The sequence below is a fragment of the Helianthus annuus genome, chromosome 15 (genome assembly GCF_002127325.2).
Source record: "Helianthus annuus cultivar XRQ/B chromosome 15, HanXRQr2.0-SUNRISE, whole genome shotgun sequence".
Lineage (NCBI taxonomy): Eukaryota > Viridiplantae > Streptophyta > Magnoliopsida > Asterales > Asteraceae > Helianthus > Helianthus annuus.
Window position 1 is genome coordinate 114,416,517 of NC_035447.2, and position 144,179 is coordinate 114,560,695.

The 144,179-nt window shown below is 37.4% G+C and overlaps 7 protein-coding genes, 2 long non-coding RNA genes and 1 pseudogene across 28 annotated transcripts; 7 read left to right on the forward strand and 3 right to left on the reverse strand.

The window, feature by feature from the left end:
* Positions 1–27,525: 27,525 nt before the first annotated feature.
* LOC110912220 lies at positions 27,526–30,425 on the forward strand. Of its 18 annotated transcripts, none has more exons than XR_004882577.1 (8): positions 27,527–27,923; positions 28,086–28,126; positions 28,207–28,338; positions 28,619–28,833; positions 29,032–29,177; positions 29,326–29,424; positions 29,523–29,578; positions 30,067–30,425. It is a non-coding gene; the product is annotated as an uncharacterized LOC110912220 (long non-coding RNA). The 18 variants fall into 18 exon arrangements; XR_004882569.1 differs by having other exon boundaries at positions 27,529–27,923; positions 28,619–29,177; positions 30,067–30,165; positions 30,245–30,425; XR_004882571.1 differs by having other exon boundaries at positions 27,530–27,923; positions 28,680–29,177; positions 29,303–29,424; positions 30,067–30,165; positions 30,245–30,425.
* An 11,036-nt stretch (positions 30,426–41,461) lies between these two features.
* LOC110912219 (transcription termination factor MTERF5, chloroplastic) lies at positions 41,462–44,613 on the forward strand. Of its 2 annotated transcripts, none has more exons than XM_022156898.2 (4): positions 41,462–41,654; positions 42,832–42,896; positions 42,990–43,190; positions 43,282–44,613. In XM_022156898.2, exons 1-4 carry the CDS (start codon positions 41,578–41,580, stop codon positions 44,412–44,414), a joined length of 1,476 nt encoding a protein of 491 aa, XP_022012590.1. In that variant the 5' UTR covers positions 41,462–41,577; the 3' UTR covers positions 44,415–44,613. The 2 variants fall into 2 exon arrangements, with proteins under 2 accessions (XP_022012590.1, XP_022012591.1); XM_022156899.2 differs by having other exon boundaries at positions 42,847–42,896; positions 43,282–44,597.
* A 12,029-nt stretch (positions 44,614–56,642) lies between these two features.
* Positions 56,643–60,650, forward strand: LOC110912217 (annotated as a pseudogene).
* Positions 60,651–63,120: 2,470 nt separating this feature from the next.
* On the forward strand, positions 63,121–68,277 carry LOC110912216 (bifunctional dihydrofolate reductase-thymidylate synthase). The gene is made up of 4 exons (XM_022156897.2): positions 63,121–63,386; positions 66,924–67,446; positions 67,525–67,845; positions 68,040–68,277. The coding sequence occupies exons 2-3, from the start codon at positions 66,965–66,967 to the stop codon at positions 67,805–67,807; spliced, it is 765 nt and encodes a 254-aa protein (XP_022012589.1). The 5' UTR covers positions 63,121–63,386; positions 66,924–66,964; the 3' UTR covers positions 67,808–67,845; positions 68,040–68,277.
* Positions 68,278–70,293: 2,016 nt separating this feature from the next.
* Positions 70,294–77,154, forward strand: LOC118487515. The gene is made up of 7 exons (XM_035984427.1): positions 70,294–70,322; positions 70,477–70,703; positions 75,385–75,495; positions 75,622–75,699; positions 75,780–75,842; positions 75,911–76,671; positions 76,942–77,154. The coding sequence occupies exons 1-7, from the start codon at positions 70,294–70,296 to the stop codon at positions 77,152–77,154; spliced, it is 1,482 nt and encodes a 493-aa protein (XP_035840320.1).
* Positions 77,155–77,837: 683 nt separating this feature from the next.
* Positions 77,838–79,506, forward strand: LOC110910093. Its single transcript, XM_022154807.2, has 5 exons — positions 77,838–78,160; positions 78,273–78,342; positions 78,661–78,909; positions 78,999–79,155; positions 79,247–79,506. The coding sequence occupies exons 1-5, from the start codon at positions 77,838–77,840 to the stop codon at positions 79,504–79,506; spliced, it is 1,059 nt and encodes a 352-aa protein (XP_022010499.2).
* A 944-nt stretch (positions 79,507–80,450) lies between these two features.
* Positions 80,451–86,917, reverse strand: LOC118487516 (protein FAR1-RELATED SEQUENCE 5-like). The gene is made up of 12 exons (XM_035984429.1): positions 86,842–86,917; positions 86,443–86,570; positions 86,174–86,351; positions 86,056–86,085; positions 85,885–86,004; positions 85,693–85,782; positions 82,707–83,063; positions 82,273–82,618; positions 81,875–82,133; positions 81,216–81,782; positions 81,029–81,090; positions 80,451–80,982 (listed from the first exon to the last, which is right to left on the reverse strand). The coding sequence occupies exons 1-12, from the start codon at positions 86,915–86,917 to the stop codon at positions 80,451–80,453; spliced, it is 2,745 nt and encodes a 914-aa protein (XP_035840322.1).
* A 23,328-nt stretch (positions 86,918–110,245) lies between these two features.
* Positions 110,246–111,854, reverse strand: LOC110910108. Of its 2 annotated transcripts, XR_002575873.1 has the most exons (3): positions 111,018–111,854; positions 110,714–110,945; positions 110,246–110,560 (listed from the first exon to the last, which is right to left on the reverse strand). It is a non-coding gene; the product is annotated as an uncharacterized LOC110910108 (long non-coding RNA). The 2 variants fall into 2 exon arrangements; XR_002575872.1 differs by having other exon boundaries at positions 110,246–110,945.
* A 217-nt stretch (positions 111,855–112,071) lies between these two features.
* On the forward strand, positions 112,072–112,942 carry LOC110910109. The gene is made up of 2 exons (XM_022154818.1): positions 112,072–112,330; positions 112,405–112,942. The coding sequence occupies exon 2, from the start codon at positions 112,477–112,479 to the stop codon at positions 112,813–112,815; it is 339 nt and encodes a 112-aa protein (XP_022010510.1). The 5' UTR covers positions 112,072–112,330; positions 112,405–112,476; the 3' UTR covers positions 112,816–112,942.
* Positions 112,943–117,965: 5,023 nt separating this feature from the next.
* Positions 117,966–118,337, reverse strand: LOC110914060 (protein FAR1-RELATED SEQUENCE 11-like). Its single transcript, XM_022158877.1, has one exon. It carries the CDS (start codon positions 118,335–118,337, stop codon positions 117,966–117,968), a length of 372 nt encoding a protein of 123 aa, XP_022014569.1.
* Between the last annotated feature and the right edge of the window lie 25,842 nt (positions 118,338–144,179).

Below are 144,179 nucleotides of genomic sequence, written 5' to 3' on the forward strand. Positions count from 1 at the left end.
TCAAGGCTCAACTTGCAGATCTTGAGAGACAACACATGCAACAAAAGGCTTCCACCTATGCTGAGGACACATGGAGATTGCCAACAACACCATCTGTGCAAACATCTTTTGATCTTCAACGTTTACCAACATCGCCATTTGTTCAAACCTCCCCATCCTTAAGCCTCTGGTCAAAAGAGCAAGCGGAGATAAAAGCCAGAAAGATTTTGAAAAGCACAATTTTTGATGATAAAAAGAAAACATCCTGCCCAAAGAAGGAAGCAAAAAAGAACCTTGATGATAGCCCCATCATGGCCTCATCAAAGGCTCCAGAAGTTCTTCCACTCATAGAAGAAAATCATACATCTTCCTTTCTAAAATTTTTGGGCCAAGAAGAAGACAAAGATAAAACAAATGGAGAAAAAATGGATAGCCTGCTAAATCCAGAATCGAATCAGAAGACAAATCCAGACAGAGAGACAATTCTAGGGAAAAGAAAATGGTGTGAACCAGATCAAGAAACAGACCCAGATACAGTTCTGAAGAAAAGGAGACGGTGTGACACGAAGAAAACACAAAAGAAAAGGGTTCGGCACATAAAGATCTCGAGAAGAAAAATAAAGGTGCCTAGCCTGCGTACCAAGGCCAAGCAAATCTGCAAGACCAAGCAAATCTGTATGGTCAAAGACTCCTCCTACCAAAAAAGACACAGGAGAGCTCCGGCACCTCTCGCAAAAGTTCATCTCCTTACAAGCACATATGCAAAGCCCATCCCGGTAATTGCATTTTTTTATACAGGATCATCAGCCTCCCTTTTGAATCCTGCTATTCTCCCAGAAGAATACTGGAGGCCCCATAACCAGACGTTTTACACAGTCAATGGAGAACCCTTCATAATTGATAAGATAAGTATCCCAGTATACTTAAGGCTGTTTCCGTCATACACAGTCAAACACAGATTCTTGGGGACAGACTCTCACAGAAAAGACCTGCTACTTGGTTTTGATATACTATATCGACTACGAGACCTAAGATACGGAGAAGAAGGTCTTAGATACAAGAAATTCACAAACCCGTGGGTTTCTTTCCCAAGCCTCTACATGGTCTCTCCCACTTCTCTTGACACCATAAAAGCACAAATAATCAAGTCATCATGTGCCTCTAGCCATACAGAGTTTCTCACAAAACACAAATCACCATTATGGCTAAACCCATCATTCTTTGTCTCTCTACCTTTCAAGCAGAATGAAGACATAAACCCGACCAAAGCCAGTCATCCAGGAATGAATCCTGACCATACCCAGCTCGCCATACAAGAATGCCAAGAGCTACTAAAACAAGACTTAATTGAGCCGACAACGTCTCAATGGGCTTGTGAAGCATTTTATGTGAACAAAAGAAGTGAGCAAGTCCGGGGAAAGCTTCGACTGGTGATAAATTACCAACCGCTAAATCATTTCTTAGCTGATGATAAATTTCCCCTACCTCAAAAGAAGTCCCTTTTCCAATCACTAGTAAATGCAAGGGTCTTATCAAAATTCGATCTAAAGGCAGGGTTTTGGCAATTGGGAATCAAGCCAGAAGACAGGCCAAAGACAGCTTTCTGCATCCCAAACCACCATTATCAATGGAAGGTAATGCCTTTTGGTTTAAAAAATGCTCCATCCGTTTTCCAAAAGGCAATGGTGCGAATCTTTGCACCAATCCTCGATAACGTCCTTATATACATCGATGATATTCTCCTATTTTCCGAAGATGAAGACTCACATGTCGTGTTACTTGAAAAATTTCATGACATTGTGAAACACTATGGAATCATGCTTTCAGAAAAGAAAATGGAGATAGGAGTCACGACCATTGATTTTTTGGGCATGAAAATCACCGATGGGATGTACCAGCCACAACCACACATCGCCCAGGAACTCCATCGTTTCCCCGACAAGCTGACGTCACAAAAAGAGGTGCAACAGTTCCTTGGATTGGTCAATTATATGGCAGATTTTCTGCCAAGATTGTCTAATCATACAGAACACTTGTTCCCCATGTTAAAAAAGAATCCACCACCATGGTCAGAAAAGCAAACGCAAGCTGTAAAGGGAATAAAGCAACTGGCTGATGTGATGCCTCCTTTAAAGATTCCTGCAACAAACGACAAAAGAATCTTACAGACAGATGATAGTGATGAACATTGGGCAGCTGTAACACCCCGAAAATATAAATCTTTATATAAGAATATAAGGGTTTCATAAACAAGAAATAAACATGTAGAAACTTTAACCTAGTTAAAGTTTACAAGTCTTGAAAATAACTTACACTTAGTTAAAACTCTTGTATTTAAAAAGAAATGGTAACTAAGGGACTAATCTTGCCAAGAATCAAAAGTAAATTGTTAATTGTAACAAAATTAAACCAAACACACCAAATTAGTGTGTCTGGTCGACAGAAGCAAGGCAAGGGGCGACCCCCATTGTTCCAAAACCCTAACATCACCATTTCTTGCAAATTGAAGGCTCAAATCCTAACCAAAACAAAATCCGAGCTTAGAATCGTGTTCCTCATCGCGAGAGGGTTAAGAGGTATGTAAAATTTTGTGAGAATTCACTACTTGAAATTCTCATGAATCTAGCAAATCTGAAATTTTGTTGATGCATGATAGTAATTAGTTAGATTAAAGATGATATAGTGTCTAGGATTAAAACCTAGACAACTATATGTGAAATCATGCCCTAATTCAGGAAAATTCCATGAATCCATAGATGTTAAGTTATGGGTTTTGTATGTTGATGATGAATATTGGGATTTCGAGTGTAATCCTAGTATAAAGTCCATTATAAGATGTAATTCCAGTGATATTGATGCTAAATGTATGCAAAAATTTCTATTATAGTCATATTTGATGGCAAATCATAAAGTCATGAACTTGTTTATGAAGGTGGGAAAATTCGACCCGCTAGGTGTTTGTAGAAATGCCTAAGTGGGAAATTAAATGTGAATTTTGAATAAAAATGCAGATTTGATAATGGTCCATGATTATGTGATTATGGTCATAAAAAGGAGTTCTAAACATGTTATGAAAACTGAATTTTCTAGGCAAGGAGTCCGGTTCATCTAGCGGACAAGCCGGAGGGAATTCACGAGGAAAAGACGCACTCTAAAAGGTATGAAATTTTATTGTTTCATCACATTATAATTATTATTAGCTTTATGCGTTGCTTGAAAGAAAGGAAAGCATGAGTACCGAGAATTTCCATTATATCATGAAATCGGCTATTGCCTTAAAACAAGTTATAAGCATGAAAATTGAGCATCCGTAAGGTGTCTAATTTCAGCACCTAAACGGGTCAAACAAGTTCTGGAAATAAACACGAAGCATGACTTAATGTATTGTGCGAATATCATTTGAAGCATAGGCCGTGTAGTGAATACCATAGATAAACTCTTAAACCTTGTTCTTATTATAGATGCTACGTTTTGGTTAGAATGCATGATTGTAGTACGAAAGAATAAATGGAAATCTTGCAATTTAGAGTGAATGTTAATTCCCGTTACATGCCCAATTAAGTTGTAATTGAGGAATGTGATGACCGAAATACATACATGAAAAACTAGCCCAGCCGTCTATTGATTTATGTGAAACTATGCTGTCTTGTAACATAAAGAATCAGCAAGAATCCTGCATATTTAACAAGGGAGTTATGTGCAGAGTCTACCGTAAATTACGGTGGTACCGTAATTTACGGTGACCTGCAACTCTGTTACGGTGGATCTCTACTGTGTTACGGTAGACCCCCAAATGTTCAGGAACCACCGTAATTTACGGTGGCACCGTAAATTACGGTGAAGCCCTGTTTGATGAACTTTATTTCTCGTTTTGAATAAGTTTTCGAATCTAATCCAATTTCGTGACTTCCATGGTTAACACTACTAATGCTTGTTAAACATGATAGCTTTCAGGTACCAAGTGAAGGATGAAGATCAAGCTAGTTAACTCGAACCGAACACTCTAGCAAACGCTTCCGCATATAACCTTTTGTTTTAAAAGCCATGTAAACAATTGTAGTTAATGTCTTGATTATGATTTTGTAAAGATTATACAAGTTTGTGGTGCTTAGATGGATTAAAATGATGAAAGTTTTTGTTAAGTCAATATTTTGACATCTAATGCAAGGTTTTTTTATGTATATAAATCTGGTTTTATAAGCTGGGTCTTACAAGTTGGTAATCAGAGCTTAAGGTTGCCAATAAGTGTTCGGTTCAAGCTTGATCAACATCCGGTAAGAGTTATTGCTTAAGTAAAATTTAGAAGTATAGAAATAATTCACAAAAGAATATACATGGAAAAGAGTGTATAAACACACTCAAACACAAGAAAAGCATGAAACAAGAATAATAGAATCAAGAGTGTGTAAGCACACTCAAACATGAGAAAAGCATGAGACAAGAATGATTGAGTCAAGTTGCGAACTTGATCAAATCAAAACAAGTAAAACATGTATTACAATGAAATGTTTAACAATATATGTAAACATTTCAGTATCAAAGATGGCAAGCGGAGGTGACGGTGATGCGGTGCCAAGAGTCACCGAACAGATGAGAAATGTGATTGCCGAAGAAGTTGGAAAGGCGATCGAAAACAGCTTGTCGAACTTCATTGATAAAATCCAAAATACGGTTTTATCAGTGGTAGAAGAAAGAATCAAGAAGCTAGAAGATAATTCAAATCTAGCAAAGGAAAAATCCGGAGAACGAAAACCTTGTTCATACAAGGAATTCATAGCTTGTAAACCGCCTATCTATAATGGGGAAGTTGATCCAATCGTGTGTCAACGATGGATAGGCGATATCGAGGGAGTGTTCGAGAGAACACATTGTGATGAAAATGACTACGTAGCTTATGGTACGGGTCAGTTAAGAGGTCAAGCGAAGGATTGGTGGGATAATAAGAAGAAAGAGATTGGAAACGAAGCGGCTAAGGCCATGACGTGGGAGGAGTTTAAGACGCCGTTTCTTAAACACCATTGCCCCAAAGCGGTTATAAACAAGATCAAGGAAGAGTTCATGCAACTCAGACACAAGGGTGAATCCATAGACAAGATCGCGGGGGTGTTTATGGACAAAATGAAGTTCTGTGACAATCTGATCACGAACGAAGAACAAAAAGTCTATTACTACCATAACATGCTGAGCGCTGAATATAGGGAGTTCATAACCCCTTCAAAGTATGAGACCCTTACCGAGATTGTCAATGCTGCTCGGGAAAGGGAGATTGAGTTGAAGAAGAGTATAGAGCGGGGTGAACGAAGGGCACGGGATATAAATCCAAGCCCTACCAAGAAAGCAAGAACGAATGAAACGTCAAAGAAATCAGACGCAAAGAGCGGTACGCCAAGTTGCAAAATCTGCGGCAAGAATCACAAAGGTGAATGTCGCTTCAAGGATAAGCCATGTCCTATATGTCGAAAAACGGGACATATGGCTATATCATGCCCAGAAAAAGTGACCGTTTGTTATAACTGTTACCGAACGGGTCACAAAAGATCAGAGTGCCCAGAATTGGCGGGGAAGAAAGAAGGGCAAGACTCAAAAGGTGAAGCCGCAAAAGCCAAAGCAAGATCCTTTCAATTGACCGCTGCTGAAGCAAAGGTCGAACCTGACGTGGTCTCAGGTATATTCACTATAAATTCAATTCCCGCACGTGTGTTATTTGATACTGGTGCGAATAAATCCTTTGTTTCATATGGGTTTATTCGACACCCCTCATTTGTTCTAACAAAATTGCCTATGCCTTTAGAGGTAGAGATAGGTAATAATAAAAGCTTTATTGTCTGTGATGTATGTAAAAACTGCACGATCAATATTGATGACGAGGAATATGCAATAGACTTGATCCCGATGTCGATGGGAGAATTCCAAGTGGTAGTGGGAATGGATTGGCTATCCCGTTACCACGCAAAAGTGGTTTGTTTCCGAAAGGAAATAAAACTAACTTCTCCTAGCGGAAAGCAAGTTACAATATATGGAGAAAAGGGAGGTAACCCGGTGATATGCTCAATGCTAGAAGCTCGCAAACTCATGAAACATGGATGCAAGGCCTTTATGGTATATGCGAGCGAAACGGAAAAGGAACTCCTCAAAATTGGGGATGTACCAGTCGTGCGAGATTATGAAGACGTGTTTCCGGAAGAACTACCGGGGATACCGCCAGAACGGGAGGTAGAGTTCGGAATCGAGTTGATTCCGGGCGCGAAACCCGTGGCCAAGGCGCCATACCGACTTGCACCGTCGGAATTACAAGAATTAATGTCTCAAATTCAGGAATTCCTTGACAAGGGATTTATCCGACCGAGTGTGTCTCCGTGGGGCGCACCGGTCTTATTCGTGAAAAAGAAAGATGGCAGTATGCGCATGTGTATCGATTACCGGGAGTTAAACAAACTCACGGTGAAGAATCGATACCCACTTCCTAGAATTGACGATTTATTCGACCAACTGCAAGGAGCAAGTTGGTTTTCCAAAATTGATCTCCGATCCGGTTATCACCAATTGAAAGTCAAGGAGGAGGACGTGCCCAAAACGGCTTTCCGTACGAGGTACGGGCATTATGAATTCCTCGTAATGCCTTTCGGATTGACCAATGCGCCCGCGGCTTTCATGGACCTCATGAACCGGGTTTGCAAACCCATGCTAGATAAGTCGGTAATTGTATTTATCGACGACATTCTGGTATATTCAAAGAGTGAAGCCGAGCACGTGTGTCATTTGCGGGAAATATTAGACACACTTAGGCGAGAGAAGCTGTATGCAAAATTCACGAAGTGTGCTTTCTGGTTACGGGAAGTACAGTTTCTTGGGCATCTTATTAGTGCTGATGGAGTACTAGTAGATCCGTCAAAGATAGAAGCTGTGATAAAATGGGGCCCTCCAAGAAATCCCTCGGAAATCCGAAGCTTTTTAGGGCTTGCGGGATATTATCGGAGATTCATACAGGATTTCTCCAAAATTGCCTTACCCTTGACCAAATTAACTCGTAAGGAGGAAAAGTTTGTGTGGGGCATTAAGCAAGAGGAAGCTTTCCAAACACTCAAGGAAAAGTTGACCCACGCTCCGGTACTAACCTTACCGGAAGGGACTGAAGACATGGTGGTTTACTCGGACGCTTCTCAATTGGGGCTCGGATGCGTGTTAATGCAACGAGGCAAGGTTATCGCCTACGCCTCGAGACAATTGAAGATTCATGAAAATAAATATCCGGTTCACGACTTAGAATTGGCGGCGGTGGTGTTTGCCTTAAAGATATGGAGACATTACTTGTATGGAGTAAAGTTTACAATCTTTACCGACCATAAAAGCTTGAAATATTTCTTCGACCAGAAGGAACTAAACATGCGGCAAAGGCGGTGGTTAGAAACCGTCAAGGACTATGACTGCGAAATACATTACCACCCCGGTAAGGCCAATGTAGTTGCCGATGCGCTGAGTCGCAAAACAGATTATGCCCCGATACGGGTACGATCAATGCAACTGGTTGTGACTTCAAGTTTACTAGAACGAATTCGAGAAGCACAAGATGAAGCTGTAAAGGCGGAAAACTGGAAAAAGGAAAGAATTATTGGTCAAGTTAAAGACCTTGAAGTGGGCAGTCATGGCCTAAGAACTCGTTTTAATAGAATCTGGGTTCCCAACACATGTGGTGTTAAGAAGCTTCTCCTTGATGAAGCTCATAAATCCCGTTATTCCATTCACCCGGGGGCGACCAAAATGTATCATGACTTGAAGCAAAACTATTGGTGGCCCGGAATGAAGCGAGACACTGTGAAATACGTGGAAAAATGCTTGACATGCCTACAAGTCAAGGCGGAACACCAAAAGCCGTATGGTAAACTCCAACCGTTAGAAATTCCGGTTTGGAAATGGGAGCAAATCACGATGGACCTATTGACTAAACTACCTAAAACAAGTCGTGGTTTTGACGCTATTTGGGTGGTCGTGGATAGGTTAACTAAAAGCGCCCACTTTATTCCGATTCGTGAAACCTATACATCTGAGAAAATGTCGGAGGTATACACCAATGAAATCATAGCAAGGCATGGGGTACCGATATCCATTGTATCAGACAGGGATACTCGGTTTACCTCGAAATTCTGGCGTGAATTCCAAGAACAAATGGGAACCAAATTGTTCCTTAGCACTGCTTATCATCCACAAACGGATGGGCAGAGGGAAAGAACAATACAAACATTGGGTGATATGCTACGGGCTTGCATTATTGACTTTGGGGGTAGTTGGGATGTCCATTTACCCTTGGTCGAATTCGCATATAATAATAGCTATCACGCGAGCATTAAAATGGCCCCGTATGAGCTATTATATGGCAGAAAGTGTCGGACTCCGGTATGTTGGGGAGAGGTGGGCCCGCGTGGGCTAGCACCAACTGATGTAATCCGAGCTACAAATGCGAAAATTGATATAGTTCGGACACATTTGAAAGCGGCTCAAGACCGACAAAAAGCATACGCAGACAAAAGAAATAGGCCAATCGAGTTTCAGGTTGGCGATATGGTCATGCTAAAGGTTTCCCCATGGAAGGGTATTATTAGATTCCGAAAAAGGGGAAAATTAAGCCCGAGATTCATTGGGCCATTTAGAATCATTGAACGGGTTGGTAAGGTAGCTTATCGACTTGAATTACCCGAAGAATTGAGTGGAATTCATAGCACTTTCCACGTATCACATCTTCGAAAATGTTTGGCCGACGAAACTGCTCATATCCACTACGACGATATCGAAGTGGATAACAGCCTCAACTATGCAGTAAAACCAACTGCGATTTTAGATCGTAAGGAGAAAAGTTTGAGGAACAAAGTGATAACCCAAGTCAAGGTCAAGTGGGAGCACAGAAAAGGGTCAGACACTACATGGGAATCCGAAGAGGAAATGCGACGTCTACACCCGACATTATTTGGTACGTAATTCGGTTTCGGGGACGAAACCCTTTTTAAGGGGGGTGGACTTGTAACACCCCGAAAATATAAATCTTTATATAAGAATATAAGGGTTTCATAAACAAGAAATAAACATGTAGAAACTTTAACCTAGTTAAAGTTTACAAGTCTTGAAAATAACTTACACTTAGTTAAAACTCTTGTATTTAAAAAGAAATGGTAACTAAGGGACTAATCTTGCCAAGAATCAAAAGTAAATTGTTAATTGTAACAAAATTAAACCAAACACACCAAATTAGTGTGTCTGGTCGACAGAAGCAAGGCAAGGGGCGACCCCCATTGTTCCAAAACCCTAACATCACCATTTCTTGCAAATTGAAGGCTCAAATCCTAACCAAAACAAAATCCGAGCTTAGAATCGTGTTCCTCATCGCGAGAGGGTTAAGAGGTATGTAAAATTTTGTGAGAATTCACTACTTGAAATTCTCATGAATCTAGCAAATCTGAAATTTTGTTGATGCATGATAGTAATTAGTTAGATTAAAGATGATATAGTGTCTAGGATTAAAACCTAGACAACTATATGTGAAATCATGCCCTAATTCAGGAAAATTCCATGAATCCATAGATGTTAAGTTATGGGTTTTGTATGTTGATGATGAATATTGGGATTTCGAGTGTAATCCTAGTATAAAGTCCATTATAAGATGTAATTCCAGTGATATTGATGCTAAATGTATGCAAAAATTTCTATTATAGTGATATTTGATGGCAAATCATAAAGTCATGAACTTGTTTATGAAGGTGGGAAAATTCGACCCGCTAGGTGTTTGTAGAAATGCCTAAGTGGGAAATTAAATGTGAATTTTGAATAAAAATGCAGATTTGATAATGGTCCATGATTATGTGATTATGGTCATAAAAAGGAGTTCTAAACATGTTATGAAAACTAAATTTTCTAGGCAAGGAGTCCGGTTCATCTAGCGGACAAGCCGGAGGGAATTCACGAGGAAAAGACGCACTCTAAAAGGTATGAAATTTTATTGTTTCATCACATTATAATTATTATTAGCTTTATGCGTTGCTTGAAAGAAAGGAAAGCATGAGTACCGAGAATTTCCATTATATCATGAAATCGGCTATTGCCTTAAAACAAGTTATAAGCATGAAAATTGAGCATCCGTAAGGTGTCTAATTTCAGCACCTAAACGGGTCAAACAAGTTCTGGAAATAAACACGAAGCATGACTTAATGTATTGTGCGAATATCATTTGAAGCATAGGCCGTGTAGTGAATACCATAGATAAACTCTTAAACCTTGTTCTTATTATAGATGCTACGTTTTGGTTAGAATGCATGATTGTAGTACGAAAGAATAAATGGAAATCTTGCAATTTAGAGTGAATGTTAATTCCCGTTACATGCCCAATTAAGTTGTAATTGAGGAATGTGATGACCGAAATACATACATGAAAAACTAGCCCAGCCGTCTATTGATTTATGTGAAACTATGCTGTCTTGTAACATAAAGAATCAGCAAGAATCCTGCATATTTAACAAGGGAGTTATGTGCAGAGTCTACCGTAAATTACGGTGGTACCGTAATTTACGGTGACCTGCAACTCTGTTACGGTGGATCTCTACTGTGTTACGGTCGACCCCCAAATGTTCAGGAACCACCGTAATTTACGGTGGCACCGTAAATTACGGTGAAGCCCTGTTTGATGAACTTTATTTCTCGTTTTGAATAAGTTTTCGAATCTAATCCAATTTCGTGACTTCCATGGTTAACACTACTAATGCTTGTTAAACATGATAGCTTTCAGGTACCAAGTGAAGGATGAAGATCAAGCTAGTTAACTCGAACCGAACACTCTAGCAAACGCTTCCGCATATAACCTTTTGTTTTAAAAGCCATGTAAACAATTGTAGTTAATGTCTTGATTATGATTTTGTAAAGATTATACAAGTTTGTGGTGCTTAGATGGATTAAAATGATGAAAGTTTTTGTTAAGTCAATATTTTGACATCTAATGCAAGGTTTTTTTATGTATATAAATCTGGTTTTATAAGCTGGGTCTTACACAGCGGTACTAATTACAGAAGATGATGAAGGTGTCAGGAAAATAAGTGGATACAAAAGCGGCACGTTCAAAGAGTCAGAAAAGCATTATCACTCCACGTACAAAGAAATCTTAGCTGTGAAGAAAGGAATTGAAAATTTTCAATTCCATCTAGTTGGCTACAGTTTCTTAATTGAGATGGACATGTCCTCTTTCCCAAAAATGCTTGAATTCAAAAGAAAGATGCTCCCAGAACCACAATTATTACGATGGGCAAATTGGTTTTCCCAATGGAAGTTCACTGTTAAGCACATCAAGGGCAAGGACAATGTTCTTGCAGATTTTTTGACCAGACCAAAGGCCTATAAATACATGAGTTCAAACATGGTTCAGCATCATCACTCCCACCACAAAGACGTCCTACCAGCAATCTTCATGATGGAAGCCGCAAACTCTTGCACCCCAGAAGGAACTATTCCACTTGACCAGGAATTCAGAGAAAGGGAGGTTCCAGAAGAAATCGTTGAGATAATAGCAGACCAAGCCCTGAAAGACCGGTCAGTCTTAAACTACAAGACTTTCCTCACTATCACTCTAAAACATCATGGCTTGTTTATGAAAGGTTTAGTTTTCCATCCAAATTATCCTTTCATAAATGTCTTCCACATACGAGACTTGTACAAGCTACCAAAAGAAGCACTATGTTTCTTCTGGTACTTATTTGAAGCCTTTACTATTGTCATGTCCTTCAACACTGCCAAGCTTCTACAGTACCTGATTGACTGCCAGTTCGGTCAATTATCAAAGGAGCAAAAGCATACTCTCACCCTCCTGCAATGGTTCCTCCCGGCCCATCAATGGACGGGACAGATGGCTGCAGCTGCAGGAAGCAAAAGGTATTGCGTCGTTGTGTTCAGAAGACCCAGGTGTTATCTCACACCCACATCAATTCCCCAAGACGGAAAAGCGGCCATTTACCATTCCCCTTTGTCTTTTATCTATGCATGGGTCAAACATAAACCTGCAACCTTCTCATTCAAGCTCTTTCATGAACAAGAATGGATGAGCATCCGGAAATGCTTAGCTGCCGCAAACGGTTTCAAAATAGAAGAGATGCCCAAAGAAGTTGTTGAAGGTGTAAATGCATGGAAAAATGAAGATCCACACTCGGAAATATGGAATGATGCTCACAGGGAATATATCCGAACGCATATTACCAAGGGGATCACCATGCTCACAAGTGATGAATTAGCTGTGTGGGACTATGATAAGGAATCAAGCTTAGATCCAGCAGAAGATCCGGATGAAGAAGAAGATTAATTAAGCTTTATAAATTATATGCTTAGGACTAAATAAAGTTTTATCACTCTTAAAGTGGTAAACGGTGTGCTTAGGAAAAACTTTAGTCACTCTTAAAGTGACGTAAGCGCTTATGTCATGTTTTTTCTAGATTTCTCTATGTATTATTAAGTGTGATGTATGTATGATGTCATGGATGATATAATCAAGCCTCTCCTTGGTCTATAAAAGGAAGGCTCCCCCTCAGTTGTAGATCATCCTTGGAAAGAATAAAATCTTCTTCTATAATTCTCTCTATCTTCTCTCTTCTTTCTCTCATTTTAATATCGAGTCTTGTTCAGAGTCTTGAGTCCTTCTTAGTTCATCTGAGTCTAGTCCTTCTGAGTCCAAACCCTTGAGTCTTTTATCTTCAATACCTTTCTTTTATGTTTGTCAGCCTATCCTTCCCCAAAGCTTTTACTGGTTTTATATAAATCAGCCATACACTCCCTATCTTGAGAAAAACCATCATAAGTAGTACAAATAATGCACACCCACAGAAAAAAAGGTTTGTCAAATCATAGACACATCATAGAGATCTTCTAGCATTGTCTTCGTCCAAAGTTATGTCATCAGACATAGAATAACTACCAAGATAATACTAATGTGTTGTGTAATTATGTATATCCTAAAGATCAGGGTCGAATCATAAGTGATCTTGCACTCTTAGATCCCCTTACCCGATCTCTATTGGACTAAGAAAAATGAGTGTCACAAAGTTATAATGTGGTGTATGTCATGGAAAACCTATCGATAAGGACCTATACGAGTGTCACCCAACATGTGGCGATGCATCATTCTCCATGAGGTTAAGGTTTCAAGTCTTATAGTCAACAAACTATGTAGATAAGGAATATGAATATTAGCCGTTCAAAAATTAATTAGAGAATAAAAAGAACACTTATGGACACTTTCATAAACAATGGAGTGAGATTGATGGTTACATTGTTTCAATTAATAATTTTGTAAACTAAAGATTATTTTTAGTACGGTAGAGTAGAAAGATTCAACAATTCTAATAAACAAAACTTGGAAAATAAATCAGACATTTCATATGTTTTTTTAAATAACTCTAATGACTAAATAAATATTTGCACTCACGTGTAATAGATAGGCAAATTGGATTTTAATAATCTGGACTGGCTCTTTTCGATCGATAATAATCTCAACTCAGTTAAATACCCACAATAATTCGAACTCTTTCATTTTGTTTGTAAATAGTCCGCCGTTTAAAAAAACATAACGAAGTTACTTTTTTTTTACAGATTACAAACTATGTTTCGGGCTTTTGATCAGAACAATGATACGAGTCGATTGATATTAAAATTATCTCGAAACAGTGCTCTAAACGACGAAAACGGTACTTCAATTCGGGTGTTTGAACTTCTAATTAATAAAAATCAAGTGGTTTAGAGTACTGTTTCGAGGTAAGTTTACATCAATCGACTCGTATCTTCGTTTTGATCAAAAGCCCGAAAACATCGGTTTGTAACTTGGAAAAACTTAACTTCGTTATATTTTTTAACGGCAGACTATTTTACAAACAAAATGGAAAAGTTCGTATTATTGTGGGTAATTAACTGAGTTGAGATTATTATCGGATAAAAAGAGGCAGTTCAGATTATTAAAATCCAATTTGTCTTATAAATATTATAACCTTATTAAAAAGCAACTAGGTTATGCATATGAGAGTTGTACAATTGGCTTTGGGAGCTTTTCAAAAAAATTGGAATTTTCCTTTTTGACCCTAAAGTTTTAAACTTTGACAATTTAAGTTTAAAGTTTTAATCTTTGTTTCATTTTTAACCTTAAAGTTTTAATCTTTACAATTTAAGTTTATAGTTTTAATCTTTGTTAATTTAACCCCTTTCATTAATTTGATTTTTCACTTCTAATTCAAAAGTTTTCATCTTATACAATTTAACCCCTTTGATTAATTTGATTTTTCACTTCTAATTCAAAGGTTTCCATCTTTTGCGATTTAACCACTTTGATTTTTTTTTATTGATGTGTTGTAATCTTGGCTTTGGGAGTTTGTCAAAGAAAAAATGGTTATGCATATGGTTGTTGTAACCTTGGCTTTGAGGGTTTTTAAAAAAAATTGATTTTTTTACTTTTCACTCAAATGTATTTCATAAATTACCTTTAACGTAAAACTATTTGTTTTTTTTTACTTTTAACATAAAACTTTTTATCTTTTGCAATCTATGCTCACAACCTTTTTTACTTTCAACTTTGGCCCTTTATAATTTTCATTGGATCATGCTAATTACACACGGCCAAAATAATTTTCACACCCCTAAGCGCCGCGCTATGGCCAAAGCGGGGCGCTTAGGGCGACAAAAGTTGATACGAGGTTTCGAATGACTGACTGACTAACAGACTGACAGACATAAAGGTGATACGAGGTTTCAGTCGCCCCGTGAACCCTAAGCGCCGCGCTTTGGCCATAGCGCGGCGCTTCGACCCCAAATGCTGCCTTTAAATCCCTGGCCAGACTCGACATTCATAATTCGGATTGTTTTTTGTCGATCTTCTTTGCTCTATTAGTTACATTTTTTGAAAAAACGATGTCGTGGTTCAGTAACTATCTTTTCGGTCAATATTCTGACGAGTCAGTTGTTCCTGATTCTTACGAGGGGACCGCTATTTCTGACTCGTTTGAGAAACCGGTGTCGTCCAACTTGAGGGAGACAGAGGTTGTATCTGGCATTCGTTATCGTGGTAACACGGTGCAGCTGGATTTGAATACCCCTGTGGAGGACCCTTACGCACAACAAGGTTATTCGAATTTCGGTTACGGTGGCGACTATAGCTTTGTACAGCAGGAGTGTTATCCAAACGACAGTTACGGTTGTCAACAAGGCTTACAAGGTTATTCGAATTTCGGTTACGGTGGCGAGCAAAGCTTTGTACAGCAGGAGTGTTATCCAAACCAGAGTTACGGTTGTGAACAGAGCTTTGAACATCAAGTCTATTCGAACCTCGGTGACGATGGTGAGCCGGAGGATGTGTCTGTTGACGAGGAAGGTTGTTACCCGGTTATATTTTCGTTTGATACAACGCAGACCTTTTCGTCACGTAAAGAGTTGGTGCGTTGGGTACAAGACACGGCAAAAGACAATGGTTACCTCATTGTGACTAAGAGGTCGAATAAAAGAGGAGAGAATTACAAGATTTGGTTTCAATGTACTTTTGGTGGGGAGCATAAGAGTGTAGCTACACAGAGGAAAACGGGTAGCAAGAAAATAGGCTGCCCGTTTGAGATGATCGGGTTTTCGGAATCATCCGGAAGTGTTTGGAGGATCGAGGTGACGAAGGCGAAGCATAACCACACTCCTATTGAAAACTTCGAGGGTCACGCGTATGCGAGAAGGCTTTCTTCGGAGGACAAAAAACTGGTTAAGGAGTTGGCAGAGCAAGATATTCGCAACCAAAGTATCTGGCGAACGCTGACAAAAAACAATCCGGCTAGAAAGCTTATTCCGAAAGATATACACAACGCTGTTCAGAAGATCAACGCCGAAAAAAATGTCGGTAAGTCTCCGATGCAAAAACTTGAAAACATTCTTATCGAAAAAAATTACACTTATTACATGTGCACGAATGAGATATCGAACGAAGTTGAAGACGTCTTCTTTGTTCACGAAAAATCATTCACTATGTGGTGTGCCTTCCCGCATGTGCTAATGATTGACGCCACATACAAAACGAACATGTACAACCTGCCATTTGTTCAGGTCGTAGGCATGACGTCGACAAACAAATCGTTTACGGCTGCTTGTGCGGTAATTTCCGCTGAGAAGTCAGAGAACTACCTATGGGTGTTGCAGAGGATCAAGTCTATGCTGGCAGGATGTATGGAACCGCGCGTGATTTTAACAGACAGGGATTTTGCGCTAATGAACACGTGTGAACAAGTTTTTCCAAAAGCGCATAAGTATCTTTGTCGGTTCCATATTCAACAAAATATTAATAAGAACAGCAAGAAGAAATTCTCTGACAAGGAGTGGAAAGAATTCGTACGTACATTTTGGACATTGTGCGAGTCTACGACCGAGGAAATATACAGGTATAACTTGGAAAACCTTGAAGCACAGCTGAAAGAAGCTGACCGTGAACGTGAGTATTTCTTACATAATTATGTTCAAATTTTATATAATAACAAAAACTGACTATTTACGTTTTTTAATTTTAGAGGTTTTTGATTATTTGAAGAAATCCTGGTTGGATCCGTTCCGTGAAAAGTTTGTATCTTGCTGGATTAACCAAACTATCAACTTTCACCAGACTACGACCAACAGGGTTGAGAGCATGCATGCAACATTAAAAAGTCACTTTCCAAGTCATCGCAACACACTGGATAAACTTGTACTGTATGTTGATCATGTTGTTGATAAACAATACGCCGAGATTAGAAGTAGCTTTGAAACAAGCCTCCGAAAAGTGATGACGCACCACAAGAATCAGCCCATGCTTGCATATATTCTCAGAAAGGTTTCAATATATGCGATTGAGCTTTTGAGTATAGAACTAAAACGTAAGGAAGACGGGTTGAGAGCCTACGGTGCAAGCTGTGGTTGCCAACTTTTTACCAGCTGTGGTTTGCCATGTGCCTGTCGTTTGGAAAAGTTGGAAAATAAAGGTAATTAATATTTTTGACCTTTCTCGTTATGATTTTGCCACCTAATTTGTTTTCATCCACAGGTCAGCAAATCCGGATCACACACATAGACGTGTTTTGGAAGAAGCTTGACTTCAAGCCTGCAAGGAATAACATAGAGGATATCGATGTAGACGCGGAATTTGAAAAATTGAAAAAACAGATCGATCCAACACCCCCTCAAGTGAAAAGGAGCTTCTTTGAAAAGTTTCAGCAAATCCTCAATCCAGGGAACAGTAACAAAAAACCTCCTGCTGTTCTGAAGAAAACTCGTGGTCGACCAACATTGAAAACGCAGGAAGAAAGAAAGGTTGAAACCGCTAGACAAAGCTCTTACATTCCGTCAGAAGAAACTTGGGTCGATGCCTCAGACGATCTTCCCCGTCACAGCTCGTACATATCAGCCGAAGATTCTAGAAGAGAAAAGAATACCAAACCGCTCAACCTACACCCTGATTTCCCGAATATCAAGCTCGGTCCTAAGACGGATATAGCGATCCGCAACTACGCATCTCAGATTCCCAAAGTGATCCATCCATACATCATTAGAATAAAGGACGTGAAACCAGATGGTCATTGTGGATTTCGATCGGTGGCTGTTGGGTTAGGAGTGAAACAAAATTCATATTTGAAGATCCGGGAACAACTTCTAAAGGAGTTACGTATGAACGAATCGCTTTGGAGGCAGGTTTTCGATCCGGAAAACATAGGACATTATGATGCGCTGGTTAAACGGATCGATTTCAAGGGGGTGGGACGAGCAGGTATCGAAAATTACATGTCGATGCCTGAGACGGGGTTTCTTATTGCCCAACGATACGGTGTGATTGTTCACACCTTCGACATTCGTGGGAGCGATACAATTTTCCCTCTGCTGGGCGGCCCAAACGAAGCTGAGGAACCTCACCTGGTAGTTGCGGTTGTGTTCGTCGACAATGGGCATTTCATACATGTAGAGCTTGGAGGTTGTTATCCAATGCCTCCCCCAAACCTACTCTGGACAGCGAACAGAACAGAGCGCGCAGCAGCCTAGCATACATTATACAGGGATCAGATCAACACGTACGAAATGCTTACGTATCGTGCCCCTGACCTTAATGCAACCCCATATGTTCACGATGTATCTTAAATGTGTTTAATAATAATCACGTTTGTGTTTGTTCAATATACGCGTTACATCACGTTAAAAACCGAATGTCACCGACACGACCCAATCAGATTCAATACGCACTTGTACGACCCGAAATGACAATATACATCATAATACTGCAATTAATGAAAAAATACGTCATGTTCATGTACGGTAGGCGGCTGATACACATAACACTTCTCACAGGAGTACTTGTGATTTCAAACCTAAATGATACGAGATAACGGAATAAGACATCACACGTAACCGATTTGATCCGGAACTTGCCGTATAGTCCATATATATTAAAAAATGATGTATAATGGAAAAACGGAAAATTTAGACTATTTATCGACGCGTTTGTGAATTAAAAACAATTTTAAAAAAATTAAAAAATGCCCAAAACGCCCCGCTATGCTCATAACGCGGCGTTTTAGACCCAAAGCGCCGCGCTATGGCCATAGCGGGGCGCTTTGGTCCCTCGTTATACACTGAAGCGGGGCATCATCCCCCCCCCACTTCACCCAAACACCAAAAACACACACAAAGGTGCGATCCTCACACACTCGAGCCGGATTCGAAGATATTTCGATCTTTCAACCGCTAATAGGTGCGTTCTAAACCCCTTAATCTTTGCTTTCACAAATGTTGATTGGTTCATGTTGATTGTTGTTGATCTTGGCCTGAATCTCCTGCTGTTTGGGTTCTGTTCTTCAGAACGAAGAACCAAAGCGCCGCGCCGAGGCCAAAGCGGGGCGTTTTGGTTCATGTTTATTTTTTTTTGTTAATTGTTTAATTTTTATTAATTGTTTATTAATATTTGTTTAATAATTATTATTTGTTTAATATTAATTGTTTATTAATATTTATTTAATTATTATTATTTGTTTAATTATTATTAGTTTATTAATATTTGTTTAATTATTATTTGTTTAATTATTATTTGTTTATTAATATTTGTTTAATTATTATTTGTTTATTAATATTTGTTTAATTATTATTTGTTTAATATTATTTGTTTAATTATTATTATTTGTTTAATTATTATTTGTTTATTAATATTTGTTTAATTATTATTTGTTTAATTATTATTTGTTTAATATTATTTGTTTAATTATTATTTGTTTATTAATATTTGTTTAATTATTATTTGTTTATTAATATTTGTTTAATAATATTTGTTTAATTATTATTTGTTTAATATTATTTGTTTATTAATATTTGTTTATTAATATTTGTTTAATTATTATTTGTTTAATTATTTGTTTAATTATTATTTGTTTATTAATATTTGTTTAATTATTATTTGTTTAATTATTTGTTTAATTATTATTTGTTTAATTATTTGTTTAATTGATCAACGTGCAGGGATGAATTTATCCGATGAGGAGATTGAGCATATGGAGGATGAGGGAGTGGTGGGGGACGAGGAGGAGCCGGCATGTCCGTATCTTCAGTTTCCGATGGGGTCACGGGCGAGGGGGAGATGCGCTAGGTTGCGCACCATACCGATTGGGGAGCACGTAGGCATAGACTGGGAGCTGCTATCTACCCTGGGAGAGGTCGAGTGGGCGCGTCAGATAGTTGGGCTAGATACTCCTTGGTCGCGCCTATTTGAGTTAGCGATGGAGGACTCGTACCCTGAGCTTACGGTCGAGTTTTGCTCTACGTTTACATACGCGCCGCATCCGGCGGATTACGTGGAGGACCCTCATTTTCCAGTCCACGAGGTTACATTCCGTCTGGCCGGTCAGCAGTTTGAGATGAGTGTGCGGGAGTTTGCTGTCCACACAGGTTTGTACACTGAGCCTGAGCTTGATACTGATTTATATACGCAGGCGGTTACGATGATGGACAGGCAGACGCTTATCAGTTTCTGGAGGGTCATTTCCAGGGCTCCCTTTGGGAAATCCTGGCAAAAGGCCACCACCATTAAAGACCCCTTGTACCGATACCTGCACCATGTGATCGCGTCGACTATCGTGCCGCGGGGTTCCAGCAAGGAGAAGGTCAACCTCAGTGACCTTTTCTTTTTATACTGCCTACTACGCCGCCAGCCCTGCGATCTAGCAGCCAGCCTGGCAGAGTACTTTTCTACTACATACCACCGGCAGCTCCGCGGGTTTCTTCACACTGGCTCATTTATCACCGCCATTGCACGATCGCTAGGGATCGTGCCCGAGCATGATCCGCTGCTGTCCGATCCGGTCCCGTCATCCAGGTTGGGCCGCGCGTCAGTAGCCGCTATGCAGATCACCCGTACCTTTGATGTCGGTCTGAGGTTCAGGGGTGCTGACGGGCTGATTTGGCAGCCAGAGGTGTTGCCGGAGGTCATCCCGGTTGTTATTGAGGTGAAGCCTGGAGTGTTAGCCCCTCCTGATTTTCAGCGGGCCGCTCGGCGGGCTCAGCTACAGGCTCTGGGCATCGAGGAGCCTGAGGCTCAGCCTCAGGCTCAGGCTCAGGCTCAGGAGGATCCGGCGCAGGAGGAGCGAGGCGAGGAGGTCCCGGTACCACCAGTTCAGCCAGCTCCTGAGCCGCCACAGTACCCGCAGCACATTTACGCTGACCTGCCTCCGGTAGCGCGTGAGGTGGCTCGGAACTTCGACCGGCGCCTCAGACATCAGGGCGCACGCATTGACTGGATCGTCCAGACGCTCGTTGATCTACGAGAGCTCGCAAAATAATTTTGGATCGTCCGGCGCCTCCACTTGTAACATCCGTCAAAAATGGGTTCCCGAAATCCGACCCATTTTGAATTTTGGATCCTAACCCTTGAAACTTGCGAGCTTCGCAAAATAATTAAGCGTTTAATTCGTTCTTAAGTATGATTATTTATTTATTTTATTTAATTAATTAATGTTACAATTAAAAGGGTTATTCTTTTTATTTCTATAAAAATAATCTAGTTAACTGTGATTTTTAAAGTTAATCTAAGTTATCCACATAGTTAGTTAGAGTAGAAAGTAAACAAAATGAAACCCTTATTAAACAAAGTTAAAGTTGCCACAATAACTAGAGGGACGATTATGGCATTCTCCTAAAGTTGAAGTTCAGGGACTGATTATGCGATTAATGAAAGTATAATAAAACTTTGATCAAAAACAAAATGGTGATTAACATAAACTGCATACACTTCGTTTCCTTTTTAACTTTGCCGCCCAAAACCGAGAACAGCGCAAGTATTAGCTGTGTTTCTTTTTTTGGTTCAATCTCAATTATAAGTTTCCAACTATGTGTCAATCATGAACCTAGTCTTTTTTTTTAACCAAAGAAAACGCGTACGACTTCTGTTACAAAGGTTTCCAAAAGACGAGTCCGAAACGCGATTATAAATACGACATAACGTATGGTCGGAGAAACACACACCACAAACACCTTCACGTTTCGAACATCGCCGGAGCAAACCACAGCTCGCCGGAGACTCGGAGAAGACAGACGGAGAACACGCCGTCACCGGAGAAAGCCGACATCACTGGAAGTTCACGCCGGACTTTTACGACGGAACTCGACACGTAACTGTTTCGGTATAAATCTTTCACGTTTATCTTTATTACATCTCATTTCATCAATTATATATATATATATATATATAGTGTAAGTATCTATGAAAAACCCATTTAATCAAGAAAACTTGGCAAACCTTAATTGTGTGGCCAAGATTGATCCACATCATCTTTTTAAAACACATGTTAAAAGGGCATATTGGTCATTTGATCAAGATATCATTTCACTCTCTTCACCATCACATCAACTCATTTATTACCCATCATTTCTTCCCTTTTTAAACAAAAAAATACATACAGAATCCATCTCTTTCTTTCTTCTTCATACCCCATTCCTTTCTCTTCAAAACCCTAACTCCATTGCTTTCACCCCATTCCTTCCAACCTTTGAAATATGAAGATCGAAGCCACCATCAATGCTCTGCCACCATCAAAGCTCTCAAAGATCGAAGATCAAAGCCACCATCCCTTCCAACCTTGAAATCTGAAGATCGAAGCCACCATTGAAGATCGAAGCCACCATCAAAGCTCTCAAAGAAAAGGAAGCTCGGTGTCATTTTAATCACATCTTTGTTTCTGTTTTTTAGAGAGAGAAAGCTAATGTTTTGGAAGGAGAGATAACAATTTTCATGTTGTTCACCTAGACACCAAGAACACACGCACAAGTGTGTTAGAGAGAAACAGGTTTAAAGATCTTACTTTTGTTAATTTATGTAATTTGTTTAGATTTATACTTTGTATAACGTTTGGTAGATTTAAAATCAGAGCTAGTTTGTTTATTTTATTTTTTAAATCAAGATCTATAAGAAATTTTTGTATGTTGTATTTCTCTCTTCAAAGTGTATTGATTTTTTTATGAAGATTAAAGTTAAATTTCTAAATTGTTTGTCCAGCGATTTTGAGTTAATGATTGCTTTTAGTTGGATTTTTGTGTGTGTGTGGGGGGGGGGGGATGTGGGTGAGCTGGGTTTTTTTTAGGGTTTAAGAATTGGATTTGGTTTGATTTGTGTTCTAGTTTTGTTTAAATTCAGCATCACCATTGATGGTAGATAATTAGTTTGAAAATCCATAATTTTTACGATGTATGTTTCAAATTTCTTTGTTTTTTAGTTGTTTCTTTGAATAAATTCACTCCGATATTACATTTTCATTACCTTTAGAAAGTTCATAATTTAATCGGATATCGGTTTTGTTTTACAAATAGAAATTCGTGTTTTTTACTGGCATAATTTGTTACATATGTTACATTTCTATCAGCTACATTTATGCGAAGAGTATATTGATATTTTTTACGAAGATTAATGTTGACTTTCTAAATTGTTTGTACAGAGTATATTGTTATTTTTACGAAGATTAATGCTAAAATTTCTAAACTGTTTGTCATATATGTTGTAACACGTGTTACACTGCGGGTTACATATGTTGTATATAGGGTGTTACATGTGTTACACCCAGTATATGTGACCAGCTTATTGTTTTTTTTAGATTGGCTGTTAAATGTTAAAACGTACAAACTTCATAATTTATTCGGAATATCTCGTTTATTTTACAAATAAAAAGTCGTGTTTTTTGTGGGATAATTAGCTACATATGTAGTAACAACATTATGCAAGTTACTTATAGATACCCCAACCCTTTTTTGGACACAAAGGGGGGGTGCACATATGTAACACATGTTTGTAACATGTGTTACACTAGAGAGGTAACACATGTATAGCCACGTTACACATGTTACATAGAAGATTAATAAGTTTTAACTATAGAATATTTAATATTGATGTACTTGTTTTGTTCATAGGTGGAAAGATGTTTTGTGTTCAAGATGAAGATGGTTATCAAGAAGCGAAACCCGCGGAAGGATTACAACGCATCATCAGGTTTTCGTGGTGACGATGGTGTTGTTGTGAAGGCAATTTTTAGAAGACCATTTTAGAAGCATTACAACTATTGATATAAAATTTATTTTTATTTTCATTGTTAGTATGCCAATATTTGGATGAATACGGATGTTGTTGTGAAGGCAATTTTTTTTTTTGGATGCAACAACTATATGTAACATGTGTAACCTTGACGTTGTAACACATGTAACACCTATATGTAATATGTGTAAGATTGCTATACATGTGTTACATATATACCCATATTGTAACATATGTTATAAACATGTGTTACATATGTCAGCCCCTTTGGTGTCAATTTAAACTTATCAAATTACATATGTAACAACATTACATCATCCAAAATGTCATATCAATGAACAAACAAGTAATATATGTAACTATAAGTATATGAGACTAGTGTAACAAATTAAAGGGACAAACGATACACTTCATGTTACATAAGTACCTAGACTTGTTATTAACAATGTTATTAGTAGATAAAAACTGCATTAACGTATATTTTTTACATTGAACCCAGCTTCTTGGTTATAAGCCTTACACATGGCAAGAAGTTCTTCCAGTGTGACGTATGATTTAACAATAATAGGATGATATTGCTCGTTGACATTCGGTGTCCACAATTTAGTGCCATTAGAATACTAGTAAATATGGTAACGTGGAGTATGTTCTATATCATCTGTGGACATAGGGACGGATGTTAGTATAAGTTTACGTGTGTTATGAACGTTGTAATACGTTTAGCACCCTAGGGTAACAAAAAAAAGATCACACATGACACTTGTCGTGATGTTACACATCTTAATTGTGTGTGCACATGTAACATCTTCTCTACAATGTATGTAACATCCTTAAAAGTTGTGTTCCTACTCTGCTTTATATTTTGTAAGTACTTATAGGTAAACATGTTTTAAAGATACAACCTGTAGAATGTGTTACACCAAAATGTTACACAAGTGTTTCCAGTTTTACACATGTTACATCTTCTGTAACTCTGCTTTATACATTGCAAGTGTTTCCTGTTTCCAGTTTAAACATGTTTTAAAGATACAACCTGTAACATGTAAGTACTTATAGGTAAACATGTTTTAAAGATACAGTCGTATCACCTTACAAGTTATATGTTTTACTGACAAACGCCATTTCACACATGTTACACACTATAGAGTGAAACAACAGTATTGAACGTTGCTACACATTTCCCATTCTATCGTAACATGTGTAACCTTTTTGGGGGTATCAATGTTGTAGGTTTATACAGACTTAAATATATACAAATGATCCAAAAATGATCATACATGTGTTACCCTCTAGTGTAACATAAGTTACAAACATGTCTTACATATGTGCAGCCCCGATTTTTGGTAACAAAGGGGTTGAACATATGTAACACATGTTTGTAACATGTGTTACACTGGAGGGTAACTTCTGTACAACGTCAAAGGTACCCACCACCTGCCCTTCATCGACTTCTTGTTCCCATTCTTCATCGGTTTCTCCATCTACCTTCTTTTGTTATCGTTCTGTTTCTTTATCGTTCTGCTTTCGCTTATTAGCCAGCCTACCCGTCACGGACCTGGTCATTCTCCTCAATCCTGCAAATACAACCGCCATAGTAAATACATAATAGCACAAGTAATATTTCCGGAGTTATTTGTAAAATAAACGAGATATTCCGAATAAATTATGAAGTTTATATATTTTAACATTTAACAGCCAATCTTAAAAAAACATTTTAACATTTAAACTTACTATTACATTAAGTAAAAACCTTTTGTAACACGTAACAAACCTAACACGTGTTGCATTGGATGTATCTTCAAGCTGAAGATGAGATAATAAAAAGGAAAATGCACAACACTAAAAAAGTTGTAACACGTGTTACAACGGTTGTTTTAAGAACTTTCAAATAAACAAGTGTTGCAAAGTGGATGTTTTTAAATAACTGTTTAAATCAATGTAATAGAGATGTGTAAGTAGGTAATTTCCTTTTGTAACACGTGTTACATTGGATGTATCTTTACATTGAAGATGGGATTATAACACGTGTTACAACGGTTGTTTTAAGAACTTTCAAATAAACAAGTGTTACACCGTGGATGTTTTAAAAAAACTGTTTTTCATCCATTTGTAATAGAGACGTGCAAGTAGGTAAAAAACCTGTTGTAACACGTGTTACATATGTGCAGCCCCGATTTTTGGTAACAAAGAGGTCGAACATATGTAACACATGTTTGTAACATGTGTTACACTGGAGGGTAACTTCTGTACAAAATCAAAGGTACCCTCCAGTGTAACACACGTTACAAACATGTGTTACATATGTGTAGCTCCTTTTTATGTCCAAGAAAGGGCTGGTTTTAACTTAAGTAACACGTGTAACCTTATTACAACATATGTAGCTAATTATGCCAGCAAGACATTTCAACTAACAACCCATTTAAAATAACATTTCAACCCATTTAAAAAGATATAGATTTGTAAACACATAATGTTTTGTTAGGTTTCTTCCCAGTCCCAGTCCTGCCCAAGAAATGAAAAACACAAATATTAGTAGTCAGCAAAAGAGTACTTGCTAAGATGAGGATACAACAATTACCATTCACCATTTCAATATCCACTCATATCAAAACAAAATGTGTAACACAATGTATGCACCATATATTGTCCGAAAGTGTAACATATGTTACAACATACAGGACAAACAGTTTAGAATCTAGCTGGCAGAAATGTAACATACGTAACTAGTTATGCCTGCAAAAATTTGAAACATTTAACACTAATTATAAAAAAAGAACAACTTAACCAACAACATTTTGAAACCTTTACTGTAACAATTATGGATTTTCAAACTAATTATCTACCAATAATTGGGATGCCCAATTTAAACAAAAAACAGAAAACAAAATAAAGCAAATCCAATTTATAAAACCTAACACAAACCCAACCCATAAATTATTGGTCAACAAACTGAAAATATCAAAAAACTAAAAATCATTTTAACATAAAAACAAAAACCTGCAAAATACATGAACATTAACCCATTACTAGAACACTTTGAGCACACAAAAAGTTATTGACAACCTTTTTAACAAAAAAATCAAGTGTGTTCTTGCAATTAGTAGAACACTAACCGGATCTAGACCCGTCTGATGAACACGATGAAGATCTTCAAAAATGATTCTCTCACACACACTTGTGTGTGTGTGTTCTTGGCGTTCTAACAACTTTCTCTCTCTAAAACCCATGAACCAAATGATTTCTGACCTGCTTCTCTCTCACACACTTGTGTGTGTTCTTGGTCTTGGTGTTCTAATAACTTTCTCTCTCTAGAAACACATGCAACCGAATGATTCAGGCCTGCTTCTTTCTCACACACTTGTGTGTGTGTTCTTGGTGTTCTTCATGAACACGAAGGGGTTTTAACAATAACGATTCTCTCACACACACTTGTGTGTGTTCTTGGTGATTGAAACATGAAGAAAGAGAGAGGATGAGAGAAGGGATGATGATGGTGGTGAATGCACAGAAGTTTTTTCGAATTCTCAAAGAAAAGAAGAAAGAAGAAAGAGAAACAATGATGATGGTGATGATGACAATAATAAAGAAGAGAGAGAATGAAGGTCTGAGAGAGAAATGGGAATCTTGGTTATAGGTAATTGTGCTTCTCTCTCCTTTTCATATCATGAATGTCTAATCAATATGAATATAATATATAAAATGTCATAATATCATAGGTAATTTTACCCATATGCCCTTGAAGTACCTTTTTGACTTTACCACTCTATTTAATTTAATTCAAAAATGCTTCAAATTTTATGAGCCATTGGATGATCATGATCAATGGTCTAGATTGGGTTTCCTAGGTTTTCTTAGTAGAAATAAGTTTTATGTAGATCCATGCCCTATATATATATATGGAACCCATTAAGTCTAACTAACTTTTAGAACAATCTCAGCCATATAAACTTATCTACTTTTAATCCTGTCCGTCTAAACTAGAAAAAAAACTGCTTTCTTGGTGGTTTCTTTGGCTAGGATTTTCTTCTCTCCACGTTCATCCACAAAACTAGGGCAGATGGTTATCAACTGAACTATTTTAAGAGTGCCATCAAGGAGTTTACGTACTCTCTAAAAAAGTGAGGCGGTTTAAAGAGGTTACCTAATTTATCTCCTAAAATCATGGTAAAAACCACCCATTATCTACAAATCTGCTTCCTTATAACCCACTTTGCAATCCCCTCCTGAACGCACCATCCTTTCATCTCTACAGCGCCAAATATACGAGATGGGCACTTTCAAAAACGAAGATTGATGTAACTCTGAAGTTGCACATTAATAATTGAACCCTACATTAATGGAACAGCCATTGCCCTCGCTTTTGATTTGTTTTGTTTCACAAGACCAGGTAAGAATTGAGCCCTATCTTTGATTCCGCAGGCAATAGAACATCATACACACATCTACATTTTTCTCATTGTCCGATTGTGGATTTTCGATTTGGTAAATTGATCTACTAATACTTGCTATAGTTCACCTAAATTAACATATTTTCCTGTTTATTTTGTAGAATATCTCGAAACTTTTTCAGCAATTTATTTGTGTATAGAGGTATGGTTCTTTCAAGTTTTAATAATCTCCTCGATGAATTTAGTATAAAGACTTATCTATTTGTCTCTTTTTTACTTTAGTTTCTTGTAGGTGAGGGTTGATCATATGGCTATTGCTTTGTTAAGGACTTACAAATCACCAATTGTTAACACTGTACAATTTCTTATACTCTCGCTTAGTGGAGTCTGGAAAGTGACTCGCATGAAGAAAAGGTATTATGTGGATCCGTACATCCATTCTCTTTTTTTGTTGTCCTCAAAGATTAACAATTTGTGGTGGGAAATGTACGGGTGAGTGGGTTGGATAACGGGTCAAAACGTGAACTTTTTGTTAGGGTAAGTTGAGTTGACCGTCACTTTTTCTATTTAAAAAAAAATGAAATAGAGTGATTCAAGTATATTACAAAATTTGTTCTATTTTCAATAATAGTTTAAGGTGTTTGCTAATTGATGAGATGAAATCTGTTTTATGTATGTGTTTCTGTTACGACAGGAAAGAACCTGATTCTGACATAATTAGGTGTTTGCTAATTGCCTAATTATGTGCTTGATAGTTAAGGTGAGCGATTTAGCAACTTGGACTGTAATCGATGTTGGAACCGGCAATGGATGGATACTACAGCTCATTACTGTTGTTCATCGCTAAAGCAGTGGAATAAACATTCATCACTCTAAGTGCTCGCCACATCATCATGTTGGCGCCAACTAGTAAGGTTTTGGTTAGAAAGTCAATTGTTGACCATGTTTGATTGACCAACAATAGGATTATGTACCTTGCCATGAAAGATTGCTTCAGAGTTGAGAGTTGAGCTGGAAATGAAGCAACAAGTTGGATACATTGATTATGATACTTGTAGGTGGTGGATCAAATATAATATGGGTTTTTTTTTTCTTTTTCCTTTTTAGATGAAGGAATTTGTGGAAGTGAAAAAGGTGCTAACTTTGAAAGGGGTCATAGCTTAATTATGTGTATGATATATTGAGGAGAAAAATATATAGCCTGCAGAAGGATCTACAAGATTTGCAGTACACTATTGATGTACTGCAACAAGGTATTTATAAATTTATACTTTTGGTAAACATGAAAATTTGACTTTTGACTTGCTATTCGTTGACTGATTGATCTACTGGTTTGACTTTTAGAAAAGTTATTAAGAAGATTAATTATTTCCCTTAGTTTTTATGTTTCTCTTTGCCTAGCGAGTAATCTTATGCAATTTGTGGAAATCTCCTGCAATTGTTGGCATTAAAAAAAGTCCAACCACTAAAAGGAAGCATCAACATCTACAGCTGATCTTGGTATGTGGTTCTTCTATAGTTTAGTTGAATGGCTGATTATGAGATTTCAAAGTGAAAATACTTATTATTTAATAGTGAAAATACTTATTATTTAACAGTGAAAATACAAGACAAAATGGAAATTATCAAAAAGGATATCATTTAGCCAAAACAGGTATATTATGCTACTAGCCACCTATTTTTAGTGATGCAGTTGTTTTTAATTTACTTTAGAAATTAGCTACATGACAAAGGGTTATTAGACACTCTAACAAAATGATTTGAGAATGACAATGATCAATGTGGAAGCTATTTAGTTACCATCTCAGAATATCTTTTTTTGTGGTTTCCTTTCTTTATCTTAAATAATGAAATTTGGTTGTAACTTTTCTAAAGCCATAAATATTTGTTTCCTTGATTTTCTAAAGCTATTAGTCCCATATTTTAGGATGTTACTACAATTACGATAAATTTGAGAGTTAGTGAATAATAGTGTTGGAAGTTCTCTTTTCTTAAGTCGCTTGGAAAAATTGAAGTTGTTATATCGTACCTGCAATTTCTTAGGTGTTTTAAATGCACTATATGCACTATAAATTTGGTGATTAATGAATATTATACTAGGATGCATATTGATTTTTTTATTAATCGTCTGGCATGTAACAGTGATATAGAGACAGGGGCATAGCTTTGTTGTGGCCCGGGGTGCCCCTGCTCTCGCTGATTTTTTGCTCATAGGCGTGCGTCTCGGTTACTCTTTTTAAAGTGAGCCTTGTGCGCTTTTGACTACTATGTATCACATAGTGATTCTTTATGGTAGTTATGCTGATGATTAGACTTGCAGATGAGATGAAGTGCCTGAGGAAAAAAGTTGTCTTAAATTGGAGGATTGTGAAGAAAAAATCAATATGGTTACAGTTGCATCAAATGAGCTTATTCTCTTCTATGATGAGTTTGTTATGCATATGGATATTGCACTTATATGACAGAAATGAAATTGGTGTGTGGTGTTTTTAGTTGACTCATTTTTAAGTATATAATTTCAAGTATCAAGAGTACCCTAAGTATCAAAACTTAGGGGTGTGAACTTATGACACGACAAAAAAACCCGACACGAACCTAACACGAAATTCGTGGGTTTCGGTTTAGTCTAAACGGGTTTGGATGGGTTTAACGTTGAACCCGCGAACCCGTTTAACTAAAGGGTTGGGTTTGTGTCGAACCCATCGGGTTGGCGGGTTAACCCGTTTAACGTATTTATATTATATTCAATTTTTTAAAGTAATTTTTGGGAGACTTAGATACATAATGTATGACCTGACAATATTTATTTATACAGAAATAAAAGAACTTATAACCTTGCTTATTATTACTATACATCAATTTTAATTGGCTACGTTGTGATTTTTTTTTGCTTAACAGTTACTTCCTACTATTGGTTTCGGTTGTGCTATTGTACTAGATCGTCTATGGATGACTTTTGTTTATTTTTAAATTCTAAGTTAAACAAAATGATTTTTGTTGCGAATATGATTTGATGTAGTGTTTACATTATGGCGTTAGTGTTCCCGTCCACCGGACGGGTAAAGTGCTACTTCGATTATAGAATAAGTGCCGGTTGTTATCCTTCTTTCATGGGCGTTTTTTTCTTGTGTTATGTAAAATTAATCAGGTGTCAAGCTATATCGTCTTCTTTTTTGTGTTAGTTTTTATTTTATTTTATTTTATTGTTCTGACATATCTGATGATACCTCATTAGGTGAGTGAACTAAAATCTAATGTAGGTCTAATAGTGATTCTAACTATGATGAAAACTTGAATAGTTACCATTTGGTGTTTACAGAGCTTTAAGGTTTCAACAGTAGTTGTTATGGCTGCTGGCTGCATTTATTTTAGAAAAGCATTAAAAGCAACTATATACTTTCAAAGGTTATTTATGCAAAACTTGATCTGGGAAAATAAGTGGTTGGATCTGCACTTCCTGTAGTTTCGATCATATATGAAATGTTTCCACCTTTTCCTGCCCATGTCTCCTTCGTCTATTTTAGATTAGTACTTTGCAATCAAGTGGACATGTTTTGCTGAGAAATATACCGAGACACTTGGTCGAAGGTTTAGCAACATGTACCAGCTTCTATCTGCATGCGTGTTACCACGTACTGCGTACTGGGCTTGGTTTCTATCATGTGGGTTTCATTTTTGGTTATATGGTTCGTATGACCCAAATTCAAATATTTTGAATAAACACTTGATGCGGGTGATATAACATAGAGTTGTATGAGTAACCCGTATAACAGTGCGGGTCATATAAACTTGATGACTTTAATAGTACGGGTCGCACTAAATTTTTGATAAAATAATAAAAGCTAAACTTTCAAAATGTCCTGCTCCTACAACTATCTTATATGACCATGGGTGATTAATACTCATACGTATCTACCACTCAAAATCCAAACCCTTCCACCAGAAGGTACACACTAGCTAAACACTCGATTACATTTTTGCATCTCCTGTTCTATTTTTATTTCTGACCGTTTTCATTTCTTGTAAAAGAGACCCATTATCACAATCTTCATTTTGATGTTAAATTGTGAAGACAAATTGGACTCTAGAAACTGATATCTTATCTAACTGTTGTAGTGATGATGCTAAGATTTAGAAGACTGTTGATCAACAAATCTTTGAATTATTAAATAAAAACAATTGTATGAAAGTACAATTGAAAGAAATGCAAGAAAGATATTTAGCAACAAGCCTAAAGTTGGCAAAGGTGGAGGGTGAAAGACAACAACTTATAATGACCTTATAATCTACATTATGGGAAATATGTAAATTGGGTCTTTCTTCTTTTTATTGTCTATCTTATTTAATTTTTTTGGTGAGTTTCTGAACGTGTACGTAAAGATTTGCATGCTAAGTTTCTCAGTAATTATAATCTTTTTTTATTTATTACATCCTTTAATAGGTGGTGAGATGTGTTATACTTTATGCTTGAAAAGTAGTATTTTCTTGATTGCGTACAAGATGATAGGGTATGGAGCTAAAAGCATGTGTAACATTGAGAATCCACAAGTAACTTCACAACACCGTTTATGATGAAAGGTTAAGATACGAATTTTGTTCTTTTTCCAATTTTAAATGTCTTGCAAGTATCTTTATATGAGTTATTAATGATAGTATGGTTAGTGGCTCTTCTGGGACTTGGTAAGGTTTAAATTCAAGTTAGTTGTGTTCATAGGTTCATTCATGTTGTTACTATATAATACAGTAACGTAACCCGTCCACCGGACGGGTATTAAACTAGTTTATAACATGGTTAGAAGCTGAAAAACAGAATTTATTAGCCACTATATCTAAAATGTTATTTTCTAATGTAATCTCTAATTTTTGAAATATCTTTGCCAACCACATGTTCGAAAACTCATAGGATTTGTGTCATACAAAAAGTTTGACTTAAAAGCATTACTGATGAGGGTAAATGTGAGTCATGGGACTTACCATTCACAAATGGGAATTTAAGAAATCATGGCAATGGCTGGGTTTTATATCAATGAAGATGATAAACTGTTAAGAAGGATTTAAATGAATAAAAAAAATAAAACTCTTTTACAAATTGTGAAGTGTACCAGTGGGCTGATGTTAATTAATCACGGAGGTTACGGGTTCGACCCAGACCCACACGTAGACCAACGGTCGGTCGGGCTACGTGCATGCGAACTTGAAGACTCGAGTCCGGATTTTGGACCAAATTTTGTTGTTTTTATTTTTAGTTTCATGTTTCCTTTTTAATAAAAAAAATTCTTAAAATAGCAATAATTAACGGTTCTTTTCTTTTTTTTATTTCTATCTCCTTTTCTTTTATGACAAAACCTCTACACTAATTACATAAATAAAATATCAGGTATGATTCTTTTTAGCAATAAATTTTAATATTAAAGTTAATAACTTGAAAATAATTATATTGTGAACCATTAAACATTAGGAATATCATTTAACTTATATTGATGAGTTCGTTATGTCTTATCTCTAGGATAACCATTACGTTCGTTCTTTTGGATTATTCTCCAATCTTACTCGTGCGTTATTACAAGAAATCGCAACGCAACCAATGTGAGTATACATGACCCATTTTCTATTTTCCACTTTTGGGTGCAATATGTATTCTATATCAAACATCACAATCACATCAAACATTTTATGCACACTCTATCCTTACTCTATGTGATACATTTTAATCATGTTAGACATGTTATGCTAATGTAAACATTCATGACTATGTGTTCATTAACTTCGTACAAGCCTCCCCTAACAATGGTAGCGCTATAGGTTGAGAAACGCCCCTCCCGTTATATTAACGGGTATTGTTAGGTTAATCTATGTTAAAACCACCCATACTCTTTTGGGTAGGCACGTTAATTGCGTTAAACTTTGGTTTGGACACGTAGAGTAACATCGTTTCGAGTATACTGTCAATATGATATTGTATTTCACATTTGGATATGAGCAACATTTTAAACACGTACTATGCTAGGTATGAAAACTTGTATACTCGCCAACATGCTTTTTGTTGACTTTATTTTAATACATATTGCAGGTTGAATGATCAAGAAAACAAGAATCAAGCTAGGATGGATATTAGAAACCCACTTAGCATTTTTGATTATTGTTGAATGTTATGTTTATTTATTTGGAACTATGTACCCCACTTTATAATTTATGAAATGAATTTAATAATTTATTGTCACAATAGTGTTACGTTGTTTTGAGCAATTTGTTCGTCTCATCCCGATGTTTCCGCCATCGGTTGGGGTGTGACACCACTTCCCCTCCCACCGTCCGCACCGCACGAGGATTAGTACATTACTTTGTTTGTTTAGTGTTTTGTTATGTATTATGTACTTAGTTGTACCTTTTTGTTGTGTATTGTATCTACAAACTGATATATATATATATATATATATATATATATATATATATATATATTGCAGTTAATCTTCTATTTACATCACGTTAGTTCTGGATTGTTTACGTTTAATTCTTATGGCTTTCTGTACATTTTATTTAACGTGTTCGTTTTAATTTAACAAAATAAACAACATTAAGAACTTATATTATACACCTTCTATAAAAATAATGGCGTAATTATAAAACAACGTTAATTTAATAAAATAAACAACGTTTTAATTCAAAAAGGCAACATTCAATCATTCAAAAACAAATTCCCATTCACAACGGCAACTCTCACATAAAAATTTTTTCCTCCAAAAATCCCTACCATACTAATTCAACCAAAAATCCCTACCAAACTAACCCACATCAACCCAAATCAACCCCAACCAAGGCTGTTGTCTTTTTTGCACATCCAAAGCGCCTCGCTATGGCCAAAGCGGGGCGCTTTGGCTTGGTCAACAGACAAGGACTGACAGTCAGTCCTTGTCTGTTGACCAAAGCCAAAGCGCCCCGCTTTGGCCATAGCAAGGCGCTTTGGATGTGCAAAAAGACAACAGCCGTGTGCGAATAGACCTGGCCTTTTCATTTTCTGCAAATTTTTCGCTTTATGCTTCGTTTTAAATTTTGTGACTAAACACATCGAAACGTGCGTCTTTGGTTTAACGTTTTTACGTTTTGTTCTAAATTTTTCGAGTTAACACGACGCAACGTACGTGTGTGGGTGAACGTTTTTACATCGTCTTTTTTTTTTCCGTTTGAAAGGTTTAACATAACGTGCGCATCCTAAATCGACTTAGTTATAACTAAAGAATCCCCACCACATTGCGGTGGGTCGTAATTCTAATTAAATAAAAAATTTTGCAAAAATAAAATTTGAACGAGATGAAGTGATATAACCAAACAAGGCCTGATCTCAAGGTGTGGCTTCCAAGCGATACAAGAAGTGCATGCATGATAACAGAAAATTCCTTTTGCCAAAATGTTCCCTTTGTAAAATTCAAATATATAAAAATAAAACTCAAGGTTTATTTTCGTATCAAGAGTGAACCTTTTAAAACTTTTTCTTTATTTTTCTAGAATGAAACAAGCACCAGAGAGGGTCCCTTAAAAGGACCTATCGACCAAGAATGTTCCAAGAAAAGGAGGAATCGCCAAAACCAATAAAATACATATTTGTTGGCTTACTTTTACTTTCATTTTATTTACTGAACAAACAAAAATTATGTAAAACGATTCAATCCGAACATGAGACACATTTAGTTAAATATATTATTTACTTAAACACTAACATGTTTCATAAGGTTAAATACCGCTAGTTCAATAACATAAACACAATTAAATATAAACAACCTAATAACATAAATGACGCAATATGTGAACAGTGATAGGCCCAAGATCTTTTTTCAATGGGGTCCTTTTTTTGTGTTCAAAATTTTAATAACGAAACTTGAGGTTTGAATTAGATTTAAAAAACAATAGAAAAAACATGATACATAAGAATTGAACCCATGAACCTTTTGTTGATAGAGAAAGAGGTTTTCCACTACACCAGCTTTCCTTTTTTGTCTATGGTGTCCATCAAATTGTATTTATAGGGTCCTTATAAAATTTAAGGGTGAACGGGGCGCCCTCGGGGAGGGGGCGGTGAGTGTGAACCCCGCTTGGGAACACCGCCGCCATCCCCTCGGTGACCCAAATCGGGGTGTGGTGTGCGGGTTGTATTCACCGATGGAGTTTTGTAATTTTTGACCATTTTTTTATTAAAACAAAAAAAAAAGCAAGTCCCTCAAGAGATGAGTGCCGCCATCAAATTGAGGGTGTGGGAAGAGTTAAGTAGGGAGTTGACGTGGCGCGTGCTGATTGGTTGTGGGTAAGAGAGGTCACTCTCCACTTAGGCTAAAGGGTATGGGGAGCATGAGTTGGGTCATTAATGCCACATAGGATTATTAATGGATTGTTACACCATCCCCTTCCTTCATCCACCATGGTTGGCATGGATTAAACCATGACAACCATGAGCCTACTTTCCTTTTTCAATGATTCATTTTCCTTTTCTACAAAAATAAATTAAAATTGGAAGATAGTGGTTTGGGTCATGACCACACCCTTAGGGTAGTGGTTTTGGATAATGGTTTAGAAGTGAATGACATGGCGGCGATGTGGAGGATCATGGTGACCATGAGGGTCATGACCACACCCTATAGCCTTAGAGGAGTGCCCCTTACACCTTAAGGCTAAAGGGTGTGGGGAGTATGGGTTGGATCATCAATGCCACATAGGACCATTAATAAATTGCTACACCATCCCCTTACCTCATCCACCATGGTTGGCATGGATTAAACCATGACAACCATGAGCCTACTTTCCTTTTTAAATATTTCTTTTTCCTTTTTAACAAAAACAAATTAAAATAAGAAAATAATTGTTTGGGTCATGACCACACCCTTAGGGTAGTGGTTTTCGATGGTGGATTAGAAGTGGGTGACATGGCGCTGATATAGAGGGTCATGGTGACTATAAGGGTCATGACCACACCCTATAGCCTAATATACCGAATCTACTAATTAAAATATCTTACAGATACGATACATTATAAAGGGGTCCTTAAATATTAAATGGTTCACCTTAAACTCGACCGTTATATTTGTGTATTCAAATACATGTGTAGAAGAATTTATCCCAAAGAAGCTTTATTATGCATAACAACTTAAACGAAAATGCATACGTAATATGCATTATTCCAAGTACTACTATAGTACTATTATTTCATATTAATAACACTTTCAACTAAACATTAGGATTAACATTGCATGTACAATTTTGACCAAAATTATAACATAGGTAATGTTATATGGTTAAGCATATTTATATATATGTGATTAATGTCAAATGGTTATTTGTGCTAGTAATGTTGTCATGTACTTGTGCTCGGGGCTTAAAATCAATCTTGCTAAATCTAACGTGTACGACATCGGAGTGGATATTGCGGATGTCAAAGACAAGGCAAATATAGTTGAGTGCTTGGCAGGGATCCCCCGTTCAAATATCTCGGCTTAATGGTAGGAGCAAATACGAACCGGATAAATAATTGGAAGCTGGTTATGACACCGTTGAAGCATTTCTCTCCAAATGGAAGGCAAACACGTTATCGATAGGAGGGCGAGTCACGATTATTAAATCCGTTCTTTGAAAGCCTTCCAAATTATTACTTCTCTCTTTATAAGGCTCCCACAAAGGTTATAAATGACTTGGAGAAACTCATTCGAAGATTCTTATGAGGAGGATCGGGAGGGATTAATAAAATGCATTGGGTGGATTGGGATCAGGCGGCTAGATTGAAAGAGGAAGGAAGACTTGGATTGAGTAAGTTGAATGACATTAACATGGCTCTTCTAACGAAGTAGGGATGGCGATTTAAAACGGAAAGGAGCCAACTTTAGAAGAAGGTTGTTGAAGCTTTACACTCGAGTAACAGGAATTGGGATTTCCTTCCGGTTAAAAAAAATATGTGTGGGGTGTGGAATAATATTGTTAAATCAATAGCTAGAACTTTAGCCGATGGCGCCCCGCTCCGTAGTTCTTTTAAAGGTGTGGTGGGGAACGGGCATAATATTTCATTTTGGATTAACCCGTGGATATCAGATGAACAATTGAAATATATTTTTCCAATTATTTTCAAACTTGAAGCTGAAAAAAGATGTAATGTGGCTAGTAGGGTCGGGTAGCAATGGCAGATCTCGGTTCGCTTGGAACTGGAGAAAATGTTTAGAGACTTTTGCTGAAATCTCCGAATATAATTGGCTTTGCAAACAGTTGGATTCAGTGGTTTTAGTTACTCAAAGCGATGGTTGGAAGCAGTGGCGGATCTTGCCCGTTGAACCTGCCAGGGCCGAAAGACACGGACACTAAAATTAGCACTACGGCCGAAAAACTTGCCAGGGCCGAACATAGTATATATACAAAATTTCGATCGAAATGCGGAAAATTAGCACTACGGCCGAAAAACTTGCCAGGGCCGTGGCCCAGCCACGGCTCCACTAAGATCCGCCCATGGTTGGAAGTGGATGGGTGATACATCGAGAGAGTTTTCGGTTGGTTCTGTTAAACGGATGCTAAACAAAAGGGTTGTGTCCTGCAACATCTATGCTTTCAGCTGGAGTAAACGGGTTCCATTGAAAAGCAACGTTCTTGCTTGGAGGGGAGAAATGGGGAAAATTCCCACAACCGTGGAGCTAAGGGGACGGAACATCGCCATTGAAGACGCTTCGTGTCTGTTATGTAATCCGGGAGAAGAATCGGCAAGGCATATTTTCTGTTTCTGTTATGTTGCGAATCAGGTTTGGCTTCACATTAGTCGCTGGTGCAGAATTGTGCCATTCTCCACTGGTTCGGTCCGTGAGTTATTGGAGCTTCATGACAAAATTGGGTTTAAAGACACGGCTAAAGATGTTATCAAAGGGATTAGTTTGGTCGGGTGTTGGGGCATATGGCGCACCAGGAATAGTCTCAAGTTCGATAACAAGCCTGTTCGAGTGGAGGATATTATCAGTGAAATAAAATCGGTAGCTTACCTTTGGATTAATAGTAGAGATAGAAAGAGGTCCATTACGTGGACCGAGTGGTGTAACTTTGTAATTATGTAATATGTTTTAGTGTGGCCGCCCCGTTTTACGGGTGTGCATGATTTTTCTAATGAAGTTTACTTTTCAAAAAGAAAAAATGTTTTCATGTACTACACGACATGCCCAAAGTACACAAAACAAGCAATCAAAGAGTTGAAGTGATAGAATTAGATTTTCAGTACAATTTACTTTAGAAAACCTAAAAAAATACTAGTATTTATCATCAACACCACATAATTTGTTTGTGTGGCTAAAAATCCCCTATCTAGACACGGATTTATTGTGCACATGGATGTTAGATGCATTCGTCAATCTTAAAGGTTCCAAGAACCGGAAGAAGACGATTCGGGCGACCTTTTTGACTACTTTATGGCAGATTTAGAAATCCTGCAATGAAAAAGTTTTCAATAATAGAAGCATTTCGATTAATATAGCAGTGGAGAACTGGAGATGGTCAAAGAAAGTTTCCAGGGGCGGACTTACATACAAAGGTCCGGGTTCACCTGAACCCGCTGACTTTCGAAATTTTATTAGGGGCTGTATATAGAAAATACCAGCGAACCCATAAATAAATTATTGGATGAACCCATTCACAAAAATGAACTATGTCTAGTGGTTAAGGCGCTAACTAATAAGCAAATGATCCAAAGTTCAATCTTTCTTGTTGTCGCTTTTTTTTTTTAATTTAACAGTTAACAAAGTCACAAACAACAGTCAAAAGCGTAACAGAACGCACCACCACCTCCCTTCAATTAAATCACCTGCATTACTTTATTTATCATAGGTCCATAGAGATTCTATATTTTTTATTAGTTAGCACTTTGAATTGAAGGAATTTGAACTCTTCCTTTGTTTCTGCCTTTCCGATTATACTTGTTACGTAGCCATGGATAGAATCTTCAATGTTTATAAAACTTTCATGTCATATTAGAACATGTCAAAACTAGATTCAAATCACAAAGCTTTTAACATAACAATCGAGAATAGTAAAAATGGAAAACACCAATGTCATACCGAACAGATAGATTCCAATACACCAACGTTAAGTAATGATACAAGAACCATTCCAATACATACCGAACAAACAGATTCCATACGGTATGCGGTACTGGTGTCATTGTGAATCTCAATTTAGAATTTGTGATATAGTTTTGTCAAAACTTGAATTTTAGGGCTAATGAATCAAAAAGTTTAACGTTTTATGAGAAATTCGACCCGATCCGACCCGAAATTTTAACGTTTGGTTGCGAGAAACTTGACCACCGGAAAAAGGTGAACCCACTACAAAAAAAAAAAAATCCTGGATCCGCCACTGAAAGTTTCTATCTTTGAGTTAGAAATAGATCTAACTTTAAAAAAATCCTGGATCCGTCAGTTAGAAATAGATCTAAGTTTCTTTTTCTTAATTAGGAGAAATACTGCACTTTTAACATTTGAGATGTAGTTATGTAATCTTTGAATTTTTTTGGGTGTTTTAGTTTCTTGTTGGCCCGCTTCTAATTTTACGTAAAAATTTTACTGTTAAAAACATAATTACGCATTACCCATTACTATATTATCCATTACCCATTACCCATTACCCATTACCCATTACTATAATTTGCAACATTTTTAGGCATAGAGTTGTTGTACCTTATGCTTTGGGAGGTTTTAAAAAAAATAATTTTTTACCTTTAACCAGAATTATTTGATTCTTTACTTTTATCTCAAAACTTTTTGATTTCTTTTACTTTTAACCACAAAACTTTTCATCTTTTCCAATTTAACCTCACATTTTTTTTGCTTTCAACTTTGTTCCTCTATGCTTTTTATTTTTCGCAAAATTTTCATTTTATGTTCCGTTCTAAATTTTGCGAGTTAACACGACGCAACGTGCATGTATGGTTAAACCTTTTTACGTCATCTATTTTTCCCGTTTGACAGGTTCATCGTAATATGTGGGTCCTAGATCGACTTAGTTATCTTTTATACATTTTACGTTTCGGTTTAATTACTTCGCATTAACACGCCGCAACTTCAGTATTGGTGATCGCTGACAGTACTGTAACATTGATGTTCGCCCCTGCCACAATGCAGGGATGCTTAATTCTAGTTTGTTAAATTTTGTAATATTTAAGAGAGGTGTTGGAGTTGACTATCGAAGAAATGTTCACTTATTTTCGAAACACCAAATTATATTTTCTATTTTATATTTTTACTATATCAAAACTCCTTTTTAATACATACAACAATAATCATACTCAGTAAAATCTCATTACTGTCGGTAAAATTCTCGAAAAGAAGTAGACAAACCGTATCTCTTTACCAGGTTTGCATCTGGTACCGGTAATACCCGTAAAATTACCGTCGATACGAATCTTATGCTGTTTCACTTATTTACCGAGATATTTCGTACCAGATTTGCATCCAACACCTGTAATACCGTTATAACCAGCCGGTATTTACCGGTTTTTAAAACATCGTCATAAACCCCCAAACACGCCCATGAGCAAACAGTAGAGAACCATATCTTGTTCCATCTCCCCAAATATAGAACAACCAACCATTGTACTCCATATATAACTTATCACCCCCGCTTCACTCACCTGCACCAACGGCCTTCCAGATGAAGGCTTTCTCTCTCTTCCGCACCTCCGACACCCTCTCGCTCTTCGCTGCAGCCTCTCCGGCGGTATCTTCCCGGTATATTTCTTCAATTCTCCCTTCATATCCTTCGCTTCTTAATAATAACTAGTTTCTGAATGTTTCTACGGTTTTGGGTCTTTTTCTGTTTGTATTATTATAGAAGGAAGATATTGAATTGTGTTAAGTGGTTATTGGTTTTATTTAATATGCAACATATGGTAGGAGTTATGGAGGTTTATTTATTTGCTTGAAATTTAGGTTTTTATAGGTCTAGTTTCTTCTCTAAGCAAACTACAAGCATTTATGACTTGAAATGGTGATATTTTCGATTGAAATGTGTGTATCGTGTGCTGTTGGTTGCTGGTTTGGTTTGTGTAGATGATAAGTAGAGGGAGGTAAAATGATAGATACGTTATAGTAAGTAAGCAAACGATAAAAGCATACGCTTCGAGAGGTAAAATGATATGTATTAAGCTAGGTAGTTACAGGCTCTGAGTGTAAAGGGTGATCTTGTCGGCTTGTTGCCTGGCGCTGAAAAAGCGCACACTTGAGACAAGCGAAGCGCGCGTGTATTACATACTATTTTAGCTGTTTTAGACTGGTTCCAGGCTATTTTTAGCTGTTTCAGACAGGTTCAGACATGTTTTTTCATGTTCAGTGTGCTTGTGCGCCTTGCTGCGGTCAAGGTGGTTTGGCTGAGCCGCGCCTCACTGCGCCTTTGACTACATAGGTTTCAAATACTTTCTGGGCGTAAAATGAACCATTTATACAAGAAGCAGTTATGTCGGGCCAAAAATGAATTTCTACGCGAGATAGCAGGTCATTGACGCGTTCATCGAGTTTCCATTTTGTTTAGGCCTTTAGGGGTGTAATATCCATATTGATATTTCATCACCTGGAGTCTTATAGCTGTTTTAATTTTCGTCTATGATACACAAACAGAATGTGATCACCAAATATGCATTATTTTAAAATATCTAATTCTCATCTATCCATTGAAGTTAATCTTTAAATTTATTGCTCATTTTCTATATTCCCCACAATTACCATCATTCTGTTTCTTCACTTAATGACCAGCACCCGTTATTCCATTAATTTATAAACGTAGTTATGGAATAATGTTTGTATACACCACATTATTGTTTGAACTTCGAGAAGCAAGTTATCCAAAGCTCGAATTTTCACATTATTTACAACTTTTGTAGTGCTTATTCCTGTTTAACACCATCCATAGTTCATATAATTTCAGGACCCAGCTTTCTTTCCCTCAGAGGCTCGTCTTCTGCCGGGCAGAAACCGGTAAGCAAGTAAAAGTTCATTATGATTTTGTTATGCGGTTTTTGGTGACTTCTTTTACTGTTCTATTGTTCTGAAATCTTGAATCTGTGATAGATGGGTCGGTAAGCTTAGTAAACGTGCCTCCAAGTCTGCTATTAGCCGAAAGAGAAGAGGCTAAGGCTGTGTTGCACATGTTTTTGACAAATCAAGGCATGAATCGTATAAATGCAGCCCGAAAGATGAAAAAGTTGGACCTTTTCGTTGATCACCTTATGTTGAGACTTCACACTGTTTACAAAACCCGATATTTAGTAGGTCTGGTTCCTACGCTATCACCTTCATTACTTTCTTTTTTGTAGTTCATAATAAATATTTGTGGCATACCTAATATTATAACTACTTGCAGGACGAGAACTCACTACTCCTGAAATCCGAGACGCTCTCATCCCGTACCTAGAAGAGCTTGTTGAGGAGCATGGGGACAGTTTTGTCGAAGTACTAGAATACTTTCCGATTCCGCTAGTCAAAGAAAAATCAGTGGAAACCATGCAAAAACCACCCTCTAATGTTACCGAAACTTCAACTATGCCCGTCTCTACAGTTTCAGAACCGACCACCAGCTCGAAAAAACCAACCACCACCACACGAGCAAGTAATATTGATGATACACCAAATCTCCCACCACACATTGTTTATCTCGAACAACTTGGCATGGAGCGTGATGTCATTAAGGAAGTAATTAGAAAATTCCCGGCTTTCGGTTACTACAGTTTGGAGGGAAAAATCAAACCCGTTGTCGAGTTCCTTCTTGACCTCGGTATAGCAAAGTCAGATATCCCCGTGATTATCAGTAAACGACCGCAGTTATGTGGTATTAGTCTATCCGATAATTTAATCCCGACGATGGCATTTTTAGAAGATTTAGGGGTTGACAAGAAAAAATGGGCGAAAGTTATTCAACGGTTTCCCGCGCTTCTCACTTATAGCAGATCGAAATTACAAGCAACTGTGGATTATTTTTACGAAATGGGGCTTTCTTCTCAAGATGTCGGGAAAGTGCTAACGCGTTACCCGTCGATCATAAGTTACAGCGTGGAAGAGAAGCTACGGCCCACAGCTGAATATTTTTCTTCAATAGGAGTTAACCCTGCGGTTCTTATGTCTCGTTGTCCGCAAGCTTTTGGTCTTAGCATCGAGTCGAGTTTGAAGCCGGTTACCGAGTTTTTCTTGCAGAAAGGATACCATATCGCGGATTTTGCACTGATGGCTTCTAGATATGGAGCTCTTTATACTATTAGCGTGGAAGATAACTTGTTACCGAAATGGGAATACTTTTTGACGATGGAGTATCCGAAAACCGAACTGGTTAAGTTTCCTCAGTATTTCGGGTACAGTTTGGAGGAGCGGATTAAACCGAGGCATGAAATTGTTAGAGAGAGTGGGGTGAGGCTGCTGTTGAACCAGGTGTTGTCGCTTTCGGATGAAGACTTTCAGAAACTTGTTAAGAGAAAAGTGAAGAAAAAGAACGCGTGTGCGTGATTTGTAGAAATCCCAGATGCGGTAATAACATGATGATCCAGTATGCAGTGTAATAGATGTATGAATGTTTTGCTTTGACAGAATACATTAAAGCTGATGAATGTTGTAGCTACTGGGCAATTGCATTATGCTGTCATTCTTAAACATGTCATTGATGGATCTAAATATTTGATTATACACTCATATGCCAGCCATTAAATCAAAGTTTGATCAGGTTCACACTGCATTTTCAAAAGTAGCTTTACCACTACGTGCATTACAAACAAATTGCAACGCTGAGAACTTCTACTTTGGTTATGTTATTTACCCTTAATCTATGTGTCGTGGAAGAGTTAATTGCCAAAATCGTCCCTGAGGTTTGGGCACGTTTGCCATTTTCGTCCAAAATAACACTTTTGTACCAAATTGCCCCCAACGTTTGTAACTTTTTGTCATTTTCATCCAAACCACTAACTTAGTTTATTTTTTCTGTTAAGTTAAGTATATTTGGATGAAACTGGCAAATTTAAAACCACAGGGACGATTTTGGCAATTTACTCAAACCCTTTTTAATTTCTTTTATTAAATTACTTTTGTTATATAAATAATAAAAAAGAATATACATGGAGTTTTTAGAAAAAAAAATTAATAGTTTTGTCACATAATTTTTATAAATTTTCATCCAAATCACTAACTCAATTTATTTTTTCTGTTAAGATGAAATGGCAAAAAGTTACAAACGTTGGGGGCAATTTGGTACAAAAGTGTCATTTTAGACGAAAATGGCAAACCTACCCAAACCTTAGGGACGATTTTGGCAATTAACTCGTCGTAGAAAGTGAAAAGGGGAGTGAAAGGCGTCCACGTGGGATGGCAGGGTGTGGAACACCATTACACACAAATGAGATTTGATAAAGAGGATGTGATGGATTGTATTTCAAATTAGGTTGTATAAGGAATATTCATACAAGAATGATATTTACACAAGATACCCTCAACTATGACTAGTTACAATATGTGTCTAGTACACATCTTGGGTGAAAGCGGCGCTGCTCTCTTTAAAACTATGGGGTGTGGGGGGGTTTGGGCTGGGGGCATTGCTCGATACATGGCACTTATGGGCTCCACCAGTCCACACCCAAAAAAGTGGGGTGTGGAAGGGGCCCACCGGGCGATGTTGTTGAAATATCAAGGTGTGATAGCACTTCTCTCTCTCTCTAACTCTGTCTCTCTAGGGTTTGGTGTTGTGTGGGTAAAAAGAAAACTAAAAGAAGAAGAAAGGTAGATGACAGGTAAACGAAAACCATATATGGCACGAGATGGCAACATCATGCATCAACAATTTGTAAGTACAACATCACAAAGCACAAACTACAGACTAAACACAAAATACAACCTCTAATGCCTAGAAATGTTAGAAATTATATAATTATATATTATATAATTAGTACCTACGGGTAACGTTATTGTAAAAAAGATTAAAAGTGTGAGAAATATTGTGAAGATGACACGTGTCCTCAATTTAAATTAATTCAAAAAGGTAAACAAGTAATTTTATCATTGATTCAATTAATTCAAAACCTTCCATAACCACCACCTTATTTATAGGAACATGATTTTTTTTAAAGATCTCTATAAAAACACTACGAATAACACTGCAACCACCATTCAACACGTATATAACATCATTCAATAATTATATAACACCATTCAATAAGTATATAACACCATTTAATAAGTATGTAACACCATTTTAAAGATCTCTATAAAAGCACTACGAATAACACTACAAAATCACCATTTCAATAAGTATACAACACCATTCAATAACTATATAAACTATTAAAGACACTACCTCCATTTCAAGAATGTGTTCTTAGTATAATGTTCATATTATGGTTATTGTACATGATGTTTTAAACCTACATGTATTGTGACAACCCGTGTTTTCAATACTTCCTAATTCCTTCGAAGCTTAACGTGTGAGCACGGAGTGAACTTGCTTAAATAATTACCTGACTTTAATTGTGTGCGGTATATATATATATATATATATATATATATATATATATATATATATATATATATATATATATATAATTGGATGCATGGTCATATTTGTTGGTTATGGAAGTTAGGAACCGTAATTGTTAGATGCTTTGTGTTTATGTGTAAATGAACCGCACCCTAAACTTGAGCCACCTACTTGGGCCTAAGGCCGCACCCCTCTCACATTAATTCGGCCCGTGAATTTTAAGCCCAACCAGTCCAAGCCTTTTTCCCAATTGCTTGTTTGCGTGAATTTTGTATAAGAACACATGTAGCCCTGCAAACCCTAAACAACCATCACTCCACCCATACATTACGACGGCAGACCCCCCCTCCCCTTTTATCGAAGCCCTCTCTTCTCTTGTATCCAGGTAACCATGATTTCACTTGTACAGTTAATTGTTCGATGAGCACGTTTGTGCATATATGTTTCTTGTGTACGTAACTTGGTATAACGTTATGAACGAATTAGTTATGTTAATTAATTGGACATGCTGCATGAATAACGAGTACCATGATGTTTTAATGCTTAGATAATTACGTATCAGTGAATGCTGAATGTTATTAAGTAACATGTTGAATCAGTCAAAGTTGCAATTATAGTGTCTGTCACATTAAATGCTTATGAAAGGTGAACCCATGTGGGTTGTTTTGAACCAGTAATAAACAACTTGCCAAATTCTTATGAAGGTCCAATTATATAACAGGTTTAAGCAAGGGTTGTCGGCCATTAGTTCTTTTTAATTCAATATTTTAATATGTATTCTTATTGCTTGACGTGAATGGGTACCATCACATGACGTACTGCGTGCAAAATGCAAGAGTTGGATAACTATGATCTGAACTCGATAATATCATGCTCTAATCGATAGGTTGATAATCCAATAAATGAAGTAGTTGTTGTGATCAGAAGCATGTGTTTCATCATCTTGGCCTTGATATATGGGAATCGGATTATTAAATCTTGAACAATGATGTGTGCTTGATATTGATTTATGCCTGCAACAATTACATCATAAAAGTCATACATATCAGTTCACATGAAACATATTGTCAGTTCAAAAACATTCGGTCCAATTAGAATTGTGAGATTTCATGTGAAGTCATTATTGTTTGCATGTGAATTAGTGATATAAGTTAGTGGACCGAAGCCTTAAAGTACACGGCCTAGTTATCAGTGCTCGAATATGCATGTTTATATAGTGGGTGGGGTAATCCAAAAGAAATATGGGCTGCACATCGAAGCCCAGATACACAAACACACACGGATTTGTCTTGGGCCCTGTCGGTTGGGCTATGATGTTCAGTTAGATTGTGGGTTTTGTAAAACTTGGGCCACACATGCACAAACTTAGCATAGTGGGCCACGGGGCTGCTGGGTTGTAAAGGAATGTTGTTTGTGTGTACATATATGGAATGTGTTAATTTAGATTGGTGATAAGACACGTGCATGGTTAGTTGATTTACATATAGGATGATTAGGGATAATCAACGTGATAGGTGTAAACATGATTTTATATGTGCAAAGATGTGTAAATAAGTGTTCACGGCAAACTGATTGCTCTATGATAATCACACTAGGGTTTGGTTGATCCATTTGGAACGAATAACGAAACGTGACATACCGAGCAAACCAAAGGTGAGTTCACTGCTCTTTTCTAAGCATGCGTCCCGGTGGTTTGGGACATCTGGTAAACGTTTCTAAAGGGAATACTGGGTAAACTGTTTATTTGGGATGTTGGTTATTGAACACAGTATAAATCATGTAAGACCCCATACATCTACCGTGTTGCTGAAGAAGCAACGAGGTATTTAGTTGATAGCGCTATTAGGTTTGGCACCCTCACACCGGGCCGAAAGGACGGGCGTGAACTAATTACCTGGACCTCATGACCAATGCCTAGTTAGAGGCATTGGGGTTGGGCATTCACATCGTGTACATATAAGACCCCTTACATCTATTCAAGGTTGTTTGATACCTTGACATCATGACTAATGCCTAGTTGGAGGCATTGGGGTTGGGCATTCACATCTAGTCGCCACATACGGTAATCGAGTAATAACAACATCAAATCAACTTGGTAAACTGTTTTGTATATACATCTGGTAAGCTAAACTCGGTAACAAAACCTTGAACTCACCAGCGTAGTCTGACACACTTGTTTGCATGCTTGTAGGTCGTTAACCTTGGAACATGGGCTTGCTATCTGGGAGTGCTGGAGTGGTCATGGATCGAGACTTTTGGATTGACTTATAAACGATACATTGATTTTGATTATTATCATGAAACTATTGCTAAACGATTTATTACATGCTTCCGCTACACATCATCTTGAGAATTGATATCATGTTTAACAATTTCTATTGGTAATTAATGGCATGTTTTATTAAGTATTTACTATTGGTTCAATGTGATTGGTGGCTCGAACTCTGATGCGTAACACGCCTCGCGGGGTTTCCGCAGGTGGAATTTTGGGGGTGTTACAGTTGGTATCAGAGCCACTGGTTATAGTGAACTAGGTTTTAAAACGTTTTGTAAAACCTGACTATAACCGAACAACCTCGAAGATCGATCATGACACTCAGCTCCAGATTGCAAGGTTCGTCTTTCGTATACTCATTGTACTATGTAACTAGTGGACACTTACATATGATATTGCATGCTGGTGCACGTTAAACACGATAGTATGAACTTACGTATCCCTTGCACGTGTTATATGACTGATAGGGTGGTAATTCCCTAAAAATTCGTGACTTATGTTATGTGATGCTCTTTGTTTACTATTCGAGTTGGGGGAACCATTCGACATGAGTTAGGAGGAGCTGAGATGAGCATGCAAATCACAATATTATTGTGGGTGCACACATAATAATAATGTGGGGTGCATGCGAGTCCCAGTGAGGCTTAACAAGTGAAGGAGGGGTTCCGCTCTGTTAATTGATCAGTGTGAAACGTAACAAACTAATAGGAGTCATAACAGAGATCGTCTCCTACTCAAATGTGACTTTCTCACCTCTCTCTGAATCCTTTTGAAATCGCAATGCTATCGAGTATTACTTGAACGTCCCTTTGGACGCCTAGTGAACTAAGTAGAATGCTAGGTGCTTGTACGAACGTCCCTGAGTGGATGTTGCAGCGTCCATGATTGATTTATACCCTTTTCTTTCCCCCCTCACTTCTCTTTGTTGTTGGAACTCAATATACTCACATCTCCGACCCTGAAGGGCGGTCACACCTGCAACACTCTGGAAACCTACCGTGTTTTTACCCAGTCAATTTGTAAGAACGATGGGCAAATGTAGTACTCTACCGATTTCAGCATTTGAACGACTCTAATTATTGGCAATGAACATCAACGATTTGACTCTAAACGAATCCTTAATTCTAGTCAGCAACTTATGGGGGCCGACTTCCATGAATCAATCGAAACGTAAACGATGACGATCGACCAAGATATGGACTGTGTAACTTCCAACACAACGAGTAGCACCCCGGAACTTAGCACGAAATATGAAGAGATGGACATCGTTGGTGAAGGATCGTAGAGACCTGTTTCGAGCAACAACATTAGAAGCAACAACTATCGTGACATCAAGGTACTTGTAATAGTAGCTTACAGTATGGAAATGAAGGTGCCTACGACATGTAATGGCAGTTGATAAGTCAAGACGACAACAACCAAGGGAGCGATGATAGTATGGTAGAAATCCGTGTGATTGTAACAATAACACCGACAGTGGTGCTCGCAAAAGGATATTTAGGATTGGCGTGGGCAACGCCAGGATCATAACAACATGGTGGCCTGCATGTTCTTGGTAGCTAATCGCTTTGTCACTGTTCTGCTTAACCCTGATGCTTCTTGAAACCGAACTGGTTGTGGAATCGGCTGATGGCAAGTCAACTAAACTTCATATGATTGTTGGGATGCAAACTCGACCTTATAGGACAAGCGTTCGACATCGACCTTCCTCTTGCTATTCTTGGTAGTTTCGATGCAGTAGTTAGAATGGATTGGTTATCCTTCCTCCTGCTATTCTTGTTATTCTTGGTAGTATCGTGCAGATATACCCTGTGGGAAAAAAAATTGCGTATCCTTCTTCAGCAATGAAGACCCAGAAGTATTTACGGAAGGATTACCCGGCTATGATAGCAACTGTTACTGATGTTACAGTTAAGGAAAAGAGGATCGAGGATCCACCAACTGCCTGTGATTTCTCCCGATGTTCTACCCGTAGAATTTACCGGTCTACTTCCACAACTGAAGAGAAGAATCTCAGTCGACCTCGCGCCAGAGGCAGTTCTGATTATTTGTACGCCTTACCGTCTTGCACCAGGAGGGTTGCAAGAACTGCCTAATATACTAAAGGAAGTGTTGGACAGAAGTTTAGTCGGACCTAGCTCTTTTCGCGTTGGGGAGCCCTAGTTTTATCAGTGAAGCTAAGCCTTGTCGTATGTGTACTGATTATCGAGAAACTCAGTGAGATGACAGTCAAGGACCGTCCGCTTCGACCATGTATTGACAACCCGTTGGCTAGTTGCGAGGGTCGAGCTCCCAACCGAGGGTTGATAAACGAACAAACTATTATCGAATGCAATGCGGCCATTGCAACACGGTACTCCATGACCTTTGGATTGATCAACACAACAGTTGCTTTATGGACCACATGAATTGACCGTGTTTACTGATGATGTACTAAATCATTTCCAGGAGAAAGGAACATCATGGACAGCATTCGTAACTTATTTTAGAGCTCCTGGGGGAGGAGCCACTACGCGCGAAGTCTTGTTAAAGGTAACTCCAGAATTCGAGAAGTACAATTTTTGGCCATATAAACAACGAGATGGGAATACGCGAGGATCTCGCTAAGATCCATTCTGGTTCCGGACGGAACAACACCAAAGATCCCTTCTAGGGTACAACAATCTCTTTAGCACAACAGGGTGCTGTGCTCGTGGAAGACAAAACAGGGGAACGCCTTTTCAGTGTTCGAATCCCAACCCTGCAATGCACTGAACATCGCCTTTACGCGGGGATGCGGGTGAACTAGTGGTATACCCTGATGGTTCGAATCAGAGACCCAGTTACACGCCAATGTAACACGAGGAGATGGTGACGCACGTAGTGGATTTACCGAAAGAACTGCACGAGTCACGACCTGAGGAGGAAGCCGTAGTCTTTGGATTTAAATTGGAGGCATTACTTGGACGGTACTGAATGCACCACTTAGACCGATCACAAGGGCCTCCCGTGTATCCTGGTTACGAGAGAGTTAAATCAGTTAATGGCATCACTGGATGGAACTTTTGAATGAATACGACTGTGAAACCTGGGCATGCACGAACTTTGAAGCTCGCTATCCACTCTAACATACCTGACCAGATTCACCTTGTTCAAACTGAAGAACTGAAGGAAGGGAGTTCACAAGATTGACCCATGCGGGGCATGGGGGAAGCAACCTTTGGCAGGTCGGACGATATATGTTACCTCATGGAACGAGTGTGGGCCTCATTATGCGGCTACTGTAGGGAACTCGTGTTGAGCAAAGCGCACCGGCTTCGACATTCTAGTCGTCTGGATTTTGATGAGGGGCATTAGGATTTATAAACTTTGTTCTTGCGATCGGGCATAACGACCTACCTAGCTAGGTATGGGAATGATGTTTGACTTGTGGGAAAGTCAAGGTGAAGTGTTAGCAACTAGAAATACCTATATGGAAAGCGAAAACAGACTGTCATGGAATTGGTCGCTAGTCTACTTACAACTCGAAACGGAAACAATATCACCTGGATGATCGTTGATTGTCACACGTAACCAGCAAACTTTCTAGCCATCAAGGAAACGGATAAGTTTTCTTTTTACTCTTACAGTCATCTACCTGAAAGAAGTGGTTGCTAGGCACGGGGTGCCAACCTCCATTATCTCTGATCGCGACCCACGACTTGCAGCTGATTTGTGGCAAGCGGTGCACAAATCATTCGGCTCGCGTTTAGACATGAGCACAACATATCATCCGCAGACGGATGGACAGACTGAACGCACCATCCAAACTTTTGAAGACATGCTTCGGGCACGCGAAATCGACTTCGGCAAAGTTCGGGGAAGACACCTCCCTTTAGTGGAGTTTTCGTATAACAACAGTTACCACACCAGCATTCAAGCTGCTCCGTTCGAGGCATTGAACGGACGGAAGTGCCAACCATCTCTTTGTTGGGCAGAAGTTGGAAACGGCTAAATCACTGGACCAGAACTCGTCGTAGACACAACAGAGAAGATTGCTCAGATGCGACAACGAGTGGCGGCAGCTTGTGACTGCCAGAAAAGCTATGCTGATAAGCGCAGGAAACCACTCGAGTTCCAGGTTGGGGATCGAGTGCTACTAAAAGTCTCACCTTGGAAAGGTGTAATCCGTTTTGATATTTGAGACAAACTCAAACTGCGATATGTTGACCCTTTTGATATACGGAGAGAATTGGTAGGGTGGCCTACAGATTGAATTTACCCGAAGAACTCAGTGGAGTTCACAACATATCCCGGGGGTCGAACCTGAAGAAGTGTCTGTTAGATGAAACCCTCATAGTTCCTTTCAAGGAGCTCACCATCGACGATCAGTTGCGATTTGTCAAGGAACCAGTGGAAATCTTGGAGCGGGAGGTCAAGATTCTCAAACACTCCAATATACCCATAGTGCGAGTTCGTTGGAACTTCTGTAGTGGCCCAGAGTTTACCTGTGGACGAGAAGACCAAATGAAAAACAAGTATCCCCAGTTGTTTGAGAAAAGTGCAACAATTGCTGAGGCTGAAGCTACTGCGGAATTTCGGGACGAAATTCCAAACCAACGGGGGATGATGTGACACCCCAGGAAAACCAGGAAAAACACGCAACATAACTAGCTTCCTCAGTAACCACGTGCTAAATTTCGGGACGAAATTTCTTTCAAGTTGGGGATGATGTGACAACCCGTGTTTTCAATACTTCCTAATTCCTTCGAAGCTTAACGTGTGAGCACGGAATGAACTTGCTTAAATAATTACCTGACTTTAATTGTGTGCGGTATATATATATATACATATATATATATAATTGGATGCATGGTCATATTTGTTGGTTATGGAAGTTAGGAACCGTAATTGTTAGATGCTTTGTGTTTATGTGTAAATGAACCGCACCCTAAACTTGAGCCACCTACTTGGGCCTAAGGCCGCACCCCTCTCACATTAATTCGGCTCGTGAATTTTAAGCCCAACCAGTCCAAGCCTTTTTCCCAATTGCTTGTTTGCGTGAATTATGTATAAGAACACATGTAGCCTTGCAAACCCTAAACAACCATCACTCCACCCATACATTACGACGGCAGACCCCTCCTCCCCTTTTATCGAAGCCCTCTCTTCTCTTGTATCCAGGTAACCATGATTTCACTTGTACAGTTAATTGTTCGATGAGCACGTTTGTGCATATATGTTTCTTGTGTACGTAACTTGGTATAACGTTATGAACGAATTAGTTATGTTGATTAATTGGACATGCTGCATGAATAACGAGTACCATGATGTTTTAATGCTTAGATAATTACGTATCAGTGAATGCTGAATGTTATTAAGTAACATGTTGAATCAGTCAAAGTTGCAATTATAGTGTCTGTCACATTAAATGCTTATGAAAGGTGAACCCATGTGGGTTGTTTTGAACCAGTAATAAACAACTTGCCAAATTCTTATGAAGGTCCAATTATATAACAGGTTTAAGCAAGGGTTGTCGGCCATTAGTTCTTTTTAATTCAATATTTTAATATGTATTCTTATTGCTTGACGTGAATGGGTACCATCACATGACGTACTGCGTGCAAAATGCAAGAGTTGGATAACTATGATCTGAACTCGATAATATCATGCTCTAATCGATAGGTTGATAATCCAATAAATGAAGTAGTTGTTGTGATCAGAAGCATGTGTTTCATCATCTTGGCCTTGATATATGGGAATCGGATTATTAAATCTTGAACAATGATGTGTGCTTGATATTGATTTATGCCTGCAACAATTACATCATAAAAGTCATACATATCAGTTCACATGAAACATATTGTCAGTTCAAAAACATTCGGTCCAATTAGAATTGTGAGATTTCATGTGAAGTCATTATTGTTTGCATGTGAATTAGTGATATAAGTTAGTGGACCGAAGCCTTAAAGTACACGGCCTAGTTATCAGTGCTCGAATATGCATGTTTATATAGTGGGTGGGGTAATCCAAAAGAAATATGGGCTGCACATCGAAGCCCAGATACACAAACACACACGGATTTGTCTTGGGCCCTGTCGGTTGGGCTATGATGTTCAGTTAGATTGTGGGTTTTGTAAAACTTGGGCCACACATGCACAAACTTAGCATAGTGGGCCACGGGGCTGCTGGGTTGTAAAGGAATGTTGTTTGTGTGTACATATATGGAATGTGTTAATTTAGATTGGTGATAAGACACGTGCATGGTTAGTTGATTTACATATAGGATGATTAGGGATAATCAACGTGATAGGTGTAAACATGATTTTATATGTGCAAAGATGTGTAAATAAGTGTTCACGGCAAACTGATTGCTCTATGATAATCACACTAGGGTTTGGTTGATCCATTTGGAACGAATAACGAAACGTGACATACCGAGCAAACCAAAGGTGAGTTCACTGCTCTTTTCTAAGCATGCGTCCCGGTGGTTTGGGACATCTGGTAAACGTTTCTAAAGGGAATACTGGGTAAACTGTTTATTTGGGATGTTGGTTATTGAACACAGTATAAATCATGTAAGACCCCATACATCTACCGTGTTGCTGAAGAAGCAACGAGGTATTTAGTTGATAGCGCTATTAGGTTTGGCACCCTCACACCGGGCCGAAAGGACGGGCGTGAACTAATTACCTGGACCTCATGACCAATGCCTAGTTAGAGGCATTGGGGTTGGGCATTCACATCGTGTACATATAAGACCCCTTACATCTATTCAAGGTTGTTTGATACCTTGACATCATGACTAATGCCTAGTTGGAGGCATTGGGGTTGGGCATTCACATCTAGTCGCCACATACGGTAATCGAGTAATAACAACATCAAATCAACTTGGTAAACTGTTTTGTATATACATCTGGTAAGCTAAACTCGGTAACAAAACCTTGAACTCACCAGCGTAGTCTGACACACTTGTTTGCATGCTTGTAGGTCGTTAACCTTGGAACATGGGCTTGCTATCTGGGAGTGCTGGAGTGGTCATGGATCGAGACTTTTGGATTGACTTATAAACGATACATTGATTTTGATTATTATCATGAAACTATTGCTAAACGATTTATTACATGCTTCCGCTACACATCATCTTGAGAATTGATATCATGTTTAACAATTTCTATTGGTAATTAATGGCATGTTTTATTAAGTATTTACTATTGGTTCAATGTGATTGGTGGCTCGAACTCTGATGCGTAACACGCCTCGCGGGGTTTCCGCAGGTGGAATTTTGGGGGTGTTACATGTATGGTGTTTTACATCTGCATACTAGTAGATGTTCCAGATTCCATATGTTAAAACACCATGGTGTTTTAAAACCTACAATCCAGTAGATAAAAAAACACCACGCTTTCCAGTACGTGTTTAAAACACCACGCTTTGAATCACAATACAATTAAAACACCACTGTATGAACATAGACAAAACATCATGGACTAAACATCTGATCGAAACATATTTTTTTCTCTATATAAGTATAGCAATATAGTACTCATATTAAAGATAAAAAAACGCTCGTTATTATGGTGTAATTTTTTTTTAAAAAAAAAAGTTACGTATAAAAAGTTATTGACGTTTAAAAAAGACGAAGGGAAGTTGCATGTGCATTAATGTTAGTTTCTTAATTTAAAAATGTTAAATTACATGTATATCTTTAATCTAGAAAATTAATATGTTTAATAGTAAACATTATTTATAATTTTACCATTATAATTTCAACCATTAGATCAAATCTTGGTGTAGATTCTTTCTTATCTTTCTAAAAAAACCCATTTTTTACGCCAAGCTCTACCTAGTACCAAATAAGAATATATAATTACCTTTTATTGAACCTCATCAATAAGGCCCTGTAGTTTTGAAGCCCAATATTCGATGATGGGCTAAACTAAAAGAAGCTTTGGCCCACCCAAAGCCCGTGTCTGATGATAGACCGCAGGTGCCTGTGGGTGATGAAAGTGAATTCTAATTGGGCATTGAATAATCTCCACATCCTAATTCATTTCTCCATCGATAAACTGGATCTCTCTGCGGCCGTTCAACGCCGCCGGTAACGATTACTTTCTCCGACGACGCCCTGTAAGTGCTCCCCGTTATCACCACTGCCAAATTAATCTGTTCATTTATTGTGCGAAATGTTTTGCAATCTCTGTGTCGATTGATTATAGCTCTTGTTTTTTTTTTTTTTTTTTTTTTTTTTTTTTTTTATGATTTCTGTAATTAGATCTTTAATCGGTGTTGTACGGATTGTGTGTTTGTTATTCCAGCTTCCGTTTAGTTACAATTTTAGGTTAAATTTTATTAATTAGGCATCTGTAGCTAATTGTATTCATATACTGGATCCATGTGCTTTAGTTGTAGCCTATTGAGCATTTCCACGTGGCACTTGGTTATAGTTAGTTGCAGGTGATTCATTTTTTTAGGAGGCTTGTTGTATGTGTAAATCTATAATCGCTTACTAAGTTTAAAGTTTGAAAATAACACATGAGGTCCAAGAAGTGTGTGTTTTTAGCGCGAGGAAACGTGTTACTATTTTCTGATTTATTATGTTGGAGCCAATGAATATGTAACGCATAGTTGTCACTTGTCAATAGCGGCTATAGCGTGCTACATAGCGATGCGCCCATATGGCGCTATCGAGTGTTTAGCGACAAATAGCGACATTTCTGTAAGTTTATTTTTCTATTTTTTGATAAATATAGACAGCGATGCTCATTAGGGTTTTTTTTTTCACGATTGAAAAAGAAGAGCATTTAGATGGACAGATGGTTAGTGAAAGCGTATTTTTGATAAAAATATACATGTAAAACATTTCTACCACTTAATTGCTAAACATGAAATGGCAGGTGCCATTGTTATTAAAGGCGCTAGGCGCACTCAAGGCGCATAGGCCTCGCCTTGGACCTAGGCGCAAAGCGCAAAAAAAGCAAGGGCCTGAGAAAAATAAAGCGCATAATGAAAAAAATAAAAAAATATATTATGTATAAGAAAAAGAATACTATTCTTCAAATAAAATAAACAAAATCTATTATATAACACTTTATATCATCTATTTAGTACCAAAAGTCATAAAATATTAGTATATTAGTGTAGAAAAATAGTTTTCCCTAGATAATAGTAGAAATCTGGCTAGAATCTTGTTGGAATGTAGAGAATTTGGCCGGAAACTCTCCAGAATCTAGGAATCTTGCCGGAATGTGTGCCTGAACCATCACCTGGAGAATTAAAGCGCAATTTCCTCGACTCAAGGCGCAACTGCCTCGCCTCGCCTGAAAAATGGGCCTAGGCGCAAGGGGCGATGGCTTTTAACAACTATGGCGGGCGCTATTTCGTCTCTATCTCTACGTAGCATATAGATAGCTTGTTGCTATTTACCACTATTCGCTATTGACGACTATGATGTGATGTTATAGATTTGGGTGTGAAATTGGCACTCGATGCAGGGTTTCCGTATAGGAGTTAACTTTGAATTGTGATGCATGTATTTACAGGAAATTGGCTTAAATGGCTGGTGGTAGGGGAATTTACCACTTGCTGAGGAGCAGACTTCATTCTCAAACCTCTGTAAGCGTTATTCTTGTTTGGATCATCTTGGTTTAAAGACTTTATTCATGTCTTGTCTTGCCTTATCTTTATATTTCAATTACTGGTGGCTGCAATCACTTACAACTTATAAAAAATTTAGGCTCCTCCAGTTTTGTCATCGCTAATAACAAAGAAGGATCAAGAAGCTTCCGCCATGAATGAAGTCCCTGAGAGCAATAGCACTTCTCGGAGCAGGTGTTTCAGGGCTTTTGAGTTTCACAACAATAGCTTCCGCTGATGAGGCCGAACATGGTCTCGAGTCTCCAAGCTATCCTTGGCCCCACGAAGGCATTCTCAGTTCATATGACCATGCTTCGTAAGTCTGTTTAACATATTACGCAACCCGTATCGACCCGTTAATCAATATGAGGAAATGACACTTGTTTTTTTTGTCAGGATCCGACGTGGTCACCAAGTGTACACACAAGTGTGTGCATCATGCCATTCAATGGGTTTGATTTCATATCGTGACTTGGTGGGCGTTGCGTATACAGAAGAGGAAACAAAAGCTATGGCTGCCGAAATCGAGGTGGTTGATGGTCCTAATGATGAAGGTGAGATGTTTACTCGCCCCGGCAAGCTCAGTGACCGATTTCCTCAACCGTATGCGAACGAGCAAGCTGCTAGATTTGCTAACGGTGGGGCCTATCCTCCGGACTTGAGCCTTATCACCAAAGTAAGCCATGAATCATACTTGGAGCTTTAAGGGTATTGTCGTCTTTTCTACAAGTGCTTACATTCCGCTCTTTCAGGCTCGTCACAATGGACAGAACTATGTATTCGCACTTCTGACTGGCTACCGCGACCCACCAGCTGGCGTTTCGGTGAGTAGTAAATTCACACCACATTTTTTTCTCTTTTACCGTCCACCTAACTGTAGGCCTGTAAATGAACCGAACGTTCATGAACTGTTCGTGAACTTGTTCGGTGGGAAGTTCGTTTATGTTCGTTTATTTAATAAACGAACGAACGAGAACACAATTTTTTTGTTCATTTAATTAAACGCACGAACATGAAAACACGATTTTTTTTTCGTTCATTTAAGTTCGTGAACGTTCGTTTATGCTCATTCATTTATGTTCGTTTATTTACATTTGTTTATGTCCATTCGTTTATGTTCGTTTTAATTTAAATACATAAGTAGTTATATTTATATAAATATTAAACATGAAATGAACTTTCTAACTACTTATATAAATACAACTAATTGGTAAAGGAGCTTTTTAGTAATAAAATGTGTTTTCCAATGGAGTTCATCGTAATTAATTACTAAAATATATTAAAGCTACTTTATGTTCGTTTATGCTTAATCAATTATGTATTTATGTTCATTTGTGCTCACTAATGTTTGTTCAATTATGTTGTTTATTGTTTGTTAAATTATGCTCGTTTAAGTTTGTTTATTTATGATCGTTTACATTCGGGAACTGTTCGTTTAGGTTTTAACTTTAAGCGGACACGAACATTCCCATTTTCTTAATAAACGAACATGAACAAACAAAATATATGTTCGTGTTCGTGTTCGGCTAAAGTTAAACGAACAAACACAAACATGGCTTTGTTTGTGTTCGTTCGGTTCGTTTACATGCCTACCTAACTGACAAATAAAATGCAGATTAGGGAAGGTCTGCACTATAATCCTTATTTCCCCGGGGGCGCTATTGCGATGCCTAAAATGCTTAACGACGGTGCTGTTGAGTATGAAGACGGTACTCCTGCAACAGAGGCTCAGGTTGGTTATATGTTTCTTATCTTGCCGATGAAAGTCATTTCATATAATTTATTTATTTGAAATTCAGTTTCTTTTTGTGTAATTTTTATAGATGGGAAAAGACATCGTGTCGTTTTTAAGCTGGGCTGCGGAACCAGAAATGGAAGAAAGGAAACTGGTAAACGCTTCTAAATCCTTCAATTATTTAGAGCTTTTTCTCAATTGCAGAACCTGATAATCAGCTCTACTACAAACAACATCGTATTTCAGCTCAAGGGCATACTTGTAACTTTGAATCACGTAGAATAATGATATTGATTTTGGGTGGGTTTTGCAGATGGGATTCAAGTGGATCTTTGTACTATCACTGGCACTGCTTCAAGCTGCATACTATAGGCGTTTGAGGTGGTCAGTGCTCAAGTCCCGCAAGCTCGTTCTTGATGTTGTCAACTAGAATTTCTGTCGGACAAAGGTTTTTGACAAGACTTTAAATGAGAAATAATTATCTTCTGTATGGAAAATCTGTGTTTTTTGGTTCATTTTGTAACTTGAAAGAAGCAAGAAATAAGGGAGTCATTTTGAAGTCATTTTCTTCTTGTAATATTTGCAACCAAAGTCGTCATCACTGGTTGCTTTTCATCATCTCAAAACAAAATCTTTTGAGGTATATTTGATTTTTGCATAAATATCTCACTCTTATAATTAATAGAAAAAAGTATTTGGTTTAAAAAATGACCAACCACAAGTAGTTGGTTTGAGTGATTAATCAAATTAAAAATAGAGTTAAATGCACGGATAGTCCCTGTGGTTTTGTAAAATAACACCTATAGTCCCTAACTTTTGGAAATTACACCGGTGCTCCCTGTGGTTTGATAGTTTGTTACTCGGATAGTCCCTGGAGTGGATGACGGTTAGTTTTCTCAGTTAAGTGGATGTGAAATGACAAATTTACCCTTCTTCTCCACTCTATAACCCACCCCCACCACCAACCACCACTGTCACCGCCCCTGTCACCACTCCCCACCACCGTCATCACCACCACCGCCTCTGTCACCACTCCCCACCACCAATGCCGCCATCCCCTTCCACCACTTCCCACAAGATTCTTAAGCATTTTAAATCGTAGGTTAGCAATGGATGGCATTTCTTTGTTGACAAAGCTGCGTTTAAGGACCAAAGTGGTAAGATTTTGGCATTGTTGGAGAATTTAGAGTGAAACAGAAAGGTTTTTCAAGTTCAAGCTTGAGATGGAAAGAAGAGATAAAGAGTTAAATCTTTTAAAGCTTTCCGGGATTCAACCCGTGAGCTTATTCCCATCAAGATATATGGTTTTTAACGATGAAAAAGCGGAAAAATTATCAGGAATCGCTCCTGAAAACTTGTTAATAGCCAAATAAAAAAAGACGAGGTTTATCATCAACGAACAGTTAAGATCAATTAAACCAGAAAAAGAATTGTTTCTTAATATCAACCTAGAAATACTGCCAGAATTTACAAGTGAAAAGGGTAACCCACCAACAAAATTATTCGAATAAGCTACAAAATAAGTCAAATTCAAAAAGGTGTGAAAGAAATCAGGCAGCTCACCTGAAAGCCCATTAATCGAAACATCCAAATAAACAAGATTCGAGGGATAACTATTTCGAAGGTGACCGATTAGTTCGTTATCTTGAAGATACAATCTAGACAATCTTGGTAAGCTGAATAAATAGTTGGGGAGTGGTGGAAGGGAATGGCGGCAGTGGTGGTGGGGAGTGGTGACAGAGGCATTAATGGTGATGACGGTGGTGCGGAGTGGTGATAGAGGCGGTGGTGGTTGGTGATTAATGGTGGGAAACAGAGAGAAATGTGGAGGTGGGTGGGGCTGGGTTATAGAGTGGAGAAGATGAAGGGTAAAATTGTCATTTCACATCCACTTAACGGAGAAAACTAACTGTCATCCACTCCAGGGACTATCCGAGTAACAAACTATCAAACCACAGGGAGCACCAATGTAATTTCCAAAAGTTGGGGACTATAGGTGTTATTTTGCAAAACCACATGGACTATTCGTGCATTTTACTCTTAAAAATACAAGTGTTGTATGTTCGAAGAGTTCAAGTATAGAGAGTTTCGAAACAGTTGGAAATCACGGATTTTTATTTTCTTTAATTTAAACAAATCATGTAAGCAAGTATAATCAAAAGTGCAAGAAAAAAAACCAATGTATGTACAAAACATCATTGAGGTAGTGGTTAATTATCTGGTTATTCAAAATTCGAATTCATTATTCAAATTCGGTTCTAATCTACTTATGGGTTTGGTGGGTGTGGGTGTGGGGGGGGGGGGTGAGTATGATATGATTCTCTCTTAATGATGAATACAATGTTTAGGTTAGAGTGACCCAAATACTATAAAGCTTAACACTGATCTAATTCTCGACCCCATAAAGAGGCCGACGCAGGACCAACAAACCTGGCCGTTTCTCCATTTGTCCACTAGAGAACAATTTTTATTAGAGGGGGCAAATCTGACCCAAAAACTATTATATGGGTCAGTTTTAACCATTTAAAAACTACAATGGATTGTTTTGGGTCAAATAAATTAGGCAAGCGGGTCAAAGTGGGTCACTTAAAAGTAGAAACTCTTGGTCTAGGGCTGCAAACGAACCAAACGAACACGAACGGGACCTTGTTCGTGTTCGTTTGATAAAGAATATATATGTTCACGAACGGTTCATAAACACTTACCGAACGAGATTTTATGTTCGTATTCGTTTGTTAAGGAAATAAACATGTTCGTGTTCGTTTGTTAATTAGAGGCAACAAATGAAAACAAATGTTGATGAATACAAATGGAAACAAACAAACACAAAAACACGTTCATGAATAGATCATATTATACACTTACACTTACTAAATATTTTATTTGTCGGGATTTTGTAATATTTAAATAAAATATAAAAACAAAACACTAATAAACAATTGAACACAAATGAACAAGTTACCGAACGTTAACGACCATAAATGAACGAACGCGACCTTTGTTCATGTTTGTTCATTGAGCTAAAAGAACAAAATTTCATGTTCATGTTCGTTTGTTTAATAAACAAAGGAACACAAACAAACTTACCGCCGAACGATTCACAAACTTTTCGCTAAATGTGAAGTTCGTTTACGTTCTTGGACACCGGAAGTCATGAACGTGAGCGACTGAACATCATCACTTCATCAGCGACGCTCCAATCTCCGCCGTCTCCTCCGCCACAAAACCCCTCACCGTCTCCGCCTTCTCTGTCGTCTCCTCCGCCACAAACCCCCCACCCTCCGCCGTCTGAACAACTGAACATCATCACTTCATCAGCGACGCATCTTCGATTATCATCCTTTTCCGGTGAAGGTATCATCATAACTTTATTCTTAAACGTTTCATTTCATTTGCGATCATTTCTTAGACTAGGGCTCCATAGAATTCCCTAAATTTAATTGAAGATTATCATGTATTTAACTGGTCAAAATCAGATTAACAAAATCGATTCAACTAGTTTGCCCTCATTTGCGATTTTGCATGTGTTATCAGAAGCAGTGATTATAAAATTTAAACATTTTTTTTAGTTTTGTTGAAGTTGTGCTTTCAGATTGCTGCATTTACCTTGGGATTTGCTATCTTAAAGATACAACTATAGGTGTTTGTTGACAAACTTTTGTAGATTTTTGCTTATGCTTATTTATTTTGAAATTATACAAAAAAAATGAACAAAAGGAGAGCAAATAGAAACGGGTCGAAACGAGCATTCTGAAGATGGTGAATTTGTTGTTTTGTCGGTCATTTTCATGAATTAAGCTTAACTTTATTAATTAAGCTTAAACTTTATTAGATTAAAACTGTGTTTAATGCTTTGAATATTCAAGATCTTGGATATAACAATATATGAAGTTGTAAATGCTTGACTGTGGAGTGAGTTTTAGACTGGAAGTTTGATCTGTTTCTTTTTTAGCTAATATTTTAGGCTTACAAATTTGACCCGTTATAACACAATGGGTTGAAACTGCCAAATCTAGTTATATTTATTTTAGGCGACGGTTGGAAACTATTCCGCGTGTTTGTTAGGAAAAGCTATTTTGCACCTGGTGTTAGGGTGTGTGACTGCGGTTACGATTGATATGGGGTTTGTTGTTGAGGTTCAAGAGGAGGAGGAGTTGCCCGAGAGGTTATTTGGGGCGGTTCGGGTTTGTCAGATAGAGATGGGTTCGGCTCGGCTCGGGTTTTTGAGACCGTGGCGAGTAAAGCGTCGGGTGGGACGGGTGGTGGGAGTCGGGTTCAGGAGTCGGATTTGGATGATGAAGGTGATGGTGTTGGTAAGTGATGTAGGTGATGGGAGAGGGTGATGGTGTTAGTGCATGTACCCTTTTGTCTTTCGGCTGTCAATGCCACCACATGATGCATGATTACGTCTGCCGCTTTTAATGTTATGTTCACGAAATTAATAAAATAACGTCAAAATTAGTGCAATTTCACTTTTGGCCCCGAGGGCCCACACATATATACATTACGGGTTGTCTAAGTGTGTGTTTCGTAAACACTAAGACATGAGATAAAAACACCGCATGTTGCCCTTGTTTTAAATTGTTTTTTTCTTGCTGTTTTAAAACAGCCTTTCTGTTCGATTTTGAGTTTGGTTCATTATCTCTTTGTTGTTGTTTTTTTTTTCCTTTTTGTGTTTTGTGAGCATATCAGCAGGTGGATTTTTTTGCCACTTTTTGAGAAACAAAAGTGCCAATGGAAACAGATGATGTTATTTCATATAAGAAATCCTAAGGGTATTGTTGTAAAATTGCAACTGTCTTTTCTTTTCCTTTCAACTCGGGAACACATAAAATCTTTATTTTTCTTTCCTTTCCTTTGAACTCGGGAACACGAAATCATATTATATCTTTCCCTTCCCCTCCCTTTCTTTTCTCTCATTAATTCTCTTTCCATTCTTTTCTTTCGTTTAAAAAACTCGGGACGCAGTGTTAGAGCAAATAGAAAGGTTACTCAATAATGTTCAAAAGGGGGTGTTTGGATGTGCATTTCCAACATGATTATTGTTAGGGTTATTCTTAGTTGTTCATGAGCAGGACCGAGCCGAGTTGGGGTCTGCTTGAGCGACCCCTTTTCAAGCTTTTTTCGAGCCACTGGCTATTTGAACATCTCCTAGCAAGTGGTTACTACTTAGTAGTTAGGATTGGGTATCAGGCTAAAATTAGGACAGTTATGATATAAAAAACTATCGTTCTACGGAGTGACTATTAGATAGTAGCTCACGGGCTCATTAGGTTGTTGGGGTTTTGTTATGATGTCTATATATTGTAACTCAACCATTCAATAAGATCATTCAGTATTTTACCGTCTTACATGGTATCAGAGCCAGCCTAGGCTCTATACCATTTCCGCCTCGCCGCCACAAAAAAAAAATACAAACCCTAGTCGTCGCCACCAGGTGCAAACCCTAGACAGGGTGGTGTGCCGCCACCGCCGCCGCCCTGTCCCACCTTCGATTTTCAATTTCGTTTTTCTATTTTTAGTTTCCGTTCCAATAAAGCTTCACTGTCGATACAAGATCCAAAGCACTTATCCTAAATCTTTTTTCGACACAAGTATCAAAACCGCCATTGTCCGTTTACACTTTATTAGCCGCACCTTTTGCTCCATCCAACCATTGTTTGCACAAAAAGACAAAGTTAATTTGCATTATTTTCGTCCATCCCCCACTGTTGTTTGGCATAGAACTAATTTGAATTAATTATTGGTTCTCAAGAAGAAGCAACATTCCGCCTCATCCACGTCGAACTAATTTTTGGCCTTTGTCTTGCAATTTTAAGGTTTTCTCCATGCCCGGTTCGTGTTTCATGGCTAACACAAGTATTTTGATGTGCCACGGCACCATCAGCCACCATGCCACTCACTCAACGTACACCTCAAGTAGCGCCTTGTTGCCGCTCCGTCGCCGCTCTCTTTTGCTTTCATTTTATTGCCGCAGACTTCGGTCCGCCGCTTATCGGACCACGGTCCCCATTATTGCCGCCGACTTCGGTCCGCCGCTTATTGAACTACGGTTCCTTTCTATTGTTGCTGACTTTGATCCGCCGCTCATTGGACTTCGGTCCACGCTGTGCCGCCGACAAGACTACGGTCTGCCGCCGCGCTGCTAGTTAGTTAGGTTTCTATTTCGTAGCCGATGCGCCGCTGCATTGAACGCCTCTTGCAGGATTATGGGATCGGTCATTGAAAACTATGGATGGCAAAATGAAGCAAAATACAGATTTGTTGGCAAACGTTTGGATTCTTTGAATCGATTGAAGCACGTTTATCGTTTATCTTATTATAATTATTTCTATGTTTTTGTTTTCCCAGTCCAAGCTTCTGGTTTCCTTCCGCTCGGACTGCGGGAGAGTATTAGATAGTAGCTCACGGGCTCATTAGGTTGTTAGGGTTTTGTTATGATGTCTATATATTGTAACTCAACCATTCAATAAGATCATTCAGTATTTTACCGTCTTACAGTGACGAGTAGACCGACCCAAAGCAGCTGCCACTGACAAACAATTGTGTGTGTATGTCTCTATAATAAATTAAAGTATAAAATAGTTCGAGCTGAGCTGAGCTGGCACGGTTTGTAAACGACCCAATTTCGATCAAGTTTTTTTTCAAGCGAGGATCAAGCTATTTGAACAGCCTTAATTAATGTCCCTTTCAGTGATTATTATGATCTTCATTCTTCAAGAATGAATCCAAACTAGAGTAAGATAACTAAGGTTATATTGGATGATGTTTGTTTTCTAAGGATCTATATTTTGAATAATAAGCATTGTAATTTTACATAGTTCTATCGATTTGTCACATATGGTACATCTTATTCCAGTAGTCTAAGCATTTTTCTCATGAACTATACAGGTACTCGACGTTAGGTGAATTGTAGGCAGGCTTGTTTGGTTATGTTTTCCTCTAGGATCGTCAACAAACACAACTTTAACGGTGTGCTGTCAACCTCTTCACGTGTGTTCAGAGAGTATTCAATTATGAAAGATTGTAACATGCACCCTGATTCACAAAGGACTTACCAAGTGGTAGTTGCTGCAACTCGCGATATGGGAATCGGGAAAAACGGCAACTTACCATGGAAACTGCCTTCTGATCTCAAGTTTTTCAAAGAGATAACAACGAGTACATCCGGTCCCACCAAAAAGAATGCTGTTATCATGGGGAGAAAAACATGGGATAGCATCCCGCTTCAATATCGACCGCTTTCTGGTCGCCTTAATGTTGTGTTGACTCGGTCAACGACCTGCAACGTTGCCACTTCCGAGAATGTTGTTACATGTGGGAGCATTCCTTCTGCTTTGGAACTATTAGCATCTTCCCCTTATTCTTCGGAGATAGATAAAGTGTTCGTTATAGGAGGGGGACAAATATTAAGGTAAAACATATCTTGGTTAGAATGACGTTATACGTTCGAGTCTGTGTATCTTTGATTAATATTATATATTTGGTACAGGGAAGCTATGAATGGTCCAGGTTGTGAAGCTATCCACATGACTGAAATCGATGCGAATATCGATTGTGATACTTTCATACCTCGTGTTGATCTTTCTTTTTTCCGTCCCTGGTGTTCATCTTTACCGGTTACAGAGAATGATATAAGTTATCGTTTTGTGTCCTATGTTCGTGTTTGCAGTTCTTCGGACTCAAATAAATTAAAGCTCGAGAATTTTGCTTTCTTGCCAAAGATTATTTTTGACAAACATGAAGAGTTCATGTATCCTCACCAAAAAGATTGAAGTGACAAATAGCTTGTAGAACAAACAACTTATTTAAGGTAATTGTTGTATCATTTAGCAAGAATGACAATCTTGATTTGTTAATTATTATACTAAATTTATACTGAATCATTTGTCAATTTCACTGGAAAGTTTAATGATTTGTTGTTCTTGAAAGCCTTGTATTCTTTCATAATCATCTCATGCAAAGTTGAGTGAGTGACTAATGCATCCAAATTTACTCATTTTGTAGGTAATTTGGAACATGAAATGAGTTTCTATAGCAGTGACTGAAGAACCCAAGTTTGTTAATGCTAACATATATTTAAAAAGGGCTTTACAGCCCGGCCCATGATCATTAAAATGGGCTCTTTACATGAAAATTTTGCAAACATGGGAATGGGATATTATTAACAGCAGACATTTAACTACTTTTGTTTAAATAATTATCAAAATGTGAAGAATTTCAAATATTTCAACCCTTTTTATCCGTTCCCTCTCATAAACGGAAAATTTCTCCATTCCAGCCAGTTAATATTTCTTTTATTTTTAATAATATATTTATTACTTACAAATATATATATATATATATATATAGGGAGCCGCTAGAATGAGAACCACCCCGAGTTGTAAGAACCGCGAGAACTACACCCCACGGAGCGCCGTTCGCCATGATTTTTTTTTTTACAAGTAGATGTGTATATTATAAACACAGCCGTAAAAAATCATGGCGAACGGCGCTCCGTGGGGTGTAGTTTTTTACACCACAAGTTTGGTGAAAAAAAAAAGAAAAAAGAAAAAAAATTAAAAAACACCAAACTTGGTCCACCTCGCACGGCATTTTTTTTTAATTTTTTTACGAATGTGTTTATAATACATGCATCTACGTTTTTGAAAAAAAAATTGGTCCACCTCGCCCCGGATTAAGTAGTTCTCGCGGTTCTTACAACTCGAGGTGGTTCTCATTCTAGCAGCCCCCTACATATATATATAGGGAGGGGCTCATGCGAGAACTCTATTTATTGCGAGAACCGCGAGAACCAATGTGAACACAACCTAAAATAGCTAAAAAAACCTACCCCCCCCTCAAGCTAAATGCTAAAAACTAAAACCCCCAAAAAACCTGAAAAAAACCTAACCACCCCCCCCTTCTAAAAAAAACCTAAACCCCCCTCCCCCACCCCCAAAAACCTAAACCCCCCCCCCCCCCCAACCCCCCCAAGCTAAAATGCTAAAAACTAAACCCCCAAAAAACCTAAAAAAATCTAAAAAAAATCTAAAAAAAATCAAAAAAAAAAAAATCTAAAAATTTTTATTTTTTTAAATATTTTTTATGCTCAAATCGCTACTTTTAGTGGCAAAAAAAAATTAAATTTTTTTTTTAATTTTTTTGACTTCGAAAAGTAGCGATTTTTATATAAAAAATATTAAAAAAAATTTTTGTGTGATTTTTAGCTATTTTTAGCTATTTTTAGGCATTTTTGGTTGTGTTCACATTGGTTCTCGCGGTTCTCGCAATAAGAGGTGGTTCTCGCATGATCTTCTCCATATATATATATATATATATATATATATATAGGATAGGAGTTGGCCAGAAAGTCCAAATTTCCTAAAAAGTGTAAAAAGTCATACAACACCATAATGTCAACCATAAAACACACCAAAAACCCACAAATAATGTGATGAAGATTACTAAAACATCATGTATGTGGGTTTTGTGTTGTGTTTTAGATGTTAAGGCTCTGATTGTGGAATGACAAATATTATTGTGTTTTATGTTGTTTAGCATTGTGTGTTTTATATTCATAGTGTGTGTTTGAAGTTTTTATGGACTATTAGAGTTTGAATATGGTGTTTTAGTAATATTCATTCTATTATTTGTGAGTTTTAGATGTGTTTTATGCCTGAAATTATTGTGTTTTATGACTTTTTACACTTTTTAGGAAAAACACACTTTCCGTAGGATCCCCACTATATATATATATATATATATATATATATATATATATATATATATATATATATATATATATATATATAGGGAGCCGCTAGAATAAGAACCACCTCCAGTTGTAAGAACCATGAGAACCACTCTCAACCAATCAGAATTTGACAACTCAAAGGGTATTATGGTCATTTACCCCATATGTCTAATCTCTCTATCTCTCTTCATTAATTGCTACTGACTTTATCTCTCCTCTCTCTTTTAAATATACTCACTCTCTTCATTTTCACTTTTAAAACACACACTCTCTCTCACTTTTTTTATCATCTGATGAAGATGAAGATCATCATCTCCATCATCTTCAGGGTTATGAACACCACCATCATCGTCGACAGCTTATGAACACCACCGGCATCGTCTCCGGCATCTTCATGGCCGTCACCCCCACCCCCCGCCTGGAACTCCTCCTACCTTTCTCACACTCAGAACCCCACTCTCTCTCCAACACACTTTGTCTTGTCCGATTTTACAGTTGATCGGAGCCGGGTACCGGCGAATATCGATGACGGCCGGTGCCGGTGAGATGATTGGGTGTTTTAGCTAAAAATGATGGGTTTTCTTTACTAAATTGGTAAGAATTTAAGCCTTTGATTTTCTGGTGGGTTTTGATTATTTTGGTGGGTTTGATGATTTTGGTGGGTTTGTAAAAATCTGGTGGGTTTTGATTTTTTTGGTGGTGTGGCAGTGGGTGCGGTGGTGTGGCAGTGGGTGCGGTGGTGTTGGAGGCGGTGGCGGGTGGCGTTGGGGATGGTGGGTGGGTGGGTGGAGAGGGCCGGCGGTGGCGGTTTAGTTTGTTCATGGCTGGTGGTGGCGGTTCGATGGCTGGGTGGTGGGCCGGCGGCAGCGCCGCCGTGAGCGGCGGAGGTCCCGGTCTCCTCCTGTGTTTGTTGATTCTTGATGATTTTCCCAAAGGTTTGATTTGTTTCTGTTTTGATTGGGGTTCTTTGATTCAATTGGTAGGGTTCTTTGATTCAATTGGTGGATTTGTTTCTGTTGATTCTTGATGATTTGGTGGGTTTTGATTATATTGGTGGGTTTGTTCAGCATGTGGGTTTTGATTCAAAAAGTTTGGGTTTTTTTTTTTTTGAATCTTTAAACCGTTTGAATATGGTGCCTTATTTTTGAATGTTTGAATCTGTGGGTGTTGTTGGGTTTTGCTGGTGTTTTGTTGGTATTTTTTTCGAACAGTGAACTATGTAGGTTATGATCCGTTTTTAGTTTGGGGCGATGATGATGAAAAAAAACCCGCATATTTTGATGACGATGGCGCGGCAAGAACGGCGGAGGGTAGGTTTTTGAACCTGCAACCCCACTTTGCAGCCTCGGATTATCGGAAAATCTGAGCCAAAATTTCGTTTTTTTTCAAAAATCCACTCGTTCTTTTGATTTTTGTTTGTTGGTTTTTTTTTGAGGCGTCGATGATGATAGCAAACTATCTGAGACACCCCCGAGTGTGCGATTTTCTGTTGCGTTCGGTTTTGTGTAAAAACATTTTTGTAAAAAAAAAAAAGTTAAACCGTAAACTTGCTAACGTAAACCGTAAACTTTTTATCGTAAAACGTAAAAACGTGAAGCGTAAAAAGTGTTACGTAAATTTTTTCGTAAGTTTTACGTAAAACGTAAAACTTTTAAGTTTTACGTAAAATGTAAATTTTTTTTCGTAAGACGTAAAAAGTTTTACGTAAACCGTAAACCGTAAAAAGTTTTACGTAAAACGTAAAACGTAATTTTTTTTCGTAAAACGTAAAACATAAAGTTTTTTTAGTAAAACGTAAAAAGTTTTACGTAAAACGTAAAAAAGTTTTACGTAAAACGTAAAACGTAAAAAGTAATTTTTTTTCTCGTAAAACGTAAAAAGTTTTTCGTAAAACGTAAAAAGTTTTAGGTAAAACGTAAAACATAAAGTTTTTTTAGTAAAACGTAAAAAGTTTTACGTAAATGTCATTTAAAAACCGGCGCGTAAAACGTAAAAACGTAAAAAACGTTAACGTAGAAAACCGGCGTGTAAAACGTAAAAAAACCGGCGCGTAAAACGTAAAAAAAACGTTAGCGTAAAAAGCCGGCACGTAAAACGTAAATAACGTTAACGTAAAAAAACGGCGCGCTGAAAAAACGACGCGTTGAAAAAACGACGCGTGAAAAAGCCGAGCGTAAAAACGGCGCGTCAAAAAACGAGGCGTGAAAAAAGCCGGGTGTAAAAACGGCGCTTTGAAAAAACGTCGCGTTAAAAAACGTTGAAAAAAAACGGCGCGTTAAAAAAAACGCCGATTGAGAAAAACGGCGCCTTTAAAAAAACGGCGCGCAAAAAAACGGGGCTAAATGGGGCGTAAAAAAAATTGGGGCGAAACGGGGTGAAAAAAATTTGGGCGGAGACGGAGCATAAAAAACGGCGCGCAAAAAAACGGCGCACAAATAAAATTCGCGTAAAAAACGGGACGTAAAAAACGTCACGGTAAAACGGGACGCCAAAAACCGGCGCGCAAAAAAATTCGGTTTGTTAAAAAAATGTTAATTTAAAAAGAGATTTTAATAAAAATATTCTTTTAATAAAAAATTATCACAAAATCTGAATTAAAAAAATGATTTTTAATAAAAAATTGTTATACAAATCTTAATTTTTGAAATATTGTTTAACATAAAATTCTGTTTTTTTAATATAAAGTAATTAATGAATAAGACAAAAAGACAATTAAATATAATATATATATAAAGACAAAATAGTGTAATTTTACTATACTACCCTTTTGGATTAAAATATTAAAGACATAATAAGACAAAATCTATTTAATATTAATTTTAGTTACTTTAAATCTCATCCATCCATCTCCTTGATCTAAAGGCTAGAAAGTGGTTCTCTCAGTTCTTACAACTGGAGGTGGTTTTCATTTTAGCGGTCCCCTATATATATATATATATATATATAGGGTGGGAGTTGGCCACAAAGTCCATTTTTCCTACAAAGTGTAAAAAGTCATAAAACACCATAACATTAACCATAAAACACACTCAAAACCCACAAATAACAAATGAAAGATTACGAAAACGCCATATTTGTGGGTTTTGTGTTGTGTTTTGGATGATAAGGCTTTGATTATCAAATGACTAATATTAGTGTGTTTTATCTTGATTATCATGTTGTGTTTTATATTCATAGTTCTACGATGGTGTGTTTGAAGTTTTTATGGACTTTTAGGGTTTGGATATTGTGTTTTAGTGATCTTCATGTTGTTATTTATGTGTTTTGAGTGTGTTTTATGGCTGAAATTGTGATGTTCTATGACTTTTTACACTTTGTAGGAAAAGTAGACTTTGTAGCCGAACCCCACCCTATATATATATATATATATATATATATATATATATATATATATATATATATATATATATAGGGTCAGGATCATTTCAGAACCATAAATATTTACAGAACTCGCAGAACTCCTAATAAACAATCTTTTTATTTATATATTTTTATGTTTAGGATAATTTTATCATTTATTATGTGTATTTTTACGATTACATACACGTTAAGAGTAATTTTATAATTACACATATGTAAACTAGTTTTTTACATATATGTAATTAGTTATGACACATATATATAATTTTGGCAATTAAGCATATGTAAACTACTTTTAACATGTATGTAATCAAAGAAATACATATAATAGATGATAAAAAAATCCTAAATACAAAAACTTATATATAAAATGATTGTTTATTAGGAGTTCTGAAAGTTCTGTAAATATTTATGGTTCTGAAATGATCCTGGCCCTATATATATATATATATATATATATATATATATATATATATATATATATATATATATATATATAGGGTGGGAGTTGGCTACAAAGTCATAGAACACCACAATTTCAGCCATAAAACACATTCAAAATCCACAAATAATAAAGTGAAGATTACTAAAACACCATATTTGCGGTTTTTGTGTTGTGTTTTGGATGATTAGTCTTTGATTTTCGAATGACTAACATTAGTGTGTTTTATGTTGATTATCATATTGTGTTTTATATTCATAGTTCTATGATGGTATGTTTGAGGTTTTTATGGACTGTTAGGGTTTGAATAATGTGTTTTAGTGACCTTCACTCTGTTATTTGTGGGTTTTGAGTGTGTTTTATGGCTGAAATTGTGGTGTTTTATGACTTTGTACACTTTGTAGGAAAAATGGACTTTGTAGCCGAACCCCACCCTATATATATATATATATATATATATATATATATATATATATATATATATATATATATATATATATATATATATAGGGTAAGGTTATTGTAAAAAAGATAGTTTTTGTGAGAAAGATAGGAAATAATATAAACCATTAGATCATTGATCTAATGGTTAAGATTAGAGTGGCAATATTGTAATTAAAATAGTGTTTTTTAAATACTGATTTTATTTCATACGGGTAAAATAGGGCTTTCATATACTTTCAAATCAATAACCGTATCTATTATACCTGATTTCTCTCTCCTTTACGATTTTTACGCTCGAAGAAACAGGGTGATTCTTCCCACCAAAGATTATAAGATTAAGCAGATACAATGAGCCCTAAAATCGAAATCGTATACAATCGAAAGAAGCGAAGGTCGTCGTCTGATACAATGGAACGAAGGACGAAGAAGAAGATGGATCATTCAACTGTAGAAGACACTACAAATCGGCGGCTTATACTACCAAAAATTAAGAAATCAACCTCTGATTTTAAAAAAGGTTCGTCTGTATTCTTTGATAATTTTGAAGATTAATGGTGTTTTTTATAATGTAAGGTAGTTTATGTTAACCAAGACCAAAATAAATACTGATTGATTGTCGAATGGTGTTAAAACTAGGGTTTCATTGAATAAGGGTGTATTTCCATGGTGTTATATAGTTCATCTTTATTTTGATTTTGGTGTTATATCAGTTAAGGTTTTTAGTTTGGGTTTGTTTTGGTATTCGTTAATGGTGTTTTTATCATGGTGTTAAAACTAGTGTTCATTTGAATAATGGTGTTATAATGGTGTTATAACACTGTAATGGTGTTATAACACCAAGGTGGGTTTTTTTTTCAAATGGTGTTATATGTAGTTCATGTTTAGTTTTATTTGGTGTTATATAGGTTTAGGGTGTTTAGTTTGCTTAGTTTTGGTATTTGGTCAGGGTGTTTGTCTTAAATGGTGTTATAAATCTTAAATGGTGTTATAAACCTGTTGTGTAGTTATATTTGGTGTTTTATGGAGTTTTTATCAGGTGTTTTTTGAATGGTGTTATAAATAGGTATGGTGTTATTTATACTGCAATTTCATATGGGGTGTTATTTATCTTGTAGATTTATATGAAGGGTGTTATTTAATAGAGTGTCATTGCTACTATGGTGTTATGTAGGGTGCTATTTATCTAGGATGTGTTAATTTACATGTTGATTTTGCTTTAGTGTGTTATTTCTCTACGATTACATATGAAGGGTGTTATTTATCATGCTGATCTATAAGAAGAGTGTTATTATGGTCATTGCAACAATGGTATTATGTATATGAATTAGGTGATGCAGTATTTTAAATATAGTTTTTAATTATTTCTATAGTCAGGTCAAGCCATCGGCTTAGGGACAAAATGTACAAATCACGTTTCAAAAACACAATTGACAGACCATTGGTATGTAGTGACTCAGAAACGTCAAATAAGGACGACAAAGGTAATCCAAATGTAGTTTAAATTATAAAGAAATAAAAAACAATAAAGTATGATTACCCAGTAGCCATATGTGTTTATGTTAGTTGTTGAGTGATGTTTTTGACGATGTTCGCTTTGAATTAAACAGATGGTGATGATGGGATGAATGATGCGGGCAATGCGAAAACAAGAGAAGATGTTCCGCCGTCGATAAAAAACACACAATGTACGTTTTGAAAAAAATGATGTTTTAATTGTAAGTTGTTTGCTTATAAGAAAGGATTAAAAATTGATTTTTGTTTGCAGACCAGGATGTTAATGATAGTCAACTTGTCGTACACCCATCCGTCAATATAACATCAGAAAAAGGTATTATGTTGAAGTGTTAATATTTTGAAGTAGTTGTTTACTAAAACAAATATTAAAAATTGTTGTAGATCGGCTGCGAGACCCGGATGACGATTTTGTCGACACCCCACCACCGGGTAAACGACGGAAATCGGCTGCCAAAAGAGGATCGTCTCGTGGAATGCATCAACAAGTGAGACAGCCATATAAGCCATTCACGGGTGCACGGATCAGGCCAAAAGTAGGTATCGACAATCTGATAACACTAGCATCCGGCCTAAATGAGGACCAACGTCAGAAAGTGGATGAAATTGGGTTTGGGTCGATATTTGGTTATAAGGTGAAAGGTGTGCCTACTGCTTTGGCAAACTGGTTGGTTACAAATTACGACCCAGACAATGGTATTTTAAACGTGGACGACGGGCGCACTGTAAACATATCGTCGGAGCTTGTTAGGAGTGTTTTCGGACTGCCTATGGGTCCAACGGATCTTGCTGAAAAAAAGAAAGCGAGCAAAAGGAAGGATGTTGTTGTCCAAGCGTTCAGAGATCAGTTTAAGCATATGGATATCACCCGCTTGTCGCCAGTTCAGCTGATGAATTACATTTTGGATTCGCAGTCTGATAACGGAAGACTGTTTGTACTGAACTTTTTGATTCTTTACTTCTCACTCCTAGGAGAAACCACGACGAACAACTCCGTCAATGTGCGATTCATTTCAAATATTCAACCGGACGTGGATATCAAAAGCTTCAATTGGTGTGCGTACATGATCTCGTGTCTCAAAAGAACGAAAACAGCCTGGCATGGTGGCGATGATGCTTTTCGAGGGCCTATGTTATTACTTGCGGTAAGTAATTAACTTTTAGTATTAAAAAATTATTGTGAAACATCGTTAGTTAATAACACTTTATATTTCTAAATAACACCACATTTTACTTAATAACACTTTTTATTTCTAAATAACACCACATATGGTTTAAAAACACTATATACCTGCATAACACCCTATTTTACTTAATAACACTATATAACTGAATAACATCAATATTGTTATCTGGTTTACAATTATTTTGAAACTTATTCTGGGAATAAAACTTATTGCAAAATATTGTCGCAGATTGCTTACGGAATTGTGTTAAAGAAGATACCTTCATCACACAGTTCAAATATTATTGAACTTGTAGATGATGATCTTCTGGACAATCTCGAATGTGATATAGAAAGGATGCATACTGAACAAAATAAGAAGACAAAGACAAGGGAAGATAAAAAACACAAACGAGCAGAAGGGGTTGAGTGTGCTAGAAAAAAATTCAAGAAGCAAAAATAAGGCCAGAAAAAGGGAATGGAAAAGGAGAATCTGATTGATGAAGAAAATGAAGAGATCGAGATCGAAGATGATGATGCGCACTTGGGTATATACAGACACTGTGCTGATTACCTCCTGTCACAAACTGGCACCCAAACATGTGCATTATTTGTAGGTCCGGATGGCGAAGTCCGCATTCCGATGGTCTCTCAGTATGGTGACACTCCATCAGCATCAGGAACATCAGTTCAGGACGATTTTGAGCTGGTAAACATCTTATGATTTGTACTAGACTTGAAAGTATATGTTATTTCTAATGATAACACTTTAAACCGGGGTTTCGTACAGGTTCGAGCGAATTTGTTGGATAACTTGTTTAGTGAATTTGAGATATGCGTTCACAAGATCAATAACACCATAACAGAATCGTGTCTGATGTTCCCGGATAGTGATCTGCTGAAACAGAAAGGATTGGAGTGGAAGGAGAAAATGAAAATGCTGCTTGTCGTTGATGATGAGGAAAAAAAGGATGGAGATGAAGTGGAAAAGGGAGATCAAAATGTTGAGGCAGAAAAGGATGATGTGGCTGATGCAGTTGAACCAGTTGATCCGCAAAAAGGTAGTGTATCATTAGACGGATATAACACTCCTACGAACGAGAAAAAAAAGATCATATAACACCACACACTTCTCCCTTTTCACCAATGACAGCTTCGTTTGTCGCAGAACTAGACAAAGTTGTTGAAAGGGTTCAAAGTGAAAAGACACCAGAGACAAAGTTCAACGTTTCAGGAATTGAAACGGTGAACTTGTCAACAAGACTGGCCGATGCATCAACGGATGAAAAACGTAAAGAAGTAACGGATCCTGTTCAGTGTCAGAGATCGCCAAGGCCGAAACGAACAATCAAGCTTCCGGCGGCACTGCGGTCACCGTACGTCGAGCAGCCTGTTATGTTGAGAACCGTTCATGATAAGGCTGAAGAAATACTTGCTCGATGTATATTTTCTGCAGTAGGAAATGTATGGTAAGAATCCAAATTGAACCTTAAAAAACGTATTTATGTGGTGTATTATACGTTATAAGTTTTGAACATATATTGAATTATACATTCGTGTCGATGGTGTTTCGGTTTGTAGGGATATTTTGTTCAGCGACAACGGTAACGTGTCGGTTATGAGGGGGCCTTTTGAATCGATGATGCCTGGTGTAACTGTGCACGTGAATGTCATCAGTGCCTGGGCCGCATTGTTGAACCATGAAGAAAAAAAGAGGAGGATGGGGACAGCCCCAAGATTATTCTGCAACGCATGAATGCTGGTAAGTTTAATTTCTGCAGATTATTAAGTGAAAACAGACCGTATCATGTGATCATAGTTAATAACACCATGTATTAACTTAACACCATGTTTATGCAAATAACATAATTGTTTATTTGTGTATTACTTAAATAACACCATTATGTGATTGTGAATTCTTAACTTAACACCATAATTTCTTTTTTTGTTTACCTGAAAAACACCACAGCTGGAAAAAGACTTCGCGTTGTCTGAAGATGGACGATTAGCAGAATTTACGAACAACATGAATGCTGTGCTGGATTCAACAGAACCAAAAGTATTTAAAGGCAACTTTGAGATGGTGTTTATACCTATGTTGACCGGGCGACATTACTATCTGCTGTTTTTCAACTTGAGAACAAGAGATGTCTTTATTACTGACAACATAGAAGGTGCTGCAGGCTTAGAAAGATACCAAGGAAATGTGGAGAAGATGGTATGTTTGTGAATGTTTATATTTATATTTATACAGCTGCCGTAACAAAAAAAAAATTATTTTTTAACATCAATAATTTGTAACTGCAGATAAGTACATTTTGTCGGTATCTAAGACCGATGCATCCAAAAATCGCTGCACAGCTAAGGAATACACAACCAGTTCGACTAGAGTTGCCATGGCAAACACTTTACAATGGCATCGACTGTGGTATTTTCCTTATGCGGCATATGGAAACTTACAATGGTAATCGCGTTTATATTTCTGTTTATTAAAAAAATAATTAAAATAAATGTACACGAAATATGAACAATTCTGATGGTTTGGTATTGAATAGGAACACACGTTGGACATTGGATGTGTGGTTTATCGAATGAGAGGGACGTTACTGGCTTGGTTTTGCCTGATCAAGCACGCGAAATCGAGGATCTGCGTAAGAAGTACCTCTCAAAAATGCTCCTAAGCGACATGAACACGGAACGGGGACAAGTGGAACAAGAAGTACAAGAATATGCACTTTTGGACGAGGATGATAGGTTGAGAATGGAAGACAATGCAATCAATCGGATTGCTGAAAGGTTGGGAGCTGAAGTGTAGGTGGACAGCAGAACAAGTTAAACTTTTTGTTAAAAGACAAACATTTTGGGAAATATAGATTATATGATGTGTTAGCGTTTTGGCAAAGTTGTGATTATGGTGTAGTTTGACTATGTAAAGTATGATTACAATCGTAAGCTGTTTGTGTTTTACACACCTTTTTATTCTGGTGTTTTAATGAATTAATATTGCGATTTCCGGCACAAAAAAGAACGCGTATTGGCCATATAGTTTTTTACAAAGTAAATGATGATCATGTTAATTATGTAAAAAAAACATACCAACTCCTTTGCAACCTGCACAATTAAGACACTATAGTCAAGTAAATAACACAATAACGCTACACATACATAAATAAGCAACCTGAACATATGAACACCAATAATAACACCCTGAACAACTAATAACACCACATTTTAACAAATTAAAAAAAATAATTTCTATACAGACAAATAACACCATTAACAATAAATAACACCCTGAACTACAAATAACACTACTGGTTAGCAATGAAAATATCTCAGATAGGACAAATAACACTACTCAACTTGAATTAACAAATAACACCATTAACAAAAAAATAACTCCATGAAAAACACATAAAACCACTGGTTTACAATAAATATCTGAGGGAGGACAAATAACACTATTCAAATTGCAACATACATAATAAAACACACTGAACAAAAAATAACAGCATTGGTTAACAAAAAACAAACATATTTAACAGAAACAATATATAAACCATTGTCACTGGTAATATTAAAATTCGAACAAAAGCAAACAAAATAAATCCATGAGTGTATGTGAATCCGAAAAACGATAAAAAACCTAGCAATGTACGAAACAAGAAGGAAGTACGTTAAAAATAACGAAATTTTTAGACATCTCTAAATAACTTACTACTCCTCTTCCCCATCCTCCTCGTCTAATGCATCCTCATCTTATTCATCCATATCTTCTTCACAGTCATCCTCGGCCATAGCTTGTTCTTTAGTCCGGGTAGGGTTTTTGCAAGTACATCTATTATGACCGTATCTAAAACAGTTTTGACATTGACGGCTCTTTTTACCCAACTGACTTAATGCAATTTCACGTTTGGACTTCATCCGTTTAGGCTTACCCATACCTTGGAATCTTGTTCCAATGGGAACACGAACGGTTGCTTCTGATGGTTTTGTGTTACTAGTAATTTCGGCAAACCTTTCACGACGGCTCTTAGGTGGAGCATTGACGACAGACGCATCCGCAGTTTTGAAATAATTAACAACATGGTCCCTGAACGAGCATAGCGCATCAAAGTTGGTGACAAGCTGATTAATAACCGACTCTGTAGAATATGTGATCTCACGTACAACACGGTTAACTTCATTATAACGATCCTCAGTCTCATTGATACCTAGAATAGCACCAGGGGCACTATTTGGAACAGCCTCCCGAGTCCAACGTCGTAATATATAGCGTTGTGGAAACTCCCTAATGTCAAGCATAAGGCACACAAAAGATGTGTGAGCACAACAACCCAAACTGTTCAAATCTTTTGCATGTACAATACACAGTCATGTCGTCCTCCCGCATCATAACCTATAAAACACCTTTAAAAATTATAAAGTTTTCGTAAATAACACTACAAAACACCATATGCAACTGGAAATCACCAAGATCTATACAATTTTCAAGAATAACACTACAAAACATCATGTGTATACCTCGAAGAAAGTAGTGCATGGTTGTTCCCAGTCCTTCACAAAAAAGTTAACGAAGTCACCCATGTTTTCCCACTTTCCGATAGCACATCTGTGTATACCGTTTTGTATCTCCAACTGCTGGTCAAAAAATATAGTGCGTGTGTATATCCTGGACGCTTGATCCTCCAAAACAAAGTCTTCAGCCCATATTTCAGCGTTTGTATTTCTGGTGTCATGGTCATTCTTCCTGTGCTCATGTCTCTGAGCTTCAATAGCAGAATCAAAATGCCCGAGAAATTCGACAAGTGTGCAACCCCGGTTACAGAACTGTCCAAAGAAATGGTTCTCGCTCTCTGAACGAATAGAGGTACGCATAAGCCCGGACATGACCTCCTCACGATAATAAGCTGGTATCCAAGTATCCCTGATTTGGTAAAGTGACTGCAGCCACTCATGATCAACCAAGTTAAAATCGTTCATTATGGTAGCCCACTCACTTTCAAACTTAACTGGTAGAATTGAATCGGTCCACACAATGGCACACAACCTCTTTTTGAAATCTGTATTATTGCAGATTGTAGCACCAACCTAAAACACCATTGAATAACATATAACACCATAATCACCAAAAAGTATTTAAAAAGTAGTAAGAAAGGTTAAAAGGACGAACAACTAAACACCTTAGCAGAAAGCTTGTCCATGATGTGCCACATGCATAGCCTATGTCTACTCTCGGGCCATGTATCTTCGATAGCCTTCTTCATGGCTGGGTCTTGGTCGGTGACAATCACCGGAGGGGCACGACCAAATGCTTGACGAAACACATTTAGCAACCAACTGTAAGTTTCAGCAGTTTCGTTTCCTATTATAGCGGCACCAAGAGTAACGTTGCGATTGTGATTATCGATGCCGGTAAATGGAACAAACATCATGTTGTACCTAAAAAACAAATACGGAATAAAAACACCATAAAAATGAATTACACATACTTAAGAAAAATAAGCTGTAAAACCCAAAATAAATATAATAATTACCAAACTTACTTGTTATGACGATATGTGGCATCAAATGAAACAACATCACCAAACACAAATTCCTTTTGGCATCTTCATCTGCCCAAAACAAACCCCTTAAAACTCCATTCTTGTCTGTTATATACTCCATTGAAAAGTTAGGCATGTACTCTTTCTTCCTCAAAAGCCGTTTAATCATCATATCAGCATCAAACTCCGATATATACCTGTTCAGGTCTCGCTTGAAATTTTTAAAATCGTTTTTGGTTGCCCCAACCTTGTCAAACCCACCATACAATGTCCTCATGATATTAAACGCTTTCACAGGGCCAATGTTCAAGGCACTCAACACGTTAACGGCTTGCTCTTGCATATAGTTCATACCTCGGTTAGAGGGGAGTAGATGCCTATCTTCCTCAGCAACATAAAAAATGATTATGTGCCTCATTGAAAGAAGATACCTCGTATAGATTCGAAGGCATTAACTTTATACACATACGTGCTTTGCACCCAGTCCTTATAGAAGGAACACGTCGAACAGATTTCCTCTTTGACCCATTATTTGAGGTGTCAATCTTTTTAGATGTATCGATCGCCTTAAAAGGTTTAGTCCCCTCCTTTGAGCAAACAAACCATTTAGATTTTATAACACCATGATGTGTGTATTGAGAAGACTTCCTGGCAGTGAAGCCTGAAGCCATTGCATACTTCTGATAAAAGAGGAATGCGTTGTTCACTGTGTCAAAGGTCATCTTATCCCTCGGCTTAAGCGAATCATCTACCTCCGGTAAATAAGTCTTCTTACCGGAGTTTGGAGACAGTTGTAGTTTCCCAACCGGCTGATAGGTTTGAAATCCTGCGAAAATAATTCTACAGTAAAAAAACAATACAACATAATACGTATGAAATAACACCACAAAAACACTGTTATGAAAAAACACCCTCTACTTATACGAAAAAAACACCATGTACGTATAAAAAAACACCCTCTACTTATACGGAAAAACACCATGTACGTATAAAAAAACACCCTCTGCTTATATAAAACACCATGACTCATCATCAACTGAATGATTCTACAGTAAAAAAACAATACAACATAATATCTATAAAATAACACCACAAACAACTGTTATAACAAACCAGCCTCTATTTATATGAAAAAACACCATGTACTTATGAAAACCCTGTAAGGAACATCCAATGGAAAAAAAACACCATGACTCATCATCAACCTAAATAAGGAACACATACCAGCTTCAACATCGATAACATACATAAAAACACCATGCACGTATAAAAAACACACCATACAGAGTTATAACTGGTGTTCATGAGAATTCCAATTAAAAAAAAAACAGATGATTGAAAAATTGACAATTACAATTAAACAGATGATTGTAATTGAATATTGATTACAATTACATAAATAAGCTACGAATAAAAGATACATAAATACCTTGATCGTCGTTCTCCATGAAGAAAGAAAGTATGAATCAGATTAACGGTTGTATGCGTAATTCAGTCTGTATGCGTGATCAAAAATAAGAAATTGAAAGTGAATTTATAATGATTAAGAGATCGAGATGATTTAAAGATTTAGATGATATGATAAAATATTCAAAAATCGAATTCCCTTAAAAAACTCAGAAAAATCGGTTACAAAGATTTGATCCTTAATTAGGTTTGTTTGTATAATTACTAATATAACCTTGATCTAATAAAATTAATATGGAATGATCTAATGGCTGAGATTCTTTCTCACCTTTCTCACAATTTAGGCCTTTTTTACAGGATCCTTTACCTATATATATATATATATATATATATATATATATATATATATATATATATATATATATATATATATATATATATATATATATATATAGGTTTAGGTTCTTTTGTGAACACTTCCCAAGTGATGAACAAAACGAACAAATCCTGGCTATAGACCTTCTTAACTCTAACATAAGGGTAGGATCGTCTTTTTAACATCTATAGTCATATATATAATTTTCTTTTTTAAATTTTTCATGGCAATTATTTGATAAACCACCCACGCTTCAACATGACGTGCAATTTCAAAATTCAATCGATCAAAATCTGCGCCATATCTTCCTGTTCGTTCTTTATCACCATCATTCAATTCGTTCTTTAGATTATCAACAAGCAATTCAGCAATCATGACACATACGAGCGATCAACATATTGTTTCAGCGAATTTGCTAATTAATCAGAACTCTCAACGATCAGGAGAACAACATTAAGGTATATTCTTAAAACATCTGTGTATGGGTTAAGTAGATTACATAGCTATGTATTGTTTGGTTTAGTTTCTATAAACCCTAAGATTTATAATTTATGACAGATACGAACGACCAAATTGATGTTCCAACCAATTTGTTAGTTCCTCAGAGCACTGATCGAGCAGTAGATCATCATCAAGGTATAATATTAAAACAATTGTTTATACACTTCAGTATCTAATGTCGATGTAATTTTAATAGATGACTGTATAGTCTATTGGTTCGTTTAACTAACATTAAGATTTATAATTTACGACAGAGGGTACCCGTATGTCAGAGACGATCGATCAGCCCAACATTGCCGCCAAGTTATTTTTACACACTTTGACAACGTTGATGATGAAAGGTTAGGGGTCCTCGGAACCACGAGTCTTTATCACACTTCTTCCAGTGTTTTTTACACACTTTGACAGCGTCGATGATAAACTGGCACCAATCATGCTCTCTAAAACCATGATCCATGTCGAACATGTACAACAATGTGTACATTGCTATGCCATTCATCGTGCAGCCAACCATCGTCGATATGAACATCACAAAATCGAGCTAGAACATCTCCTCGTCTTCATATTCGTTCTCTGTAATTTTGTCTACTAGGTCTTTGCAACTAATGATACACCTACTAAATCTTCCTCTCCACCGGACAACCAACGGATGCTTACCAACTTCCTTGTTGTCAAAGTGTACCCTAATACCCCCACATGGTAAGCCCAACAATTTCCGTACCGCTTCCTTGTCTACCTTTATCGTTTGTTCGCCTAGCCTAATAACCATGTTTCTGGTATCTAGACGATCCACAACAAAATGCCCTAAAACAGATTTAATTTCATCCATCTTTAGCTTGAAAATCTTACCAAAGCCCATCCGTCTAACAATATTCCTCTGCGTCATAGTCATCTTCTTAATTGCTTCACACAATTTGTTTGCCGATGTTCGCGTCCTAATCCCTGGCAGTTGATGAATTTTTTTTCCTCTTCGACGCTTTTCAGATTTCAATTTTCTACGCTTATCTTCTTTCTTCGGATGCCGTGTTTTATACTTAAACAGCTCATCCAACGCACGGTTTTTTTATCTCCATTCTCAGTTGTACAATATTCATGTACCAACTTTTATGTTAATAGACCACACAAAACAACAGTGTATTAAAAGTAACATTTTTTTCCAACACTGAATTACCTCCTTTTCTGTCATCCTTGTTACTCCTCTTTCGTTTTCCTAACCCACCAGATGTTGTTTTGCGCCGGGTTGTACGAGATTCAGCTTCCCCTGTTAATAAAAAATAACAAAACGTCAGGGTTTGCCAAATTAGTACACATACATTATATATGCAATTTCTCAATGAAAAGGTGTACATACCTTTCATTTAACTTGTATCAGAAGCTAGTGTTCTTTTCTTCGTTGTACCACTCTCATCAGCACATTTCCCTAAGTTAACACAATAAATGCCCAATGGAGTCAAACTACAGATTATATGATACCGATCCAATTCTGATAGTAACAACTAAAAAGTTAAAACACATTATACATATGTGTTTTTACCTTTGTTTTCACTCTCTTCGTTATTGTCACCTAAGTAAAGATTCATGCAATTTAAAATCATACCAAAACACCAATCAGAATATTGTCATAAACTAATCAATACACATCGAATGCTAACCTTCTGATTTGTCCATAAACGGTACACATATTGCCTTAACCTTATTTTCCTTCGTTCTTTTTGCTCGTCTTCCTGTCCGTTTCAATGGTTGATTGTCCTCTTCGTTTGGTAACTTTGTGTTCTGCGCAAGACAATCTTCCAGTTGTTCTCTTGGCTTACCAATTGTTAATGTAATACACTAAACATTGTAAGTACAGATACCAAACCACAGGTTTTAAAAAACGTAGCTACCTAAAACATGTAACATTTTTGCACAACCCTTTACTAACAGAGTTACCTTCTTTGCTGGTCTTACCTTTCTTATACTTTGTTGTTGAATTACCATCGTCACCACTCTTGTCAAACTCTTTGTCAACCGACGCATTGATACTTTCGCCCACTATATTCTTATGGCCTGCTACATGTTACCAAAAAAACATCATATGTTCAAAAATTAAGTTTAACTCATACATCTTACACAAACAAAACATGTTAACTTCTCTTACACTCTTCTTTACGCCATTTCTCTTTTAATCTCCGAAAGTACTCAGCTCTCTCTAAAATAAACTGCTTTTTTTATTCAATCCTCTCCGCTATGAAACAAAAATAAGAGTTATACCACAAACTATAACAGTCAACCAAAAAATAAAAAACAAAACAACTTTTAGTGTAGTGTATCTTTTTATTACTTGTTTCAAAAGGATCATTAGACAACGCATGTGTAACCTTTTCGTTGTCAATCTTCCGGAGGAGTCCTTTCTTCATCTTGTCAGCTGAACATAACAAAAATCAGTTAGATGATGCAGATCGGGTCGTACAAACGTACACCTTTTTTTACTAGCTAACCCAACAAATAACATATTAAAAGTACAATGATCCCATCAACTTTACTTTCTTCATCATCAGAACATATAATTGGGTCTTCTGCTTTGTTTACAAATCTTGATTTCTATTTACCAGCTATACGTTGGCTTTTCCGCCCTACATGTTTAAATCAACAACATCTCTTTTGAAGATATAACTTGGCGGCAACGTTGGGCTGATCGATCGTCTCTGACATACGGGTACCCGCTGTCGTAAATTATAAATCTTAAATGTTAGTTAAACGAACCAATAGACTATACAGTCATCTATTAAAATTGCATCAAAATTGGATACTGAATTGTATAAACAATTGTTTTAATATTATACCTTGATGATCTACTGCTCGATCAGTGCTCTGAGGAACTAACAAACTGGTTGGAACATCAAGCTGATCGTTCGTATCTGTCATAAATTATAAATCTTAGGGTTTATAGAAACTAAACCAAACAATACACAGCTATGTAATCTACTTAACCGACACCGGAAGCAAACTTGTATACATAGATGTTTTAAGAATATACCTTGATGTTGTTCTCCTGGTCGTTGAGAGTTCTGATGAATTAGCAAATTCGCTGAAACAATATGCTGATCGCTCGTATGTGTCATGGTTGCTGAATTGCCTGTTGATAATCTAAAGAACGAATTGAATGATGGTGATGAAGAACAAACAGGATATGGCGCTGATTTTGATCGATTGAATTTTGAAATTGCACGTCATGTTGAAGCGTGGGTGGTTTATCAGATAACTGCCATGAAAAATTTAAAACAGAAAATTATATATAAAACTATAGATGTTAAAAGATGATCCTACCCTTATGTTAGAGTTAAGAAGATCTATGGCCAGGATTTGTTCGTTTTGTTCATCACTTGGGAAGTGTTCACAAAAGAACCTAAACCTATATATATATATATATATATATAGAGAGAGAGAGAGAGAGAGAAAGAGAGAGAAACGGGATCAGGAGAGAACGGTGAAAAGTGTGAGAATGGTGAGAACGGATCCTGGCCCAACACGTGGCAGGGGGTGCTAATTGTTATGCGGGGGTACGATTGTCCTTTTATATGTTCCCTCCTTATTCGCGTTATAAATCTCTTTCAAATTAACACTCCAAAGATTTCTTGTTAGCTGTTACCTCCTTTGCAAGCTTTCTCATATCTATGGTGTCTAACGTGGATTCTGTTCGACAAAGTAAAATTCGTTGGCGTTTTCCATTTTTGTTTCAGCAAATCATGCAACAGATATGGCGTTTTGTTCTTTTATGCTTGTTTCATTGTTTTTTTTTATAAACTCCAAAGACTTCCGAAAACCTTTTACATCCTTATTTGAGGTAAACAATGGCGTTTTGTTTTTATATGGCGTTTTCTGTTAATGGCGTTTTTTCATATCCAATGTGTTTTTTTTAATTTTTTTAGACAAACATTCTCTGCATGGCGTTATTGAGATATTGTTTTTGGCGTTTTTCAGGTAATGTTCCGTAAGTCTGATTGCACATGCAGTTGCTCATGCAGGCGTTTTGAACAGTTTGGTTTGCTATGTAGACATATATTCTATGTTTTGAGAACTATGGACATTAGGAAATTTCCAAAACAGTACATTTTGAATAGATGGCGCAAAGAGGCTTCCCCAAATTGCTCTCCCGAATTCTCAATTAGTCGTGAATATATGACCGAGCTTGACCCCGATGTACAAAGTATGATGCGGGATATTATTTTTTCAACGGAATATACTTTGAAGCGTTTATCTGGTAATAAAGAGGAGCTATCCTTATACAAGGATCACGTTCAATCTTATATGAAGAAGGTTCAAGATATGCATATTGTTGCTCCTCCCGCTAGTACCAGGGAAAGATTTTCCGAGATAACCGGTCAATACAAAAATGACAAGAATCCAATAAGAGTCCCTGTTGGGTATAAATCCAAAGGTTCTGGTTCTCGGAAGCGCCTGAAATCTAAACAGGAGATAGCAATCTAGAAAAAGAAATCAAAGTCGAAACCCAGGGCCAAAGAAAGACATTGTCAGAACTGCAAAGGATATGGATCTGACAACCCTCACAATTCCAGGTATCCGTACAATTAATTAATAATTAATTAGTGCTTAATTACTGTGCTTGATTACAACTATGATTAAACTGCTTTCTGTTTTCTGATACATACATACTCATGCATCACATTTTATATTGTCACTCTATTTATTACACACAAACATTAGTGACAAACTTGATGCACAAAAGCACATTTAGCACAGTGAGTGGATAACCCAGTAAACATGCTGACAATGTCAGCACCTAGACAGATAATATTTTTGAGGCCAGTATGAGCCAGAGTTAGAATACTACACTAGTAGGGAGTGTAGGGAGGTGAGGACCATAAAACTGCGTCACTAGGTGAGAGTTATAGTGCCCGGAAGTGCCTAAAACATACTTTAAGTGCAGAATTATGCACTAAATAAACAAAATTCAGCATTTAATAATGCTAGTAAAGTGCAAAAACTTGGCAAAATAGTCCTATATACTTTCCAAAATGTTGGGAATTTAATGTGTCAATAAAAATAATATAAAAGACACTTTAAAGACTAATTTAGCACTTTAACGGATCAACATCCAACCGAACAACCGGACTTTACCCGGAACATAAAAATATTGCCAAACACATTGTTTTTACTTTTCTGAGCTAGTTAGGGTCCCCGAACACCCTAACACACCTTATATTACATAACACACCTTAACATACAAGTTTAACCTTTAAATCCTAACTAAATTCTAACTAAATATGTAACCAAGGATTGAAACCCAACCCTATACCCCCCCCCACTCGACGGTTACAAGAGGGTGGGACACCCTCACTTTCTTTTGATTATTTTAGTGGTTAGTGTTGGTGGATTAAGAACACATTACATGTTGGTTAAACTTGAAAATGGATTATAAATTAGCACCTTGGTCTTGAACTTCATTTCACAAACAACACATCAAACAAACTCTTCTCTCTTCCTCTTTCTTTGAGTTCGGCCGCCACCTATGACCACCATACCACCACCATCAAGTTTTCATTCAAGCATTTTCCATACACTCAAAGGTGTTAAAGATCCTACAATCAAGCTTGGTGTGTTCGGAAGCTCAAGGACCGCTCTTGTTTTCTTTTATCCATCACTTTTTCGCTTTGAAACTCCCCCAGCCTTGTGCTAGTAGTAAGTGCTTTAAATCTTCATCTTGTTCTTATTTTTGGTGGTTAATAGTTGAAAGAATGATAAAAATTAAGAAACTCTAAAGAACTTAATCAAGTCTTGAAACATAAAGGATGAAGAATGGATAAAGTAATGAAGTAGTGTTAAGTGATGTTAAAATCATGTTGATCTTGTGTTGTTATGATTATTGAATGTTATTTGTTAGTAAAAATGTGATGATTCATCACATACACTTGCTAGATCATGTTTAGAGACATCAACTAGCAAGGTGTGAAGGTTAAAGATGTTGTGGATGAGGGAATCATCCACACATGAACTTTGAACTTGAACAAATAAGTGATTTCTTGGAAAATAAAGTTGTAGACTTGTAGATCTAAAGATCTATGAGTGGTTTTTCGAAAGAACCAAGTGAAAAAAAAATATTAGTTTTGTTAAAACTTGGATCTTGTATGAACTAAACACATTTTTAGTAAGTAAACAAGTGTATAAACACTTGTGTAACAAGAAAATTTTGCAAAGAAATATTTTGGAAATCATGACTAGAAGTTGTAAATGTTTAAATCCTTTAAAAATAAAGCTTTTAAGAAACTAACCACATTTTCAAAGGTAACAAGACTTAATAATTATGCTAGTAAGTCACTACTTGTTTTTATAAACTTTCAAGTTCATAAGTTTATGATCTATGCTTATTTTTGTCAAGATTGGTGATTAAAGATTGTATATTGTTGGTTGTTAATTGTTTGAATGATTTTACAAAAGAAAATGATATGCTAAAAAGCATGGACACCTCCATTTACAAAGGAAACTCTGACGAAATTTTTCTAGAATTCCAACACTTAGAAATATTTTTCTAACAAATGTTTACCAATATATTTTTAACTTGGTTTTCAAAATAAACTTCGCCAAGATTTTTCTTACAAAAATACCAAGTACCGGAGGTGGGTATCCGTAAATAAAATTTGATAAATATATATTTAGAATATATATTTTATACTAAAACGCTTGTGTGATTGTTTGTTATTCTGTGCACTAGATATATTATTTTTAGGGTAAAAATAATATAAGTTGAAAATATTATGAAATTTCAACTCCAAAATAATACTAACGCTCTCACAAAATAAATATTGAGTTACGCATTTATCATTATTACAACGCGAACTTTAAAACGTAACTTATGTAGTATTTCGGAAAAATACTCTCATACGTATATTTTTGATAAAATAATATTTTTGGAAACTTATGAGGTAAAATATAATATTTTTGGAAAAAATATGTATATTTTGGAATCGAGATGTTTTAGACAAATAAATTAAATATATTTTCTAAGTGAGACTTAAAATATATTTTTCGGAATTATAAAGCGTACATGTATAAGAACCCACCATCATTGGGAAGGAAATACACTTATAAAATAATTAAGAAGTGTGAATACGAAATAGTTGCCTAACTATTTTTCCAAAAACATTAAACCCTAAGCCAAGGCACGGCCCATCCGTCTAATAGACATTAGTACGTGTAGGTCGTCACGCAGCAGATTGAGTTGGAGATTGACGTTTCTGGATAAGCACTTCTGTGAGTTCATGTCCCCATTTTCTCTTTACTGTTTTCAGTTTTATACTTCGGGGGTGAAATACATGCGACAATTATTACAAACATTTATTTACATGGTATGGTTAGCGTAGGGAGGGTTTATACTACTAGATCATGTGAGGGGTGGGTACAACACTTGAGGCCATTAATCCTCGTAGTTAGGACCGAGGGACACAAGAGTGATAGATCTATTTGGGTGTAGCGAGTCCACACCCGTGAGGCCGGGGCGGCTCATAGAGGTGACTGTGTCTTCCAGCCGAAGCCCGGTAACAAATTTGCTAGGTTTGAGTTTCCATGCACTTTCTCACACATGCTAGTGGCTTTGCAACCCATTGGTGATATCTTTTTCCTTATTGCTACATACCAGGGACTTTTATACATACTTTAAGGTTTATACATACTCACTTTTATGTGAACTCGCTCAACTTTTTGTTGATTTTTCAAATTACATGTATTTCAGGAAATTAATGGATCTGGCAAGGTATGCAAACTCATCAAGCTGCGTAGGAATAATGATGTCATCCGAGTTTAGGAAGTGTGACCCTTTCCTGGATGGGTTACAAGTCTTAAACTGTGTTTTTATTTCAAGTCTTTTGTCGGGTCGTACGAACAAGTTTTAATTATGTCATGGTTGTATTTGGTTTCATGTGTCGAATTTTAAACAATGTTGTCGTAGTAACTTTTAAAACTTGATGAATAGATGAACATCACATGTTTTAATTTCATATAGCATTGTTATGATAATTGCTACGGTATTAAGAAGTCACACCAAATAAACCCACGCTTCCGCAAAAGCCAGGGTGTGACAGCTTGGTATCAGAGCATCGATCATAGCGAACTAGGATTCTTTCTCGAGTCTAGACTATGATCACTAGGGCTCTCACGAAAACATTTTTACATTGCATACACTAAAACGTCCAGATCCAGAGTACAAAACATTTTTACAAATAAAAGGCACAAAAACTCTTTTTTCAAAAATTTGTGGTTCGGTCTTAGAGACTGAGGGAGTTCAGTCTTAGAGACTGAGGGAGGTTCAGCCTTAGAGGCTGGGGAGGTTCGGTCTTAGAGACTGAAGGGTTCAATCTTAGAGATTGGGGAGGTTTAGTCCTAGAGACTGGGAGATTGGTCTTAGAGGCCAGGGAATTAGTCTGAGAGGCTAGGAAGTTCAGTCTGAGAGGCTGGGAGGGTAGCCTAGGAGACTAGGAGAATTACTTGTTTGCTTTATGGTGACTTACATGTTTATTTGATTTCATGTTGATATTTATGCATATGTGTGGTTGTGTTACAGACACCATGCCATCATCTTCAGACACAGGGGTATCGGACACCTTGGATCCTATGGCGATCGTGTCAGACGACGAGATTCCGTCAGAGCGAGAGGTCTACACATCACACACCACCAGCATTGATGATGATGATTTCTAGCCGTTCGCGCTGCCAGACGTCGGAGTTGAGCTTGCTGATGGCATTCCTGCGGGGGATCTACCTCTTGCGGTGATCCCTGCTCCCATTCTGCTTGCTGCTTTCCCTGTGGTGGATGCGCCACTCGATGTCGTATCTAATGACGACATTGATCTGTTCGAGGAGGGTCCGCCTGAGGATGACTATGAGGGCGGGGCCCCTATTGATGCTGACATTATTCTTCCCATTGCTGAGGCCCCTGTAGAGGAGCTTCCTGTTGGTTCACCTATCCCAGATTCATTTGAGTCTGTGGCATCTGCGTCTTTGCACGACCAGGGAGTGCAGCATCACTCTCCTGACACCGACCCCGACTTGGCGATGTCAGCTGCACCTGGTCCCTCACACGAGTTCGAGTTTGACCACGAGGTCGATGATGATTTGGATCCAGTCTTTCCCCCTGACTTCGATCCTGACCAGGAGATCGAGTTTATTCACTTGGACCAGCCCTTAGAGGCGCCCGTAGCTCCCATTGACCCTTTGTTCGACATCCCTGCTGATTTTGACATGGACCTTGTTGACCCAGAGCCTGTCATGGCCCTAGAGCTTGTAGTTGCTCCTGATCCTGCACTAGAGCATGACCCTGTTCATGATGATGCACCAGCCATTGCACCTCTTGTTGATGATATAACCATTGCTGATCTTCCCGTTGTAGCTCCACCGTTGGTGGATGATCCTGTTGTTGGTGCACCCTTACCTGATCCCGTGCCGGTATTGGTTGACCGTGCACCTTTTGCTGCTCATATGGATCCTCGATCGCTGACACCCGCAACGGGTGGATCGATGACGACGATGATTACCCACCGTTTGTGCTGCCTGTCACTCCCCCAGTAGCACCTATTTCTGCACCCACTGATATCCCATTGTTTCCCCCACACCCCATAGACGCTCACCGCACTGATCTTCCCATTACGTTCCTCCAGGACATACCGCCACCTCGTCTTGGAGAGGGGTCATCGAGGCAGCCGCCTGTTTCTGCTCCACCCATGCTGTCATCATCTTTACCATTCACATCTTAGTTTCCTTATGTTGCACCACCTGCTGCACCATCTTTCATTCCATCGAGCGAGCCATTTTTATGGACTACGCCCCCTATCATGCCATTGTCTGATCCGTACCACCCGTACCATGTTGGGTACTCTACGGAGGACATACTTACATCCTTGATGATACATCAGGATGCATTGACATGTCGTCTTCAGGAGTTGGAGAGAGCTCCACGACCACCTTGCCACTGTCAGACCCCCTTTGCAGCACCGCACACTCCACGTCCACTTTCCCCTGATCCAGACGTTCGATTCTTGACATCTGAGCAGTAGATAGCATATTTGCTGCGCGTCTGTCGTGCTTTAGAGGAGGACTGGTTACATATGCGTCGCTTGCTTTTCTCTCATTTTCCTCCTCCTCCTCCTCCGCCATCAGCATAGTCATTTTGGTTCGATGCAGGTAGGCTTTTGGTGAGAAGACCGCGATTGTGCCGACTATACAGCATCTTGAAGACCGCATTTTGATGTCATGACTTTTGATGTTAGTTTTTGGTTGTTGTAGATGACTAGATAGTTCAGACAAGGGCGATGTGACCCTTAGTCAGTTTTGATATACGATACAGTTATGAAACTTGTAAACATTGTATTGTGGTCTTGATTTTATGATAGCACAATCGCAGTATTCTCATTATATGCGTTGTTGGATCAATTGTTTTAATTTTATAACATGTGATGTTATGTGATTGGTGAATGTTATTACGTACGCATATTATTTACTTACTATGACCTGACCGACATGATAATCTCTTAGAAGATGCCTCCAAGACGTGACCCGCGCATGCCCACTAATGAGGCGGAACGCCAAGGGATCATTGCCGCAGCTATCGCACAATACGCTGCCTCTCATGCAGAAACAAGTGGAAATATCTCGCACAACCACGGCAATAACAATCCACCCAATGGTAATGTTAAGTCGTTTGAGATATACTATGATACATTTGGATATATATAGCACGTCCGCTAATACCATTTGTAAATTCTAACATATGTGCAGGGTGCACATACACGCAATTTCTCGATTGCAAGCCCGTGAATTTCGACGGCACAAGAGGTGCTGTTGCGTTTGTTAGGTGGGCTGAAAAGACATAATCTGTCCTTAGAATGAGCAAGTGTGCTCCTGAGCAACAAGTGACCTACATCTCAGGGTTGTTTCTGGATGGAGCCCTATCGTGTTGGAATCTGCAAGTGCAAACTTTAGGTGAAGCTACTGCTTATGCGTTATCATGGAATGAGTTGAAGGAGCTCATGAGAAGAAAGTACTCCTCACGTGCTGAAATTCAGAAGCTAGAGACTGAGTTCTGGCACCTAAAAATGGAAGGTCCCAAGATTGCAGAGTATGTTCAGAGATTTCAGGATTTGTCCCATGTAGTGCCGTACATGGTCACACCTGAGTTTAAACGTGTTGAGCGTTTTATTTGGGGATTGGCCCCTCAGATCATGAGTATGGTTACTACGTCCAAGCCTGCAACCATCACAGAAGCCATAGATCTCAGCGTGGCTCTTACTGAGGAAGCTATTCGATTGAACAAGTTTTCAGTTACCGAGCAGAAGAAGAAAGAGACTCATGTGGAGTCATCTGGTGAAAATAAACGGAAATTTTCAAACTTCAAGCAAGGTACTAGTAATGTGAACAAGAAGGGTGAATCAAGCACACCGGCCAGAGCTGCAACCGGTGTTGAGAACAAAGGGAAAGGTTATATGGGTACTCTGCCCAAGTGTGACACGTGCCAGTGCCATCATTCTGGTCAGTGCAGATTGAGAAAGTGTGAATCATGTGGAAGGAACGGCCACACGAAGGATACGTGTTGGGCCGGAACTGGTGCTGGGCGTGGTGGTAATCGAGGTCATGGGAATGGTAATGGAAACCGCCAACAAGGAGGAAATGGCGGAAATGGAAACCGTGGAAACATTGCGAATCAAGCTGGGAATGGAAATCGCAACCAAAACAACACTCAAGCTGGGAATGGGAATGGAAATGGTCGAGGACCGGGATGTTTCAATTGTGGAGAAGTTGGGCACTTTAAGAGGGAATGCCCAAAGCTGAATCAAGCCCGTGGAAGAGTGTTTAATATTGGAGCAAGGGAAGCGCGCCAGGATCCCAACGTTGTCACTGGTACGTCCCCTATAAATCAACGCTTTGCATCTGTTCTGTTTGATACTGGTGCCGACTATAGCTTTGTATCGTTAGAATTTAAGAATATGCTTGGGATAACTGCTAGTAAGTTAGTCGTACCGTACTCAATTGAACTGGCTAATGGGAAGCTAGTTGAACCAATGAGGTCGTCAGAGGTTGTGTAATTGAGCTGGGAGAATGCGAGTTCACTTTGGATCTACTACCAGTCGAGTTGGGAAGCTTCGACGTGGTAGTAGGGATGGATTGGTTGTCAAGCAACAAAGCTGAGATTGTTTGTCACGAAAAGACCATTCGTATCCCAATAGAAGATGGAGAGACGATCGTAGTTCATGGAGAAAAGCGCGATACGCCTCTGAGAATCATTAGCTGTCTGAAAGCTAGAAAGTGTTTACAGAAGGGATGTGTCGCCTTCTTGGCACATATCGTGGATAAAGAAGCTGCTGAGCCAAAGATCGAAGACATTCCAGTCGTAAAGGAATATCCTGAAGTCTTTCCAGAAGACCTGCCAGGATTGCCGCCGCAAAGACAAGTCGAGTTCCACATCGACTTAGTCCCAGGTGCCGCGCCTGTGACTAAGGCACCCTACTGACTTGCGCCTTCGGAGATGCAGGAATTGTCGACGCAACTTCAAGAGTTGTTAGACAAGGGATTCATCAGACCAAGCTTCTCACCCTAGGGAGCTCCAGTTTTGTTTGTTAAGAAGAAGGATGGTAGTTTCCGCATGTGTATCGACTACCGGGAACTGAACAAGTTGACAATCAAGAATAGGTATCCTCTGCCGAGAATTGACGACCTATTTGATCAGTTGCAAAGTTCAAGTTTCTACTCAAAGATCGATTTGCGATCAGGTTATCATCAGCTGAGAATACAAGAGGAAAGTATTCCCAAGACTGCTTTTAGAACTCGATATGGACATTACGAGTTCCTGGTGATGCCGTTTGGGTTGACAAACGCGCAACCGTTTTTATGGATTTGATGAACAGAGTTTGTAAGCCGTACCTCGACAAGTTCGTGATTGTGTTCATCGATGATATTTTGATCTACTCAAAGACGAAGGATGAGCACGAACAACATTTAAGAGCTATTTTGGAGCTACTTAAAAAGGAGAAGTTGTTTGCCAAGTTCTCGAAGTGCGAGTTCTGGTTACGTGAAGTCCAATTTCTTGGACATGTGGTTAATGGAGATGGAATCCATGTGGATCCCACAAAGATCGAAGCAATAAAGAACTGGGCGACTCCAAAGACGCCCACCGAGATTCGACAGCTCTTAGGTTTGGCTGGTTACTATCGAAGGTTCATTGAGGATTTCTCAAAAATCGTTCAACCTTTGACTTCCCTCACACATAAAGACAAGAAGTTTGATTGGGGAATCAAACAAGAAGAAGCGTTTCAGTTTTTGAAGGACAAGCTTTGTAATGCACCGATCTTATCGCTACCTGAAGGAACTGATGATTTTGTGGTATATTGTGACGCCTCGCGTCAAGGTTTGGGTTGCGTGTTGATGCAGCGACAGAAAGTTATAGCATACGCGTCACGCCAGTTGAAGGTTCATGAGAAGAATTATACCACGCACGACTTGGAGTTAGGCGCCGTGGTATTTGCGTTGAAGATTTGGCGACATTATTTGTACGGTACGCGATGTACAATCTTCACGGATCATAAGAGCCTGCAACACATATTCGACCAAAAGGAGCTCAACATGAGACAAAGACGCTGGGTAGAGCTGTTGAACGACTACGACTGTGAGATCAAGTATCATCTAGGGAAGGCGAATGTGGTCGCCGATGCCCTGAGTCGAAAGGAAAGGATCAAGCCTATAAGGGTTAGGGCTCTAGAGATGATTGTCCAGACGGATCTCTCACTGCGCATTCGTGCCGCGCAGAGAGAAGCTCTCAAGGAAAGGAATATCGAGGATGAATATCTCCGTGGGATGGAGAAGCAGTTGGTACCAAACGAGTAAGGAACTTTATGCTTCATGAAAAGAATTTGGGTTCCTCTGTTTGGTGGATTGAGGAAGGTTATTTTCGATGAATCTCACAAGTCACGGTACTCAATTCATCCAGGAGCGGATAAGATGTACCAAGATCTTAAGGATTTCTACTGGTGGCCTAGGATGAAAGGCGATGTTGCAGTTGTAGGATCGAGTATCGACCCGAACGAGTCGTTCAGAGGAGTTTTACTTTGTTTTAGAGGCGGAAACTAAGAAACAAAGGTAGAAACAACTTTATACACATCTGATTCCGCTTGAAACGGTTCAAGCGGAATATTTATCCGAGCGGAATCAACACATTACAACTCAAGCGAAATATGATCTTGTTATTTCGCTTGAAATGACTAGGTGTCATTTCAAGCGGAATCAGCTTATAACACATCTAATCCTGCTATATTCTCGTAAAACGTGCCATCATCTAATCTATCTAGTCTAAGACTCGATACAAGACGAAGTCGACAGATGCATGCACTAACAGACTCCCCCTCAGATGTTTACGAGTCGTACGTGTCGAGTCTTCGCATCTTCAGTCTTGATCAGTCTCTGGGCTTCACTCTTTCAATCAGCATCAACAGACTCCCCCTAACAATGTGCTGGCATTCCTTAAGTTCATCAGCATCATCTGCTTCAGGATCGTAGTCTGGCTTTCACAGGTTCGAGATCGTTTCCTGGCTAAACCTTTGTCCACCGAGTATTCAGGTATCGGAACCTGGCTCTTTAAACATAAGCTTCTCAGGATCAATCAACCTGGCTTTCCATGTCCAAACACTCTTTGATGCTGTTCCAAGATTGTAACCTAGCTCTCCTCCTGCTCAGGTTATCTGCACAATCTCTACCTCAAAGTAAGTTTTACACTTTAATTACAAAAACACATGCACTAACTCAAACTCTCCCTCAAATCAAACATATTTCTAATGATTCGCTTGTAAATTTGATTAGAACTCATTCATTTAAGAACAAACTCCCCCTCACAAATTTGTCATCATGTTTAGCACTCGGAATTTTGAAAATTAGCTTTTCAACACCAGTTGTCGAAAATCTTTTTGTATTTTTCAAAATTTATGCTAAAACACACCTAAAATCTTTTTGGTTTTTTTGAATAATATGAAATGAAATACAGAAAGAAATATTTACATACAATTTTTTTGTGAGTTTGTGTAAGAGGATCATATCAGTTTTTGAGACATATCACCAACACCGTTAAGCTTCATTTCATTTTAGTTCTAAACAATTCACCTAGATTGTCAGTATATTGGTCCACTTAAATTTTTACACAAAGTTCAACTGATCCGAGATACGATATTAATGTCTTAATGAACTTAAACTTATTCGCGTGTCCCACTACTTGAATATACTCCCGTATCCAGATCCTAATATTTAGTCTTACATGTGAGTATACCACAGATGATATCTGTAAAGGGGTTAGATGCGAAACCGTGAGAGCTCAGGTCAGAACTTCCGTTCAGCAGAGAGATGATGGCTCGACTTTTGGTGTGTCCCCTTTAGAGGATCTTTTGTTTCAATAGCAATGACTATCAATTTTATTGTTTCATCAATTTGCTGAGGGCGATGCTTTTTCAAGCATTTGCGGAAAGTATTATACGGGGACTAGGTCAGAATTTCCATTCAGCAGAAGTCCCGGGATAATACCCCAGATATCACTGAGTATAAAGACCTAGTATCTCAGAAAGAGGAACCTTTCAAACAAGATTTCGGGGGTTACCCATATATCCAAAAAGTTGTTCCCCATGATATAAGCAAGTTTGAAATTTTTAGATTTATATCTCATCACAATCTACTAAATGTGCAAAAACCTACTGGCATATCCACAGTGAGATTGTTTATCACATTTTACTTTACATTTCTTTAGCATGTTGTGACAGTCCACTGATGTACTATCATTTCCTCTTTTCACAACAAAACTCATTTTTGGTTTTTATCATGTTTTTGGCTTTTCAAATTTTCTAATGTTTTTGGATTTTCTGAAATTTTTACTCCCCCTAAAATGCAAACACATTTTAAAGAAAGTTTGAAAAACAAACAAAGCTCTTAACCCACTTAAAAAAATATGAAAACAAACTATACAAATAAAATGACAACCGATATCAAAACGCATCAATTCGCCATCCACTAAGCATAAACAATCCGAACTCCCCTTTCAACAAACTATTTTCTCATTTAGATTTCAAAACACTTAAGTTTGTTTTAATCTAAATGATTTTTCCGGAAAATAAGTTTGTTTTTACCACTTGTAGATTTACTTGTAAATGAGGGGTCATTTCATTACATAGTTCATCAAACATTTGTAGTACATCAAGTACAACTTAATGTCCTTGATTTACCACTTGTAAGTATGCACAAACAACCTCTGTATCAGTTGTAAAAACACAATCACTTGTATCAAGTATAGGAATTAAACCTCTACACTTAATCATTTTACCATCTAGAATGCTGATTCCTGCTTCGCACTTACCAACCTGGAAGCTCCGGCATAGTCTTTTACCTGTAAAAATTTCAACAATTTTAAACTCTTTCATACAAAAACTGTTTAAAATCATGAATGATGCCGATTCCTGATCCACGATTAGAAACTTGGGATCTCCGGCATAGTCAGATGTTCAAGGGAAAAGAATTTCCACCCAAGTCTGACCAACCTTGGGTGTTTTTAGCTCTTTTAGCTCTTGTTCAGCAGGGTTGTAAGTTGCCTTTTTAGTTGCGTAAAAATCTTTAACCCCTTTTACTTTCCCATTAAGCATTTTTCCAAAAATTTTCTTAACATTCCCATTGAATGTTTTCTCGACATCAAACTCCGTTTTCTCAGAATAAAACTGATCTGAAATTTCAACTTTACCAACTTTCTGTTTAACTTTTTCAAACTTCAGTGATGGAAACTCATCATCATCTACTGAATACACAGATTTTTCTTCTTTTTTCTCAACCTGTGACTCCACTGATTTTGTGGAATCAGTTTCATTGCCAACTTTCTCATTACTCTTTTTAACAACCCACATTTGGTTGTTTTTAGCTTTCCTTTTGTAAAAATTTTTCTTCGAACACTCACCAACTTCATAAGTAGAATTTTCAAAAATTTTAAATTTTCCTGTTGGTGGTTCAATATCAACAACTTTTTCTTTGAGTTTTCAGAAACTCCCTGTTTTGTCTTTGTATTCTTCGGACAGTTCCATGCAATGTGACTAGCTTCATTGCATTTGAAACAGGTTCGAGTTTCATTTGGATGAAAAACTCTAGTGCCTTTTCTCTTCTTTTCAGTAAGAAACTCCTGGTTAGATTGTTTCCAGAACGGTTTCTTCTGTTCATCTTCTGCACTTCCACCTGAAATAAATTCTGTTTTTGTTTCAGAATTTTTCTCATTTTTATAATTTTCTGGTGGAATAAAACCTAAACCTTTCTTTTTGTAGCTACCATTATGGTTTGGTTTCTTTTGAAAACCAGAACCAGAATTGTAACCCTTTTTCTTGTTTAAACGCTGTTGAACTCTTGAAGTGTATTTTTTAGATTTTCCAGTAAGATTTAAATCTTTTATTTCAGAAATATTAATTTATGTCATTTTGAAAACCTTTTTGATCATGTCAAATCGAACACTTCTTATTGGAAACTCTTTGTCTGAATATAATTTGTCCGAATCATTCAAAGTATATGCTACTTCAAATGTTTCATCATCCAAATTTACTTTTGATAACAAAAACTCTTTACTATATTCCCGTTTAACCGACGACTTTTGACTGTTGACTGACGAACTTGAACCTCCAGACTCAGATTTTGACTCAGACTCCTCATCAGTATCCAACACCTGATCGACCACCTTTTTTATTAACTCAGACTCATGATCAGTGTCGGACGAGGTGAACGTGACGTCAATATTTTCTGGTAAATCATCATTTGTGTCGGTTTTTAACTTTATATTGACTGCCTTTTCAAGTTGCTCCTCATTTGGTTTTCTGGGAGAATAACCTTCCCAGATCGGAGGCGGACACTTGTTATAGCTAACAGTCAGTTTCTTACCAGTATCCTTCTTCTTTGGCTTGTCGTCTTTGAATGCTTCAAAACCTGCAACAGTTGGATAAATTCGATCAATAAGATAATCAGAACTAGAATAACTTTGTAATAAGCGTCTGATTCTCTCATTCTCAATTTTTTCTGTTTCCAACTCTTGCTTCCATTTTGCACTCTCCTCGATGTAGAAATTGATAGCTTTCTGCTTCGACATCATCACAGCATTCATCATTGTCAAAGCATCTTCTCTTTCTGAGTTTGTCTTTTGAAGACCAGTTACTGTTCGGTTCAAAACGTCATAAGATTCCTTTACGTAGTTTAAGTTGAACAGTAATTGTTCCTTCTTCTTCTCATACTCAGCTATCATCTCATCCTTTGCTGCACATCCCTTACTGGTTCTAAACACTTTGAGCAAGGCTTGATGACTTCCACAATCTTTTCTACTTCGACAATCTTTTCAACTTCTACCACCTTTTCTGTTTCAGTTACCTGCTCAGTTTCAGCAATCTTCTCAGCAGCAACTTTAATTTCTTCATTTCGAACAATCTTATCTTCTTCAGAATCACTCTCAGACTTCATTTCTTTTTGTTCTTTTGCAGCTCGTCTTTCCTTCAGTTTCTCCAAGCGATCTGCAAAATAAAAGTGAAAACTTTCAGGAGAGAGATGAGATTTTGCAACATTAATATGTCTCTCTTCTTCATCATCACTACTGTCATCAGTCGGTGACTGATCAAACTCAATTGATTTTTTAGAATTATTATCCGAAGAACCAGAATCAGATGGTGTTTTATCAAACACATCTTCTCTTTCTGAACATTCATCTGAACTCTGTGAACTTTCATCAGAACTCTGTGAGCATTCTTTAGATGAAACAGACTTCTCTTCTTCATTCTTCACATCCACACCAATAGATTTCATCCATGTGGTAAACATATCTGGTTCTTTTACGATCTTAGCAATGAAAGCTTTGAATTCTCCTTTCTCATCTGTAAACATATCCCAACTAAAACCTTCAGGCAATTTTTCATCATCCTGAAAATTCCAGTTAAAGTTTTCTTGATTCCCCAGACATGCTCTCTTTGAATCCTCGATCACCTTTCTACCATGAGCCACTTGTGGTTCTTGCTGTTGTTGCTGACCAACTTGTTGATAGATAGCTTTCCGGTAGTAGTCATCTTCTCCGAACGGATTCTGAGCTCCACTAGCTTCCCTGTTTTTGCATTCTCTCTTAAAATGACCTTTCTCCCTGCATCGAAAACAAGTAACTTTAGATTTATCAAAACCCAAAGTGGAAATATGTGCATCAAGAAAGTCATTTCTCCCAGTAATAAGATTGAATTTTTCAGCTCTTCTGAGTACACTGGCTAGACACCATTTGATGTCCATTAATTCCATCTCTTCGGCGTCTATCTGATCGTAATCCTCCTTTGTGAGCATAGGATTCCCGATCCGACCTGTAACCAATCCTTCATAGGATAATAACACAGAACCAAGTAATGCCATGTGATCTTTTGCAACTTCTTCAGAAAAACTTTGACCATCAGGAAGATTCAAAGCAATATTGCATTGTATCACATAACCACTTCCACTTTTCGTGCTCTGAGAACTGAAACTTGAAGTTGGGCTCTTTGGGTTAACACTCGGATATGAAGAGAAACCACTGCTGCTTTTAGGACTTTGATCAACCTTTTCTGAAGAATCTCCAGCACTAAACGCAGTTTGTATTTTCGGGCTTCTTTCAACTTCTGGAACACTACCTTTGTAATACATCTTTATGTCTTGTTGACCACCTGGACTGTTCATCCTCGCGATCTTTTGCTGTTCCAAATCTTGACTCTCAATCTTCTCGATAAACTGAGAAATTGTCAACCCATCATAAACCCCAGTGTTCTTCAGAATCATTAAGTAAGTACCCCACTCTTTCTGAGGTAATGCATCAGCTAACTTGTCTACCCACTCTTCACGATCTTTGGTAATACTCAACATTGACATAGATCGAACTAAGTGGCAATATCTTTGAATAAGCTTCTTGGTATCTTCCCCAGGCAAACTTGTAAAAAGATCAAATTCTTTCTTGAGAAGCGCCTTCTTGCTTTTAGTCATATGCTCACTACCCTCAAATTTAACTCTAAGAGCATCCCAAATTGATTTTGAAGTTTTGTCGTGTTGAAGCAATATGAAAATGTCTTCTTTAATAGCTTGCTTTAGTAAACTGATCATCATTTTCTCAGCTTTGTACATATCTCTTTCTTGAACCGTAAACTCAGATATCGCTTTCTCAACTTGCAGATCAGTCCGAGGTAGAACATATTTCTTCAAAATGCACTCCCATGATCTCAAATGGTTTGCCTGTACCTAGTTTTCGAACCTATCTTTCCATCCGTAATACTCCTCAATGCTCATTAGCTTCGGGGTTTTTTTGTGTAGTTCCTGTCTCGTTTTCCAAATTCATGGCTTGAGTAATGACAGCTGGAGTAGTCGGAGTAGCAAACGCGTTGTAGAACTCGTTATCCATGTTTCAATAACACGTATTTCAAAAACAGTTATTTCAAACGAAATCACCCAGTACAAGTTCAAGCGGAATAGCAGACAATTCTTTTCAAGCGAAATACCCCACAAGCAACTTGAAGCGGAATACCAAAACGAAATCACCCAGTACAACTTCAAGCGGAATACCAAAACTGAACCCTCTGGAGCGGAATCACCAGGAACTCCCAAGCGGAATCTGATAAATGACTAACTCTCTGATTTCGCTTGAATCCTTTCAAGCGGAATCTCACTTTTAAAGCGGAAACAGGTAAATTCGAGTGGAATCAACCGAGCGAAATCAAGATCTCGAGCGGAATCAAACAATGTAAGTTCGAGCGGAATCACTTCGGAGGTCAATTTTAGTCATTTTTGGTCCGAATTTTGTCCAATTTTAACCGTTAAAACTTGTTTTACTGAAGAAAGAATGTGTAGAAGTAAGAAATCTCGATGAAATTCGGCTGTAATCTGCAGAACTCCTCCTCCTGAGCTCTGATACCACTTGTAGGATCGAGTATCGACCCGAACGAGTCGTTCAGAGGAGTTTTACTTTGTTTCAGAGGTGGAAACTAAGAAACAAAGGTAGAAACAACTTTATCTTCACTTTAAACACTGATTAGATTGATATAATCACAATTACAATCAGTCTTCACTCCGGCAGCACTTCGGTATGGAAATCAGCAATCGTTACAAATGATTCCGCTTGATCACCTATTTATACACATCTGATTCCGCTTGAAATGGTTCAAGCGGAATATCTATCCGAGCGGAATCAACACATTATAACTCAAGCGAAATATGATCTTGTGATTTCGCTTGAAATGACTAGGTGTCATTTCAAGCGGAATCAGCCTATAACACATCTAATCCTGCTATTTTCTCGTAAAACGTGCCCTGATCTAATCTATCTAGTCTAAGACTTGATACAAGACGAAGTCGACAGATGCATGCACTAACAGCAGTTTATGTTAGCAAGTGTTTAACGTGCGCCAAGGTGAAAGCCGAATACCAGAAGCCTTCAGGTCTACTGCAGCAACCTGAAATACCCAAATGGAAATGGGAACATATTTCGATGGATTTCATAACGAAACTGCCAAGGACGCCCAAAGGCCACGATACTATTTGGGTAATAGTAGACCGGTTAACGAAATCTGCGCACTTCTTGCCAATCAGAGAAAAAGACAACACGAGCAAACTAGCTGAGATTTACATGAGAGAGATCGTTGCACGTCATGGAGTGCCTCTCTCAATCATCTCTGGTAGAGACGGAAGATTTGTGTCAAGGATTTGGCAATCCTTTCAAGAAGCATTCGGTTCCCAGTTGAACCTAAGTACAACATTTCACCCGCAAACTGATGGACAGAGTGAACGAACGATTCAGACATTAGAAGATATGCTGCGAGCTTGCGTAATGGATTTAGGTGGAAGTGGGGACACTCACCTACCATTGGTCGAATTTTCATACAATAACAGTTATCACACAAGTATTCAAGCCGCACCGTTCGAAGCTCTTTATGGACGCAAATGTCGATCACCGATTTGTTGGGTTGACGCCGGTGATAGACAGCTAGTTGGCCCGGAAGTGGTCCAGGAAGCCACAGACAAGATTGCACAGATCCGAGAGCGCATCAAGGCGGCTCACGATCGACAAAAGTGTTATGTGGACCGAAGAAGGAAACCTCTAGAATTCGAGGTGGGAGATATGGTTCTATTGAAGGTTTCACCCTGGAAGGGTGTGGCACGCGTTAGAAAGCGTGGAAAGTTGAATCCGCGCTACATTGGTCCATTCAAGATTTTAGAAAGGATTGGTTTAGTAGCACACAAATTGGACTTACCTGCTGAACTTAACGGTGTTCATGATACATTCCATGTATCAAATCTGAAGAAGAGTCCAACACAAGAGATAGTTGTCATTCCTGCTGACGAAGTTCATATTGATGACACGCTCCACTTTGTTGAAGAACCAGTTGAGGTTACTAATTGGAAGATTAACAAGACACGCAGGAGTAGTGTCAAGCTCGTCAAAGTTCGGTGGAATGCAAGACATGGTCCAGAATACACATGGGAACGTGAGGATCGTATGAAGGAGAAATACCCCCATTTATTTCCTAAGACCCCTGCAACTAGAAGCAGAGCTTAAAATTTCGGGACGAAATTTTCTTAACGGGGGGAGAATGTGACAACCCTCACAATTCCAGGTATCCGTACAATTAATTAATCATTAATTAGTGCCTAATTACTGTGCTTGATTACAACTATGATTAAACTGCTTGATTACAGTGAGCGGATAACCCAGTAAACATGCTGACAATGCCAGCACCTAGATAGACAATATTTTTGAGGCCAGTATGAGACAGAGTTAGAATACTACACTAGTAGGGGGTGTAGGGAGGTGAGGACCATAAAACTGCGTCACTAGGTGATAGTTATAGTGCCCGGAAGTGCCTAAAACATACTTTAAGTGCAGAATTCTGCACTAAATAAACAAAATTCAGCATTTAATAATGCTAGTAAAGTGCAAAAACTTGGCAAAATAGTCCTAGATACTTTCCAAAGTGTTGGGAATTTAATGTGTCACTAAAAATAATATAAAAGACACTTTAAAGACTAATTTAGCACTCTAACGGATCAACATCCAACCGAACAACCGGACTTTACCCGGAACATAAAAGTATTGCCAAACACATTGTTTTTACTTTTCTGAGCTAGTTAGGGTCCCCGAACACCCTAACACACCTTATATTACATAACACACCTTAACATACAAGTTTAACCTTTAAATCCTAACTAAATTCTAACTAAATATGTAACCAAGGATTGAAACCCAACCCTATACCCCCCCCCCACTCGACGGTTACAAGAGGGTGGGACACCCTCACTTTCTTTTGATTATTTTAATGGTTAATGTTGGTGGATTAAGAACACATTACATGTTGGTTAAACTTGAAAATGGATTATAAATTAGCACCTTGGTCTTGAACTTCATTTCACAAACAACACATCAAACAAACTCTTCTCTCTTCCCCCTTCTTTGAGTTCGGCCGCCACCTATCACCACCATACCACCACCATCAAGTTTTCATTCAAGCATTTTCCATACACTCAAAGGTGTTAAAGATCCTACAATCAAGCTTGGTACCGAAGCAAAGCATACACTCAAATGCTTGTTTGAGAAACGAAGCAAAGCAAACAACGACAGACCCCAAGCGAAGAAGATGAATCCAGGTATCAATTAACATTTGCGATTTTATAATGGAATATATAGGGACTTTAATGTCAAATGCGATTTTGTTTGTTTATTAAGGTTTTAGACTGAAACATATAGTTTTATAAGATATGGTATTATTCATAACTACGATTTTATTAGGGTTTATGACTGGTATGGTTATTTATTAGGTTTTGAATGATTATGCAGTTTTCTTAATGATAAGCTGATATATGTGCGATATTATATAGGGTTTTGTGAGGGTTTTGTATTACAAATGCGATTTTATATGTAAAGTTTTGTTTGTAGAAGGTTTTTGTCTTAGGTTAGGTTGAACATGAGAATTGATAAAAACCTCCTACGATTTCATATGATTAGTTAGTTTTAGGGGATTATGATTAAATTATACATGCGATTTTATATTTTTTAGTTGTCTAAAGCATGCGATTTATAAAGATTGGCTAGTTTTGGTAATGCTTAACTAATACATGTGAATTGATAACTCATTCATGCGATTTTATCACTTAATGACTTAGGGTACATGATTAACTGATAAATGCGATTTTATAAAGGTTTTTGACTGATAGCATGCGATTTTGTAGAAATAGATTCTGATGATGACTTTGAAGGCCCAATATCAACACTGATAAAAGTTAACAAAAATAGAAAAAGAAGGATTGTTGAAGAAAGTTCTGAAGAGGATGACTTTGTTAAGCCACTGCCAAAAAAGAAAAAAGATGACATGAAATCTAAGATACAGACAAAAAAACATTCAAAAAAGGTGGAACCACCTAAAACAGAACATAGGGAATTCTTCGAATACAGCAACGAAGCAATACTGCTGAGATGCTAACCTAACTCATATATGGATACTGTGAGAATTTTTTCAAAAAGACAGGTTGATGAGGTGAAGAATACGGGATTTGGAGCTATTCTAGATATGAATATCAACCATATTTCGACGCGATTGGCATATTGGCTAGCCAGAAACTTTGATGAGAAGTTCGATATGCTAAACGTAGGAAAACACCAAATAAAAATAACATCGGACATAGTTTATGAGGTATTTGGAATACCAAAGGGGCCAAAGCAGGTTGAAATAATAGTCGATAAGAGAAAAGTTAAAAAGCAGGAGAAAATTGAAAAGAGTAAAGAACCGGGAAATGCTGTCAGGGATACATTCATCAGCTAGTGGGGGGAAAACACGAGAATTACCCATGGCTTAATTGCAAATACAATGGAAAATCAAAGAGATGGGGGGAGCCTGTTTAGATTAAATTTTCTGGTGTACTGGATGACGTTCTTTGCGGAGATTACAAAGGCAACAACTGCAAATGATAGATGTTTGCTTGGTGTAGAGGCTGTTGAGGAAATACAGAATCTAGATTGGTGCTCATATCTACTTGACACTTTGCGTCGTACACGAGCAGGCTGGAAGAACTATAAAATACAGTTCGTGGGACCTGTTGCCTTTCTTACGGTATGCATTAGTACATCTCATAACATATTTAAAAGACTAGTTTGTTTTGTTGTATAATTAAATGATCTTGCGATTTATACAGCTTCTATACAGGCATGAGTACAACAAGATGCTTAAACTGTTTGAGAAAGTCATGGAGATACCAGTTATTCATTATATCACATCTTCAGAGATTGATAAAGTCGAAGAGCATATTTCGGATAACGGACCTGTGTGGACATCAAGTGAGAGTGAAAATGAAGAAGAAAATGAAGAAGAAGAGGGTCGTTCAACAGAGGAGTATACACTACGACCACCGGTTGACACCACATTAAGCTATAAAAGAAGGACTGCACGTGCAGTACAAAACGTAGAAACCGGGGAAGAGCCACACGATAACGAGAACATTGATGATTTCATGGATTTCAGTTTTGAAATCCATGAAATGTCTCAGTTGAACCTTGAGATGGGAGTTGGAACACAGACATAGAAAATGATGGATTATTGCAACACTCCTGTTCAACTTTCACCATCGGTAATCTACGACACAACCCATGAATGAGAACGAGAGGCTTCGAAAATCAACAAAAAGGTAAGCGCATAAAAATATTAATTTCACTTAATCCATTTATATTTAACATTTGAATTGATAGTATCTTAACTCGAAAAATATTACAAAACCTGTTAAAAAAATGAAAGCCAATGTCAAAAAATACATTAAAATGGTTCAAGATGTTCAAGGGATGAACAACTTAGTTTCAGAAGCAAAAACTATGTGTTTTTGGGATCCGAAGATTATGGAGGTCTGTAAGCAGTGGGATGAAACGCTTCGGAATAATCCCATTTGTGTGCCGCCTGATTCGGTTCAAGAGCATGAAACTGCACCCTCTCATGTTCATCAAGAGCCTGAAAATCCAGCTTCTGAAGTTCATCATGAAGTTACTACAAACGAAGAAGGTAGACAGAATGAAGAAGCTCAAAAAGTAATATCCAATGTTTTGGTACAAATGGCATCAGAAGGTAAAACATGCGATTTCAAAATTAACACATGCGAAATTATGTAAAAAATCACTATTTCTTATACACATGTGATACCTATAAAAAACACATGCGATTTCTGCCAAACACTTCACATTTGATTTCGCATACAATGTTATGTATACCATGCGATTTTGATTCTGATGTATTAAAAGTCAATAATTTGTATCTATAGGGGTACTGCAGCCAGATGATGAAGGATTGACAAATAAAGATGATGGAGGAGTGACAGACACCCTTATTGCAAACATTCAAACTATCGACACGGGTGTATACGCTTACAAACCATCTGCCAAAGGTAAAAAACACTTTATATTAGAAAAAAATTAAAAAGAACAAAATATTATATTTCTTAACTTACTCTTGCCTGCAGAAAGTGGTGAAAATGAAACTGTTATCGAAGAAACAGTGAACTTGGCAGAATCTACACAAAACATTCAAGAAAAAGAGCCAGAATTGGAAGCAGTTTCTTTAGGAGAAACTACACAAAAAGACCCTCAACAAACTGATTCGGGTATCGAAGTTGGGAAGGAACCGGAAGTTGAATGCCCTCAGGTGACGGCTGAGGAATTGCAGTCTGTTGAGCTGCTTTTGAGCCTGGGACCCAGACTGGAAGAAAATAAGGAAAAAAACCAGCTAGGGGAAGAAAAAACTCAAAGCCAAAGAAAGTTCTAAAACAAGTTCTACCAAAGGGGTTAAATGAACTCCTTTGTAAGACAATAGAAGCAGCCAAAATTCAAGCTGAGAAAAGATGTGCAGAGCTTGGAGACGCATTTTGTTCCCCTTAATGCAACAGAGTGGTAAACATGCACGAAGCACTCTTGAATCAAGAATTGAGTGTGATCCGATATACATTTGCTATATTTGCAGACATAGAGTAAGTAAAATGGTTATATCAACTAACAAACATCTAAATATATACATACAACAATATTAAGTATTTATTTTTTGTCTGGCAGAGATGAACTTTACCAATCAAAAACTGGGGTTTACACATTGAAAGGTATCTTTGAAAGCTTCTACAGGGGTCAGTACGTAGCATCAAACGGAATAAATGCATTTGTGGATGTTCTAAACCTTGAAGAGAAAAAGAGGGATAGAAAATCATATACAGACTCTTCTTGTTTAGCACAATGATGGTATGTTTTCATAAACATTTTGGCATTTAAAATTAAAACAGAAAATGCATATTCAATGATTTCGCATACTAATTATAGTTAAATCGTATGTAGAATAGTAGATAGTTTTCCTGTGAAAACAAAAACAACATTTCTCATACTATTGTAATTTCGCGTATGGTATACATACTATTTGCATGTAAGAATTTTCACACATTATTTTGCATGAACTAATTTCCATTGTTTAGATACCTTTTAATACATTACTTAACTTTGATTCTAATTACATAACATACAGCCGAATATCTTTTACGACGAGAAGAAATACACAGAATACAGACGTCTAAACATATTTGCCTCAAATTTTGAAGACATCATACTAAAATATGAGGTAAAAAAACTTGATTCGGTTGATCTGGTGTTTATTGCGGTACTTCAAGGTGACCACTTCTATGTCTTGTGCTTCCACTTGAAAACCGACAAAATTGAGTTGATTGACAATTCAGCAGCTGAACAAGAGTTTAAGGAAAGATACAAGGGGCTTCCAGACACACTGGTAATACAAAAACTTATACATATACATGTTATATATTATGTAAAAGCTACTAACACAATGTTGCTATGTTACAGAGAAGGGTATTGGTTTTATACCTACGAAAGGCTTTAAAACCAACACCGGCTATAGAAGAACTTGCAACCTCAATGATAGAAAGAAAAGAGATGGATTGGAGGACGGGGAATAACGGCGTAGACTGTGGAGTGTTTACGATGCATCACATGGAAACATACAAAGGAGAAAAAACACCATGGGTGACTGGGTTTGTGAAAGAAGATGAAGTAAACAACAGACAGAATTCACAACTTCATCTCCTGAGGCACAGATACCTAAGTAAAAGCATTCTATCCGAACACAATATGCATCGTGAACTAATAATTAAAAAGGAAAATGCTTTCGATAAAAGGCCAGACAAAGAAAGGTATATGAAAGATTTGGAGAACATAATCCCAGCTAGGTTGAGTGCATTCATTGGAAAGGAATAGTAAACTTGTTTGATGTTGGATTTCTGTTAAATATTTAAACTTGTTATCTAACATTACTGTTTTTAATTTCGCAAATATTATGTATAAAATCACAAGTTTGATATTGAATTGCTTAAAATTTGCAAAATAGGGAAACATACACATGCAAAAAAAAATCCATTCCATAACACAACATGCGAATTTATTGAAACATGCAAAACTTGGATGTTTTATTAAAACAAAGCACTAAAATAAACAAAAATTCATTCAAAAGATGAAAGAAACTCCATTTTCATCTTCATCGAGCATCTTAAGATAGTTATTGCATCCGCCAACTCTTTCAACTGCTTCTCATCCCTCTCACCCAGATCAACCATGAACATAACAACAATTTCTTGAAGACTACTCACTTGCATCTGTGATAGCAAGTTCAGAATTTCTTATCTTCTCTTCATGTTTTCTGTTACACGAGAAATGTTGGTCTCCAACATCTCTTGACATGATCGATCCTCTTGAATTTGTTCCTGAATCCTTTTCCTCAAAGCCTGCTTTACTTGATTCATAAGAAGAGGATGTTGGTAGGTCTGCCATTTTTAATAGGATGTTTGAAATAGTGATAAAAAGATAAACTATATAATAAAAGAAAAATTATTGATATGAATCATTGAAATAAATTATTGAACTGAATTATTTGATTTGAATTATTGTACTGAATTATGAAACACACTGTGCAAAAATAAATATAATTACTATTAAAGCGTGCAAAATATAGAGCTACATATGTTAAATAGTTTCTAGTTTGCGAAATGTCCAACTTATAAATGTGAAATTAAATATTAAACTTCATTGTGTGCGAAATTTCCAACTTAAACATGCGAAATTATTCATATGATCCAATCTAAAAATACCTGGGCTATGTTAAAAACACCATATGCGATATATAAAACAACACATGCGATATGATAAACTCAACAAATAAAACCCGAGACAACTTATCTTCAACCTCATTACAATCTAATAAAATTAAAAAACCTTCAAATCAAATAAAACCCAAAACTCAACCGTAACCCTATGATGAAAATCCAAAAACAAACATCCTAAATGACGAATCCAACATTTTCGGAAATCACCAATCTGTGTTCGGTACAGGAATCAATCAAAAAACCTACAAATCGAATTGATACGAACAATAATTAGATGGACGGTTATGAAACGAACTCGAAATCTGCTTCCTTGATGACGGAATTCCCTGATTAGCCCTCAGATGTTTGAATAGAATGTCTGATATACCCTTATTTAATTAAATTGAATCAGGACACGTGTAAGGCTGTGGGTAGCGCGTACATAATGTACGATAAGGGGATTTGTATCCTACACTTTACCTCTATATATATATAGGAGAAAGATCCGTTAGGAACCACCCTTTATTGCGAGAACCGCGAGAACCAATGTGAACACCACCAAAAACACCTAAAAATAGCTAAAAAGCACACAATTTTTTGTTTAACATTTTTTTATAAAAAAAATCACTACTTTTAGTAGCAAAAAAAAAACAAATTTTTTTTGTCTACTAAAAGTAGCGATTTTAATGTAAAAAATATTTTAAGATGATTTTTGTGTGTTTTTTTTGATTTTTTTTTGATTTTTTTAGGTTTTTTGGGGGTTTAGTTTTTAGCATTTTAGCTTGGGGGGGGGGGGAGTGGGGGGGGGGGGGTTAGGTTTTTTTTAGCTATTTTAGGTTGTGTTCACATTGGTTTTCGCAGTTCTCACAATAAAGGTGGTTCTCGCATGAACCTTACCCTATATATATATATATATATATGTTGCTACAACAAATACAAGATCAAGGCCTGCATCGATATCTCCGGGGTAAAAGGGTTCAGTGTTTCGATTAGCCTAACGCAGGTCGTGGGGTCCCCCCCCCACGTTTGTAGCACGTGGAGGGGGATCACTTTGTTATTATTCACTTTGAATTCTGGATTGAAGGTTGTTCAACCCAGAATGTCTATGTTAAGTGAGATAATATTATAGTGAGCCGAGAATAGAACAAACATGGAACAAGTTCTAGAGAGGAAAGAAGTAAGATCAGAGATCAAGGGTGATCTGAGTTGATTTGGAATGCCCCTCCTGCGGGTAAAAGAGTGTGCTCTCCCATATGCTCTGGTTACGGTTGGGTAGGAGGATTCACACGCGAAGGGTGATGTGACAAGGCTCTAACTGGTCCTTTTTACTGTTCATGACAGCTGACCATTTCCGAATCTTTTAACCTTTTAAGTTGTTGTGTACTCTAATCAGTTTATTAAGGTTTGAGCTACCCATGTCATCAATATATATATATATATATATAGGGTCAGGATTTAGAGAAAACGCTGGAAAGTGTGAGAATGAAGAGAACGCTTATGGATCGTCAGATCAAAACAATCTATGGACTAGATGACGCGGTGACGTTTTCATAAATAACATCACTTTTATTAGTGTGGCGCGCTTCATTAAGGGTAAAAGGGTCTTTTGACTTCTCTACACAAAACGCCAAACTCACGAATAAAACGCTATTAAAATCCCGCCTTAACACACATAGCACACTTCATCCTAATCTAAACGCCATTAGATATAAAACGTCAAACTTTGTTTTTAACTGATAAAGCTGAACAAACAGTACTAAAACGACGGAACTTAATTACTAGCATTTACTATAATAAAAATCGCGCCTAAAATACGCGCCAAAAACCTCCTATATAAACAACCTCTCAGACCTTCTAAAATTCACACCATAACCCCAAACGCCATAATTTCCTCTATACTATTCATCTTAGAAACGCCAAAAAACCCCAAATATCAAATATTCCAATCCGTGTTTCTTTGATATTTACTATTTCCTCAATATAAACGCCAAAACATACAAAAACCACAAAACTTCAAAAATGCCATTTCATGGAGATTCAGTTTTTGTTCTCAATAAAGTTTAGCTAAACAGGATGGACAACATTGTTAGACATCTTTCTTGACTGAGGATTAACAATGTTGTCCATCTCGTTCAGCAAAACATTATTGAGTTTAGCATGACCAAAATTAGAGGTTTTTGGTAGTTTTATTTAGTGGCGTTGTTTTTTTTGGCGTTTGATTTGCTTGACCGATCTTATATTGTTTGTTACGTAACTTCGAAGTAGCATGTTATGAACAAATAGGTAAAAAAAAGAACGGAAAAAAATGATGTATCAAAATGATGTAAAACGCCAAACTGAGATCTGTTTGTGTTCTATAGGAATGAAATATACAAAACGGCAAACTACTCTACAATGGCTCTCGAAGACCATCTGTGTGTGTTCTATAAGAATGAAAAATACAAAACGCCAAACTACACTTCACTAGCTCTCGAAGACCTTGTCGATCTTCTTTTAATTACAGCCTGTTTGCATGTCGATGCGTAGTGTCCATATCCTTTGCAGTTCTGACACTGTCTTTCTTTCGCCTCGGTTTTCGACTTTGATTTCTTTTTCTCGGTTGCTATCTCCTGTTTAGATTTCAAGCGCTTCCGAGAACCAGAACCTTTGGATTTATACCCAACAGGGACTCTTATTGGATTCTTGTCATTTTTGTATTGACCGGTTATCTCGGCAAATCTATCCCTAGTACTAGCGGGAGGAGTAACAATCTGCATATCTTGAACCTTCTTTATATAAGATTGAACATGATCCTTGTATAAGGATAACTCCTCTTTATTACCAGATAAACGGTTCAAAGTATATTCCGTTGAAAAAGTAATATCTCGCATCATACTTTGCACATCGGGGTCAAGCTCGGTCATATATTCACGACTAATTGGGAATTCGGGAGAGCAATTTGGGGAAGCCTCTTTGCGCCATCTATTCAGAATGTACTGTTTTGGAAATTCCCTAATGTCCATAATTCTCAAAACATAGAATACATGTCTACATAGCAAACCAAACTGTTCAAAACGCCTGCATGAGCAACTGCATGTGCAATCAGACTTAGACTTACGGAACATTACCTGAAAAACACCAAAAACAATATCTCTATAACGCCATGCAGAGAATGTTTGTCTAAAAAAAATAAAAAAAAACACATTGGATATGAAAAAACGCCATTAACAGAAAACGCCATATAAAAACAAAACGCCATTGTTTACCTCAAATAAGGATGTACAAGGCTGTTGGAAGTCATTTACGTAAAACTTAACAAACCTATCAGGCTGATCTTCGTAAAGTTGATTTATGCAATCCGCAACTCCAATAAGCTCAGCTTGAATGTCACAAAAAATACTTTTTGTGTATATGTCAACAGCTTGCCCTTCCAACAATTGGTAACTACTCTTCAACTGGGGTGTTTTGTGTCGAGATTCATGATCATTTTTCCGGTGTGTGTGACGCTCTGTTTATATTGCAGTCTCGTAATGCGCCATGAACTCAACAAGAGTAGCTTTCGAATTGCACAATTGACCAAAGAAATGATTCTCACTCTCCGACCTCGATGTCGTTCGCATAAGACCAGACATATCCTCCATTCTATATGCAGGGATCCAAGATTCCCTAAGTGCAAAAATATCAGATAGCCAGTCGTTATCTGCTAAATTGAACTCTGCGATAACAATTCCCATTCTGATTCAAACTCTTCAAGTGTGAGAATATCTGTCCACACAAATCCACAAATACGTTCTTTAAAATTGGTGGAATTGCATAGCCTAACACCAACCTATGTATAACACGAAAATGCCATGAATAAAAAAACACAAAGAAAAAACTTAATTAAAAAAACACTAACAAGGTAAAGAACGCCATGTATTTTAAAACGCAGTGTATCCTAAAACGCCAAAGGTAAAAAAAGCATAACAACCTTCAGAGAAAGTTTATGCATCACATGCCACATGCATAACCGATGGCTCGTGTCAACAAATACAACAGAAATAGCCTTCTTCATTGCTGGATCTTGGTCAGTGACAACAACTTTTGGTTGAGAACCAACAGCTTTTAGAAAAACTCTCAACAACCAAATATACGTATCAACAGTTTCCGACGCCAATAATGCTGCACCAAATGTAACATTGTAGTGATGATTGTCTATACTAGTGAACGGTACAAACACCATAGAGTATCTGCATATGAAAACGCCATGAGAAACTGAAACAACTTAGACATGCTGTGTATAACATGCTTCTAGAGATGAGTGAGGTGTCGTTCAGTTGGAAGAAAATGCTTATTAGGACGTTCAACAAGATCATGATTGTGCTCCTCGACAAACTTATACACCTTCCATGATCCAGCCTCAAAAAGTACACATAACAGTGCACCACAATCAGTCCTCTTTGAAAAGTTGGATCTGTCTACTCGCTCCTTTTGATTGGGGTCCAACGTATCAACCTTCTTGTCCTTGTATAACCCAGATCTCGTAAACAAGTAATACTTAATATGTAAGACACCTTTAGAGTTTGTCTTTGTAGTCCCTTTCCTGACTGAAAACCCACACTCCTTGGCATACTTAACATACATTGAATAACAATCATCGAGGCTTGAGAATACCATGTCCATTGTGGGCTTTATTTCTTCACTGACGTCAGGAATGATAAATGGTAATCCAGTTTTGGGACAAAGCCTTTGACTCGAGGAAGAAACTTCGTCTGAGAAAACACAGTGAGGAACAGAAAAATCAGAAAAACACAGTGATGTCTCATAATAACATTATATATTAACACGCCATTAATTGAATAATAAACAAGACATAATAAACACATAATTTAAAAACGACATGATAAAAAAGCCATGAGATGAACAATTAAAAACGCTTAACAACATAAATAATTAACAAAATATAACATCATAATGAAAACGACATAATTAACAAAACTGATGTTTACACAAATTAACAAAATAGTAATAACTGATGTTCAAAAATACTACTAAATAAAATTCAAAACTAATCAAATAGATGTAAAACGCCAATGATCGTAAAAACATAAGAAATATACTAGAACGTAAACGACAATTAAGATTAATATTGAAAACTCCAATTGTCAGTTCTTAATAATTGTTTAAATACCAATCAAAATGCGATTAAATTGTATAATTGAATAACGCTATTGAAAATCATACAACACATTATAAAAATACTAATACAAAAAAAAAAAAAACAATGAAACAATGATAAAAGAACAAAACGCCATATCTATTGCATGATTTGCTGGAACAAAAATAGAAAACGCCAACGAATTTTACTTTATCGAACATAATACACGTTAAACGCCATAGGTCTAAGAAAGCTTGCAAAGAAGGTAACAACTAACAATAAATATTTGGAGTTTTAATTTGAAAGAGATTTATAACGCGAATAAGGAGGGAACGTATAAAAGGACAATCGTACCCCCGCATAACAATTAGCGCCCCCCTGCCACGTGTTGGGCTAGGATCCGTTCTCACACTTTTCACCGTTTTCTTCCTGAACCTGTTTCTATATATATTTTTATGAACTATATTAAAGTTTTATAGAATATCCTAAAGTTTATAAAAGATTTGGTTGATGAAAATATGCCATAAATGAAAGAAAGTGTACAAATTTTCATAAAAATAAGAAAAGGGTCTTATACAAATCGAGTTCTTATAAATAAAAAATATCAAAAATGGTGACTTTGTCTATAAAACTTGTTATTTTTTTAAAAGATGATATCTTTTATATTATGGAGTGTAAAACTAAAATTTTAAAAGAATCTTCTATAAGAAACGGTTTCCAACATGGTTTATGAGTGTTAAAAGGCTAAAACATGCATTTTGATATAAGACTAAGGAGCTGTTTGGTAGACTTTTAATGACCATTCAGATGCTATCTCTTAATAGTATAAAACCTCTGAATGAATAAAAGGTAACCTCAGGTCTCAATAGTTAAGAGGTAACATCTGAATGGTAAATCATCACATGTCACATTTTTCTACCTTCTCATTGATAAATTCTTAATGATTTCATTAAAAGGTAGCCTCTTAATAATCATTTAGAGGCTACCAAACAACCCTTAACCATTTGAGTATTTCTCACTATATTTAATTTATTAATCACAATTCAGATGTTTGAAAATAGTGGTTGAGTAGGTGGTCAATGTTGATGTTTTCTAAAATTTACTTCTTAGGCCATGTGTAGTCATAAAGCCCTTTTGGGGGCGTTATGCGACACGTGTCGTGCCACGTCAGCAAGGGGCTTTATGGGGCGTTATGCAATTTGAGGCCGTAGTCATAAAGCCCCTACCCATCATTACCTATTTAATAATTTTAAGTTTTATTAATTAATATAAAAAAACTCTTCTATTTTTGATTGGCCAAATCAATTAACCAAACAACAATAACGCCGCGAAAAATCTGGCGCCCTCCCCCCATTTTTGAAACATAGCGCCCTTAGGGGCGGTGTTTCCGGCGCTATAATGGCGCGATGATGGGCTAAAACGCCCCACTACGTTCAACCTTAGTTACGTAGTTTTGAATGAAGTTCTTCTAGAGAAACTTTTTCTTTTTGTCTACTTAAACTTACTCCATAAAACAGACTTGTAATTTTTAAAATTTATCAATAAAGATTTTAAGAACTGAAGTATTGAAATTTATCAATAAAGATTATAATAACTGAAGTATTTGTGTCACAGCTATTCACCTCCTTTCTATTATTACCATTTGTTGATTTTATGTTCATAAATAAATTTCCTAATAAAAGAACAAAGATTTCAAAGCCAATGGTTCAACATGCCTAAATAGAGTAAAACGTATCAGTAGACAAGTGTTCAGGATTTTATAAAGAAAATTTGCTATGGGAGAGTAGAAATCTAATTTTCTAGAGACCATGAACTACAAGATGCCACACATAATGTCACACCCCAACCGATGACGGAAACATCAGGATGAGACGAACAAATTGCTCAAAACAACATAACACTAATGTGACAATATGGATTTAAATTATTTTATTAAAACCAGAAGGAAATACAAAGTCTCAAATATCCAAACATAAATTCAAACAAATAGTTTATTGCTAAAATGGGTATCTAGTCCATCCTAACTTGATTTTCTTCATCATCTTGACTATCCACCTGCAACATGTGTTAAAATAACATAAACAAAAGGAATGTTGGCGAGTATACAAGTTTGATACGTAGCATAGTAGAATAAAATAGTTTAAGTACTATATCCAACATGAACAACATAATACAAGTTACTAATATGCTGAAACAGTGTCACTATATGTCAAACCCAAGTTTCTAACGCAAACACCCCAAGACTCACTCAAGGGCGGTGCATACTCCTATAGCATAGGAGTTTAATAAGTATAAGAAGTCTAACAAGTCTCACAAGTTTAACAAGTTTAACAAGTTTAACAAGTCTAACAAGTTTAACAAGGTTAATGAGCATATAGACACGAAAAGTTTACCTAGCATACGAGATTAACAAGCATCAAATTGTGTCATGTTTAAAATGGATAGAGTGTGCATATAACAAGTTTCAAGCGTTGCGTTTTTTTGTATAGAACACATGTTGCACCCAAAAGTGTTTAAAAATAAAAATGGGATCGAGTATACTCACCTTGATTGCGTTGCGTTTCTTGGTAAAGAATACGAGAGTGGATTGGATCCAATTGTTGCAACAAGTCAAGAGATTTACCCTATTGTGTTTGGGAATTCGTTAATTAATGTTGGTGAAATAAACAATGTGATAATGGTAAAATTAGTGGAAATTAATAGTAATATTTCTAAAATGGCAATAATAATGAGAATCATATATGATAATAATAATATTAACCTCATTTTTATAATTCAAATAATATTATTAATTATAGTAATAATGATAATAACTTTGTTATTATTTATCAATATAGTAATAATATTAATACTGATAATAATAATAATAATGACAATGATAGCATTTTTGATAATAACATATATATGTTAATATTAATAATAACAATAATCATAATAATAATAACAATAATAATAATGATTTTGATTAATAATTGAAATAATAATTCTGAAAATAAAAATAATAATTTAGATAAAATAATGATGATTCTGAAAAATAATAAGAGTAATAATTCTGATTTTTTATAAAAATTCTGATTAATAATATTAATGATTCTGTTTTAAATAATAATTTTGAAATAATAAGTCTGATAATAATAATATAGGTCAATAATAATAAATCTGAAAAAAATAATTAGTTATCTGAATATAACAATATTAATTTTTTTTTGTTTTCATTTGTTTACTAATAAACTAATTATAAAAAAACTGCTTGTAACTAAAAAAATACAAATCAACCAATAATGAACAATAACAGTAAAATAAATAAAAAAAACACACAGAAAGCCAAAAGAAAGTCGGATAGGGGTTACCGGAATCACCGTCTTCTCCGGCGAGCTCCGGCGAGCTCCGGCGAGGATGCAGATTTCCGGCGGATGCGTTGGTTCTGGTGAACGCCGAGAAGGAGAGAGAGAGAGGTGTGCTTCGGAGGGAGAATGAGGTGCGGTTTCAATGGAAGGAACGTTCGGTATTTATAAGCTTGTAGGTGGTTGCGGGATTTTGGAAGGTTCGAGGTGATTGGCGTTACTAATTTGGAGATATGGCGAGTGATTGCCAATCACTATTTTTGGTAAACCGCGTATTACAGTTGGCCGGATTTTACGAAAGAGAAGAAAGGAAAGTCTGATCGGTTGTTCGATGTTTAGTTCTTGGCGGCAAGGTTTCAAAAGGAAGGATCTTTAATAGTGTTTAAATATAACATGTTTCCATATATTATCGGATGTGGCATGCCCGGCTGGATGGTTGAGTGTTCGTTTGTTAAGCAAGAGGTCGCGAGTTCGAATCTGCCTGGGGCCGGTTCTCACCCAGGAGACCCCCTTTTTTCTTCTTTTTGATATAACGGAACTAACTGAGTTTTCTAACTCAGTTAGTTATTTCCTTTACAAAATAAACCTAGTTAGCACTAACTAGGTTAACTTGAGTGTTATAAAGGTTTTACTACCTAAGTTAGTTTAAACTAACTTTGTTAACTAATAATAAATACTTTTTTTTATATTACCCAAATTTCTGGTATTTTACCGAATTAACGTACGAATTCCCGATTTTTGTCTAGTTTAGGGTAATCTCTTGATAATACTTGTTTCGAGAGTCAAGATTAGGATATCTTTCCACCGTTTTTACGTGTTTGACATAGTTTAACGTGTTTTAACATGAAATAACATAACATAGTATTAAAACAAGCATATGATCAAAACGATGCACTTTTTTATTATGATCCAAGTCTCGAATACAAGATAGGATAAAACGAGAGTACAAATGACTGAAATTGGAAAGTACAATCCATAAAACCATAAATAGAAAGATCAAAAATACGAAATGTTACAGTCTCCCCTACTTTAGGAGATTTCGTCCTCGAAATCTTAGTGGAAAGACTGTAGAAAAGATGAATTTTTTTTTAACGAGAATAGATGAGACCTTGATCATAATGTTTGTTTAGGAAAAAAACTTGTTTTCATGAATGCACCATATAGCACCTTGTTTCACATAGAAATTCACATAGTATAACATGAATGAATTTTCACATAGGGTAACATGTATGATAAAAGCATAATAAATTTAATTTGTTCACGAAAGAGTATCATTAATTGTTTTAGATTGCGACAATAGTGTAAATTGTGACTTCCTAGATTGAAATGAAGATGACGCTCAATGTAAAATCACATAGAAATTGAGATGACATAAAAGGGATTTAACATAAAACATGGATTGTCACGGAACGTAACATATGACACTTCCAAAGTAAATCGAAGACCTTCTCGAATTAAGGAAACGTGCTTTGGCCTAATAGACAAATACTCTCATCGAGGAGCGACTAACGATATTTGTCCTTCCAGTTACTACACGTCCTTAATCGATTGGGAAATCGAAACTTTGGCGAGAGCGAAAATCGAGGAGTGGGACTAGTTAAACAAGATGCGAGTTTCACCTCTAACTTGACAACATCGTACCCTAACATGGTTGGTACTTATCCTAAGATAAGGGTCCACTGGAATATGAAATGGAAAACTCCCATCAAGGTTTGGATATCACTCCTAACTTGAGGGTAGATTTCGTGCAAAAATCAAAGTATAGCTGAGTGAAAATCATCACCAAGTGTGGGAATCACCCCTATCTTGATAAGTCATTTCGATTGTGTTGTAAGAGTGTCTTCCAAGTGTGTATTGTGTTAGCCTTAGGAAAGGCAGGTATATTAAGAGTCCAAAAGGAAGTAGAGGGAAGCAAAGAAGATAGAAAGGAAGTTGTTTTAAGCAACACATAGTGAATAAGCTCTTAAACTATAGACTAGGCAAGACATTCCTAATTCCCTATAGTTATGGCTCTGATACCAATCTGGTATCAGAGTATTCCTATTATAGACTAGGGAAAAGTAAGGCAATCCTACCTAATTCCCTATAGTTATGGCTCTGATACCAATCTGTCACACCCCAACCGATGGCGAAAACATCGGGATGAGACGAACAAATTGCTCAAAACAACATAACACTAATGTGACAATATGGATTTAAATTATTTTATTAAAACCAGAAGGAAATACAAAGTCTCAAATATCCAAACATAAATTCAAACAAATAGTTTATTGCTAAAATGGGTATCTAGTCCATCCTAACTTGATTTTCTTCATCATCTTGACTATCCACTTGCAACATGTGTTAAAATAACATCAACAAAAGGAATGTTGGCGAGTATACAAGTTTGATACGTAGCATAGTAGAATAAAATAGTTTAAGTACTCATATCCAACATGAACAACATAATACAAGTTACTAATATGCTGAAACAGTGTCACTATATGTCAAACCCAAGTTTCTAACGCAAACACCCCAAGACTCACTCAAGGGCGGTGCATACTCCTATAGCATAGGAGTTTAATAAGTATAAGAAGTCTAACAAGTCTCACAAGTTTAACAAGTTTAACAAGTTTAACAAGTCTAACAAGTTTAACAAGGTTAATGAGCATATAGACACGAAAAGTTTACCTAGCATACGAGATTAACAAGCATCAAATTGTGTCATGTTTAAAATGGATAGAGTGTGCATATAACAAGTTTCAAGCGTTGCGTGTTTTTGTATAGAACACATGTTGCACCCAAAAATGTTTAAAAATAAAAATGGGATTGAGTATACTCACATTGATTGCGTTGCGTTTCTTGGTAAAGAATACGAGAGTGGATTGGATCCAATTGTTGCAACAAGTCAAGAGATTTACCCTATTGTGCTTGGGAATTCGTTAATTAGTGTTGGTGAAATAAACAATGTGATAATGGTAAAATTAGTGGAAATTAATAGTAATATTTCTAAAATGGCAATAATAATGAGAATCATATATGATAATAATAATATTAACCTCATTTTTATAATTCAAATAATATTAATATTAATATTTATAGTAATAATGATAATAACTTTGTTATTATTTATCAATATAGTAATAATATTAATTCTGATAATAATAATAATAATGACAATGATAGCATTTTTGATAATAACATATATATGTTAATATTAATAATAACAATAATCATAATAATAATAACAATAATAATAATGATTTTGATTAATAATTGAAATAATAATTCTGAAAAAATAAAAATAATAATTTAGATAAAATAATGATGATTCTGAAAAATAATAAGAGTAATAATTCTGATTTTTTATAAAAATTCTGATTAATAATATTAATGATTCTGTTTTAAATAATAATTTTGAAATAATAAGTCTGATAATAATAATATAGGTCAATAATAATAAATCTGAAAAAAATATTTAGTTATCTGAATATAACAATATTAATTTTTTTTTGTTTTCATTTGTTTACTAATAAACTAATTATAAAAAAACTGCTTGTAACTAAAAAATACAAATCAACCAATAATGAACAATAACAGTAAAATAAATAAAAAAAAAACGCACAGAAAGCCAAAAGAAAGTCGGATAGGGGTTACCGGAATCACCGTCTTCTCCGGCGAGCTCCGGCGAGGATGCAGATTTCCGGCGGATGCGTTGGTTCTGGTGAACGCCGAGAAGGAGAGAGAGAGAGGTGTGTTTCGGAGGGAGAATGAGGTGCGGTTTCAATGGAAGGAACGTTCGGTATTTATAAGCTTGTAGGTGGTTGCGGGATTTTGGAAGGTTCGAGGTGATTGGCATTACTAATTTGGAGATATGGCGAGTGATTGCCAATCACTATTTTTGGTAAACCGCGTATTACAGTTGGCCGGATTTTACGAAAGAGAAGAAAGGAAAGTCTGATCGGTTGTTCGATGTTTAGTTCTTGGCGGCAAGGTTTCAAAAGGAAGGATCTTTAACAGTGTTTAAATATAACATGTTTCCATATATTATCGGATGTGTTTAAAAGGAAGGATCTTTAACAGTGTTTAAAAGGAAGGATCTTTAACAGTCTTTAACAGTTCGAATCTGCCTGGGGCCGGTTCTCACCCAGAAGACCCCCTTTTTTCTTCTTTTTGATATAACGGAACTAACTGAGTTTTCTAACTTAGTTAGTTATTTCCTTTACAAAATAAACCTAGTTAGCACTAACTAGGTTAACTTGAGTGTTATAAAGGTTTTACTACCTAAGTTAGTTTAAACTAACTTTGTTAACTAATAATAAATATTTTTTTTATATCCATAAATATTATAATTATTTGATTTACCCAAATTTCTGGTATTTTACCGAATTAACGTACGAATTCCCGATTTTTGTCAGGTTTAGGGTAATCTCTTGATAATACTTGTTTCGAGAGTCAAGATTAGGATATCTTTCCACCGTTTTTACGTGTTTGACATAGTTTAACGTGTTTTAACATGAAATAACATAACATAGTATTAAAACAAGCATATGATCAAAACGATGCAATTTTTTATTATGATCCAAGTCTCGAATACAAGATAGGATAAAACGAGAGTACAAACGACTGAAATTGGAAAGTACAATCCATAAAACCATAAATAGAAAGATCAAAAATACGAAATGTTACACATAGTCCAAAATGTGTTTAACAAAAACCACAAAGTCAACCATTTGTGATTTTAGTGTCATAAAACTACTTTGGGTAACTAAGATTTACTTAAATATCAATGAGAAACTACAATATACTTTGGTGCAAGTAATGAGATGTGGAGTACACATTTGTTAAGGCAATTATAATTTTAAGAATCAAGGAACACAAAATAATCTAGAAGGCAGTTTGAGAGATGGGTTTTTGAATGTGATTTATTCGTGTTAAATGTAAATCTTATGAATGTTTAAGTGTTTAAATGTGTGGAACAAAGTAACTATGGGAGATTGATGTTTTGTAGGTTAAACACCAAGATTGGATGCGTTTATGAAGGCACAAATGAGTTGGATATGAAGAAATTGGAAGAAGACAGGATTGGGAGGTTAAACACAAAGTTATATGGAAGCTTAGATGAAGGTACAAGAGGTTAGGAGTGAAGAAAAATGAGAAAAATTAGGCAAAAATAGTAGTCAGCCGGCGTAAGCTACATCAGTGGTGTAGCCTACACCGGACAATTTACGGGAATGCACAAATATATCCGAACATTAGGGTTTTAGAGGTATTCTTGATTCTAATTGAGAAGAGGCGATTTTGAGCAACAAGAGAGGCGATTTGAAGTGTTTTTCAGCATTGCAATTGGCCTAATCAAGTTCCATTCATCCAACATGCAATTACTCATCAAGATTAAAGATCAAAACAAGAACATGAGCGCCTAATCTTTTCGTGGTTGCCTCTAGGTGGAATCAGAGTAAATTGTTGTTTTGCAATCAGAGTAAATTGTTGTCTGTAGGTCCCGAAATCGGAGGATCGATAACAATAACCTAATCCTTGTTTATAACAAACAATGTTACGGGTGCGGAATCCCCGTAACTATGCCAAAGCAAACACAGTTATATAAGAGCACGGTTTAACCAATGAAACACACTCTATTCATTAAACGGATGAGAACAAGATCAAACTGATACACACACAATTTGACAGAGTAACTTTAAGGGTATTCTCTCATCTCTAACTTCTAAAGGAAACAGACTGTGCCTATATATAGCAGCCTGGGCCAGGGATCCGACGAAACACAAGGTGGGTCGACGAAAGGGAACTGGGCCACAACACTAAGCCCATCAGACGACGAAACAATTCTGTTTCGTCGCTGACCATGACGAAATAGAATGATATTGTCACAAGCCTGTTTCGTCGATAAGTGTTCGACGAAACAGCCTGTTTCGTCGATGGCTGCAAAATGTTAAATGTTTGCTGCTAACAGACAGCAAACAGCAACACATATAAACACGTACATATGACAGAAATACCCTTTACATGGAACATGCATTGTTCATAGATCATTACAAACCAAAAGGAGACAAACAAGTCGGACACAAGCGGATAGGAGGATATCCGACTTGGTCGACGGCAAATACAGACTCGATAATCGATAAAAGACTGTACAAAATACATCGTAAATTACAAGACTAGTGACAGACACAAAAGTGCATCAACAAACTCCCCCTTGTCTGTTACTCGTCTTCGGTCTTCAAATCTTCCTTCTTTAGTGTCGTTCGGACCACGAACTGCCCGAATGTATTCCTCGATAGTAGCAGAAACAAGCGACGCGCTGAAATTTCAACGCCTGATGCGCGTCCTTGTCTTCATTGAAAATATCATGCCGGTATAACTTGTTAATGTCAGATGCAGACATGTTGACGATCCACATCGGATCCAACATCCTGAAATTTTCTTGATCGCCATTAAAAACGATCACTGCCTCATGTGTGTCAGAATCATAACACCATAATCGCATTTCACCAAGAAAGTCTTGCCTCATTGGCATCAAGGGTATCTTGTCCACCACTTTCGCTGGCTCATAACCAAGCTTGTATCTGCCAGTGTTGGTTGCCGGATCAAGCGTAAACTTGATTTGTTGATAGATGGGGAACTGAGGTTTGTATGACTTGTCTTTCCACCCAGACTTCTTGTCAACTTAATCAGTCGCTCGAATAACGTTGCACCATCATATTTTGAGCGATTTATGAACTCTATCTTTGTCAATGCGGCCACATCATAAAATGGCAAAGATAGAATGCTCAGCAAAGACCGAAAGTACTGGATTCCAAACTCCCGCTTAATGGCAACGCAATGTATTTCCTTCACAAACATCCAACATAGGATTCGCCCACTAGGCTTCGCTTTCTCAAACCGCAAATAATCAACTTGAGCAGCCTCTGGCACGGGCTTGGAATCCTTTGACAAGAACCGTTAGCGCCACGCGGAGAACGCGTCCGTGGCATTTTCTGATGTGTCACGGTTCTTTAGATGTTCATCAATGTTTTCTACATTTTCCTTTAGCCAATCTTCATCAAACGAGGTGAACTCAGTTCCGTCTTGTCGAACATACGAAGACTTCTTCACATTTCCCTCGAAGACAATTTCCTCAATGTTTTCAACATTAGTAGATTCCGGCTCACTAGGCATCTTTTCAATCTCATCGTCATCAATATCTCTCATTGCATTTAGAGTAATCAACTGCTGTTGTGAGAGATCCTCGACAATTTCACCTTCTTCAAGCAATTCACCAGTGAATGGATGAATAACCTGCAATGCAAGATCAGCACTGCTAGGAACATAAGATGTACCTTCAATCTGTTGTACTTCTTCAGCTGTTCCAGAAGAGGTTCCTTGAGTAGATTCAACTGCTGGTGGCTGAACAACAATAATTGCGGAAGATGTAGCGGCTGTCGGCTGCTGTGATGTAGCAGAAGGATCAGGATTCCCTTGATCCTCAGGATCATCATCCCTTTTCTTCATGATTTCTTGTTGCTTACATCGATCCTCCCACAGAGTAGCAACCCGAGTTCGAAGAAACTCATAGCCAGCGTTTATCTTCTTAGCTCCTTCAAGTATCGTTGTATTTCATGAGTCATACCATTCTTTCATGACATCACATCTACTTTTAAGATCTTCAGCCAGCTTTTGAAGTATAGAGCTACTTCTTTGTCTCTCTTCGTCTGCAGCTCTCAAACGGACGTTTTCAGCTTTAAGTTGATCAATCTCAGCTTGTTGGCGTTGTATTACAGTTTGTTGTTTGCCAACAGTGGACTTCAACCGATCTATGTCCACCTGATGACTGATCTGATCATTTTTCGTGATCTTAATGAAATCAGTCTGTCTCTGAATACGATCTTCAGCCGCTTCAAGTTGCATGAATAGAAAGTTATTCTTCTCGTCTTGAGACATTTCCGAGAATATCCTTTGACGGTCAGCACTAGGCTGAGAAGTAGTTGCTCTAATTGCTTCAGCCATTGATCTTTGTGGAACAGCCTGAGGAGATACTGTTTGAGTTTCAGGAGCTGAAGATACCACAGGAGGTTCTTGAACTGGTGCTTGAGGAACAGATTCCCGAGCAGTGGTACTCAGGTATCTTCGAGCTTTCTTCTTCTTCTGATGTTCTGCAGATTTTTCTGCTTTCCTTTTCTTTAAACGTTCTACTTCAGAATCAGAAGGACCGTATTTTGGATCATCTTCCTGTCGAATCTTCCTGAATCGCTTAACACCACGTTCATCGAGATACATTTCGTATCCAGGCTCGATTAGATGATCATCATCATCATCAGAATCAGCCTCGTCATCGCCATCGACTGATGTATCACCTGCTGATGCACCGCCCGCTGATGTACCCCCTGCTGATGTACCACCAGTAGTACCAACACTAGATACACCAACGGCACCTGTATCGCCACCATCATCACCTTCATCATCACTATCACTCTCCGAATCAACTGGATCTGGACCAACTTTTCACTCATTCTTCTTTTCAACTCCGGCTCTTCATCATTTGATTGACTGTCATCATGACGCCATTTATTTTCTTCAGGAGCAACATAGGCAGTATTTCCTAGCGCACCGATCAACTTTCTTGGAGGATCGCTTTCTTTGTATCTTTTGTGTGCCAGATTCTTGATTATCCTCAAGGAATTGAAGTTCATTACCTCTATCTTCAGAATATCATTGTCAGCTTTAGGAAGACCAGGATGTTGAATATTCATAATCATCTGAAGAAACCGCGGATACATCCATAACTTGTTCCCGGTTATTCTACTTCCAGTTCTCGTCATGTTTTCTTTCATGTTGCCGAAGATGTATTTTGAAATGCAAACGGTTTGTTTAGCACCAACGCCACCATAAAACCAACTAGATCGTTGCCAGCCACGTCATATCCAGCACGTCTATTGCTAAGGCACTGAATGAGAACATGTAGCAGAAACTTGTAGCGTAACGACAGATCACCCTTGTTGATTTGAGTGCTAAAGATGTCTCCTATACACTTCATACGTAATAAGCAGCCTCGCGTACACATGATTGGAATAGAATCTGGAGCGTCCGGATGGTCTTGTAGTTGTAACACTTCGTTCAGAATATCCGGAGATACTATCACATCCAAATTGTTCACACGGCCTCTGATAAGATCCTTTCCATCCACTTGCACAACGCTTGCGGAATCCCAGAACGCTTTGATAAGAGACTTGTAAACCGGCGTCGAGAAAGTGACAACATAATTTATCCGTGACTCCCTGATCCACTTCGTGATATCTTTCAGTTCAGCAAGCTTTTCTTCCGGATCCAAATAGGCAATTTGATTATGACGCTTTTCAGACATAATCTCCTCTTCCATCTTGTTCTCTTTCTTTGTCGCGGGTTTCCGTTTGCCTTCTTTCGGTGCCATCTGTATATGAAAAACGTCCACAATAAGTCACTATGTCATAGTAAGTGTATTAGATTTATATATAAACATGTTTGAACATCAAATGGACATTAAGCACATAATTACACACTTTCTATGAACAAGCACCATACAGAAAATTTCACTAAGGCATGGACGACGAAATAGATATCACTCGACGAAATAGAAATATGTTCAACGAAACAGAATTTGACAGTTGACCAGCTCCGTTTCGTTGACCATTTTGTTTCGTCGATCAGTTCCTCGACGAAACGGATTTAATTCGTTTCGTCGACCAGTTATACGACGAAACAGATCCGTTTCTCCGTCCATCTCGTTTCGCCGTTCATCTCGTTTCGTCACAGTTAGGGTTTTGAAATTTGGGCGTTTCGCCGTATGGGGTTTAAACAAGTTGCAGATCATCATAAATCAAAATCAGTGCTTTTAATAACCCAAACCAAGTAGGAATGATACCCAAAGACTAATGAAGATATGGTTTGCGGTCAAAAACCCATTTGAAACGGCAAACCCATAACAATCAACAACCCCCAGTTTTTGTTACATAACCCAAACCCAAATCAAGGCAAACAAACATACATAAACCCTAAATATAACTGTTATAGATAGAAACCAAGACAAGTTCAACATCAAAACATAAAGTGTCAAGGAAAATAAGATCTCTGAGGGTCTCTGAGGGTTTCCGACAAAACGGACGGTGCAATATGTGAAAAACATGAACATGAACATTTTTGTACCTTTGAATTTTGCAAGATTTCGAGGTAAAATGATGATTTTAAGTGATTGAGGGATGAACGAAAGTATGGGTGTTTGGTGTGTTTGGAGAAGATGAACAGTTGAGGTTTGAAAAAGTGAACACCTTCTGACCCACTAGGACCCTTTATACACCGACTCCAGCCGACGAAACAGAAGACTCGACGAAACGGGAGTAGGCTCGACGAAACGGACTGTTGGGCTTGGACTTGGGCCTAAAAAACTTAGCCCATGACGAAACACACATGGGCCATTCTGTTTCGTCATAACCTCGACGAAACGGGTTGTTTCGTCGATTACCAAACCAGTTTGGCCAATTGTTGACACTTTGACTTTTGACCAAGCTGTTTCGTCGGTGTCGACCTGTTTCGTCGACCATATTTGTTTCGTCGACTTCATTTTGCAGAAATACCAAGGCATGAAAAAATTTTTACACTGACAATTTTGATTAACTGAACATTTTGTTTGAGTTTTCAAATGCAAGGACGTTTTATGAAGTAGGTTTCAGGCTTCCGGCAGAAACACCAAGCTACAACTTTGGCTTAATCAAAAACAAACTTACAAACTACACTAAAAACAAAATTAAAGCGTGGAAAACTAAACGAAAAGCAATTGAAAGAAATAAACAACTGTACAAGTGCAACTTTTTGTGAGTTTCAAGGATAAGGAATCATACCAGCTTACGGTCCTAGTCAACATGATTTTGATTTTCTGTTTAAAGCTCTGGATAAGTATACTACCTCGATTATCGGTATTGTTGTCCACATAAACTCAAGCTTATCAAACGTAATCACAATTAGGAGATACGATTTACGGTAAGGATTATACTTACAAGTCGATGTGAATCCACTCACGACACATTCCCGTATCAAGGTATGCACGAGGATTCATCTTACCGGTGAGTATACCGATTATCATCTATTTGACCATATAAAGATGTGAGATACTCACTTATTTTGATTTGCAAACAAGCCCTATGTGATAGAATCACTTATTGATGAGGAACTTGATTTTCATATGCATGAAGGCACAGGAGCAAGTCCGTGAACAGGTCAGTACTTCCGTACAGCAGAGAGACGAACTTGAATCCCGGATAAATATGATATTTTATCACTTATTTGAGGGACATGTGATTGTTTATCACTTATTGAGGTCGAATGCAATGTGTACACGTATGTATGGTATCATGGAAGATCTAGACTTGCGTCCCCGTTATTTTTCGGTAAAAGATACAACCATGATACCCAGATGATAAGCAGCATAAAGACCGAATATCTCAGAACCTCGGCAATCTATCGAACGAAATTTCGGTACCAAGACCATATGCCAATGAATGGTTCCCACTTGACTTGAAGTCTGTTAGGTTTGTATCATCCTGCACATTTTAGTTTGATAGTGAGCCTACCGATACATCGTTAGTATAGATACTTATCATTTGTTTATCATTTTTGAATACGTTGACCGACCACACTAGTGAATATCATCATCTTCCTTTTTCCAAGAAACTCATTTTTGGGTTTTCTAATTTTTTTGAATTTTTGAATTTTTCAACTTTTTTTTTAATTTTTGAATTTTTCAAACGAAAAGACAGAACTTAAAAACATTTTTTTTATTTTGGTTTTTTAATTTTTTTTAATGTTTTTGTATTTTCTTGAAATTTTCTCCCCCTAAAATGCTAAAAGGTTACGAAAATGAAAATCTTTTTGTATTTTTAGAGTTTTGAAAGAAAATATGTACAAAAACGATTAGCCAAAGAAGTTTACTCGGGTATCACCTTAATGCCATTGACCAAAAGTAGATAATCAAAACGTGATTTATCAAAAGCTTTTGTAAACAGGTCGGCACGTTGGTGATCGGTGGGAATATGAACGACATCGATTAGTCTTTTGTCAAAACAATCACGTATAAAGTGATATTTAATTTCGATGGGTTTGGTCTTGGAATGCTGCATAGGATTTCTAGTGATCTGTAAGGCAGCATTGTTATCAACAAAAATAGGAGTAGATAGGAATTCAAAACCGTAGTCGCGCATTTGTTGTTGTATCCACAAGACTTGGGAGCAACAACTGGAGGCAGCAATGTATTCTGCTTCACAAGTTGATGTAGCAACACACGTTTGCTTCTTGCACTGCCACGTAACCAGGCGATTTCCTAAGAATTGACATCCTGCTGTTGTTGATTTGCCATCAATTTTGCAACCACCGAAATCAGAATCACTGTATGCAGTCAAGTCAAAGCTATCATCCCTAGGGTACCAAAGACCGGTGTCTGGGCATCCCTTCAAATAGCGAAAAATCCTTTTAACAACTGACAGATGAGAAGCCTTCGGGTTGGCTTGATATCTTGCAAGCAGGCACGTTGGATACATGATGTCAGGCCTCGAAGCAGTGAGATACATGAGAGATCCGATCATAGCGCGATAGTATGAAGAGTTGATGCTTTCACCCTTCAAATCCGGAGTAATCCCGTGATTCTGCGGAAGTGGGGTACCAATGGGCGTTGCATCTGACATCTGGAACCGGCTCAAGATGTCACCAACATATTTAGTCTGATGGATGAATATCCCAGACTCGGTTTGTTGAACTTGTAGGCCCAAAAAGAAAGTCATCTCCCCCATAGCGCTCATCTCGAACTTTTCCTGCATAATACGTTCGAATTGTCTGCACAAAGAATCATTAGTAGAACCAAATATGATACATCAACGTATACCTTGTAGGCCCAAAAAGAAAGTCATCTCCCCCATAGCGCTCATCTCGAACTTTTCCTGCATAATACGTTCGAATTGCCTGCACAAAGAATCATTAGTAGAACCAAATATGATATCATCAACGTATACCTGTACCAACAGAAGATCTCCATCTTGTTCCTTGATAAAGAGAGTGCAATCAATAAGACCTCGTCGAAATCCATTCTCCAGAAGATAGTTGGATAAGGTTGCGTACCAAGCTCTAGGTGCTTGATGTAAACCATAAAGAGCTTTGTTGAGCAACCAGACCCGATCGGGGTGAATTGGATCTTCAAAACCTGGAGGCTGTTCGACGTACACCTCTTCTTGAACTATCCCATGAAGAAAAGCACTTTTGACATCCATCTGGTAGACTTTGAATCCTTTGAAAGAAGCATAAGCAAGAAAGATCCGAATAGCTTCCAGACGTGCAACTGGTGGATAAACTTCATTGTAGTCAATGCCTTCAATCTAGCGTAAACCTTGAACAACCAATCTCGCCTTGTTACGAATAACTACTCCACGATCGTCCTTCTTGCATTTAAAAACCCAGTGAGTGCCAATTTTCTTGTAATTTTCCGGCCTTTCAACAAGCTTCCAAACACCAAGCTTTTGAAATTGCAGCAGTTCGTCCTGCATGGCTTCAACCCAAGCATTATCCTTTAAGGCTTCTTTCCAAGATTTCAGTTCTTCTTGTGAAACGTAACACACGAAGGACCAATCATTTTGAAGACCAGATTCTCTAATGGCTAAATATAAACCAGCATTCTGGTTATTCCACAGCTGATTACGCGTTTGCACACCGCGATGGACATCTCCTATAATATTCTGCTGAGGATGGGTATCGTGAATCCTCATTTCAGGATTTTCAGGAACACGAGCATTGATACCCAAATTGTTAAGATTAAGATCAACAACCAATTCCACACCTGGAATATGCGTAGAAGTGGATGCATTCCCTTCAGCAGTATCTACATTCTGCACATGAGGAGTTTCCAAAGAAGCACCTTGAACAGGAGCAACTGGAGCTGAAGATCCTTCTGCCGCATCATGATATTCATCTTCTTCCGATGACTCATTGTAATCAGTAGCATCTTCAAATACCTCATTTTGTACCGTATTGTTAACAGAATTAGAACCTTGGGGATTAACAATAACAGGTCTAACCAATGGAGAATCAGCAGCATTGTCACTGTCGAATAACATTCTAGCAGCTGCAGATTCTTCGTCAAAGGTTGGCAGATTAAAGGAGTCAAATAGTCCATCGTAATCGAACATCCAAGGATCACCCGGAGCTCTAACAGGACTTGTGTACCTTTGAACCCTTACTTCACTCCATAACTCAATCTTTTTGGTTGCCAAATTCCATACACGAAAATTTGGAGTTGCATATCCAAGGAAGAAACCATCGATAGCTTTCGTGCCAAACATTCCATCCGGCTCAATCATAGTACATGGAGCGCCAAACGGTTCTAAGTAAGAAAGATTCGGTTTCCTTTTCTGTAGAAGTTCGAAACAAGTTTTGCCATGCCTCTTAACTGTAAGAACTCGATTTAATGTGTAGCAAGCAGTCGACACAGCCTCCCCCCAGAATTGAACAGGGAGTTCCGAATCTACCAACATTGTTCTTGCAGTTTCAATTATCGTCCGATTCTTCCTCTCAGCGACACCATTTTGTTGTGGAGTGTAGCGAGAACTGTATTCATGAAGAATTCCCTTAGAAGTACAGAACTCATCCATCACATGATTCTTGAACTCCGTTCCATTGTCGCTTCTGATCCTCTTAACTTTTAATGTGTAGAGATTCTCCAACATTGTAAGAAGATCTTTGAGGATGCCAGGAGTATCACTCTTGTGTGCCATAAAAGATACCCAAGAAAATCTAGAATAATCGTCAGTAACCACTAGACAGTAAGCATCCCCGAATGTTGTCTTGTGTTTCATAGGTCCAAACAGGTCCATATGAAGACGTTCGAGAGGCATGCTAACAGTGTTGATTTTCTTCAAAGGGTGAGACTTCTTTGTTTGTTTCCCTTTCTGGCACGAAACACAGATATCTTGTAGATGAAAACTTCTCACAGGCACACCATTCACAAGATTGTTTTTCACCAAATGGTTCATCTTCCTCAAGTGAATGTGCCCCATTCTTCTGTGCCAAGATATAGACTCCTTTTCTGTGGCTTTTGAGACAAAGCAAGTGACTTGTGCAGATGTCGTAATCGCTTGGCTCATATCAAGAATATAGAGATCATTAACTCTTGGAGCCGATAAGAGAATCCATTCTTTAGGAATCTTGAAACCAGGTTTAAGCACATAACAACCGGCATCATCGAAATGCACGGTGAACTTTTTATCGCAGATTTGCGACACACTAAGAAGATTATGATCAATTTGACGAACATAATTGATCTTATCGAAATACACAATACCATTGGAGATACTTCCTCTCCAGTGATGTATCTGCCTTTGTCTCCCGCAAATGCGACATAGCCTCCTCTAATATTTCTCACATCATACAGAAGCCGTAAGTCGCCTGTCATGTGCCTGGATGCTCCACTATCAACAACCAATGACTATTAATAGTTCCTCCTGGAACATCCTGCACATATCATTCAAAGAACAGTTGAGGATGGGGACCCAAGCCTTAGTGGTCTTGGGTCGTCCCTGAGCATCACGAAAAGTGATCTCAATTTCTTGATGATTCTCAAAAAACAGCAGCTCCCCCTGAACTATCACCCGTCTTAGGTTTCCAAGTTTGTTGTTGTTTACCAGATTGAGTGTTGTAACCAGATTTTGAAGCTTCTGGTTTTAATGTTTGTGTGACACTTGGTTCCCTTTTTACTATTTTGACTTCAGATTTTAAAGCCTTTTCAACAGGTTTGATGTTTTTACGTCGTTGCTTCATTTCTTGTTCTTTAACAGTTCGTTTATCATGTTTTGGTGAAACGGGACGACGTTGAGGGTGAACCTTTTCAGGTGGCGCTTTCTCAACAAATTTATCTTTTGGAGTGTTTGTGCAGTTCTTAATGATATGCCCAAACTCCCCACATTTAAAACATGTTCTCCTTTCCACAAACTTAGGAGAATTTGATTGACCAACAGATGTCGAACCCGTAGAACCTGAGGTACTTGCTTTCTCATCACACCCGTTTGTATGTTGAGTGTAATTGTTTTCACTATTACGTTTTAAAATCGTGACTTGTTGTACAAAATCGGTGTTTGATTTGTTTTCAAAAGTCTCAATTTTATCCGTACCCTTTGATGCTACAAATTTGACATTACTGTTTTTCTTCTGATAACGAGCTCCTTTTGTTTCAGATTTTGATTGAGAAACGTCAGGCTTTTGAGCTCGCCTTTCTGGTTGTTTACCCTTAGAAGCAATAGGTTGTTCCTTTGTTGGTGGTTTTTGATTTCCAAATTGTTTTCTAATCTCAGCCTTTGGAACTGGATCACATTGAGTTACAACGACTCCTGGAATTGTTTTCCCCAAAAACTTGTTTGTATTATCTTCAAAAACTTTATCAATCGAAGATGGATTGACATTTTTAATTGGAAAATCGTGATCTGAATAGATTCTAGAATCACCAACCAAAGTGTACAACACATTACTGCTCTTATTGGTAGACACAGATGTCTTGTCATTCTTGACAGGATCTATCACTTGTTTGACAACATGTTGAATAGCAGGAGTATCAGGATTACAAAGAATATGATTTTCAAGTGGAATTTCTACTCCTTTCATCTTGTCAAGTGATTTATCCTGATCACTAATATCTGATTCTGATTCATCATCTGATGACTCATAGTCCTTAATGATTGGAGGACATTGTTTCGTATATGTTGAGGTTTCTGGTTGCTGAGATGATGTGACTGTCCAGTTTGAACCCTAGGCCAGTAGAAAATTCCTCATAATCAAGAGGCACACTGGGTTCATACCATGGCATATCCTCTTCATCAGGCATATGAGTATAATTATGTCTTAAAGGGGCGGACATTTCTCATACCCTACGCCTTTCTTGTTTCCTTTCAGTTGTTGAACATCAATGATGTGATCAAGCACAAATCGGGAGTTAGAATAACTCTCCAATTTTTGCTTGATAGCATCATGCTCGCATTTGGCAATGGCTAGTTCCTTTTTGGTTTCCTCAACAATGTTAATGTAATCGTTTATGCTAACTTGTTTATGATAAACCACTTTGTTAACTTCGGAAACACTTTTCTTTAAGGTTTCAATTACAGATTTAAATTCCTTTTCGTTTCGAACTAAAGCCATATTTGCCTCTTTGCACTTAGACAATTCAATAACCAAACTTTGATTATGACTATGAAGCTTTTCGGATTCAAGCTTCATATCTGCACAAGATTTACAAACACTAGGAGCAGGAGTTTCAGAATTTACCTGACTCGTAGAGGCTGAGACATTTGCCATAAAGGCAGTATGAAAAGAAAAGGATCCATCTTCAGAGAAGAACTTCTCCATTTCCTTAGATGCTACAGCAGCCTTCTTGATCAGAACTGATTTCTGACATTTCAACTCCTCAGCTTCATTTAATAAGTCTTCAACATCAGAACTTGCTCCTTCTTTCACATCAGAATCAGAGTGATAATCTCCCGAAACAGAACTTTCTTCATCAGAACTCCCGGTATAACCCGAACTGTCGTCACTTTCAGAAAATTCTTCCTTGTGAACGTGCTTGATGTGATTAATGATCTTTGCATAACACGCTGTTCCTCCTCCTTGATTGCCTTCCCCAAATTGTACAGACCAATCACACCCTTCGTCAGCTTGAACGGTCAATGCTCGATTGGTGTTTGATGGTCCAGACTGGTTCGGATTGTTATTCACTGCTACCATCCTCCTTTCACGATTCTCTTGATGGGCATTGACATTGGAAGCACTCGTCTGATTTCTGAATGGGTTCTGATTGCCTTGTTTGGTTGGTCGGGTGCACTCACGTTTGAAGTGCCCCTTTTCGCCACAATTGAAACATGTGACTGCATTTATATCAAACCCGTACTTTGTATCCTTTTTGCCTTCCAATGAGGTTCTTCCAGTTCGAGCCATGAAGTCCTTTGCCCTTCTAACTGCACTTGCAAATGCCCATTTGATATCCATTAACTCCATTTCATCCCGGTCGATCTGTTGATAATCCTCATTGGTCATATTGATGTTTCCAATTTGACCTGCGACCAAACCGCAGTAAGCATTGACCATCGTATTAATGAGTTCCATATGCTCCTTTGCTACTTCAATGCTATTTGTGAAAGGTTTGAAGTATCGACTCGGACCGTGTTAGGGTTTTGAGGTGGAGGATTGTTGGTATAATGAGCTTGCTATTGTGGTTGGACTTGTGGTTGTGATGGAACAGGAATGTAAGCCCTCGGATCGAACTGAGGTTGAGCAGTATTAACTGGAGGTGGAGGTTGAGGTGTTGGAATATAAGCCCTTGGATCGAAAGCAGGAGTAGGAGCTGACTGAGGAAACGGAAAGGAACTTGTATTGGACACAAATGCCGTTTGCAATTTTGGTTGTTGAGCTGCACTGGATCTGGCCAAAGAGTCGAATCCTGGAAGGTACATTTCTGTATTTTGAGGAGCAGGAACTCGTTTAGCTTTCCGAATTTCTTCATCATTCTTGTGCTCCAGCTTCTGAATAAATTCATAGATGTTGACCGTATCTAGAGTACCCATATGCTTCAACAACTCAATGAACAAACTCCACCTTTGGAGGTAAAGCATCAGCAAATCTAGCAACCATTTCCTGTTGAGTTGCCAAAACCCCATAAGCAAACATTTCACTAATCAGATGATAAAAATGTGTAGTCATATCATTTAGGGTTTCATTTTCCAAGAACTGAAATGATTCAAACTCTTTCTTTAACAAATCATGGCGAGACTTTCGAGTAGCTGCATTGCCTTCTCCTCTCGCTACCAAGGCATCCCATAATGTTTTCGTGTCTTTACAGTAAGAGAATTGATGATAGATTTCTTTGTTAAGCGCTTGTGTAAGAATAGCAAACGCCTTTTTCTCTAAGTCATAGGCTTTCTTGTCATCTTCAAGCATATTAGCATAACCTGCTGAAGTTCATGCTGCTACTTCGAGGGCAGGGTTGAGTGCATTAATGAAACACGTCCATAGTTCGGTGCTTTGCCCTTGAACATATGTGTGAAAGTGACCTTTCCATGATGGAAAGTCATTCATGTGATTCAACTTTGGTGGACGATTGTTGCTGCCCGTTTCACTCTCGCTAAGTAGAAGATTTTGAATGCTTTGGTTCTGATTTGACACTAACGCCCATTGACTTGCACTGATAGCTGGTTGAGGAAACATACTCCTTGCCCATGCGGCTGCGGAAGTTTGATCTTGACCTGGTTGTGGGTTCGTACTCCAATCCCACGGACTTGTGCAACTCATCCTTAATGTATACAAGTAGAATACCTGATCAAATACTTGAAAACACAATGTTATGACAACTTTGCAAACCTTCTGTTTAAAAAATGACACCACACACGACGAAACACTTCCCACGAAACAGATTCTATTTCGTCGAAATCACTTAAGGCGAAACGCAATGTGTTTCGTCGATGGAGTATGGCGAAACAGAATGTGTTTCGTCGTAAATTGTTATCGGCGAAACGCTTTTGTTTCGTCGATTGTTTGATTCGTCGTCTGTCTGTTTCGTTGAAAAAGCAACCAGAGAGTTGGTGAGGTAGTTCAAATCTTATCCACAAACTGTCAACTCACACGACCTTTCTCACTTTACACCATGCTAAGACTACCAACTAGGGTATGGCAACAATATTTTAATTGACTTAATTCTTTTCTGTTTTTAACCTTTTTAATTTAAATTCAACTACTATGCAAGAACACTTGAATGTTACTTGAATATATGAAGACCAAGACCCAGAAATATGAATTTTCTGGTCACCGGAAAAATTTCCGAAACCCGAATTTGCACAAGACTTTCAATAAAAAGCCGGTTTATCACACGAACAAACAATCTAACGGGGTTTTTGATAAAAATCTCTAGCAAACAACAATATTTGAACAGATTTTCAAGATTTTTTTCGGAAATTATGAGTTTTAAGAACACTTTTCTGAAAATCACCCACAAACACTTGATAAAACCGAACTATGTTTGATTTTAAACAAGGACAAGAGCCTAACGCTCTGATTCCACTTGTAGGTCCCGAAATCGGAGGATCGATAACAATAACCTAATCCTTGTTTATAACAAACAATGTTACGGGTGCGGAATCCCCGTAACTATGCCAAAACAAACACAGTTATATAAGATCACGGTTTAACCAATGAAACACACTTTATTGATTAAACGGATGAGAACAAGATCAAACTGATACACACACAATTTGACAGAGTAACTTTAAGGGTATTCTCTCATCTCTAACTTCTAAAGGAAACAGACTGTGCCTATATATAGCAGCCTGGGCCAGGGATCCGACGAAACACAAGGTGGGTCGACGAAAGGGAACTGGGCCACCAAAGGGAACTGGGCCACAACACTAAGCCCATCAGACGACGAAACAAGTCTGTTTTGTCGCTGACCATGAAGAAACAGAATGATATTGTCACAAGCATGTTTCGTCGATAAGTGTTCGACGAAACAGCCTGTTTCGTCGATGGCTGCAAATGTTAACTGTTTGCTGCAAACAGACAGCAAACAGCAACACATATAAACATATACATATGACAGAAATACCTTTTACATGCAACATGCATTGTTCATAGATCATTACAAACCAAAAGGAGACAAACAAGTCGGACACAAGCGGATAGGAGGATATCCGACTTGGTCGATGGAAAATACAGACTCGATAATTGATAAAAGACCGTACAAAATACATCGTAAATTACAAGACTAGTGACAGACACAAAAGTGCATCAACATTGTCGTTTTATCACAATCAACTAACAAAGTTATAAAACCCGATTGAAACTAATTAAATCACCTGTTCTCAAATTATTTACAACTCGTTTTAATTTAGTTTTTGAAAAAACTCTCAAACAACCATTTTTACTTTTCAGTCATTAGTTAATTAGTAATCAGGCAATCAAAACATAACACTTTCCATAATACTCCTCGTGGTTTGACACCCGACTTACCCAATCTAATAAGGTACTAGGGACTTATTTTAATCTTATTTTGACTGATCCTTTGACATCGGTAACAGTGCCCCTTTGGTAGGGGTTTGGGGGCAATGCCCCAAACGGTGGTCCAAGGGTAGTGGTACTGGTAATTGAAACAATTTATGTTAAAACAAAGTTGCTTCATTGGAAACACATCAGTGTTAAAGATTTGAAGATTGGTAGAAGATTACTATTACTCGGTAGCAACTTGGTCTATCGGTTGGAAATGAGTGTAGGCAGTATTTATGCTTAGGTAGCAATTGAGATGAAAACATTTATTTTACTTAGGTTTCCAAAATCATTGACATAACTATCCATAATTCATTGATATAGATATTCATGCGATATCACAAGACTATGCGGACTGATTGCTCACATCTATGCCATCTTCGACTTTACCAAAAAAAAAAACATATTTTTTATTCTTTCCAACATGACATGTTTTGTTTTGTTCCTAAACTCACCTAATTTACCCCAAGTATAGCATGTTCACATATCGTATTAAACAAATACAAACCACACATGACTTATTACAAAGTTTAAATATAAAATTTGGAAACCAATATTGTGCATTTGTAACATGCTATTATCACTTAAATATCAGCACCATATGCACATAGTACACAAATCAATACAAACACATTGTGAAAGTTATTTTTATCAAATTGATTTAGTGACGATTATACCTTAGTTAGCATGTAACATTATTTTTATCAAGTTGATAATCATGGCCCCAACCCGACTGTATAAACCCCAAACAGAAAAAACGAGATGAAGAACACCGAAATACTAATCAAAAGAGTTCAGAAAAACACACACTTCAATTTGTAAAGTGCAGAGAAAAACCAACGACTTAACATCCTATTTAACCTAAACATTTACCGGTCATACTAGGAATCAAAGGCTACTTTCTAAGCACTTAAACAAACCAAAACTGACTTACAAAACAATTAGCCTACTTATAGATGACTCTCAAAC

Bases quoted from the DNA above. Each gene is read 5' to 3' on its own strand.
- LOC118487516 (XM_035984429.1), bottom strand. From the start codon at position 86,917: ATGAAGAAAGGACTCCTCCGGAAGATTGACAACGAAAAGGTTACACAT. The intron at 86,352-86,442 runs GTTAGTAAAGGG...TACAATGTTTAG, and splicing joins CCAGCAAAGAAGGTAACTCT to TGTATTACATTAACAATTGG. The intron at 80,983-81,028 runs GTTGTTGTGCTC...GCTTGACATTAG, and splicing joins AAAAGATTTGAACAGTTTGG to GGAGTTTCCACAACGCTATA.
- LOC110914060 (XM_022158877.1), bottom strand. From the start codon at position 118,337: ATGGACATGGTATTCTCAAGCCTCGATGATTGTTATTCAATGTATGTT.
- LOC110910093 (XM_022154807.2), top strand. From the start codon at position 77,838: ATGACAGCTTCGTTTGTCGCAGAACTAGACAAAGTTGTTGAAAGGGTT. The intron at 78,343-78,660 runs GTAACTGTGCAC...AAAACACCACAG, and splicing joins TTGAATCGATGATGCCTGGT to CTGGAAAAAGACTTCGCGTT. The intron at 79,156-79,246 runs GTAATCGCGTTT...GGTATTGAATAG, and splicing joins GCATATGGAAACTTACAATG to GAACACACGTTGGACATTGG.
- LOC118487515 (XM_035984427.1), top strand. From the start codon at position 70,294: ATGACGGCCGGTGCCGGTGAGATGATTGG. The intron at 75,700-75,779 runs GTACGTTTTGAA...TTTTGTTTGCAG, and splicing joins GTCGATAAAAAACACACAAT to ACCAGGATGTTAATGATAGT. The intron at 75,843-75,910 runs GTATTATGTTGA...AAATTGTTGTAG, and splicing joins CAATATAACATCAGAAAAAG to ATCGGCTGCGAGACCCGGAT.
- LOC110910109 (XM_022154818.1), top strand. From the start codon at position 112,477: ATGATAGAAAGAAAAGAGATGGATTGGAGGACGGGGAATAACGGCGTA.
- LOC110912219 (XM_022156898.2), top strand. From the start codon at position 41,578: ATGAAGGCTTTCTCTCTCTTCCGCACCTCCGACACCCTCTCGCTCTTC. The intron at 42,897-42,989 runs GTAAGCAAGTAA...AATCTGTGATAG, and splicing joins CTTCTGCCGGGCAGAAACCG to ATGGGTCGGTAAGCTTAGTA. The intron at 43,191-43,281 runs GTCTGGTTCCTA...AACTACTTGCAG, and splicing joins CAAAACCCGATATTTAGTAG to GACGAGAACTCACTACTCCT.
- LOC110912216 (XM_022156897.2), top strand. From the start codon at position 66,965: ATGTTTTCCTCTAGGATCGTCAACAAACACAACTTTAACGGTGTGCTG. The intron at 67,447-67,524 runs GTAAAACATATC...TATTTGGTACAG, and splicing joins GGAGGGGGACAAATATTAAG to GGAAGCTATGAATGGTCCAG.